Below are 121896 nucleotides of genomic sequence, written 5' to 3' on the forward strand. Positions count from 1 at the left end.
GCAGCTTTCCAGCCACTCTTCCCCAAGCCTGTAACATTGCATGGGGTTGTTGTGACCCAAGTGCAGGACCCAGCACTTGGCCTCGGCCCATTGGTCCAGCCTGTCCAGATCCCTCTGCAGGGCCATCCTACCCTCCAGCAGATCGACACTCCCACCCAACTTGGTGTCATCTGCAAACTTACTGAGGGTGCACTCAATCCCCTCATCCAGATCGTTGATAAAGATATTAAACAAGGCTGGCCCCAAAACAGAGCCCTGGGGAACACCGCTCGTGACCAGCTGCCAACTGGACTTAACTCCATTCACCACTACTCTCTGGGCTTAGTCACCCAGCCAGTTTTTTACTCAGCAAAGAGTATGCCCGTCCAAGCCATGAGCTGCCAGCTTCCCAAGGAGAATGCTGTGGGGAGATGGTGTCAAAGGCTTTATTGAAGTCCAGGTAGATGACATCCACAGCCTTTCCCTCATCCACCAGGCGGGTCACCTGGTCATAGAAGGAGATCAGGTTGGTCAGGCAGTACCTGCCTTTCATGAACCCATGCTGGCTGGGCCCGATCCCCTGGTTGACCTGCACATGCCTGTTGAGCGCACTCAATATGAACCGCTCCATAATCTTCCCTAGCACCGAGGTCAGGCTGACAGGCCTGTAGTTCCCTGGATAAAGAAGTCACTATCCCACTCTACTCACTGCTTGCCAGGCCACACCTGGAATCCTGCGCTCAGTTTTGGTCCCCGTTTGGTCCCTGCTATACAAAAAAGATGTGGACAGGCTGGAGAGGGTCCAGAGAAGGGTCACAAAAATGATCAAAGGACTAGGAAGCCTGCCATATGAGGAAAGGCTGAGAGAAGTGAGTTTGTTCAGCCTTGAGAAAAGAAGGCTTAGGGGAGACTTTATCACCTCATTCCAGTATTTAAAGCATGGCTACAAAGATGGAGACTCCCATTTTACAAGGAGTCACATGGAAAAGAGGATGGGTAATGGGTACAGGTTACCTCTGGGGAGATTCTGATTGGACACAAGAGGAAAATTTTTCACAATGAGAAAAAACAGCCATTGGAATAATCTCCCCAGGGAAGTGGTGGATTTCCCAACACTGGACACTTAAGATTCAGCTGGACAGGGTGCTGGGCCATCTTGTCTAGACCATGCCTTTGCCAAGAAAGGTTGGACCAGATTATCCTTGAGGTCTGTTCCAACATGGTATTCTATGATTCTATGAATAAGCTCACATGGCAAACTGCATCCGATCTGCAAGGCACAATAATTGGCACAAGACAACCCCTCCCACCCTCCGAGCAGAAGTTGAACCCAAACCCTTGAAGTCCTGATTCCAGCTTTATCACACTTTACTCAGATCCCTTAACCAGGCCAGGCCCCTACTTCCCATTTACACCAGCCTAACTCAGACTTTCCTATTTCTGCTCTGAACAGGCACGTGAGCACCAAAAACCCCAACTGCCTGAAGCCTTCTCACTCAACACCCACTTGTCACAAAAGCTGCTTGAAAGACTAAGGCAAGAGCTAGACGGAGAAGGAAACTTTTGAAATAAACATTACTTTTTGACTAGACCCTTCATAAGGACTTTGTTACAGTTATGATTGCTTGGCACATTTCCCTCTTGGATCCCTCTCCTGGAAGAACCAATTCATACACAGTGAGTGAGGCAACTTCATGTTCCATGGGAAGGGAGAAATTCTACTACTTTCAAAATGCCATTTATAAACCCCACTTCTTTCCATGCTAGACTTTCAGCTGTGCTTCCACACCACAGCTCCTTTTGTCCTGAAGGTGAATTTTTACAAAAAGAAACTGACTGGAACGTAATACAATCCATCTCTCTGCACACGTAAGATGATAAATTTCTCGCGTCAGGCACCGATTTGTGTTTTTGCCTAGTACCAAGAACACTGGCAAACCTCAACAAATTAAGTGAATGAGACAACTGGACAACATGACACAGCAAGACTACACAATAAATTGTGCTAGGGGAGCCAGGAGATCTTGAATGATAAGGTACCTATGTACTTCCCTTGGTTGTAGTTGTTTTCTGCCCAGTTCCATAACCTTGGAGTGCAGAAGGAGGCTATCGTATCTCTAGGAGCCTCTGATACCATGCCTGAATCCAGGAAAAAAAAAACAACAGAAAACTGTTCTCAAAATTGCATTATCCCTATGTACTGTGAACTATCAAGTCACTGGTCACAGAAGAGACATGTAAATAATGTCTCTCTCACAAGAGAACCTTAATAATAAAAAGAGAAAGAAGGTGATTTTGGGGCTAAGAAGGTAACTGTTCTTAAGGTAAACAAGGCAAATGTTCCTACTAGTATATCCATGTGGCAAACATTCCTACCAGTATATCCATGTGGCTAGACACACAAATCCCACTCAGGCAAATGTTTCTGTTGAATCCTGCTCTAAGATAATAGTAATTTCTAAAGCAACCATCACCAGGCCAGTGCTACACATCACTAGACAAGCAGTTTATATCCAAAGTCCATTGACCAGATGGCCCAGGGCAAGTAGCCTGGGCTGCAGGACCACAAAACAGTCATGGTACGGACTTATCACAGCACAGGAGAATTGCTGAATGCTTAGAGTGACCCAGGGATTTGAAACAAACAAACAAAAAAATTGGGCTCTGCTGGGAAGAAAAAGCAGCTATGCATGAAAAAGCAGGTTACAGAAAGAGGATGAATGCAGAATAATTATCATATTGAATGGAAAACCTTGCTCAACTGTATGCTTTGCTCACATAGCTCCTGCATAAATCTAACCTTGCTTGCTAATGCTTTATGATTCACTGAGAAAAGCTAAGCAAAGCAGGTAGGTCTGCTTCGGGAACTGTTTCCATTAGGGCACTGAGTAACATGATCAAATTGTGCTGATGGGAAGACTGGCAGTGCTCTAGGAACACTACCATTGAGGAAAAGCCTCCTGATAACCACTCATTCCCCTATTATCTGTAGCATCAGCATGATAACCTTTTTCACAGTAGAACCAGGAAATGATGCCTTTGTGTCGTTGTACCAACAGTCAGCTTTAGGAGCTACTAGGCAGTGTTACAGCTGCTTCAGAGCATTCAGCACTTGTTAAAGATACTGAGATAAATGGACTTGACCTTACTTTATCATTCCATTTATTGTAAATGAAGATTTTTCTCATGGATACATCAAGGAGACCCAGAACAGTTATTTTAATTATCAAGTCAGAGGTCACTGGTCTTTGAGACATTATTATTCATTGTTAGAGAACTAACTGCTAAGAAGAGCCTTGTCACATACTAAGACTACAATGAACAATGCCAGAACCTAAAGACAGATTTGACATCAAGAAACCTGCAACTTATATATTAAGAAGCAACAGAATGACAGCAGATGGACAGACAGCACAGGAAACCAAACAGACTATATGTGCCAGGCTGACAGTACCTATTTTGAACATACCAGTAGCCTGTGTGGCATCAGAGCAAGGGTCAATTATAATGAGACAAACAAGGTGACAGGCAATCAGCTGCCTGCACTCTTTGGGGCCAGCTCTAATAGGCTTGAAAGGTCCATCTTCAGATGGTCCTGTGGCGGCCATACCCTAGGTGTTCCTTCTCTACCCCAGAAAAGGCCACACACAGGAGATACAAGGAGATGCAAGAACATACAGTTGCTACAGTTCTGCTGCGCTCCCGACTCTTGACCACTCAAGGCCAGGATATTTCTAAACCCACAAATGTTTGACATGAGAAATTTATTTTCTTGACAAGTGTCAAAGTAGCTATGGAGAAAGTGATCCCATTCTACAGTGCATAGCCAAGAACTCTTTTCCTTTATCCTCTAACTCTGTCCAGCTTCCAAGACCCTGCAGACTTGCTCAGCACATGGAAGTTGGCTTACCCACCTCAAGGAGACAGAGAATTGTTATATGCAAAATGCTCAACGCATTGAGCTCCAATTTCAGTGGGCTTGGCCTAAGTGCTCAACACTGTTAGAAGTGGAACCAAAATCAGGCTCCATTACTGAAGCTTTGAATTCTACCTCTGTCAAGACTTCAAGGCAAGAACAAAACCTTGAAGTGTTGACTGCTCTTCATAAATGATCTGGTCCTTGCAATGACAACTACAGCGTGCACAGCTGAAGGCAGAACTGCAGCTATGATCACAGGTGCACTACTGGGGAAATGGGAAAGCAGAACCCCAGAACCCCTTTGCATACTTTCTGAACTCCTCTGCATACCTTCTTTAACTAAATCTATATACTAAGGCAGGTTATTAGCCATACATTCAGACCCAAAGCATATTTGCTGTCTGCAGTACTACTGCACAGACAATTCAAGTATGGGAGTCTCATATGACTCTCTTACATGTGGTTTGTCAGGTGTGGAAGCAATTAACACGCATGGGATGTGGAAAGTGAAGTGAAACTACTGGACTTTGTCAAGTGCTTCAAAAGACCAACAGATTTCACGAGGAAAAGGCAGCATTGCTGTCTGAGGAAAAGAGCAGTGAAACTCAAACTGACAGTCACCCTAAAGCAACCCTAGCACAGCTGGACTCCATACACATTTTGCCAAGGTGCAAAACTGGCTCTGAAAACTTGAGTTTATTTGAACAAAATACATCAAAAAAATGGAAAATCAGTAATAAGAGTGGTCTGAGGTAACACTGGAACTTTTTCAATTATCTTAATGCTAACAAGAGAAAACACTTTCTGAGATGGTTTTCATGCTTAGCCTTCAATGGGCTATCAGTGATGGCCTACACAAGTTAGCTGCAATTTCTGTCCCAACCTTCCCCAGGGATTTAACAATCCTTGTAATTCTGACTGACAATACCAAAAACATTACCGATGTTGGAGACATGAGAGGTAACACAACAGACTTATACAGCAGCTTCTTTAGGAAGGAAAGGCTGAAAAATTGGCATGCTACCATATTTTCCACAGCAAAACATTCAACTGAACTTTCATGAAGGACAATAAAAACCGTTTCTAGTCTGTGGAGGAGAACCCAGCAGCAGAAAAATGTGGTGCTGAACACGTACTTCCCCCAAAGAAATAAAAAGCATTATATAAAAATATATATGATTCAAAGGAACTATGAGTACACATGAAGAGACAGCTGTAGGACAAGCCATGTATTTTTTAATGGGATAACCCAGTGTATCTGTTCTTGAGGACAGTGTGGAAATACCCAGTCTGGCTTTAAAGAGACCTGAGAAGCCAAATTAGTCCATACAAAAGCTCATTGTTACTGAACACCAGGCTACTTCTGTGACCAAGTTAACTTGTTCAGAGATAACACCTTGTTTACGAATCTGGCTATTATACTGAAGTAGCAGTCAGAGCCCTACCAGAGAAAAAAATTGATTATGGAGGTCATCACAGTACAACGAAGATGATGAAATCCATTTCCTGGGACCCACTTGAGAGAATTAGCAATTAAATCTGCTCCCAGCCCAATGATTTATCCTTCAGATCACATTCTCTTAGCCAACAAGATCTTTCCAGCGCTTCATTAAAACAAAACCAACTGCCCCTTCCCTAACATCTCATTAAGAAACAAAGCTCCCCACAGAGCGTACTTGGCTGGCTGACACAAATCAGTAGAAATAAAGCACAAGTGATGTTCAAATTCAGGTCTGAATGCCAGCCACAGAAGGTATTCTGCCTTTTTTTTTTGTTTGTTTTGTTTTGTTTAAGAAAGCAGCACTGTTTGTTACCCCCACCCCAGACTTCAAGGTGAGTCACTCCCTCATCATGGAAAACAGCAATGCCATCACAGTGTGCAGCTGGTTTTCTCCTTACAAAGAGAGCTGGCTGAAGGTAGTGAGCACTGTTCTGCTCCTGGAAAAGTAAACACTTTCCCCCAAATTAAATAATCTGTTTCCGAGACTCAGTCCCACCACCTTCCTCTCACAAGCTCAATCATGATTTCTAAGCCACCTGTCTGCCATGCTACTGTTGATGACCAGGTGCCAGGCCCTCTGAGTTCCGCACCACTTCTGCTCTGGGATTCTTAAAGAGGATCCAAACATGCTTCTAGGAGATCATCCATGAATCAAAAGGTGCATCATCTTCTACAGACCCTTATATCTGACAGCATCTTTGACTCACCTTCGGACAAATGCAGACCTCTTTTCATTGTTGTTGGGTTTATTTGCTTTCTTTTGCCTTGTATCAAGTGTGATTTTGAAACATTACAATGGGGAATGCATCGATCTGCTATTTCAACTTCTAGACAAAAAGACAGTCTAAATTCAGCAATGGAGATGTATTGTATACCGCTGTGTATCAAGCATTTCTCTGTTTCACTGATACGCTTTTTTTTTTCTTTAGTGCATTTCTTCTCCCCTTTAATCAACAGGTACATACACTTTTTTCACACTTTATGTGAAAACAGCTGCTGATTACATTGGACACTTGTATCACAGGTAAAATGAAGTAATATACCACAGAAACCCCACAGAACTCTATGCCTTTAATATTCAGAGTCCTTGCTACACTGTCCTCTAAAAGCTGCTTCAATGATGAGTAACATTTCCCTGAGTTTACCCTTCAGCTGACCAAGATCAACTGCACTAGGAAGGCAGCACAGAACAGATTCTCTACTTCAGCCATGTTAACAGCCACAAACTACTTGATGTTTGCCCCTAGCTTTGTTCTGCCTTGACCGCATGTCATAAATTCAAACTTGCATCCTGATGATGGCTCACATTCTTGAATGTTAGCAAAGTGCCTTCCATTCCATTAACAAAATCTGGCCATCAGCTCATAGGTTTCTGTACCCCTGGGTACTGCAGAAAAGACATCACAGACTTCATGCATATTAAAAGCGTGTTCACTTACGTGAGAAATACTGAGATGACATGAACTAGGAAGTTGCTAGCATATACAAGGGGCCAAGCTGCTTTGGTTTCCCAGCGGAAGAGGAGGAGTTGTCTTTTTTTTTTTTTTTTTTTAAACATGGAGGAAGTCAGAAGCACTTTGTAAGGATTCTACCACCTGCAAGTCAGCTGGTTTTGAACCTTCAAAGCTTGGATTAAAATTTCTTCTACACTGTTAATCATACCCATTACTCATCCTGGCCCAACTATTATCTTGTGCCTTAAGAGGTTTGCAGGGGTTGCTATTACACCGGCTTCTGCCACATATGCAGAGTCACTACAGAACACCTTTACTACAATGTAGTTGACCTCACAGAAAGAGTTGTCCAGCTCCCAAGATTTGTCCCATGTCATCTTTCATTGTCATCCTAAGTCCCGCCTCATCATACAGACAGAAGACTTTTTGCAGCTCCAGAATCACCTGAAGACCCATGAGAACGGGTCTCTATTTGGGCTCGCACCATCAGAGGATGACGTACAAGTGCTGTAACAGAAATACAGGCCCACACCCCAGTTATGAGCCTGCTTCCACTTACTTAAAGGAGACATGCAAAACTTTTCCTACCACCTTTCAGGACCCTCCTGCAAAACACCGGACATGTGATAAAGGAAAGCATTCCCTACATACAGCAAACTTTTCAATCATTCTTAAGTACTTATTTTCCCCCAGATAGCCAGTTTTAGAAGGACATTAAGTTGTAAAGGAAGAGGCTGCTTAGAAGCATTCAAGGAGCAACAGGAATGAGCCCTCAAAACAGTCTCCAAGGAGCAACTGGAATTCCTCTGTAGGCTATTGCTCTTCTCTTGCATAGGCAAAGACCAGCAAGAAAAAACAAAGGTATGATAAACGACTAATGGCACAAGGCTGCTTATGTAGCAAAGCATATATGCTTCTGTCAGCTAATTCTGGCTGGAAGAAAAAAAAAAAAAGGATCCTTTCCCTCTTGGGTTAACACACACAACAGTTCTTTAATTAGAACCATAATGGGTCATAGATCAGTTTTTTCCCCCTAGTCTGGTAAACTTCCTGCTGAAAATCAGATACCTATAAAAAGGAAAATCCTTTTCAGCTGGAGCATGTCCTGGTTGCTTACTCAGCAAGACATCACAGTTCTAAAGAAAAAAAAAAAAAAAAGGAGGGGAAAAAAAGCCACTCAAGATTTCTTTCCCCCTGGAAATTATATAGTCAGCATACTAAGAAAGCAAACAGCATTTTTTTCCATTCAAGGAACTAGTTTCCGAGTAATTTTTCTTCTAATTTCTACAAAGGAGGCATACAAATTTTAGGTAGCCTAAACCTGTGGAGAAAAAGATGAGTATCGGTACATATTTCCAACCAGGTTCCCCACAGAAACGAAGCTTAAGCAATCAAACTGCATAAGCATGTCCATTTTCTTGTAATAATTTTTGAACTGTGGAGTCTATTTCAACCAAACTGACCATGTCAAGTATCACAGATGGCAAGCTCCACCTGCTTAGCAGAAAACAGACACTCTCCCAGTGTCTTCAACAACTAGCAGACTAGGGAGCACTCCATCTTTATTAGATATCCAATTCCTCAAGGTTGAGACAAAAACCCAAAGAAATTCAGACCACTTCTCAAAAGAGGCCAATGCCACCTTTCACCATACATGCATGACTTAGAAACATCTGAATGCTTCCCATTGGGGCCCATCTGTTTTATCATAAAGACAGGGTAATCAGGAGTTTGGCCAAGAAAACTTCAGTGTAGGAACTCCCTATTATTCCTGCATGACCTTGTTTTCAGCTACATACTGATGGTACTGGGAGGATGATTTCAGATAGAAAGAGCTGGATCAAATAGATTGAAGGCAGATGTAGAAGGGCCACATTTATCCTTTTTTATTCAGACAAAGGAAGGATGCTTTGCTCCATAAGACCCTGTTTCTTAAAAAGAGTTAAAATACAGTTAATAAGTGAGTAGGGATAGCTGGGTTTCCCAGCTAGACTTCTGGGGTTGGGGTCCAATACAATATGTAAACATTGGCAGGGTGAATAGACAGGTCTTCTTCCTTCTCTTTATTCGCTAATTATGTGCTCACCTTCTCCAAGCATAATCATCTAAGAAACTGAAAAGTCTGCCTGGGGCAGGACGGGGAGGTTAGGTGGGGACAACCTTTTTATGGGGACAATCTTTGTAGCAAGGCCTGTTGTGACAGGACAAGGAGTAATGGTTTTAAACTAAAGGAGGATAGGTTTAGAGTGGATATAAGGAAGATATTTTTTACAATGAGGGTGGTCAAGCACTGGAATAGGTTGCCCAGGGAGGCAGTGGAAGCCCCATCCCTAGAAATGTTGAAGGTCAGGTTGGATGGGGCTCTGAGCAACGTGATCTGGTTAAAGCTGTCCCTGCTCACTGCAGGGGGGATGAGCTAGGTGATCTCTAAAGGTCCCTTCCAAACCAAAGCATTCTATGATTCTAGGACCAGTTAATTATCTTCTGCTTTTCTATGTGCCCATCATTAAAAGGAAATTGGGTATACCATACCATAGATCTTCATATTTATGAGGACAAGCAGCAAATCCTGGAATCTTGTACTGATTTGTGTTTCCCATAAGCTGTGATCTGATGCAAATTGTTTGCTTTGTAGCAAAGTGGGCTTCATGTAGCATTGTATACAAAAATCAGTTCTTGTTTCTACATTGTTTGGCATGTATCTGAAAACATCTAAAGGAAGAACTCAACTGCCTTAACCATAATCATACTGTCTAGTTACCATAACCATTTTTTTGTTTCTAAAAACCAGACATACCCAAATCCTCTGAACTCACTGTTTATGTTAAAACAGTAGCAGCAGTGTATCAACTAGCTGCGTTTACTTACTTTGCCTGTTGACAACTGTAGTCCTGAAAATCTTCTGTCTTCACTTTAAAGCTCCTTCATATAGGTGTACTGTCAACATGGCTAGTCAAATTGCCTCTGCTTCTATCTACGCAGAATTAATTTTCCTTCCTCAAACTACACTGATCTGAAAAAGGCACAATTCTTCAACTGTGCTGGTATGCTGGAGGGAATAAAAATTATAGTATTATTATGACAGTGAAAAAGGCTCTTTCCCTTTTTTAAGTCATGCTATTGCTAGCTAGAATACCATTAAACAAGCAAGACAGTGACTGTTTCAGTTTTGGGACACCAGAACACTGTGGGCTACTATTTTGAAGGGTGAAAACCTTGGATAATCACAGACCTCTGAACTTACTTCAATCATTACAATACAGAATGCTGTCGAATTAGTAGTCTTGTACCCTTCCTAAGAGCACAAGTCACAAGCTTCAGTTCTGATAAGGACTTGGTGGGACAGGAATTCTGCTCAAACCCTCGAATGGTCCCTGTGCTGGCTGATGGCAGTTATTCATCATCCAAGGTTCCCATATAGCATAAAATGAAGATTTCCTTTCAGAACAGTTTTGACTGTTCACAGTATCACTAAACCACAAGTTACTCAGAACCCAATATTCTGCCTCCAACCTCAAACCTTGTTGCTTTAAGCAGAGTAGTTTACATTGTTGTCAGATCACTGCCATAGTATCCAAGTGCAAACACACCCAAAAACCCCATAATACAGGTCTCAATGCCCAGGTATGCTGAAAAACAAGGAGGGAAGGAAAACATCCTCTTCCTTTCACCATAGTGTGGAATATTTCCACCTTTCCCCCAGAAAGTAACGCACAGTTCTGTATGTTTTTTCAAATGGACAATGAAGAACAGAAGGACACTGAAAATTTAAAACATGCACAGCCCTTTTGTTTCAAATTTCTTAAGTAGTGCAGCAACCATAATGAAGGATGCCATGTAAGGCCAAGAAAAATCAGTCACAAAGACACAAGAATACCCAGACCCACTGATCAGCGTACTTCAGGTGTATTTTTTATTTACAGAGTGGAGATGCCTAATCAGTTATAACATTAGACACCTGATAATTCAGCTTTTTTTGTAAAAGTATATAAATATATACACAAAACTCTATGAATTAAACATTATTAACTGTGATACTTACAGAAAACAGTCAGTACTATCCTTATGCTAACAGGCATCTCTTAAAGCTTAAATGCTGATTTCAAGATACCCTCTATAAAATAGCTGTAATTGTACTAAAAGGGCAACAATTCTGTGCCATAAACAGGCTTTTAAAAGAGACTAGTAAGATTTCTTTGTAATAAAGTTTGCCAGGATAAAAACACTGCTTCATCCTTCCCATCCCCCCACCCTGTAAGAAACAAATACCCCCAAACAGTTACAGAACTGCAGGAGGTATTATAAGATTACCTTTTTCTTCTTCTTTACTGTGGTTTTTTTTTTTAAATTAAAATATTTTTATTTCAAAAATGCAGCTTTATTAAATATTATTTACTGTTATACAAAAATCTCACATATGTGTCCATGGGGCTAAAGACATTAGTGGTATTGTATGAGCTATCCCTTTTCCTTATAACTATATACCTTATTAGGAATGATGGAGAGACTTTATAGGTTTGACAGCAGCTGAAGAAAGGGACTGGAAAACTATTGGCAGAACAAAGAAAACATGCGAGAGCCTCTAGACCTCCTTGCTTCCTTATTTTAAAAGCACTTCTGCTTCAGTATTTTATTTGCCTCTCTGTTGTTCTTCATGTTGGAGGTGATTCAGAACATAAAGGACAACTTGATAGCAGAAAATGTACTGATCCTGCAAGGGAAAGGAAGTCACAGAACACGTGAAAAATGCTTGCACCACCTAAACAGTTCACTCTCACCTGCACAGCACTTGATTTCAATACTATTTCTACAGTTAAATAAAAAAACCCACAAAACAAAACAAAAATAACGCACTGTGGAGAAATACGCAACCCCAACTTAAAACAAATACAGGTACTCCCCTGCCACTTAAGATATATCTTTATATGGGACATTTATCCTCCTTTCACACCAAAACCACCTCAAGCGGAGTAAGTACCTTATGTAAGTAGACATGAAGATAGCAAGTGAATTTCAAGGTCTTGCATCAATGCCAAGTAATACAGAATTCAGACAACAGTGCAACTTCTTATCTTAATCTCAGTGATACAGGTGTGGGGTCTAATACATGTTTTGGGGTGTGAGGTGGGGCTGATAGTTTTATGGTTTGGTTTTAGGTTTGTGGGTTGTTTTGGGGGGGTTTTTGGTTGTGTGTTTTTTTTTTTTTTAAAATATGACTTGACAATTCCTTCACATTCAAAGAAAAAGCGCAGATTTTAACAAGACCTTGTGATGCCCATCTCTAAGATAAAGTTAATTAGCTCTAGATCTAGATTATTCCTAAAGCATTCATTTAACTTCTGGTTGAATACATCCCCAAAGGAGATTTCAAGACATCTTTGGTAGTATCAGTGATTCATAGCAGTTAGGCCTTCTCTTCAGTTTATAATGCAATTTTTAGCCAAAAAAGCTCAGCCAATTTCCTCTGTAACACATGCTTTTGAAGACAAAAACTCCCAACTTTGCCCCTCCTCCCCACTTTTAACCACAGATCAAAACAGCACAGCATGTTATAAAATGGCATGCATTTATAACTTAAATATGTACTGCTACTCAGTGGTATGCATCTGATTTAATTCTCATGACACAAATGTTGCATTAGAGTGTACAAAGACAATCACTGTGTGCATCACAGAAAGTTTCCTGGCACATCAGAGTTAGAATTCCAGTGTCTTTCCTTTAGCTATACCTGGGGAAGCCAGACTCACCTCTGTCTGAACCATCCCATGTCTCTGCAGACGCATCGTGCGCACCAGGTCTGAGATGTCAAACTACCAAAACAAACAGCAAGTTAAACATTCAAAAAAGGCATACAAGCATATAAAGGAAACATGGGTGCTGAGAAACCTCACTGAGCTAAGCATGACATAGCTCATCTCTACAAATTCACAGAAAGATTTGCTACACCAGGCCACTGAAGGACATAAAAATAAGGAAGCTAGCACCCTCCTGTGGATCACCTTAGAAAGCATATCCCTGATTGTGCTGGAAAAGTGAATTTACATACCCTCATCTCCAGCCGAGATGTTTGTACACTGAGTTTTTGATTCAATTGCCTAAACAGGTACTCTGGTTGGCTTCTAGCTGTCCTCCAACAGTTCAAAGATCTCTGACTGACCAAGTGCCACAACTCTCAGCCCTAATAACATTTAACACCATAGCTCCACTGAGTACATTCAGCCAGGTAAGGCAGGCATTTTAACTTTTCCTTCAATTGCCTAAGTCATCATGGCAACACACTGTTGTTCCCAAGCCATAAGCCTGAAGTCTGCTATGGTAGGAGATGTCCTTGCAACATACCCTAGAACATCTCAAGTGGCACCTAACAATGTTGGTCTCCTGAGGTGTCAAACAGGACACTTAACAAGATTCCCTGAGCTAACCCAAGAACCAGCGGATATTAGAGCTCTTCCCCCCAGGATCATCAACAAAGAAACATTTCACAGGTACTGCTGTTTTACACCCTGATTTATGTCACATTAAGCAGCCAGCATGCTACTCTCAAAAGCATGACATATTCTTTAAACAACTGAATAGATCCAATGGAACACATTTCCTGCAAGTCAAAAGCACAGCTTAATCCATCCTCTTGGGTACTCACATCAAGGTCTTTGCTGATTAACCCTAGAACAACATCTATACAAATAAGGGTCCCCGATCGTCCAATGCCTGCACTGCAGTGAGTTATGATAGGTCCCGATTTGTGGACATGCCGCATGTAGGAGATAAAAGTAAGCAGGTCATCTGGTTGAGAAGGGGTGTCATGGTCAGGCCAGGCAATGAAGTTCAGATGGGAAATGTGCCGTACTTCACCTGTCTGAGGTTTAAAAACAACAACAACAACAAAATGTAACACATGAAAAGAATAAAAAGACAAAAGGTAAGTTCCCAAAGGAAACAGTCTTAGAAGAGAGGGATTTGCCCAATGAAGGCGTTCTGTAATTCAATAAAACAAGAGAAACAATGAGCTAAACTGAAAAGAACTAGCAAGTAACTGAATAGTATAAGGTTCACTGTGCAGACTGAGCTGATCACACAGAGGAATGAACCGGCCAGACTGAAATTATCAGTGAATTTCATATCCCTATATATGTTTCTGTGGCCAAAGGCACCTAGGGAGCCAAAATTTAGAGTCTCATTGGCATAATGAAATCATCTCCTGGCCCAACAGCCTTCTCCTATGAAGTTCACAGAGTAGCACAAGCTGCAGTGAGGAAGAGTTGCCCAGTAATGATCACTGGGCAAAGAGGAGAAGCCCTGGGTTACCTCTCGATGTAGACATTGTGACTGAAAGCAGGCAAGCCAGAAGTATGAGGATAAAAATGCCACCACTCAGAAAAAAATTCTCAGCATGCAGAATTAGATTCACTTACCTGAATGTCTTCCAGCTCCAGCACTCTAATGATAAAGCCCTTCAGCTGCTGGAGTCTTACAAGAGCAAGCCGTAGTCTATCATTTATCATGGTGGTTTTATTGAGTACATCTGGCCAGTAACGTTGGCATTTTATCTTTTCTCCTTCAACCTCCTGAGTCATCATGGCAATCACAGTACAGTTCTGCTCCCAAACCATTTGCCAGAAATCTGCTACAGTAGTAGGGAGAGGTCCTTGACATGCAATGTAAACAAACTCTTCATTCCCCACTGGCATGCGAATGAAGCTGGCATTGATGTATCCACCTTCAATCCCAAGAGGTACTCTAGTGGTATCATCTGCAATTCCCACACAACAAAAATACTTCAATGTTATGTGCGCACATAATTAGACCTTCACACAATTAGAGATGCTGAGCCTTACACACTCACATAGCACTTATCTCCACAGATGTTTCCAGATCTTATTTAAAAAAATAGACATCACTACAACACTTGCTTTACGATACTAATCAGTACTTCTTTTTGAATAAAGAAAAAGATGGCTAGGGGAGAAATCTAAATCAGCAGAAAGACAGGATGGGCAATCTGAACTGCAGCACCTCTGAAACTGTGGCTGAGTATTTCTCACTCAGAACTAACCTTTGTCAGTTCTCACTTCTCCACACATCTCCCACCTAACAAACAGAATTTTCTTGCAGGAAATTTACTGACAATAGTATAGATATCTGTTTTTCCAATTTTACATGGGTAAAACTGAAAAAATCTTGTCTGGCTCCATATGCATATCTCATTTAAGACAGAGGATCTGCTGAAACAACTGAAGAATCTGTGAACATCCATCCCCTACCTACTACAGTAGTCTATTGTTCACTGATCTTAAACTGCTTTATAAGTGCTTGCTTTAAATGTGTAGAAAAGGAGTGGCAGATTTTTTTTCCCCTGACTCAATAGCAGAACCAGGATTGGGAATCAAACCCCATCCCACTTCTGATCCAATTCTGACCATACAGGCGGTGACAAAATATCAACAGTGAACTTCCGATTAGTTAGGACTTACAAGGAAGTATGTTTTTATATCTGTTCTTTTTCCTATTCTCCTTTGCTTGTCCAATCAAACACTGATCCAAAGGTTTTAACTCCTGAAGGTTCTGTAGAGGAACAATTACACGTATAATTAGGAAGTGCTGGATGGTAACATTAAGAGCAGTTATGTAACCAAGTCAACAGACAGAATCATTAAAAAAATATCCTTATGTGGATATGCAAAATAATTCAGTCACAGGCAGGAATCTAATTTCATACAGCTAAGAAAATGAAACAAAATAAAAAAATATGCTATCCAGTAAGTATTTTTATCTCCTTCTCCCAAAAAAGAGACCCTGTAACATGGTTAAGTCTTAAGACTTAGACAGGCTGTTTTCACATTCTGCAGCTAGACTTCGAAGCCTTTATTTACCTTGTCTATGCTTGTTAAGGTCATATTCACTTGGTAATTTACCAGAAGAAAGAATGATGTAAACACACTTTTGAACTGAATTCCCAGTTCAGACGAACCTTACTTCTCAGCAGCTAGTGGGGGGAAGGGAGAGAATTCTTTGGTAAAAGAAGTCTTTTCATCCCTTTAGAGCTGCAAATTAAAGAGCTGTGGTATTTAAGGCAGTGATGAACCAGCCATTCTATTTCTAACTGTTTCATACTAGAAAAAAAGGACTTTAAAGGACAAATAGTTACTCACTTCAATCTCTTTAGAAGGGACTCCCTGTTCCAGCAATCCACGCAACATCCTGATCACCGACTTCAATTTGGCTCCTGAGTACTTGCCTCCAGGGAGCACACTCACAGTAGGGAGTGCAGAGATCTCTTCATTTGTCACTAAAGGGAAATCTAGCAGAAGAACAAGACTGACTGATATAAATAAATACATAAATAGCTAAAACTAGGGAAACAAACTGTAGTGCAATGTTGGATTTCCTTGTTCCTGTTCACCACCGTACTACCTGTTTTCTCTAGAATGTCTCCATACAGATGCCCTCTCAGTTTGACAGGCAAAACCAAATTAACTAACAAAACTAGTATGACACAAAATCAGCTTTGAAGAATCCAGGAACCAAAGGGAGTATTCTCCTGAACTTCCAATAAATACACTGAAACAAACTTCAAACACATCTTAAATGTAAGTTCTTCACACAGTAACCTACAAAATTGATGAATACACACGGGGATGAATTCAGAACTCTCCACTTAAATATCACAGCCTGTGACTGTTTTTAGCACTCATACTCGACATGTCTTCCAAGTGGTAATTGTAAGATGTGTTAAATAAGGTTTTTTCTGTTTGTTTGTTTTTCAGTAAAGCTTGTTTTCTATCAGGCTTTCAGTGTTTCTCTGAAGCACAACAAAATTAATAAACCAAGAGTCTCTCTGATACCGCAATCAAAAGTGTCCTAAATCTACTTAGTCTAAAGGTTTACACAGATTATCCTTTTTGAATGAATGCAGACCAAAGGCTGCTGTATATGAATTTCAGTAACTGACATTTCTAATGCTATCTCAGAAAGTAAAGACTAGATTCTGCCAAATGTATCAAGTAGTGTTCCACTCTGCCACACTGAGCAGCAGTGGAAGAATGAAAGTCAAGATAAAGAAAAAATATTGCCTAATTTGAGCATGGAGTAGCTGGTATGTGAAGCACATAATACACATAGATCTGATCACAGTCAAACATCTATATTGTTACAGCTTTTGTCAGATAGATAGTACGGAAGAAGGCATCTCAGCTGGTTTCAACCCTACTACAACTACAGGCACAACGCTGCCAATACCTGTTCCTTTTAACTCTCACACATTTATTACAGAAAGTCGTAAAGATCCTTTCCAGTGGGCTGCTGAGCTGTTATATTTCTCGTTACACCTGTCATTACACCCTTAAAACATATCCAGGACATTTGAAAATTCACTTCTGAGATTTTGTCCATTGGTACTCAGTTTTCCACTGATTATTTGTTAAAGTTCTTGCCTTTATTTACATGTTCCTGGCTGACTGATTCAATCGGCAGTTCATCACTTCCCCATGTGATTTCATCTTCGTCTGCTTGACTCAAGGGAGGTTGTGGAGGAGATCTGTAAGAGGACAAGGTATGGAAGTAAGAAGGAACACCTAGAAATAACCAACATGTGCAATCTAATAAAAAAAATCACCAGAAAGTAATTTATACCTACAAGTATTTCCAGGCTGGATCCATACTAGTAATCTCAAAAACCCACCATATTTTTCCTTTTTTAAATCCCCAGTGGGGATTTGAAAAATGTAACAGTGGAAAAAGAGCCAGGAAGACATGAATCTAGTAATAACTATCACTGCAATTAATTTTCAAAGGCTAAGCAGTCAAGTAACATCCAACAGCAGATTTGTACCATTCACGTAATTCACCACCTATACACTAGAATATCTATGTTCAATTGCAAGTTTTCTAGCTTTGTTGAAGATGGTAATAAATGTATTAAGTATTTTAGTCATAATGTCGCTGTTTGTGCTAAGTCTCAACCCAAAACTTCCCAGAAACTTAATCAAAACACAAAAAGAAGTATATACACTTTGACTGAAGCTTCACTTAGACTAAGGACTAAAATTATTTCAAAGAAAAACGATCTTGGGAATTTCCAAAATTCAAGGTGGCTCAAAGGGACAGCTAGCAACTTGGCCAGGCATATCATTTGTTTTCCATGTAAAAAAATAAGCCCCAAGCACCCAAATGGGAACAGATGAACCAGTGGAACTATACGGTTTAGTTTCTGTGCTGTGAAACCAGAAGAAGTAACATTAATGAAGCTTGTAAAGATGCAAAATGAAGACAGCATTGTTGGAGCGTTTTCTTCACATGCAAGTACCAAATCGTGTGTACAATGCAAATTAAGTTATTTGGAGCCATTTGAACACAGCCCAGTTACTTGTTGTAACCACATATCAAAGTAATAAATAAAACTAGGGCATAGTAAACCACATAAAGCTGAACTAGTATTCAGGCCCATTATAACTTTTTAAATAACAAGAATAGACAAGAGAGCAATTCAACAAGACACTGCACAGATATTATTGGGTTTGTTTTGGTTTGGGGGTGGGTTATTTTGTTTGTTTGTTTTTCTCTCATTATAACATATCCCTCTTCAGAGTTTCAGACTTCATAGGTCTGCTTTCAAGCAACACTAGAAGAGAAATCTTACCTTTCTGTCACAGCTTTTACTTCACAATAGTCTTCACAGCCATTTACATGTGTTGGCTAGTTGAAGAAATATTTCAAAACACATTAAAAGACGAAGTTATAACACTCATCCACTGTAAATTTTAAACAATTAATAATTACATGGACTATTTCTGAAGGGTACTAAGTTCAAAGCAGCACATAATGACAGACTTTCCTCTTTTAGACATCTCATTAACCCAAAATAACAGAGGACAAGAACACCAAGAACTTGGAAAGAGGCTCTACTGTAACAAAGCCAAAAAGCTATCTTAAAATCACTCCTGACTCACAGCAGCAGTAGAGCCATCTAATTTTCCTCCAGTTCACTTTTTTTATTTCTAATACTTAAAAACCCTTTATGAGGTAAGTTTGATAGTAAAAACTTCTGCCTGTCAAGCCACCATTCCTATATAAGACAGAACAGGGCTTTACCTCTAAATGACAGGTGCTCCTATATACACCCTCCTCAACAGACAATGAAGATTCAGCAGAGAAGGCGGCATTTCAATCCTCCTTTAAAGAAAAACTCTACAAAACCATTTATACTTATTAGGCCAGCTTGCAAGGTTCCACTACCATACTCGGAGAATTTTACTTGTGGATCTCATAGAGCACGCTGACACAGAGCCAGACTCCTGATTTGACTCTCAGCTCTACTAACTGGACAGGAAGCTGCAACAGTCAGGATGTGCTGGACAGACAAATTTCTGCTGAATTGAAATATGAGGCAAAACCTGGGCATCTAGTGACTTATGTAAAACAGGACATGCAATAATGTAGGGTAAACCACATATAGAAGTTACTCAAGTTAATGAACATATCCTAGCAAAAAGTGGGAAGAAAAGGAATCTCAAATTTATATTTTGGAGAGTTAAGTCTACACAGCATTCACTGTGACTGCTTCCCTTCTTTGAGCAGGAATCAAGGAAATCTTTCAGATTAAATGTCTGAAATAACATTAACAAGGTAGTTTATTATCACCCTTTTTGTAAAAAAGCTGTTGGGCTTTATATGAGAAACAGTGTAAAATAACTCTGTGCTTTGTTCTCTTACGTAATTTATGATAATCATACACTATTTTAAAAATAAATGTTTGTACATCATTTACAGCTACTACTGACAAAGATGTTTTCATTTAAAAGACATGTAAAGTTATTTCCACAAGTTCTATGCCAATAAGGAAAATAATAAATTGAAAGAGTGCCTGAGAAAGCAAAATCAGCAGACAAATGTCTGCCAGCTTCTTGCCATCCCACCTCTGAAAAATCTTCAGGTAAAGATGACCCATCACAGTCTGTGTCTTCAGACTTGTCCTCTGTCAGCTTTCCATTCATCTCTACTGGAACAGGAAAATCAGGAGATACAGCATAAATACATCAAAAGATGCCCAGGAGTCACCTTCTCACAGATGTGAATCCTGTTACAGTTGTCTGGCACTACACAAGGAATACAGGTGCCAGAAAAACCAAGAAACATCTTTTAAGTCCTTTCTACCGGTGTGTTGGAAAAGAGGTCTTACTGTACAGGATAATCAGAGTTCAGGCTTCTTTCTTTTTTAACTGGAACAGCTGTCATTACGTGTGAGGTTGTTTGCATAGCTAACAGAATATCTGTGCCACAGCATAATGGATAGACAGGCTAGTGCTAGTAAGTTATCAGATTCCCATGTCAATACTGTTTCTGCAATTCAGTTACATTTAGACCAGCAGTATGTCTAAACCAGGATTTTACTTGCTCTTTGTATTAACAAGACCTAATTAAGATGTGCTGGATAAAATCTGACTTGCATCTGTCTGCTACAGTAGTTTCCTGCTGCCGTATCTTATGGATTCAATTAATCTTCAGTTGCAAAGGCCAGATCCTAGCTATAAGATTGGAAGTAGTGGAGCTCCAATGATATTCCTCAGCTGAGTCCTAGCACCTGGAACACCTCAGTATTCCCTGATTTCTAATGTAATGACTAATGACAATGACCCAATGAACTTGAAGAGCAGCAAAAGAGCTGAAATAATTATAATTTTGGAAGGTATATCTTGAGTTCTAGAAGGAACCTCTACAGGAGTAGCAAGCATCTTGCTTGAACTTCTGGAGCATACATACATAGTGTGACACCACAAAGGAACTCTAAATCCTACTCCATGCTAAATTTCATAGAATCATAGAATGCTTTGGGTTGGAAGGGACCTTTAGAGGTCATCTAGCCCAACCCCCCTGCAGTGAGCAGGGACAGCTTTAACTAGATCACGTTGCTCAGAGCCCCATCCAACCTGACCTTCAACGTTTCTAGGGATGGGGCCTCCACTACCTCCCTGGGCAACCCATTCCAGTGCTTCACCACCCTCATTGTAAAAAATATCTTCCTTATATCCAGTCTGAATCTACCCTCCTTTAGTTTAATAACATTACTCCTTGTCCTGTCACAACAGGCCTCGCTAAAAAGATTGTCCCCATCTTTCCTATAGGCTCCCTTTAAGTACTGAAAGGCCACAATTTCAGTTAATAACAACTGGAGCTGAGGAGATAGAATGAAGGAAAAGAAAGGTGTACAGACAGAAGCAGGTACTGAAAAAAACCAGTTTTTCTAAAAGAGACAAAGCAGGTTGGCAAATTGTTTGGTGTTGAGAGATCTCAACACATTTCCAAGTCGTGCAACCTGCAATCAACGAAGTGCTGAAACGCTTCAGCATTTCAACATGACTGTAGCTGCAGAACCAGGTACCTAATCAACACGAATTCCACTCAAGAGACAATTCCAGAATGGGATTAATTTTCCCAGATTACTTAAGGCAAAATTCCGATTTATCAAACCAGAGCTTGACTTATTAAATTGAATCTGAAGTTCACTGGAATCAGCAACTACTTGTCTGTGTTCTACTTGGGAAACTTCCAGTTCACACATGAATTCAATGTCAACTCTCCCTCCTGCCAAACCAATTGCTTACTTGGCACCTTGTTTCAAGAAGTAGTTTGCTGTTAATGATAGCTTTTTTAATGGCTCATGTTACCTGGCAGGTGATCATCTGATGCAGTCTTCTTGAGATGTAGAAGTCTCTGAGCCTCTGAAGTCGCATTATGATGATTTAAGAGGTTCTGGGCTTCCTCATCTACAACATCCAACAGATACTGGACAACTTCATTGTGATCATCCTCATCATAATACTCATCATCTGGAACCTCTGTTTCTAAAGAGAAATAGTATCAAATGACAAATTTTCCCAATATAGAATGTTGGGGGGGGATTAAAAGGCCAGACAACATGACATTATTTCTAGCTGTTATCATGGCTTTCCTTCATTTCTCTCTAACACAGAATCCAATTTCCATAAATCTACTTCCAACATCAACTAACTCCTCTAAAGCAGAGCACATGACTTGGAGATGATCTTCTAAAATTGACTGCCAGCCTAACATCGACTTTTTTCAGCCTATTCGACAATGCCTTGATTCTTTTGTATTTGTACACTAAAGACTGAATAATGCTGTCCCCCATCTCACCTCCTCTTACCTGATTTGTCACTGTGTTTAGAAAAATCTGACATCTGATTGGTAAAGCCAAGGGAAGGTGCATCTCCAGATCCTGAGAGACTCGTTAGTCCTTTTGTGTGATGGATATTGTTTTGTTTATTTGCCTGAGAAGATCCTAGGATGCCACTGCCATTTATCTAAGAAAGCGAAGAACAGTACAAATTAACTCTTAAAGAGTCTGGCCATTTGTTGAAGCAGGAAGCTACCCTTAAAAAGTTCACTGCTCCACTTAGCAACAAATAACCCTATTTGTATCGTATTCTCACTGAGATAGCTGGATGATGGGTGGGCAGCTTTTAAGTGTGTTAGAAGTTTCACATGAAAAGAGCAAATAATAAATATGCAAGTTGTTTTTTTATGACCACTACTTATTCACATCAACTGACAACAGTGGGTTTGCATACTTTCATTAACTGTTTAATTTATTTATTTATTTTAAAAACATGTGTAAAGTAGATCCTTTTCTCTGGTTAATGATAACAGGCACAACAGAGGAATATTTACCTTGGGCCCATAAGCATCAGTTGTCTTTTCTATTTTATCACACGGATCACCACAGGAACAGCCTAAACAAAAATGGGAAAAAAACAACTTCACAGCAACTTTTCCCCAGAAATTAAATTAGCCCACATCAATTATTTTTATAAAACTATCAAGGTATTTAATATTATTTTATGAAATTAATAACATTTCTGCCTGCCTGGTTACTAGGCATTGCCAAACTTACATCTATCTGATGGACTACAATTTATAATGGCTTTTTGAATGTTACATTCAATGGGATCAGAAAGTGTGAATGCTAATACAAGTAACCAACTCTAAGCAAAGAGAAATGTTGATAAATAGCTTAACAACACACAGTGAAAACACGCACCTTTGGGAAACAGGGCAAGATTCCCTTTCCCTTGAAATGTACAAAATACAATCCCAAAATCACCTGCCATTAAATTTTTGTTTTGGTTTGGTTTGGTTTTTTTTGTTTGCTTAAACATCATCTGACATCTGGGTCGTTGTTCAAAGGTACCTTTCCCTTCTTGGTAAAGAAAAGAGTAATACTGCAGTATCAGAGACCACCACCTATCCTAGACATCCCATTACTGGTATAATAAATGAGACAAAGTGGAACCAGTAGATGCTATATACCTAGTTACTAGTGAAGTTCTGGATTTTCATATACATTACACTTTTACAAAGAAACTTGTAGATGAAATAACTGAAGGCTAAGAGTAACCTTGTATCTTCTTATGAACCTATGCATGACAAGTCATCTACAGGAAGGGAGTTTTAAGTGCGGTCTTCCAAGATTTGGTTACAGGGCTTGTTCCTAATGAACATCTTGACTAAGTTTTTTGAAACAAAATGCGTACCATACCTAGAAAATATGTGAGCAACACTAAACTGTAAGAGTTGCAATAATTTCATAAGGCAAGATCAATACTCAAAACCTAGATACATTAAAGGAAGCATGAAAAACAAGACTATGATGAATCAAGACAAATGCAAAGTGCCACATTTCAAAGAAAAAGCAAATGCGTAAGATGGTAAGTAACTGCATAAGCAGTTGCTCTGTACAGAAGCAAATGTAGGTGGGTGAAGGATCCTGAGTCTAAGTGAATGAACAAGGAACTATTTAGCAAAAGGCAGTTAATCTCACTCAGGATGTATTAACAGGAATGCTGTCTACACAACCCTGGAAATAATTCTTCCTGCCTGCTTGGCACTGGTGAGCCTCACTCAATACTGTGTGACCAGAAGCACCACACCTGAAGAGGAAAACAGCAAGATGTAAACAAACTGAAGGGGAGCAATAAAATCAATTTGGGCTCCTTTGGTCTTGAGAAAGAGAAGACCAATGGGAGACCTGAAGCCCTTTCAAATGTAACAAGTTCGTATTTTTATGCCTGGTCAGAGGAAACAAATAGAACATTATTATTCTTCATAACAATTACAACAATGATAATCAATTTAATGATTTTTGATTTTTTTAACTCCTTGAAAGACTTAGGCTTGATATTAGAGAGAATTTCTAAACTAGAACAGAAATGGAATCATAAAGAGCCTATGGTTTTGTTGAATCCCTTTGCTTTTATAAAAACGATCAAGCAAACACCTGCTGGAGCTCATGTCAGTAAGTAGAGTTCTAGTGCAGCCACTGGACTAGGATGGTATCTTAAGGCCCATATCATTCCTTCATTTTTATAAACACGTGCATTTCACTTGCAATAAGTAAGCAAGCAAATCTTACCATTAGCTTTCATTGGCCATGGATTCGAGCTATCGGGGCTTTTGGATTTTGGAAGCACTGCATGACCATCTCTATGAAAAGAAACATTTACAGAAATTTTTATTAAACAAAATAATGGTAATCATCAGATATTGATGTAAATATGTACTATCAGTAAACCTGCTAATCATGTTTTCTATTACAACAGTTTTTTTTTAAAATACTTAAAATATTCAATGAGAGAGATTAAGCACTGGTAGTTAGGTTAGTTCCTACTTCAGGGAGCACCAAAGAGTTCATTAGAACTGGAACTTCTTCTAAGTTCTCACAAAAAGATTTGACTTCGCAGCCTCAGGACTTTGCAACTCCTTCCCCTTCTGGGATACAACAGAGTGGGAAGGAGAAAGAGAGAGAGGCAGCAAAGAACAGCAGGCATGTCTGGAAGACTTCAAAAATGAAGTAAATGTTTCAGTCCCAAGTAACTATTAAAACAGAGTAATCTGGAGAGTTTGTTTAGACTGCCGTATTGCCATAAAAGAAGCAGCAGGGATCAGTGAAAATACAGTGGTGCACTAGGGTCTGTGCCATAGGGTTTTGAAATTCACCAGTGTGCTGGGACATCCATGTGACAGTAGAACTATTTAAGCATCAAACAACATTTTATCTCCTCTTTATGATTACAGAACCCTCAGTAGCAGTTTTAAGAAAAAGGAGCAATTGTATGATGTCCCTGCTTGCTGTAGGGGGGTTGGGCTACATGATCTCTAAAGGTCCCTTCCAACCCAAAGCATTCTATGACTCTATTTAAATAACCTGTGTCATATTTTGAAAATGATATTTTGAACACTTGCACTTCATATTTGGACACAGCCTTGTCTTCCCAAGAAACACAAAACACAGCAAGTACTAAGTACTGTTCTGCTCCACTGAAGCACAAAAACTGCAAATATACAGACCCTTTTGTGGCATCAGTCCTCAATAGCATGCCACCTAGCACCACTCCAGTGAATTAGTTGTCATACCAGGAACATGTTTTACCCATATACTCATACAATCATGTGAGAAAAAACAAAAAGTACACAGGAAGCATTTGCTTCCAAAACATACCTGGTCGCTTTGAGCACCACTTTCGGAAGGTATGTTTCCAGCATTCTTTTGGCTTCTTTCAGAGTCATTCCCTGTGTGCTTACTCCATTAATGTAATGGATAACATCTAGTGCACGGAGACTCTCCTCTCTGGCAGCAACCGATTTGGGGAGAATGTCACTAATATACACAACTTGATAAAGGCTGTCATGACCTCCTGATAACAACAAACCTTGGCAGGGAAAAAAGGGGGGGGTGGTGGTGGTGAATCAAGTTCTGTCTTTGTAACTGAAGGGAAAAATGTTGCTTTAGAGCAAAAAGCAGTACAATTCTGTATTACCTAGCTCCTCCTTATGGCACGTTAGTGTAATATCAGGCAGTAAATGAGGCAACACTGGCATCTTGGGTAACTCCAGAACACGTCCTAGCACTAATCTGACAGTCTTCGGGGCAGCACGGAGAAAGTTTACTGCATCAGTATGACTCATGTTAGTGACATCAATGTCATTAACCTGTGAAAATAAAAGCAACAGAGATCTCCTTGTTAAGTTCCAAGTAAAACAGTTAGCATTACTGTAGAAACATTTATTATTGTTCCTATTGTTGACATTTGACATTAAAGGACAAAACAATAGAAGCTTTACTGACAACAGTTGCAGTTCATCATACTTACCCAACAAGAGAGAACACATAAATGTAACAAATTTTGCAAGTGAAGAAACAAGTTTACAGTCCAAATGTCAAAATATTAAACAATCTGAAGACGTGTATTATTTTACTGTTCCTATTTAAAACATTGGAATGCTATTAACTGCACAGGCTAACAGCTGAAAGTCTGACTCACAACCTAATCCAATTTGCCTTGTATTTGCCCAACTTTATTAAGGCTTAGTAGTATTCAGTGTCCTGATCTAGCAATGACTCTCACACATGCTCTGTGTTATGCACTTTGTCACTATTGCTCACAGACCCTGTAAGCCCAAATCCAAGTTTTCAGTCAATCAGAAACTAATACTATAAGGGACAAAATGCCATTCAGAGGGACCTGCACAAGCTCGAGAAGTGGGCCCATGTGAACCTCATGAGGTTCAACAAGGCCAAGTGCAAGGTCCTGCACCTGGGACGGGGCAACCCCTAATATTAGTACAGGCTGGGGGATGAAGGGATTGAGAGCAGCCCTGCCGAGAAGGACTTGAGGGTACTGGGGGATGAAAAGCTGGACATGAGCCAACAATGTGCACTCACAGCCCAGAAAGCCAACCGAATCCTGGGCTGACTCACATGAAGCATGACCAGCAGGTCGAGGGAGGTGATTCTGCCCTTCTACTCTGCTCTGGTGAGACCCTACTTGGAGTGAGTCCTGCATTCAGCTCTGGAGTCCTGAGCACAGGAAAGACATGGACCTGTTTGGAGTGGGTCCAGAGGAGAGCCACAAAAATCATCAGAGGGATGGAACACCTCTCCTATGAGGAAAGGCTGAGAGAGTTGGAATTGTTTAGTCTGGAGAAGAAAAGGTTCCAGGGAGACCTTATTGCAGCCATTCAATACTTACAAGACAGGGACAGACTTTTTAGTGGGGCCTGCAGTGATAAGACAAGGAGTAATGGTTTTAAACTAAAAGAGGGCAGATTTAGACTAGATATAAGGAAGAAATTTTCTATGATGAGGGTGGTGAAACACTGGAACAGGTTGCCCAGAGATGCGGACCAACTCCTCCTCCATGTATTTGAGCAACCATCTTATTTAATCAATTAATGCTTTCCTCTTTAAACCATTTTTTGCCATCATGAATAATGGTTGCACACATGTCTAGCTGTGGGACATACCATAACTCCCTTCAGCAATCTTCTCACAGATTTTCATACTTGTATTTCTTCTGTCTAAGTGTTATCAAATTATGCCTCTCAGAAGGTGCATGCCTTTGTTCCTTAACCACATTTACTGTGGTCCACAACAGAGGTCGGGGTTTTTTTTGACTCAAAGTTGTCCTTTTCATGCAATCCCTGTATCTGAAAACATTGTCTCACTTTTATCAGTCGGTCTCCAGGTCGTAGTCTCCCATCACTTTTGGCAGGATCCTGAACAATGTCATGAATGTAGCAGCCAACGTTATCGTTACCTTTGGTTACTGTAAAACCCAGACTACCCTTTTCTGACTTTGTCATAGTCACTCGGAGCTCTACTTCCTAGGGGAAGAAAAAAGCACTTTACAACACAAACAGAAGCAATGTAAACGCTTTACTGAATTTAAGACAGTTAGAACTAGACAGCTGATTTACCTATTGGTTTAAATAGAACACAAGCCTAGACAGTACCAAGATGTGTCTTAGCAGGCTCAGCTTGGCTGCTTCAAGTAAGCACCTCTAACGAATTCAGATGGATTACTGTTTTGCATGGAGCTAACCTTGGGCCAAAGGCCTATGATCAAAACAAAATTGTGAAGGCACACGCCAAAACTGACACCTTATTTTACCCTTAACTAGCTGCCATATATAAAAAAGGCTCTGTATTTTTCAAATAAGACAATGCATCAGGAATTATTCAGCTGAAGAAAGTAGGTGAGTTTTTTCCTACAATGAGAAACAATACCATAGCTTATCTCGGAACTGAACACATGGACATGTTTTGCCTATTTTAATTTGCATGAATTTTTACTTGAAAGATACAGATCTGCCTCATTTGCATAGAAACTCACAGAGCACCAGGAAGGTTTGAGAAAAACTTCTGAAGAAGGGACTAAGAAAAGGACAGTTTATTTCTTCTCAAAATGGAGTATGGGCTAGAATAGCTTTGTGACCTGAAAGACCCTCACAACTGAGACATACCAAGGCTCAATTTTCTTTTTTTTTTTTCAATCTGTGAATAGATTACGTGAGGAAGCAGAAGTCCCTCCTGACACACAACCCATTTCTGGCATGGCAAGAAGCTATGTCAGAAGACTCTCAAAAATATGCTGCATTTTGCAGCAGAACAGAAAGTCTTTGGGATTCATAGATTTAAATACAGCAAAGAACAGGGTCTCCTGATGTCCCTGCTACCCTGATTCACCCTCTGGATCTCTGAACAACCACACCGAAAACTAACAGGGCAGAAGCAAGATATCTGCCATTTAAGCTTCTTCTGAGTACATGGTTTAGAGGTAGGTAAATATTTAATACCAAGTTTTCCAGGCTGAAATGACACACCAAACAGACACACACATCCACCTATATGCACATGGATGCCTCCATGTTCACAGAGGGAAATATATGAACTCCTCAAGAGCCCAGACAGAAAATGCTTGCAGACATTTGTATGAGCAGCTGCTCATACAAATGCTAGTTCACTGCTCATACTAGTTTACTAGTTACAAATAGCACATGTGTGTGCCATTTATAAGACACACAGCCAGGTTAGCGCAAGTATAACCTACAAGTATCCCATTTGTAAATTAATATGCCTAACTTCTATCCAGTAACTCCCAATACCATGGCTAAAACAACCTCCAGTTGGCCACAGCAGTAGGTACACTCATGCTACTGAAAAACAGAAATAGTAAATTACTGGCTCATATTCTTCAGCACTTTTTTCCAACTGGCTGAGTAATGAATCCATTCCTCCCAGGTGCGGAGTCAGCTCAGAAGCAGGAGTAGCATAACAGTCATTTATTAAAACAGATGTGGTAACATCAGGAACAGTTCTACAGGTTGGGATCAATGGCAAATCCAATGGCAGATTACTACAGACAAACAAGCAAAAAACAATGATCAGCTTGTACAATGTGGCTGTCACCCATAAATGAATATATGGACCAATATTGACTTTATGCAGATCTAAAACCAGAAAAAGTACTTCTATGAATAGGTCCAATAAACTACTTTTATAAACACCTTCTGCAATATTACAAGGATCATTACAAACAGCATACCTGTCCTCCAGCTCTGACTTGCTAGGAGCCTCTTGTTCAGAATATAAGATGGTGCGAACAGCCTCCTCCTGACCACCGTCTGCCTCATACTGACTATGTGCCTGTGTCATAGCTTCATCTGAAGTTTGGTACAGTGCAGAACTCCAGCCAAGGCCCACCTGTGGTGGCGAGTCTATCACCTCCTCATCACCACTCCTGCTGCTGTCACTGTAGCTGTCTCTTCTAGAGGGAGATTTTAGCCTTTTCTTGCTCAGATCAGTAGTTTCATTTTCATCTGAGCTGTCACCTTGTTCTCCATTTGATGGACCAGAAACTTCTCTGTTGGTATCTGGAAATACTTGTTGGGGTGAATGGATGGGAGTCTACAGAGAGCAAGGACATTTAATTCATCAAACTCTAGTTTTGATGGCAAAGAAAAGTTGCAAAGGCTGCATAAAACTACCAAAAGCAATCAGTCAGTAGCTCCTTCCATTTAGATGTTGCCTCAACTGTGTAAGTGTATCATAGCACAGTTTCACCGAGTTCAACACAACTTGACCAAGACAAAGTGTGCAAAAATTTGAAACGTATACTGCTAAAGAACTGCAAATTCATCCAAGGAAAACAAATATACTCTTGGCTTTAGCCTCAGAGAGCCTACTGACAGATGCCTTTAAGCTATGCCCAGCAGTGATCTAGGCAATTACCATGAAATCCCTTCTAACCAGAACATGCCGCTGACGCTTACAGTGCAACTGAAGTAAAAAAATCTTACACAGGAGGGAAACAGGGAAGCTTTCAAGCAAAAAGCTACATAACAGACTATAAAAATGATGGTAATTTATGCCAAATGGAGACTGTTCAGCCAAGTTATTAAATCCCGTGAGAATGAAGAACAGTTTTGCCAATAATCACATATTCCCAAGAATGATGTCAGCTAGCAGACACACAAAGTTTAAAAGCTTCATTTACGCTTTTAAGGCCAAATTCCTGTGTTCATGAACACACCGATCTGTGATAATGTTATAAACAAAAATTGTCATTTGTTTATTGGTTTTTCTCTTCTTTTAATATATGCACTGTTTTATTAAAGTTATTCCATACCACAAACAGGTTCATTACAGGACTAGTTATTTGTATTATTAGTTTGTTAGTTGCTCCTCTCTCACTCTAATTTCAACTTCACTTAAATTTGTATTTGTACATTTAAGTTTCTGTTATCAGACTTGGAATGTTTTTTACTGTTTGAAAATGATATTAAAATAACTTAAATTGAAGACTTGTCTCCATTAGTTTTACACTGTATTATGGAAATCCTACTTTTCAGGCAAATTCCCCTCTACATTCTCTTTTGCTGAAACACATTTAATTTTCACTTCTTTCAAGTATCCTAAAATGGCCTTCTTTTTTTTCTATTTACTTTTTGGAGCATTTTGAAAATATTCTTTGGGACACCTCTAATATCCAGTAAGTAAATATGGCAATCTTTTCCCTGGTTTTACATGCATCAAAACCAGACAAATTGGTGTTTCACAGAATATTCTTCACATACAGAAATATCCAATTCCTATCTGAGATCAACTTCAAACCGCTGGGCTGCAAAGAAACCCCTACCACAGAAACAGTGTATTAAGCCAATTTCCAATGTCTTAAGCCACAAAATGGAAGGGGGAAAAAAAAATTAATAAAGCCCTGCATTCTTTTCACATTTCCACAAAATGCTTAGTGCACTCCTGAGGGATTTACTATAAGAACCATGTTTCTGTGATCACCCTCCCGATCCTTCCATCTGCATCTTGCATTTAACTAACCCACCCACCAGATCAAATAAATGAACCTTCAAATAGCAGTTAAAAAAGCAGGAGGAAAAAAAAAATCATATGCCATACACCTTACCAACAAAGAAGGATCGATGTCTGGTAATATACCAGATGGTGGCCGACAAAGGAGAAGAGAGACTTCTGGAGATGTTCCCCTCAGAGCAGAGATGACTTCCTATGGCCACAGTGGGATTTATTATTAGACGCAGACCCCCAACACTCGCAGGACTACCACAGCATGAGTTTTGCTACTAAGATACAAACCTGCTGGGATAAACCCTTTAGCGATGCCCCATTCACTTTCAGAATGACGTCCCCAATTTCTATCTGCCCACTTTCTGCGGCGGGCTGCCCAGGGAAGAGCTTTTTCACCCTCACAATAGTTGAGCCCAGCTGCTCTGGGGTAAGGTTATCTTCACGGCAGAAACTGAACCCAAGGCCTGAGCTATTCTTCAACAGCTTTACCTCAAATGTGTTCTCTGCAAAAGAAACATTAACTTATTATTTCCTACAGCATGCTGGCCATGAAAAAAAGTGGCTGGCACTCTTATTCCAGACGTGACAATGCACATATTCCTCCCGACAGGGTTCTTCCACTTTACTGAACACAAGCGTTATCCAAAAGGTCCCACCAAGTTAAAGAGGACAAAAAGCTGATCATGACTTCTCAGTCTGCTGGCTTGCCCTGACAACATCCACACTATACAGAAAGCCAGGGTGTCTCCAAAATACTGTTCCCCAGGAAGTCCATTAAGGAACCTGTTAAAGCACAGTGACACAACCTTTCTGGCCACTGCTCAGACATTAGTGAGAAGAGCAACTGGAGTTCCTGGCAGACAGGATAAATCCCATACAGGAAGATCAAAAGATATCTGCAGTGGTTTCCCCATCTGGGTAGGCCTCCCTCCACTTTCACAGGTCTCCAGCTGAAATATGCCAACCTCTAGTCAGATACACAAATCCCTTTTCCCTCTTCATCCAGCTCTTGATTTTTTTCTCTCACCTAGACAGGAACAGCAGGACCTACAGAAGCTCTCATTTATATATGAGTATCTTAACCTCCCCGGCATTCCTTAGCAGCACCAAAGATAGCAGCACCCCTTTTACTCCAACCTTGCTACAGCCCTGGCCTGCAGGGCTGGTGAAATTGGAAAACAACAAGGAACAGTGAGATAGCAAACAGTTAAGAGTAACTAAACAAAGATTCCCTTTCACCTCTTGGTAACTTAAAAACCAAATGCAACAGCACAAAAAAGAAGAGACTGCATTATGTGCAGGGGCTCGGTATAGATTCCTACCAGCTCTTTCTCCTGTCTTTCTATTCTACAGAAGATTTGAAGAAAAATATTATAAAAACTAAAGGATGCTTTGAAAGTTCAGACAATTGTCCTATGTGACCTGACCTGCAGTGACAAAGCTGTAATCTTTGGCATTTGTAGTTTTTGTCGCTGGTTTCTCCTGTGGCTCACATTGCCCCACCTGATTTGGAGGCGTGCATTGTGGTGTTATTGGAGCATGAACCTTGGCCACTGAAAGCTGACCTTTTTCCAACAGCAGATGCACCACCTAAAGAGATGAAATATTCCCCAGTTAACTGGCAAGGGTCATGGAGATAGCATAATCTAGAGTACATGTTTCTTTCTAACTTGTCAGGGTCCTAAGTTTTACAGCAGCAAACTTTGCAGATGCCTCCCTCCCCACACACCCTTCATTTGTCCTTATTTTAAGGGCTGTAAGTGACAACCTCCAAAATACACTAATGGACTTGTAAGATACTTGCCAACACAGAGTAAGAACGGGTTTTCTTCCAATAAGGCTGTGACGGGGGTTAAGAAGTGTCAAAGACATGTCATTTCCACATGCGTTCAGGGAATAGGATCAAAAGCATTTTATAAAGGGAGCACAAACAGTAGTCCTTAGAAGCTCTGAATGTGTACATTCACTGGCTATTTTCAGGTGTGCATGTACTTCCACATATGAAGCAGCCACCATGAGCAGCATTATTAAATGAGGACACACCACTGACAGAATCAAGCACTATCCAAAAAGGCCAAGACTCAAGTAAAGCTACCGACACAGCATGCAAACACAGTTGCATATATGGAGCCCCTTGTCTCCTCAGCGGTTCTGATTCAGGACCTGTATGTAGCATGCTGCCACAGCTGCTCTCCAACCCACACACCTGGGCTTCCTTCCTATGAAGCCCAGGGACAAGGTGAGACCAATTCCATGCAGACCTCTCACCCGCACACAGAGCCAGAATTTCACTACGGTGTGCAGCAAGACTCAAGGCCCAGGAAGCCAAGGAGTCTAAGAAAGCACACCTAAAGCAACCAGGACACTGGGGAGAATTCCAGTCTTCAAGGTTCCTTTACCTCTTTCCACTCCTGAAGATCTGGTTTACTACAGATAGGAGCAGAACCAGCGCTGCTTACCTGCCCAGTGTTTCTCAGCGTTTCAACAGCTTGTTTATGGGTAGCACCTTCCAAACTAATCCCATTGACGGAGAGCACACGGTCACCTACAAATCATTGATTACTAATTTAATACAAAGATGGCAGAACATATATAAAACATGTATGATGCACAGAAACCTTCAAGTCTCAGGTAACAAGGACAGTTACTGAAGTAATTCTCCCTCCCCTCCACACTCTGAGTCAAGGAAGAGAACTTTGCAACTAAACTATATGGTTGGACTCGATTTTTAAAGGTCTGTTCCAATCTAAATGACTCTAGGATTCTACGGGATAACCCCATGTCAAAGCTAGTGTTAACCATCAGAATGATAGCCTGCCACAAAGCTCAGACTCTATTAAAAACAAGTATTAGTCTACAGTGGGAATTCCCACTTCAGTAAAGAATGTGGCCTGACTTACAAACAAGAAAAGCTGTAACCATTACAGTGATTTTCTGTATTGAATTGCCTAGCATGCCAAGCAAGGCGGCCACAAATAATACAAAGCCCTCTTCATGGCTGGAACAGAGAAGTGTTCTCCATTAGTACAGGCTGCATTAGGGGGGAAAAAAAAAATAAATATCCTGCAGCCTATCTCCTATTTTTCCCCTTCACAGTCTCAGCAGTTTTCTGTAGGTTCTGCAGTTGTTCTACACTTTTTTTTAATCTTCACCTTCAGAATTAGCTATCAAGGCAAATATTTAAAATGACAACTGGAAATGCAGTAGCTTGGAAAAACAACTCTTCTTCCCAGTGAAAAAGGTACAATGAAAGGATGCAAACAGAGTTCCTGGCTTCTAGGCTACAGTGTATCATCAAGTCCACCACAGACAGTTATTTGCCCTTTTTTCACATTAAGAGTTCCAACTAAAAGAACTGAAATACTACCTTTTTCTATTCTGCCATCTGCTTCAGCTGCTCCCTTAGGAATAATGGCTTTCACATAAATACCACCATGCCTTATGCTAGTATTTACACCGCCCTAAATGGAAAGCAAAAATAGGATTTGTTAGTCTTTTTGCAGTTAGAATACTTAGTAATTAAACACAGTGTCACACAAGGAAAACTGTACTCAGGAAGCACTTGGGCTACTGGCATGTAAAAAGAACAGCCAAACTATCAAAACCAAAATGTTACACAAAGCATGTTTCCACAGTCATGCAATTTATTACAAATGAAGTTGGGGTGGGAAGATTGTAAAAACATGATGCATCACAATGCAAATGCACCCAAAACAAATAAATGTCCTTCAGCAGAAACATGTCTGCATTACACCGGACTTTACATGCTTGCATGCATATCAAAGCTCAGAGATGTGTGAGAGCAGAGCATGCCAAAGCAGAAGATGCACACCCATGCAGTGTCCTACTCTAAAACACCCTCTCTGGTGTAACAGGAAACTAAGGAGTGCTGCTTTCTCTCAGCTCATATAAGTTTGAAGGTCTAAGCTGAAAAAATCTGCTCATGCTCAAATGGCATTGTTTTTGGAGGGCCTTATAGCCTTTCTGCTCATTGCATGGGGGGCTGGACTAGATCTTTAAAGGTCCCTTCCAATCCAAACCATTGTATGATTCCGGTTCACTGCTGCCCTGTTAGTGCTCCTCTGCAAACTCGGAGGGAAAAGGGAGACCAACAGTATATTAATGTTCACTCCCAAAGCACACGGTATTACATGTGAAAACTTAAAATACGAGCTAATTGTACACCTCTTCTTTTCACCACTGTACAGGATAGCAATGCAAGGGGAAGAACGGAGGCTGAAAAAGGGAAGGTCAATGAAGACACCACTTGGTCATCCTTTAAGGGAAATCTTTGCATCGGTTGGCATCTTCTAACGTTTTCTACAAAGCCAATGCATGCATACAGCAGGCTTGATGCTATTCAATAACCAAATCCTGCTGAACCTTTGTTCCTCCAGCTGTCTCAAGTTATAAGCTTGACAAAGCAGTATCACTTTGAATAGACTGGGACGCTAAAATAATAGAATTTCATTCTGCTCCTCTTACAGTACTAGCTATATGAAAACAGTGCTAGGCTTGCAAATTGGCACTCCACCTACATGCCTATCTGTATGGCCACATTTGGGAAAAGGCCAACTTAGTTTTACGTATGAACAGCCAGTGAAAGCCACCAGTTTTGAACTACAGCTAATAACTACTCTGTATCGTTATAATTTAAGCAACTTTTCCTTTTTCAAATTACCGTGTTGCCCGCCAATCAATCAACCAGAGATAATATTTGAATATTAAAATACCAAAATGTATTTTTGAACACAAGAGCAGCAGCAGTGAAAAACATGTGCATCTCAGTTCTAAAACACTCTCTTCTTCCCTGAAGTGCCACTCTACAGTATGGCAGGCCCTAAACATAAACTACCTTCAAAATTTTATAACCCAAAGGGAAATTAAGTCCATTAAAAATACGTTTTTGTCTCATATTGCAAGAAAGCAGTGCCAGCCAGGTCTTATTTGGATTTAAGTAGTTTTTTGCTTTCTGCCTTTCACCCAGCAGAGGGAGAACTCTGAACATGGTATATGGGTGTGGACGTGCATAGATACTCTTAAGTAACACTACCGCTTCCATTGCCTGCGATGCCAGTCAGGGAAGGTCTTATTTCTCTCCCTTGTAAATCTGCCATATTATTAGGTAGCAAGGGACAGAGACCATCTTGCTTTTAGTACTCAAAGCAGCATCTGTCATAAGATTCTATTAGGACTTTGGGGCTCCACCGTAAGACAACAAAACAAGAATTACTTAAAGGGCAGATGACAAGAGAAGGGATATAAAATAGTATTACTTTTCAGCGTTGGTAAGATTAATCATACATCAGTAAAACCATATACTTAGTGACGCCAGAAAAATATTTTGCTTCCTTGTAATTTAGCAGTTTAATGGGTTGCTGGGAGTAGAGAAAAAGAGAAAACATCTAAAAACCTTGTCAAACAGTACCGTGACACTTATTCCCAAGCCGTTATCTTTTTTGGCTAGTTCAACCTCAAAGATATCTCCAGGTTTAAGAAGTGTTGCAGTACCCTTTTTAGAATTCATTTTGTTTGCTGTATTCGCTGAGGAAGATTCCTTTATTAAAAAAAAAACAAAACAAAAAACCAAAAAAGAAACAAAAAGAGAGAATGATTTGCCATTAGAACAGAAGTTTACAGTTAAGACCCTAAAGGGTGTGCTTTTGAGTCAGATGCAGCCAAAAGGATTCCACATGGCAAAGTACCAATTAGTAAGACTCATAAAGCTTATTGCTTTAACTCTTCCATTACTGCCATTGAATAGATTTAGCACAGCTTGGCGTTCAGCAGCTGAGTCTTTATTGTCAAAGTGAGTTTGTCACAGAACACAAAAACTACAGTACTTCAGTATTACAGCAGCCTAGGGTCTGTTGGATTAATTTGCAGGAGCTGCCACTACTTGACTGAATAACCTCTATCAGCTGAAAAGAGGAATCACTGCAAGTTAGGAACTAATTTGTAGTACTTGCCATTGTGTACTTTAGGAAAGGTGAAACAGCAAGCTGTCTCTGTTCAGAGCATGGCTCACTGCCTGAACTTCACGACACAACAGCAGTTTCCCATGGATTAGATCAACCCCAAAAGCCAGTGAGTTCTGCTGCTACCCATTCCAGATGCATCACTACTACTTTAATCTAGGAAAAACTTAATTCCTCTGCCAGGTGAATAAACTTACCTCTAGGGGTGGTCACTAGGCTATGATCATATTGGACAAACATACAGAACTGAAAGGAGGTTTTCTACAGAATCAACAAGTGCACTATACATTCATTCCAACAAACAATCTGCCTCTAGTAAGACATGCCCACCTTGTGACACTGGAAAGCTGGGAAGTTGTTTCAAGTTATAGGAGTGATTTTCTCCATTTATTTTGAACAAAATCACCAAACTATTAGAAATTAGCTATTAGCATTTGCCATTAGAGAAGGATAAGCTGCAGGCTAGGCTGCCCTTCCCCAACATCCTTTCACGTTACTCACATCCACAGTCAGCTATTTCACTATTATACCAATGGGAAATATTCATATGAAATACACTATGCCTTTTTAGCTGGCTGTTGCTCCTGACTGCTGGAATAAGTTGCTTCATCCATGTCAGAATCCCCTCGGTCAGAATATTCCACAGACTCCATTACCCCAGGCCTTTTATTTTTTGCTCGAGTGCTGTCAGATGAGGATCTTCTCTTCTCATTCATTTTAGAAAGCCCAGACTGGGAATCACTGTAATGCTGAGGATCCTGCTGGGCTCTACCGCTTGCATGTTTGCCAAAGCAGCTAGCTGTCTGGCTCTGAGACAGGCTGGTGCTCTCAGTTCTGGAATCCTGGGAGCTCACACTTCCATCTCGCTTGCCTCCCGACAAACCAGACAAACTCCCCGAAACAGGCCTCTGGTGACCACGGGACCAGTTGTGTTCTTCAGAAGAGGACTCTGCCTCATTGTCCTGCACCGATGATGGCCTCCTTAAATAACCCCTGGTTCCATTAGTGATGTGTGCAGCGTTAGACGATGCTGAAAACCAGGAGACAAACAGTCATCAGTAGCTGGTAACATCAGCAGTATGACACATATTTCTCAGCTTACAACCATGTAAGGTTTTACCCACTAATATTATGCAGGACACTTTCTGTTTACAATGCAACCCGTGTGTCCTCACCAAAGATTACCATAAAACACTTCTTCATTCAGTCTCAGAACACAATTTCAAGTATATACTAGCTGGGGTTGCTTACAGAAGTGACTGCAGTTAGGGTGACATTTTACAGCTATCTCAGTTGATTAGATCAGTAATTTTAAAGAAACACAGAAAGTACTTTACAAAAGGTGTCAGAGAAGGCAGAGTGCTCACAAAGAACAACTCTTTAATTATAAGGAATATTTCTCTCCGTACCTTTGGATAGCTTGTCCTTGGGCTGAGAGATAACAAGTGTCACGTCTTCAGGTGCATTCTCCAAAATTTCTAATGCTGCATGGTGGCTGACGCCTTCTAAACTTGTGCTATTTATGGATATTAGTCGGTGTCCTGCACAAAAGGGTTTGTTCAGATACAATCTAACATCTACATTTTTATCCATCAGTGAGAATGGGGAGTACAGGTCTGAAAATCTCTACACAATGCATGGATTAAAAATTACTAAAATTCAAGTGATGCTGGAATAGGGAACCCTAAGCATTTAAAAAACCCCAAAAGACAAAACAAACTACAAGAACCGGTTATGAATACTTCCTCTTTTTAAACCTGCCAAACCTTTCCATATTATGATTTCTACCTTCTCTTCTGCTCTAAGAAACACAGATGCAAAAGCAAAAATCAAGAAGTGAAATAAGTATGCAGTTCAGTTCATGGCACAGGCTAAAGAGAAAAAAAAGCAGATATTAAATAAAATAAATTTTCTCCCCCTGCCCCCGCTATAGTAGCCATATGGTTACATTCACTTTTTCCAAAATTGAAGTATGGATTTGGAGTTTTTAAAAATTGAAATTACAAAGCATCTACAGAGAGACAATAGCAAATAAAGCCCTTATCTTTATACATAACTTTCATTTTCTGCTACTTCAAGCTTTATCATTTTTACTTAGATTCAAATTATTTTTGTTTTCATATAGTTTAACGAAGATTTATCACCATTTTTAGAAATTGTCCAGAAGGTAACTGAAGGTCAGCATTTGTAAGGGACTGATGCCCATAGCCATAGATGGAAATGGTACTACATATGTGTCTGGCCTTTTCTTTCATGTATACACCTCTTCTTATTTACACTATTCACCTGGTTTTAGAGATCCTTCCAAATCAGCTGGCCCTCCAGGAATAAGCGAATGAATAAAAATTCCCAGATCAAGTTTCCCCGTCTTCTCTCCACCGACTATTTGAAAGCCTATTAAAAAAGGCCCATGGCAGGCAACAATGTCAGTGACCACAGTGTAACTTAACACAACGCAAGTCCATATTTCAGAATGGACAAAAACTTATTCTAATAGATGTAAAGTGAAAGAAAACTATACATCTCAAAGAAGTCTATGTGAAAGTAAATAGTAAAGCCTTTTTGATTAAGTTTTATTGCATCCTCTGTTTTTGAGCAAGCGATTCAGACTTGGTCTAGCTGGCTTCCCAGAAGACTCCAGCAAAGGTTACAAAAGACAACTGTGGCAAGAGAAACACATGCACAAACAGATGACATTAAATGTACATTCACTGACCAGATGAAATATATTTTCCTCTTACTTAAAAATTTCTGGTTTTCTCTGTTGTTAGATGATTCACCTAAATGTTTGACCTTGGTCTTAAGAACTGAGTTTTTCAACTCCCTGTTTTCTTTTGAGGCTTCTAATCTATTTCTGCTAATTTCACCAGGTAAACCTGGGAAGGATGTTCAAGTCAAAAAAAAAAAAAAAAGAGAACAGAAGATATCGGTCTTCTCTATTCTAGCTAAAACAGCAGAGTACCACAGAATGCACAGGGAAGAAAGAGAAGAAACGGTGCATTTCATATGAACGTCTTTCCTCTGTGGTCAACTCTAAAGTTACTGTGTAGGGTTAACACTAAATATTATTATCTTATAGGCTTTTTCCCCCTCTTAAAATTTACGTAACAGTCCCATTTTGAATGACAGACAGAACAATGTCCTTAAGCACACTTTAGAGAGCCTCCCTAAAGCACAATACTGACACCAAATTATTCATTACTCATACAGGAAAAAATTATGTGGGTTTATGAAAAAATTCAGTGGTAGAAGAAGGAATGGAATGCAAATATCTCATCTTCCAGGCTCCTTAAACCTCAAGTTAGTGTTCCATCTGATGGTATTATAAAAATAAGAAAAACACTCCACAATTAGCTCATAATGGCTTTATAATGTCTTTTTTTTGTTTAAAGCCTTCAAGCTGTCACAGCTGCGAGGTGCCCACATAGACAAAAATCTTGTATCTGAACGCAGAGATAAACTTTAAAGGCCCACTTTTAGGACGATTAGTTCACAATATAGATTATCATCCTACACTTACAATATGGAAAAACTGAGAAGCAGACTTGCTTAACATCACTCAACAAAGCAGCAGCAGGCACTATCAAGTAAGTCCAGGCTTTGGCACCTTAAATGCCTTCAGTAGTGCCAGCTACTGTCTGCACTACTTTCCTCAGTCCTACAATAAATATGTATATACAGATCAGAAAAATTTTGGTTTTGGCTTCTAGGAGCACACAACGACAACAATTTTAAAGTCACTTACCTAAGCCCAATTTTTCATCCTTTTTCAAGTTCACCAAAGTGATCTCTCTTTCTGGTGAGGCAACTCTGTTCTGTGTTGTTTGCAGAGAGTCAACTGAAAAGCCAACATTTCATGATCAGACACTACTTGAATGCTTCCCTTCAGGTTTGCCTTGAAGTTCTATTCCATTAAAAAAGATTACTTCTCTAATAACCTGAAAAGCCGTTCTGAACTAGTGAGTCCAACTTTGATCTTCCAAACCATGTCCAAATATAAAAAAAACCCCAAACTACCACTGTTATAACCCACTCCCATCTTCAGCAGTTAGTATCTTTTATTCCTCCTAAGAAAAGCACCTAGCATAGTCTCTCGGAATCACAACTGAGCCCTAGAACCTTCAAATTTATTAGTCTCAGTACAGCAAAGTATTTAGAGCTGTGTTTACGTGCCCTGCTCAGGTAGGCAGGGCGTAAGCACATCAGTAAAAGTGAAACTGAGGCTTATTATATGAAGTTACTAAAAGGTTCTCTCATTAAGTTCTCTTAATGGTGGTCCTTCATTAAAAAACAACCAACCTTAGAAGCATATAAAAAAAACCCTATCTTGTTTAAATTTATTTCTTCATTTGCAACTCCACAGGCTGATGACTGTGCTTCTTCCAAAATTTGAACACCCTCACAAGAGATTTATGCAACTCCTGAGGGCTCCCAACAGGCTGAAGTAGACACAGGCGCTTAAGAGACAGCAAAAGCATGATTTGGAAAAAAAACAGTCTCCTGAAACTTCAGGAAATGTCAACATACTGTAAGTCTGAACCCATGAATTTGCTACCTAGATAAGATGCAACTCGTTTGGTCTGGAGTGCCTGGCGTACTTTTGCCTTAAGTGGAACATGAATTCCACAACAGCAGAACCCTACTGAGCTCTACACACTGGTACAAGCAGAAAACAGTGGTGCAAGAGATTGAGACAGACCATACCACCTGGAGAAGGAGTTTTTTCTCCCACAAAACCAAGTCAAACCTAAAGAGTAAAAGAACTAAAAAGAAAACACAGTCTTCTCAGGCTCTACAGAACCAATAACCTCACAAGTAAGGGAAATGAGCTTTGAAGAGCACAGTACATTAGGTAATAGCACCCTTCAAGTCTCAAACTAAACAGACACTATTCATATTTGAAAAATATTACACAATGTCAAAATCTCCTACAAGAAGCAATCCAAAAGAAACATCAGGTGTTGTATTTAGGAAAAGGTCTTACCCAACTAACTTGGAGAGAGATTTAAGAATAATGAAGAAACAGGACAGATGGAACAGTGAAGCACTTTACAAGTGCTTCACAAACTGACTGAATTAATTCTGTAGGCATGTTATTTATCAACTTACCACTGTCTTTTAACAGCGTCGATGATGGAAGATTTCCTGAGGTATTCATGCTAACACCTGTGACGTGAATGGAAATATTAGACCATTGTTATAATTTTTTTTTTTTAAATACAAAAGCTACCAAGAAGTATTTCAGACTTTACACAGTACACGTGAGCTCATTCACAATATCAGATTACTTACTTATTTTAAAAATGAATAAACATGAAAGTAGTTTTGGATTAGCAAATCCTAATTACTCATGTATTTTGGTTGTAGTTCAAAGTTCAGATAGATGGTAGCTCATGCAAAGGCAAAGAATTAAAGAAAGGACAGAGGTTTGGCCTTTACAACCACTGTTAACTTCAGATAAAATTAATGGATCTTTAAGAAACTAAGTCAAAGACTAAATTTTCTAACAGGATCGGATGACTATGCCTAACCTAATAAACCAACACGAGTTTTGTAAGATTTTGTACAATAACAAATAAGTTGCAGCAGTAACAAGCAATTTGAACCAAGTATTTCTATTTAAACTGGTTTGCATATAGAATCATGTTTTCTTTGGAATGATCAATGCCAAGCAAGTATGGCCATACTTTAAAGAGGATAAAATAATAAATGTACTAAGTTATGAAAGTAAATGAGGTAAGATAATTCAGGCTTCTTCGGAAAGCAGTCCTGGCCTTTTCTAAACCTCTGAACCCTGAAGTTTCAGCTGATGAGTTTCATCATGCAAAGAATATGTGTCCCCCAGCACAGGCAATGTGATTCAGCACAACATTCTGACACATAGCTAAGATCTTTATCAGAATTGCTGCCCAGAAGATTATGGGTAAGCACATGATAACACTAATTGTAAAGGTAAAGGCATAGGATAAATGGCTGCAACCAGTCACTACAGTAACCACATGCCTCATCTCCCTCTTCAGTAGCTTATGCTCTCAGTACTGAAAAAGCATGGTTCCCAAGTCAGTCCTGGTTTCAAGTGCAGCGGGGGCAGATATGCTAAGTGTTTGTATGTCACATACTGTTTTGGTCTTTTTCGTTCAGGTTTTTTTGCAAGTTAGTTTATACCGACCCCATAAACTTAACCTTCTTCCACTTTTTCTGATGATCTGTAACTGATCAATATTTTAATATTAAGCAAAAGCAAAGCGACAAAAGCAAGTTAAGGCTGTGTTTCAGTCATTGTAGCTTCTACTATTATAACAGGAAACCTCCTATAACCAGAAACTGATGACACGCAGATATTAAAAAATAATGTACAATAATCCAATGTGCGAGCTTAAGTCTATTTAGGTGCTCTGAATCTTTTTTTTTTTTTAAAATGTGAACTCTGTATTTTTACTGCCTAGTAAGACTATTTATGTGCAATCCAATCCTTGCCAAGAAAATGAAGCAAGCACATCTGGCTTAGCTCATTACAAGAGTGTTTTTGTGAAACACCCAACACACTGCAAAAAAATTGTACTTAATTTATTATATCCAAATGAGACCAAACAAAAAAGAACTGTGCAGTTACTGCTCAGAGGTACTAGCCAATAGCCAGCTTACGCCAAACTGAGTCCACTTCCAAAAATAATCACTCCCCTACACCCTTTCCACAGAAAACTTAAAAAAGTTCAAGCTTGACAAACAGACTGTGAAGACCAGCACATTAATAAAAGATCCATACAATAAAATGGCACTCTGAAGTGACAAAATGGAAGATGTTTTCTGAAACAGCTTTTACTGCCAAGTACTAATACTTTGCACACCTGTGTACAGACTGGTTTTGTCCAAAGGAGGATTTTTTTGATTCATTCTAACAATTATTCAGGAACAACAGGCAATTGGCCTGGATTACTTTAACATGTCATACTCTGCTCCCTCTTTCAAATAAAAAATACTACCATCAGTTAATAAATACATCAAAGCATTATGCCCAAAGCAATTTTAGAGGTTAGTTAGTAAATACAGCAATATTATTTTTTGCATGCTGACCTACAACGTAGGCTTGACCGGTATCTTCAATGGATGATGAGTCTGATTCATTTTTCTTTCTTTCAGGGCTTCTACTTAAACCTGCATGAGATTTTGAACTTAAAGGGGAGAAGGAGAGAAGGGGAACCAGACAGATGGAAGAGGAAGTTGGGAGAGGGAAGGGAAGGATCAATGTAATAAAATAATGGTATGAATAATAAATCAAAAATCATGCAAAATGTACATTGACTGTACATAAAGATATTGCAGGGCAGTCAAAGAGACTCTTACTTGCTCAGTTTTAATGCTCCCGCTGTTGATCCAGTATCAAATTTTGGCATTTGCTGAAAGACTCTTCCCATTATGTCTTCTATTTTTTGGGGGGAAGAGTCCAAAGCAGTAATAATATTTTTCCTTGGGGGGTAAACCGAGATGTGGCTTTGACTCAGATCATGAAATGACTTGCTCATAACCCTGGGTCTTTCCTCCCAGGGAGTCTTCTCATTCTTGTCCTTTGAAGAGCCAGGAAGTGGCTGGAAGAGTGAGAGCTCAGAGCAGGATAGCCTCTTCAGAATCTCTGCTTGAACAGAGAGAGGTCGAACGGCAAGTCGGTTCAAAGTGCTGCTGGCCAGGCTACCAGTACTGATTGCTCGTCCCATGTTGAAACCTTTGACAGAGTCTGCATGAAGGTTTAGGCTCCTAAATGAAGCCCTTTCTGTGGATTTTTTTTTTTTTTAAACAAAAAACAAACAAATGTTAAGTTACAGAGCAGAGCTAGTGTGACCTGCTTGTGTAAAGCATGCATTTTAAAAAACCAGCTCACACAAAGCATATTTTCTCTAGATGCTCAGAAGTATACACCATCATCAGGTACCTATAAACAACCACCATGTAGTTTGCTCAGGAAGCGAGGGAGTTCATGACATTACACTAACCTGACCATCTACTGCACTGAAGTCCAAAACCACAGAACAGCAGAATATTACCCCCTTATTAGTACAAAGACTCAGTCCCTGTTAAACTGCTGTGCCTTATATACAGGCACATCATCTCTCTCTGCAAATCAAATAATATCCTCAGGCCAAGTGACCTGGAAGACTACACTTCCTTTAACAAGTCTTTTCCAGAATTTGAACAAAAAGGGCTCCCCCACCTCTACACTATCAGATCCTAAACTTCCATCCATTCGTTGCTTAATTTTATTTGCATGAGTCCCTGACACTCTTACAGTACAGTTGCAAAGTTGTGGGGGCTTGGCAGCATCTCTACCTGGTTAAAGAGCATCAGTTCATTCAGGTGCACTTGGGGGCTTCCCCTGCCAGAAACATCCTAAATGTTTTAGGACAGAACAGAAAGCCTTGACTGGGGTTTGCCAGACTTTTTGACTCATGAACTAGGATTCCCTTAAGTAGCAGAGAGAAACAGGTTTTGGATTGTAATTAAATTACTGTCAGCTGAGTCGTGGGAACTGTCTGGGTGGATGTTCCTAGCTGAAAGCAAATGCAAGATAATACAACTTAGCCTAACCCACTTTTAATTCAGAGCAAAGCTGAGCAGGGCTCTTTGCTATTAGCCTAACTGCCTCCTAAGGCTAGCAGTTAAGTTCCTGTGGCTTGGCTCTCACACAGAAACTTGATAAGCTGCGGCAACATGTTTGCTGGTTAGAGCCTTTAAAGGAAATCAGGCCATCTGAACCCTTCATAAACTTCACTGATGTCTTGGAGTCAGTTCACAGGGAAGTCTAAGGAAAATCAATCCTCAACTATATATATATTTCTGATTTAGGGTTAACTAGTGTTTTTTTTAAACTCTACATACAGCTAAGAATTAAGCTGCTTTAGGAAGCTGCACTGTAACTCAAAAGGAAGATGCTACTTTTTGGTACACATCATCCATTAGCTTTACTAAATGATGAAGTATTTAAAGAGTGTATTTGGCAAATGTGACCTCAGCCATTCCAAAAGACATTCTTTCCTCCAATACCTAGGGCAGGAATGAAGTGCAACAGTAACTCATGCTTTCCCTGTAACAGGCATAAAGACTGAGAAGATTTAGTTGTGGAAGGTATTTTTTTGTCTTCTTTAAAAGTGAATTAGTATACAACTACCACTTCCTTACCCACACCAAATACCTCCTCTAGCCATAGCCACCACACAGACTAGACGAGCTACAAAAGTATGGTTTCGGTTGACAAGATCAGAGATCCACAAATCTCAGTTTCCTGACTCTGACACAAGCTACCAAAGACACTTGCTCCTGTTGTGTTCTCATCCTGGGGAAGAGTACCTTAATAAAATATTTTAAGATCTCTTGATGTCGTACTTGTCCTCTGCAAACACCGAACAGGATTTCCCTATGGATTTCAGATTAATACTTTCACATCATTATCTATACAGACATTAGGCCTTTCACACCTTCTGCCAACCCCTTAACTGAAAATTGCCATGTGCTCAAAACTCGTCCTTCGTAAGGCTGACTTAACCTTCACTTCATCTTTGTGGTTTTCTATATGCCCTTTCAGGAACCCAAACATCCATCTTAAAACTCAGTGCTTGGTTCTGTTTACTGCATGGCCACAGAAGCTGTGCAAAAAAGAAACCACCATTCCTCATGTTATACCTTATCTCCTTTCTTATGTACACACTGCTAGTATTTTTTCTTTTCCTTTTTTATTTTTTTAAAAAAAGTTTCTTTCTATTCATGCAGAAAGAATCATAGAATGCTTTGGGTTGGAAGGAACCTTTAGAGATCATCTAGCCCAACCCCCTTGCAGTGAGCAGGGACAGCTTCAGCTACATCAGGTTGCTCAGAGCCCCATCCAACATGACCTTCAACATTTCTAGGGATGGGGCCTCCACTACCTCTTCTGGGCAACCCATTCCAGTGCTTCACCACCCTCATTATAAAAAATGTCTTCCTTATATCCAGTCTAAACCTATCCTCCTTTAGTTTAAAACCATTATTCCTTGTCCTGTCACAACAGGCCTTGCTAAAAAGATTTTCCCCATCCTTCCTATAGGCCCCCCCTTTAAGTACTGAAAGGCTACAAGAAGGTCTCCCTGCAGCCTGCTCTTCTCCAGGCTGAACAACCCCAACACCCTCAGCCTGGCCTTGTAGGAGAGGTGCTCCAGCCCTCAGATCATTTTTGTGGCCCTCCTCTGGACCTGCTCCAACAGGTCCATGTCCTTCTTGTGCTGAGGGCTCCAGAGCTGGACGCAGTACTGCAGGTGAGGTCTCACCAGAGCAGAGTAGAGGGGCAGAATCACCTCCCTCGACCTGCTGGACACGCTTCTTTTGATGCAGCCCAGGATTCGGTTGGCTTTCTGGGCTGCAAGTGCACATCGCTGGCTCATGTCCAGCTTTTCATCTACCAGGAACCCCCAAGTCCTTCTCCACAGGGCTGCTCTCAATCCCTTCATCCCCCAGCTGTATTGATATGGAGGGTTGCCCCGTCCCAGGTGCAAGACCTTGCACTTGGCCTTGTTGAGCCTCATGAGGTTCACAGAGGCCCACCTCTCCAGCTTGTCCAGGTCCCTCTGGATGACATCTCATCCTCCTGGCATGTCAGCTGCACCACTCAGCTTGGTGTCGTCTGCAAACTTGCTGAGGGTGCACTCGATCCCACTGTCTGTGTCATTGATGAAGATGTTAAATAGCACTGGTCCCAGTACGGACCCCTGAGCGATTCTACTTGTCACCGGTCTCCACGTGGACATCGAGCCATTGACCACTACCCTCTGGATGCAACCATCCAACCAATTCTTTATCCAGTCCACCCATCAAATCCATATCTCCCCAATTTAGAGAGAAGGATGTTGTGGGGGACTGTGTTGAACGCTTTACAGAAGTCTAAATAGATGACATCCATGGCTTTCCCCTTGTCCACTGATGCAGCCACTCCTTCATAGAAAACCACTAGGTTGGTCAGGCAGGACTTGCCCTTGTTGAAGCCATGCTGGCTGTCTCGAATCACCTCCCTGTCCTCCATGTGCTTTAGCATAGCTTCTAGGAGGATCTGTTCCACGATCTTCCCAGGCACAGAGGTGAGGCTGACAGGTCGGTAGTTCCCAGGGTCCTCCTTTCTTTTTAAAAATGGGCAAAACATTGCCCTTTTTCCAGTCACCAGGGACTTCACCTGACTGCCATAACTTTTCAAATATTATGCAGAGTGGCTTGGCAACTACATCAGCCAATGCCCTCAGGACTCTGGGATGCATCTCATCAGGTCCCATAGACTTGTGTACATTGAGGTTCCTCAGGTGGTCTCGAACCTGATCTTCCCTTACAGTGGGAGGGGCTTTACCCCCCTGGTCCCCATCTTGCGGTCCATTGATTTGGGAGGGGTGAGGAGAGAGGTTGCCGGTGAAGACTGAGGCAAAAAAAGTTGTTGAGTACCTCAGCCTGCTCCTCATCTGTTGATACTAAGTTGGCATTCTTGTTCATCGGGGGGGGTATGCTTTCTTTAACCTTCCTTTTCTGGTTGACATACCTGTAGAAGCCCTTCTTGTTATTCTTTATATCCCTTGCCAAATTCACCTCCAGCCATGCCTTCCTTGGCCTTCCTGACCCCATCCCTACACAACCGGGCAGCTTCCTTGTACTCTTCCCAGGACAGCTGTCCCTGCTTCCACTGCCTGTGCAGTTCCCTCTTGCTCTTTAGCTTGACCAGCAAGCAGGTCTCGACTCAGCCATGCTGGTCTCTTCCCTTCCTTGCCTGATTTCTTACACCTGGGGACTGAGAGCTCTCGCGCTCTATGGAAGGTGTCCTTAAAGATCTACCAGCTCTGTTCTGTTCCCTTGTCCCCGAGGACCTTTTCCCAGGGGGTCTTCCTGACTAACTCCTCGAAGAGCTAGAAATTTGCTTCTCTAAAATTTAGGGTCCTGACTCCACTCCTCACTTTTCCCATATCCCTCAGGAGCGTGAACTCCACCAATGCATGATCACTGCAGCCCAGGTTGCCTCCAATCTCATATTATGTCATGAATGTTATTCAAGAGACATTTTCCTTTTATTTTCCAAGCCTAATTCTTTCTATTAGATTTACATGTGTTAAAACGGTTTCTCCCAGGTCACTGAAGACATTGTGCAAGTAGTGAAAAACAAGTCATGGTACATGACAAGGGCTATAAAGTGCTCTCCGTTATGCCTCCATGCTCTGTTGTTACGTTCCATGAAAATTTGTTCACCATCACTATGCATTCCAGACTTTCTCCCTTGTCTCAAAATATTTTCTCCATTCATTGGCCGAAATCAAGGTGAGCCTTGCAAAACACTGTAATACAGTGTATTTCCAAAGAATCTTCCAAAACATACTAATCTTCTGAAATCTGCTACTCTACCCCACCAACACTGCAAGCGTTACAGGCACATGCTTGTGTTCACTGTGCTGTTAACCCAGAATTGGTCCTTAAGTAAGGAACCTTCAAAACATACACTTCCTGTGGTGATCAGCCTTGAGTTAATAATATTGTCATCTGCCCTTTACTGTTTTGCTGAGTGCTTCCAACCACCAGTTTTTACTGACATTATAAGGGCTCTGAACTCCAAGTGATCTGCACTGCACAGAAGCAAACTATCATTTTCCAGACTCCCAAAGCACAACACATACTGCATCTGTAAGAGCAACCAAGCTTGCCTAGCCAAGAAAGCCTTTCATGTACTGGTTTTCTTTGCAATTCAGGATAAGCAAGTACTAAGAGAATGGCACAAAGGCTTTAAGTCACTTGGTCCTATTTCTTTGCACTAAGTTGGTTGAGCACAACAGAATAGAAAAAAGGCTGCATAGTTGCCACTTGCCTTCCCGCCCTCCCCCCCCCCCCCCCCCACTTTTTTTTTTTTTTAATTAGAAATCACAATCTCCACAGCAATGGGGTCAAACTCTATGCTGGTGGAAATCTGCATTAACAGCAACTGGAATGCAGACAGATAAAAACCGAGAACAAAGAAAGAATGAGCAGGCAGACTGACCAGCACTTCCAGGCTGCGCTGAAAGCCAGCCAGCCAAGTGAGCTCTGCTCCAAATAGTCAAGAAATTAGTATGAAAAAATTAGTATGGAGGTTTTTTTCAATTACTGCATTCTCCAATTAATATTTTCTAAAAAGACCACCTTTGTATTTTCTATTATACACACAAATTAGATGGCACTTCTGAAGAAAACTGATGAGCAGTGTTGTTCCTTACAAGGTCCACCAAACGTTAAATGGAATAAAGACAGCTACACCCACAGCTTACAGATGCAGCATCGTGAAATGATGTATTGTATTTGCCCTCACATGATCACACCATTTTATCTGTAATTCCATGTTATCAAACCAATTCATTTCACATTAAGTAAAAGGTAAAAATCCTAGTATTGATGTATCTTCAAGTTCTTTCTGAAAAAAGCCAAAAGCCATTAATCAAATGGGAAAGTACTATTAGTACTAGATATTTCTAGATTCCTTTTATTTTAGAGGAGCTGCTGTGTGCCAGCTCTGTGTGATCTGCCAACTCTTTTTTTCCCCTTACAAAACCTAAACAAACTTGGCTAGTAGATTCTCTTTATGGTATAAACCCTCCAAATGTAGAGCTACACATACGTAGCACTCAGCAGAATTACTGAAGCTCAAGTTCAGTTTTTCTCCTTAAAAAAATACATACAGATTGCTATTAAAAACCAACACAGCATCACAGTCCTTACCAATGTCCTGAGTGTCTTGGTTGCTCTGCCTGGTTCTCATCTGTAGTTGGAACTTATGCTGGGAAGAGCAGAGATGCAAAAGGTACTGGCAAGTCTTACTACTGTCAGTCTGAAACGCATGCTTGATACCATCTGACATGTTCTGCAAAGTTATTTTCTTCTTCTACACAATGGAGAAAGAAAAAAGTTGAAACAATGATTTCTTTTAGCCTACAAAGAATTTTGTATTTGCTTGTGCACAGTTACAGCATTCAAACTTCCCTGAAGCAAAATGCACTGATGGGAAAGATTTCTGTTAAAACTGGGGTTTAAAGTAATTTGAGATTTCCAAAGTAGCACTTTAAAGCTACTTTCTGGGCTAGCTGAGATGGTACTTTATTATTAATCCGTCCCTGTTACTGTTAGTGCTGACTAATGACAACCAGTACTATTACATTTTGCAGGATGGGGTTTTCAAAAGCCTCCGAAGAAGTCACAAGGGGTGCTGCCACTCAAGAGAAAAAGAACTAGATGCCCATCTAATTATGAAATCTATCAGTTAATGTTCCAGGTCTTAAATTTATCTTTTCAGTAATTTTTAAACTTCAATTTACCGATTCTAGTGAAAATCGTATCACAGATGAAACAGGCTATAGCTTTTCAATAAGGTATCAGACAGTTAGAAGTACTGTTTTCAATACCTGTATAAAGGTAAGCATTTGAAGCCCAATACCTCATTACAAACTGACACATGAACACCAGATTATGGTATACGTATCGATACTGTAACGATATGGTAAAGTTGGCTGGTATTGTCCAGATCAAGTGTCAGCCCCTGTCATTCATTATCATTTAACTTAACTGCTCTTGGAAATACAACAACTTAATGGCAACATAGGTGCATCTCCTAGTTACACTGAGTACTGGCATTTGCCAGTACCCAGTCCTCTAATGCAGGGTTCTCACTCTGGTGCTCCTTCACTACCCATGTCCCATATGGCAGCATGGGCAGATTGCCCAGAAATGCAGTAAATAGCAAGGGGAGAAGCTCTGGCCATGAGAAACACCATGATTTATCTTCGTAATAGCTCTTTCCTTAGAAGGCAGGGAAGCCATGTTTCACATCAATACAGGTTTGCCAAAACACAGATGCTAAACTCTCTTCTGAGGCTGGAACCTCAGCAGCAGAGAATGCAAGAATGCAAAAAGGAGGAAAAAAAAAATATCTTTAAAACATCAAAACTATTTCAATCCCATAATACAGCACAGCTCAGCCACACAAAATGTAGTCAGGTTATGCTGTAAAACAGCAGCTTAATTTGCAAAAATAACAAACAGACAAAACTTGTATCTGGAGATACAAATATAGACATGTACACACAGACAGAGGAAAAGAGACCCACTTACACTAAAGGATATTTTCTTTGTCTCTCTCCATGGGAAGCGTAGTACAGGTGTGCGGGCACCATTGTGAACTTCAAAAATAACAACTCCTTTGGAGCATACTCCCAGAAGGATACCTGTTTGGGATCTCTTCTCAGGCAACACATGATGAAGATGAACCCCATATTCTGTGAGCCTCTGACACAACTGTACAGATCAATGCAATGAAACTTCTAAGAATATGAAGTTAAAGCTATTACAAGTTTTTTTATACCTCTATATAAATACTGTACCTCTATATAAATATTGTAATATATGCATATATATATATGAATTTTAGAAAAGAATATTCCTCTGTGCCTGGTGATTCCACTTATACAGTTTACAGGTGTTACAACAGAGACACATCAGCTGCTCTGGAGGGTTATAAGTCTTGGTAGTATCTCTTGGCCTGCCAAACACTACGGCAACCGAACCTAGCATTTATTAAAATCAAACAATGAAAGCATGAATCAATAATGCCTGTGAGTAAATCAAACTTACACAAACCAATTATTGGCAACGAACTGTAACTAGCCAGATGCGCTTGTTATTGACACATTTCTTAAACACAGAATTAGATTAACACTGCAATTCTGTGACCACATTAAGGCATCTAACTGCCAAAAGATGCAGTATCACTCACTCTGCACTCCCAGTCATTCACTCCTGCTGTCTCTTCAGTACTGGCATAAGGGATTGATGTAATGAATCAAATGAGGGATCTAACTGCTCTCTGCACCCCACCCCCAGTCAGACTAGGTTTAGCTAGGATCAAGTCCCCTACCCTTGCTAGGTTGTGGTTAAGTTACAAGAACACTTCTGCCAAATGAGCAACAGCCTTAGAAGGGGCAAGTCAGCTGAGTGCCTCTTCCATCACCTTCTCAAAGAGACTGTGGAACTACAGTGTGACTGTGGAATTAAACTGTAACGGTTATGCAGTGTCCCAGCAGCAAACCATCACCCCCTGAACACGTTTGCAGCCATTGCATCAAGGCAGGACCTGATCATTCTCTCATAAGCAACAGCAACAAACCCCATAATTACATTTCTTAATGGGTCCTTTTAGAATAAACCAAATATATCTGTGATTATACTTTTTCTATCATCTTACATAGTACCTGCACAAGGAAGTCCATTTCTGGCTCGCTTCATATCAAGCACCATGAACACTATTAGCTGTACCAAAACTTTTCATAATTTAATTTTCTTTTTTCCCCTCAACAGAAAGAACAAAAGACGTAGGGAATGCAGGGCATGCTGCCTCACAATCACATCTTCCTTTAGAGTAAACACAAGGATCAATAGTTGCTTCTAACTAGTTTGAGCTAAAGCAGGAAGACTACTGATTGGGAAAAAAAAAGTGAAAGGACTACCATCCCATTTATTACCATTTCTTTTCACTTGAATGATCTGGCTTTTGAGAAGATCTTTTCAGCTTTCTTCCCTTCAGTGTTATTCAGAAACTGAGCTGTTTTCCTGTGCTTTCACTTGAAGTCCATGTACCCATATCCCCACATGGAATTTCTTAAGTCACAGATTAAGAAAGCAAACTGCTGCACACTTACCTTCAAAAATTCTAACTCTGTCTCTTTTTCAGATGCACCCGCGTAAGTGCTATGCAATTTTGGCAGCTCTTCCTTGATGTAGGACAGATCTAGTTTCTCCATCACTCTAGCCGGGACATAGTGTTCTAGTCTGAAATATGACATGCCATGCACCTACAACACGAAACATTTTTGTGGTGGCATCTCCATATACTACTCTATGAGCACAAATGAAGCATAAACGTTCATTTTACAGAGAATTGTACATTACAGCTGAGTAAAAGGAGGGATTCAGAATCTCAACCCTGACCCAGAGCTTGATTTCACGTATGGTTTCTTCCTATTCAAGCCTGACTCTACTTCCACTGAAGAGAGAGGTCTCAACACCCAGATCTTGAACTAGATTCTGCAATAGCCCTGTGTTAGACTAAAAGAAAACTTGCCCACAGCAAAACCTGCCAACAGCGTGTCAACTGAGCTTCCAGTCCAGGGCAGAGCTGTGAAGCATGTATGGCAGCTCACAGTCCATTCTTTAATTAAGCAGCAAGAGCACAGCTTCTCAAAGATGAAACTGATGGCGTACCTCTGCCTGGTAATCTCCGTACTCAGCTTGGAGAGCTAGGGATGCTAATAATAAGGCTGTCTCATCATCACAGTGCATCCTGTCTTCCAGGATGTCCTTCCGCAACTGTAGATAATACTGGTGACAGGTCAGCGTATGCCTAGAACAGGAAAATAAAACAAAAACCGCAAAAAACCCCACACCATCTTTGGTACTCTTTCTGTTACAGCAAATTTCCAGTATTTGATTAATACCCAATTTCTGTCCATAAATTTAGGTCTTAAGGAGTTAAAAAAAATTTTTCATACACTCACTGTATAAGACTGACATCATCCACAAAAAACTTTATGCGAAAAAACAGAGTGAAGTTGACAGGGGGCTTGTTCTTTTTCTTCGGTTCTTCTTTCCATCCTTCTGGAGCCACTTTACTTAGCTTTACGTCAGGATCAACGAAGAAATATTCATTGTCTGCCATGAACGTTAAAGGGAAGCACAAGGGTAAAAACATTAAAACCAAATATTTTCTCCAGCTAGAGGATCGAGACCAGATTTACAATTCTGAAATTTGGTTTTGAGCAGTAAGGTTTTCTGTTGACTAACAATGGCTTATAAGCACAAGAGCTATTAAAGAGAACACTGAATATGGGCAGAAGAAATAATTTTATAGTTATCCTGAAGACACCAGTGAAGAACAGAAAAAAAGAAAAAAGTTACCTTCCATGACAGCTACAAAATAGAAGCTAGGGTTTCTTTAAAATTTCAAATTTCTTATTCCATAGGAAATCCAGTATCTGTCATTCCTCCCTTCCCTTACTACTTGTGTCCCACTTACATTTCTGCAAAACGTTTTCAAGGCCTTCTAAATTGCCAAGAGCACTGGGAGCCTGCCATGGATAGAGTAAGCTCTTGGGCTGCTAAGGGCTTCTATCTCATGCTACTATTCTGACCGCTGCAGTTCTGCAACAGCCTGTGAGACATGCTTACAGGAAACTTGGGTCTGAACACATTAGTTCTGCTATAATGGCCCTCTACCCAGTGGGGGTGGGTAGGGAAGTCCAACTTCTGGTCTGTTTCCAACAGCAAAAAATTAACAGCTCAGGAGCAAATACTCTTCCCTTAACGCAACTCTGTCTATAGAAGGGGCCTTCCTATGCATCCCAACTGCCTCCACAAAAGGCTGTAACATTGCCTAGGGCATATTAACAGAACCCAAAGCCCTTCCATGTCCTCTGAGGGGTACTAGTCAGAGTGAAGGCAACACAAAGCTGGGAAGAAAACTCGGCAACCAAAGGGAAAAGGCTGCCCAAGATGAGCTGCCATTACTCAGGCAAATGTAGGATTTTATTGTGCAAAGTTGTTCTTCATTGAGGAATGTGTTTTGCCCCAATCCAAGAGAGTGTAATTCAAAGTTAAATGTTTTGTAGATGCCAGGCAGTCTCTGCTTATCTTCTCAACACCATGTAGCTAATTCTTCTTATTCTGTACCTGTCAACTACATCAAATCATTATTCTTACCTCTTAACGTAGCCAATCCAAACAAGTGATGCTCCACCAAGCCAATATGGGCAACAACCATATCAAAGACATCTTTACATATCGTTTTGGTATCACAGGTCAGTTCCAGCTTCTGCCCACTTAGAAGCATTACATTTACTTTTCGCCTGCTGTCATCATTCTTCCCTTTCTTAGTCTGTATTTTGTGAAGTAAAATATCCCAACATTCACACTTGTGATAAAAGTGCATTTGTTGGTTTAACATATTTCCCCTGCCACTGACTGCTGAACAGCCCCTTTCTTACCAAGATAGACTTCGGCAGATCCAAGGAGACGAATGGCTCAATCGTCATTTTCACAAACTCAGGGCCAAAGAAATTCTGCAAATCACAGGAGTATGAATGAACACTGTGTTGCTGGAACAACAGACTGAGGCACAGTTAAGTCCTGCTCTGCAAATGCCAAAGAGGTACCAAAGGCCAAAACTAGAAAATTGTACTGAATTCCTCCCATGAGCTGGTAAGCCTAAAGAACCTGATTTTGCCAGCATGTGTGCCAAATACCACCGGCAAGCTACAGTGTTGGTGACATTATTACTCCGCATATTTTCCTTCCTTTGCTGGGCAAAAAGCCAACACTGTAATATTATTTGTCTTCCTTTAAAATACAGGGTGTGGGTTGCTTATTGGGACCATCTGGGCTTATCTCAGTAAGCAACTGCCCGACACTACTAAGGTTTTCTGCATTGGTGGCAATTCCACCTTGCCAAATCTCTGCCTGTGACACACAAGCCTCATCTCCTGAAGACCACAATGTTTCAGCCTAATTCTATCTGCTGGGTTCAAGTACAGATCTGGCCAAATTCTGCCTGCCTGCAGACAAATAAATGTTCTACTAATTCACCCTGTAAATTATAGGAGGTTACCTGTCCAAACTGCTAAAGGAAGTCCTCTGCACAATACCAACTTCAATACCACATTAAAAACAGTGGCCCAAGATTCACCTTTTGAGGGAAAACCTTCATTGGCTACTGACTACTACCTACTGTGTACTGTATGTAAAACATCTGCACGTAAACCTCTCAAGGGCCAGGGGGGAACCTGGTTAGTTAAAGCCTACACAAACTGGTCAGAGTGCTATGGACTGGAGACAGATACAGGAACTATTACCCTGGATTAGGACAGCAAATTCACCTGAGTCTTCCCATCCTTAAAAAAAATAATAAAAAATAAATCCAATTCACTGAAAGCAGCAGCAGAGGGCATCAAGCCATCATCTCTTCTAAACATCAGCCACTCTGCCTATACCTGTCTCCCTCTTTGTCTGTAATCTTGTATTTCATCCACATACTAAGACAGCTGGGAAAGGAAAGGGGAGTTTACACAGCGATTCAGGGTGAAGCCAAGGGCTGAATTAATCCTCTCTGCCTTTCTTTACCTTCCCAACTTGTTCATTTAATAACCTCTGATGCTGGTGGGACACATCCACATTCCACTAATAGAAATAAATGCAAATCGAAGTGGTTGAAACCACCACAGAATACATGAGAAAACTACACCTTACCTTTGTTAGGATGCTATACTGTTTAATTGATGCAATCTTATTCAAGGCTTGCTGTATGTTCTAGCATCTCTTGATACTGCTTTAGGCTATGTAGCCACTAATGCCACAAAACCTCAGAATTTTACCCTGTGAGAGTAGGTCTTTCCTATCAGGGCAACACCAAACACGTAGTATTTAATCTGTTGATGACTGTTTATTGTTTATTACAGGACCCAGTTTATGAATCCCACATATTAGAGTTTCAGTCAAGACACTGCTATGTTTCAATGAAAATAAGATTTCACCTGAGATCAGGGCATTACCCTCAGTTTTCTTTGTGTCATGGCTGTTTCCAGGGCTATTTCTCTCAGCGGATCTCTGGTGATGTCAAGCATTGAGGATTTAATTGCATCTCCTGGGTAGAGGTTAGGTCGGGACTGCCTGAGAGCCATTCTAGCTTGCAATTGCATCATTTCTTCTTCCTGACGCTTTAGCATCACTTCTTGACTTATTAGATTGCTTTCAAATGGTGCTTCATGTTGCCTGTGGTATAGTCAGAGGGGATGAAAGACATTAGTAGGTATGCCTAAGACATTCTGCTGCTTTAAGCACTTAGGTAAGTGGAAACCCAGAACACAAAAACTAGTTATCAGATACTACATGAAACACAACATTTATTCAGCAGCTATGAGGTTAGCACTCTACTGCAATCCATAAATACAGAAAATGAGCAAACATACCAAGTTTCTATAGCTGCCTGTCATTTATTCATATGAAAATAAGGGCTCAGCTACAGTCTAAAAAATACTTGACACTACAAACCCAGTGAATCAGTACAAAACCAGTGAACACACAGAAGGAGAGAAATATTAATGCTTTAAAAATATCTTAGTTTTTCTGTTCAAGCAGGGACTGTGAAAAAGATATGCCTGAAAACACGTCATTATAGAAAAAAATAAAATAATAGTGTACTTTATACAAGTAAATAGAAGAGGAGGCTGAGGGGAGACCTTATCACTCTCTACAACTACCTGAAAGGAGGTTGTAGTGAGGTGGATGTTGGTCTCTTCTCCCATGTAATTAGCGATAGGACGAGAGGAAATGGGCTCAAGCTGTGCCAGGGGAAGTTTAGGTTGGAAATTAGGAAAAATTTCTTCATGGAAAGGGTAGCCAAGCATTGGAACAGGCTGCCCAGAGAGGTGGTGGAGTCACCATCCCTGGAAGTGTTCAAAAAACGGGTAGATGTGGCACTTTGGGACATGGTTTAGTCTAGTCTACCCTTGATTGGTTTAGTGTGGACTTGGTAGTGTAGGTTAATGGTTGGACTGGATGATCTTAAAGGTCTTTTCCAACATAAATGATTCTATGATTCTATGAAATATTGCTCCAATCACTTTCTCTGTAGCAATTCTTTACTCACTCTTTGCACAGCACTTATTTATTCCCTGATTTTTTCCTGAGCAGTACTATAGCTTGAAATATTCATATAAACATTTTATATGTATCAACGTCCTATATGCTAAATTATTCTAAATATCATACTCTAACGTTTTCATCATTTTGTTTTGCTGAAAAAAATCCCTTTTCTTTTAAATTCCTAATAATGGCTTGGTTGATACACAGCCACCACAAAAAATCAATTAGAATCTAAATTAATAATCAACCTATAGCAACCTATTCTCCAGTTCTTCTCTCAGCAGTATGGATCCCAAATGTCCTACCAATTTTATTCTCTGTGGAAGGAAAGAAATCCATGTCCCCTTTTGGGTGAACAAAAGCTGTTCTTTTTAATTTGAAGATCAGGTTACGAAATGCAAAGAAAGGAGAAATCCAAGAAAAATAAAACCAACTTCCACTCCCCTCCCTCTGTACCATGCTTACAGAAAAACATCTTTAAACCCCAAACTAAATATAAACCAATCAAAGCTTCTTTAGAAATCCTAAAACAAGAAAAAACAATGTTCTTCCTCTGTTAACATAACTATACAGAGGCAATTTTTAAATACAAACAGACAGGGAAAACTAACAAGACTTTCATCCACCAAAAAACACTTTTAGCAATTCTAAGCTAAGTGTTAGTTTAGATGGTACACTAGAGTAATGAAACACATGAAAGAGCAAAGAAAGTGTTTTAAAGCCTGCATATCATTGCACTGAACTTTAGGAACACAGATAAATGTAGAGTAAGTACTGCACTGACACTGACATACAGCCCTTTGTAGTAAAAGGTAATCTACAGACTTTCAAAGACATGAAATTTATAAACCTGCTTTTTAAAAGAACCTAAAGATATGTTTGGTGAATGACAAATTAGTTAATAAACTAAGAGAAAATGCACCCGTCCAGACAGTACAGTTGTCTAATCAGTGGACATTATTTCAATTTTTTTTTCATCTTTTTACAGCAAAGTTTCTAATGAATGCCAACAGCGTGAACAGTGCACCACATACTCTTAATTTCTTAAATACTAAAGTTTCACTGGTTAGCATACAAAACCAGCATTAAAATAAGAAGAGTTGTGTTATCATGAGAGTGCAAACAATAAAACGCCATTAATGTGCCACAAACTGAGCAAAACTATGCTGAAATTCCTCAAATGGATTTTCAGAGAAAATATAGGGTAGTTACAGAAAAATGTATTAACGTAAGCCCATTATCCTTTCCATTGTACAGGGCCTTCATAGCATCACTTCCCTTCTCCCTCCTCTGTTCCTTTCTGCAATAGACTTAATAACGTGTACCTAAAAGGACAAAGTAATGAGAAAAGGCCTCAGACCTGCAAAGACTTGTGCACATGCTTAGCTTTTCACCAAGAGGAAGCTTATTAAGATCGACATATGTGGGAATATTCACAATGAACTAAGTTAAATACACCCACAAGCGCCCTTCAGATCAAGGTCTAAGGATGGGCTCTGAAATAAAACAAAAACAAACACTTTCTGAACATAAATATATATGAATTATCAAAGATGATATGAAAAAGATAGACATGTTGCAACTGGCTGTATCTGAAAATGCTTGCTAAGGTGAAAACACCTACCGCAGAAAAAAATTTTGCCGTTTTAATAACACACAACTCTGTGCAATAGAAGCAATCGTAAGTTACTGTATGAAGTATTATCATTATGTTGGTTTATCAGCTTGGTTGACATACATTAGTTTCTCTGAAAATATGGGTGGGTGTGGGGTGTCCAGGGAGGAAGCACAAAAACCTAATGGTTTAAAAATTTTCCTAACTTAGTACATAAGCACTATCACCAACCAGAAATCAGCATGCTTCAGCACCGTGGGTGAGTAAAACTAACTCTGGCTTGGTCACACTGTCAATTTTCTATGGAGGGTATCAGCATGATTCACTCTTTAGGTTCCAAGACAAGGAATGCATCTCTCGTTTTACAGAAGAGGAGATACTGTTGACAGATACAGGTAGAGCTCTTCCGTGAAGTGCAGAATATGCAAGTATTATTACTCGAACAACAACAAAAATCCAAATTACTTTTCTAAAAGACAACATCATAGAAGTGTGTTTCCTGTGGTACTTCATCAGACCAGTACTTAGCTACTACTCTGTATTTTCATCAATGTCTGACTGCAAACCAGAATCTCACAGTTACTTATTAACCTGAAGACGGTAGGTGAGCAGTCACCTGGAAAGCTGACTCCTATAAAAAAGGGAAGCAAATTAACTCCTCACCTAGCATACTTACCAAGAAATTAGCAGAAATTGGATCAGAGAAGGAAGCTGGAAGAAGAGAAGCAGGTAGGCATTCTCTAATGATTAATGCAGTGGAAAGGTCAGGAACAGATTGAGAAACACGGTGCCTTTTGGTAAGGTAGGAAGGATATGGAAATGAAATCTAGTGGAAGGAAAAGACAACAGAAGGAAGAGATCCATGTCAGCTGCTGCTCCTAGAGAGAAAAAGGAAAAAACAGTAAAGGAAGAAAAAGAAAAAGAAAGGGAAGGAGAAGAAGAAAAAGAAAGGGAAGGAGAAGAAGAAAAAGAAAGGGAAGGAGAAGAAGAAAAAGAAAGGGAAGGAGAAGAAGAAAAAGAAAGGGAAGGAGAAGAAGAAAAAGAAAGGGAAGGAGAAGAAGAAAAAGAAAGGGAAGGAGAAGAAGAAAAAGAAAGAAAAAAAAAAGACACTGACACACACACACACTAAATAATACAAGAAGCAAAGAGGAAACACAGACACAAGTATCCATTGCCATGAGGAAAGCATTCCAAGAAGTTTAAAGGATAACAACAGTCACAGACCACAAGAAAGGTTTTGAGTGTACTCCGAGTGTACTACTGAAAAATCTACGGCTTCTGCTAGTGTAAGAGCAGGCCAGCCCACCCAAACAGCACAACTCACACTGCCTGGTAACTCTGAACAGCTTCACTGTTTTTTTTAGTATTGGCAGCAGACTCCCTCAATTCCAAATCCCCCTATTTGATTCACAACTCAGTTTTACAAGGATAATTCCGTGGATAATTAAGCAGACTGCCTCTTAAGGACACGCCACAAGAGCAGTAAATTTAATACGTATTGAAGTACAGATGGTATCTCCGAACACAGAGAAAAACACTGAAACATACTCCCAAGTGCTGATGGAATTCAAGTAATGGATTAAGTTGCACATGCTTCCCCAAACCCTGAGATCAAAGAGCCAGCCAAAAAATGTAAACTCTGAGAATCTGCTCCTTGGAACTACTTATTATCAAGAGTTTTACTGGGGGAGCTTATGTTTCTTAAGTTATAAAAGCCATGATCTTCTGCAACACACGACACTTTAAAGCAGCAACATGCAATGTTCTAGATAAAAATATTAAGTTACTTTCTTAGAAATCTCAGCGCTTAACTAGCTACCATCTTTGATGGTATTCCTTTTTACACTTGTTAGCACTGGAAAGTTTTAACAGCTGTTGGAGAAGGAAAGAGAGCAAGCGAGCACGCACTGTTTTCTATTCAGCTCACATAATTAACAGAGATATTATCTAAGTATTATTTTAGGACCAAATTCTGCTCGTGGCTGCCTTCCTGCTTCTCAACAGATCTACAAAAAAAAGCCAGCTTTCAGGAGTTCAGCCTCATTTTTCCATCTCGGATATACTCATTAGTCTGGTACTTAGATTAAAAAAAAAAAAATTACAAAAATAGGTGAATAATTATGAAAATCAGTAAAGAACTATCTGTGGTACACTACCATGACATTTTTGTGCAAGTGCAGAGTGGTATCTTTTAGCAAAGGCACAGAGAGGAGGCCAAGAAGAAACAGTAGAGTCAAAAAAATGCTAAGCCTTGAAGTAAGACTGTATAGTCACATACATGTAAAATTCATTCCACTGCTAAGCACAACAGGTAAGTCTATGCTGTACTTACAAAACAGCATTTTCCTTCTAGATTTCACACATATACAAATTACATCCATTAAAGGTACCAGTCTTAACAGAGCAACATAAAGTGAAATAATGTAAAACGAACCATGAGAAACTATGTACTGTTTTACCACAGCATTTTTACTTGCATAATAGGCCTGATTCATTTACAACAATGTGACTCATTTACATACCACATACTCCTTTTCATTTCTGAAACATTTTGCAAATAGAAACAAAAATTCTCTATCAGCATCTGCAAATTACTGCTGTTTTATTTTAAAGCATTGCTACAGTGTTGAATTGGCAACTCTCCTGGGTTCAAGTTGAAGAAGAATGAAGGTTGACTTAGCCATATTCACCAAAAGAAAAAAAAACAATGCCAAATAAGTTAAGAAAGCTATACACTCATTCTGTATACACAGTAGTAATAATCTACTTTGCCATTTTAGTGTGGTGCTAAGACAACATAAAATGCAAAGCAGAAATTTACAGCCCTTTAACAGGGTTACATAGAACAAACCTGTAACCCGAGTCCTTGAAAGTTTGCCGTAAAAGCTCACATACTAGCCAAAACCCTCTTATGTCAAGACAGGCTGGATTTCTGAGACTGGACGCTGCAGTTTAACACATATGCTGTTACATGAATAGATACGACATTCCTGCCAGCAAAGCAGTGTTGACCCAGCTAAGCAATGCCTAAGTATTTCTCCCCTACAAGAAATGCCAATATATACTTTTCTAAATGACTTTGCATTTTTCAGGCAAAGTGCAAGTAGTAAGAAAACCAATGCAGCTGCTCAGCAGATCACCAAAAGCTGTAAGATTTCCAAGTAACTGTTCTCTTGTTCATCTGCACTCCGATACAGCTCATCTGAGACCCTGCCTTACTCAGATCCATTTAAGGCACACAATATAGTACAAGAAGCAGATGTTCATTTATTTTCGTCTACATGTTCAAAGCATGGCTCTAGGCCTTACTCATTGCACATCACCCTATACATTAAATGAACATGGAGGACACATTTGACAGCCTTGCCACATTGCCTGAAACAGTTCCAATCTTCAGACACCTCTAAGTTTCTTTAATATGACAGAGCAGGATTCCCATCCAACTTACACCAAAAACATAAACATCCTAAAATATTGAGCACAGCAGCAGTCTTTCTCCTGACCTACCCCAAACAAAGCAAAAAGCTGCTGAGAGAAGGCTTTGTTGTTGTAACATGGTGAGGGAAGAGGGGGGAAAACACGTCTTTTTTTTTTTTTCTTCTTTTTTTCTTCTTTTTCCCTTACTACAAAAATTATTTGAATCATTTTGATAAAATATTCCAAGGTGATTCAGCATCTGGCAGAGACTAGCAGAAGAAAATTTTCCATCCAAAAGGTCAATAGCAATAAAAATTCTCAAACATTTAGAATGGAACCACTCCCAAACCTAACAGGTATGGCAAGATACGCTTCTGCTGTACAAAGATGCTGTATTAAGGTGACGTATAAAGCAGAAGCTACTTTTTAAAGCAAAATTGATGAACAGCACTTGAAAAAATAACACCCAAACAGATGTAATATTCAAATACATAGCACAGCAAAATAAATTTCAAAAAGCATAAATTATTACTGAATTGCCCTGCCTCATCAGTGCTGAGGTATTAAAAAAAAAAAATTAATCCAAACAGAACATAAACTAAGAGCTTGCCAGAATAACCAAATGTATGGCTTTTGTCTTATTTCAAAGAAATAAGCATGCTATTATTTCTTTATTAAATAAAAAAGAAAAGCAAATTAATCTGTATTAATATCAATACTTTCCAAAACTTTATTTTAGAAAAGTATAATGAAAATAAAAATGGTTAAATATTTCCAAGCAGAACATAACTCCAGCCCCTGACCTTCTGACAGATACACCAACTTGATAGAGCACAACCCAGTCTCCATTAAATACAGGAACTGAACTTGGAGTCCTAACTGATATGCTTACCTCTACACCACAGTGCATCACAAGACTTTTACTTCAGACTACAATATGCAATTCTGAAATGCTATTTTCTTTCAAGTACAACATGCCATTTTTTTAACCTTAAGTGGAAGCTGGGATGGGAGTGAAAAATTTGCTTGCAGATTTAGAATACTTTCTTTGATAAAGACAAGGCACTCCAAGACATACTGTTTTCACAGGGTTTACCTTGACCTCTGAGAATTAGCTTGACTTGATGTGGAGATATCATCAGCACCTGGCAAAGCACCACTGGCATCATCCCTCTTGAAACCTTCATTTCTTCTCACTAGCAAATCAAAAGACAAATTAATACCTGACTGTGCAACAAAGCACACAGAGTAATTCTGTCTAAAAATCAAGGACTTAGCAGCTATATGAGATTACTTAGAAGGAATCAGATTCATGTTTCTTGCACAATGGCATTACAGTATTAGACAAACTAGCATTATGAAGTTGATTTCAGTTTTCAAAGCAATCTTATAGTTTTCCCCTACGAAGACAGCTGCACTACAAAAAGTCCTTCGAAGAAGAATACTAAGGAATGCCTAAAAGAAACCACAATTAAAAAAACCTCCACACAACCGCATGGACACCTTTCCAAGGTGACACGTTTCTTTGTCAGCCATGAGTTGAGACACATACATGGCAGAGACATCATACAAAACCACTCCAGAACAGAAATAGAGCAGCTAGGTAAAGTAATTTTGCATCCAGTTCACAAGAAGGGAATTAAGAAACCAGTATATATATTGCTGAGCTGCTGTGTTTAATTTTTGTCCCTGGAATCTGACACCTCCTTAGAATTTTTTTTTTTTTTTTTTTTTACAATATACTAACCTGCTATTTGTAATAGTTATCTCCTTTGCTGCTATGTCTTCTTGTTACAGCACCTGAGATCCTACACTTAGAGCTTGATTTTGCGAACTACTTTGCTTTCATCTCTTACTGTACCCTCAATAAACAGAGCTAGCAGGAGAGCTCTTGCAGAACACATTATAGCCACGGTGATTTAGAAAGAGTTCTTTTGGACAGTCATTTCACCAAGTCCAGCAATACTACTACTAGTAGCCAGAAAGCAGCTCTCTCTTGCCTGTACAAACTTAGGAGTTGTTGACTTTCGACTGGAACACATAAACAGCCTGTTCTAAATGGCAAGAAAATGAAGGGAAATGCGTTACAGGAGCCTTGCTACTTGTTACTGCTCCTTAGGCTCCTGGCTCAGTAAAGTAGGAGAACAGACAAAGACAAGGAAGGTTGAGAGAGCTGCGAGTACAGGGAGGCTGGGTTGGAATTTTGTGTGTACAGAATACATACAGTGCAGCTATACTCTAGCTTCCTAACTATTGCTTTCTTTCCTTATTTTCATCAAATGGTTTGTCTCCATCAATTTTAATGATTCTCCGAAGCTGATTATTTCAACTGTGCTCTCCTCTTGACTTTTCACCATTCTAGCACTTCTTTCAAAAAATGTTCCAAGCATTTCCTTCCATGCTGTGCTTCCACTGTGTAAAGAAAACCCTTCCTGCCATATATCAGTGAACAACCCTTCGTACCATCTCCTGCTTTTCCAAGCCATTCATTTCACAGAACTTACCTAAATTTATCATAAAACCAGCCTGTACTACATACTACTTTTGCGTTACACTGAAATCCTTGGCCTATAAATTATCAACCATTTAACCCTCACAGTAAAACCCACCGATATAAAAATAATTAAACCATGTATGTCCCATATAAAGCTTTTGTAATTTACTGTTCTTGTACACTAACAACAACTTGATCATTTTTGTGCCTCTGAAGACAGCATTTTAAAACAAGCACTCTGGTAAAAAGTTAAGCATTTCCAGCTTTTCCTACCAAGTTCCCTTCCAGAGTACTAAATGTCAAACTCATTTCTGAACAGACTGCCAATTTTGCTGAACTGTACCCAATGTTGTAATTACATGAGATCAACTTACAAGGTCATTATTAGTGGTAATTATCAAGCCCCCTACTAAAGATTTAACTTCATAATTTTTGGGTCTATTTTTCATCTTGAACTTTTTTCTTTAGTTTTTTAATTTGTTTGTTTTGGGGGGGGGGGTTGTTTGTTTGTTTGGTGGTGGTGGGGGAATTCTTGGGTGGGGTTTTTTGGTTTTGGTTTTTAAACACAGGCCTTACCTTGCCTGAAATCTGGTTCCGAAGAAATAACAGATGGACTTTCACTTGAAGTACTACAAACGTCGCTGTGGTAAGATTTGTACCTTCTCAAAGGCTCTGAAAGTTTAAATCACGGTATCAGAAGAGTAAGAGAGCAACATTTCTAATGCAAAAATCAAACACAAATTAACATTTGAAATTCACTGAAATCTTTTCAAAACATTTTTAAATGCCCATCTGCGGCTATGGAGTCTGAAAGCAAACTCTCAGTGGATGCTGTGCAGTCCCATTCTTTCCCTGCAGCCTGAGGGTTCTGCGGTCTGCCTGGACTCTCTTGGCTAGCCTAGCAGAGCCACCTCCTCTGAACTTCTCTCTCATCATCACTTCCAAGTTAAAACTAATATTTAAAAAACCCAGAAAACCCCAAGACAAAAACCAATCACTCGTGCAAACAAAACTGATGAAAACATTTGGTGTTCACCTCTTGCATGTAGAAAGCAACCACCAGGACTCAGTCCCTGGTTCCTTCATGATGAAAAAGGAAAAATAACCACAGAGACAAAGCAGGAACTGGAAAATTTTAATTCATTCACCTCATCTTTGTCATCCACAAAATATGATTAACAATCAATTAACAAGCCCCTATAGGATATTTAATTAACCAGAACAGCTAAATGCATGTGATGAGAAATCAATACAACAGTCTCCGTTCCTACTCTCAGTGGATTCTTTAAATAACACACTGGAGCAAAGGACTCCAAAGAAGAGGTATGTACTTGGCATTTGCAACAATCTCCCAAAACTCTCCTATGCACAAGTCAGTGAACAACCACATAGTGTGCATAAAAGCAGAAAGCAAAACAAAAAAAGTCCCCACATTTTGCTATTACCAATGCTTCACTGTCTAAGTGAGAGAACACTTCAGGTATCTTTATTTGCAGAAGGCTGTGTCTGGTCCAACTACAGTTAATGTTTTTGAAAACAAAAGTGATGAGATAGAACACATGTAACTGCTGTGAAGACAAGTGCAAGTCCCTATAGCAAGGAATATAAAATGTAAGAATACAAAATGGGGAATACATGAGAAGATGAGTCTGGACACTGCAAAAAGGAAGTTGGAGGTTCCGACTTCCCACATCCAGAAAAGAAAATGCCTGGTGAAAATTCCTGTGAGAACAATAAACCTGCAGCATAACCTGTATTAGGTCAGCGGACAAGTTAGACATGCAGTCAACAGCACTATTCAGTCAGACTTCCTACAGAAGCAGGGAAAACTCCAAATAGGAAAAAGGCATGAAAAGAGATAAGATAATGCAGTAGACCAAGACTAAGGACAAGTTCACGTTAATTTTGGACTCTCTGTTTCCAAAACCTTCCTCCCTAAAAGCCAGCATTTTCCCCATTTCTACCAGCTCACTTGCGTTGTGCAGTTCCCCACTGTCCCACCAAATACAAGACTCTCTAACAAAACTGGGAAAAGTAATCAAAGTCACCAGTCAACCCATGAAACCAACTGCTCCCACCAGCACAGCTTAGCAGCATAAAACGCAATTAATCCTAAGGACACTTCACACTACTCTCAGAAATGAGCAATACTGCTTGCACATTTGCAAACCAACCTACAGCAATATGAATTCACTGGTAAGGGTGTGTGTGGGGGGTGGGGTTGCCTCAGTCTTTCCTAATGGTTACTTTCAGCATTCTGGATTTTACAACAAAAAAATCTACCGCCAATCTAGCAATTACTTGCCTAACAAGGGAAATAAAAACCAAATTCAGTGGGTAGCTTTTGGAGATGTATTTTTAAAATGCTCCCACCCCTCTAAGTGAGGCATCAATCCAAACATGATACTGGAGCTACAGTACAGAAACATTCAACTGAAAACAGATCTCTTCTTTCCCAGTAGTTTTATTAGCTGTAGGTTTTTCAAGTGTGCTAAATTGACTTTGAAGCAAGAGGATGGAAAGGGAACAATAAAATATAACATGAGATTTTAAACAGATTTAGCTTTTTCCACCTAGTCAGCAGCCTGGGCTTCCTGAATTGCACACAAATCGCGCCTCCATCCTGGTTCTTCCAGACATGAAATTTTGCAAAAAATAAATGTAAAGTAGTAAAACAGAAATATGCAGTTAAAACACAAAACAAGTGTTTGTATGCGGTGGTGTGATATCTGACTCTGCAGGGTATTTGACTTCTCTTGACTCATCCTGTTAGCAGGAGTTGGCACCCTGCTGTAGGCCAAGGGGTAAGTTCATGAGCCAAGAAACATAAAGCAAGATTCCCAATCACTGCTTATCTCAATGTTTTCACAGACCTCCACATGAGGCCCAGCTAGGTTTAAACCTATTCTCCCAGCATTCACAAGTAGAGACAGAGATGGGTCCACCCTCCTTTCTTGCCACATCTTTCTCCCTAAGCAAGGCCATACAACTTATCCCAATAACACAAGCAAAAGTATTCTCATCCTCCTGAGGCATTTTACAACCTTTTCACCTGGGGCTGCATCAATGACTATCAGCCTGTTCCGCCTAGGGACAAAAGTTTAGAGGCAATTAAGAAGCTACAGCCTGAAATTTGGGATAAATTCTCTAGATTTTTCTTTGCTTTGGTCAGTTTAGGGAAAACATACACAGATGTGGAACTGTGCTGCTGGGGCATCTTCTCTTTGGCAACCATCTTCCAATTCTCTGCTGGTACATACTATGTATACCCTATCTAGGCACACCCCCTACACATCCCCCCAACACCACACCTCCTCTTAACCAAACAATCTTTTCTGGGGCATGGTCAGGATATGCACTGCAGACCTGCAAACATTCAATTACATTCTAAATATTGAGACTACCGTATCTATAATGCTTGCAAAATTACCCAAATAATCTATGCTGTCTCCTCTCCTCTAGCAAATTGTCCTCAATTCTAACATGTCATATTAAGATTTAACTTCAGAGAAGGCACTTGGATCACGTCCAAGCCAAACTTTTAATTAAGAACTGGCTTCCAAAGGTCACAAAGTCCCAATTCTGGGATCAAGTTAAAGTTAAGCTTTTCATACAACAGTTTCAAAAATAAGAACAAACTTCTAACCTGTCTGGCTGGAAAGGAACAAAGATGACATCAATAAAAGCTCAAGACAACAATGAAACACCTTATCTCCCATATCTACAATTTTCCGTGGGATTTTTGAATGGTCTTGGTTTGTTGTTCTGTTTTGGGGGTAGTTTATTTTGTTTGGTTGGTGTTTTTTAAAAAATTTTTGGTGACTGAAGAGAGACTTCAGAATTGATTTAACTTCTAGAAACATCAAGCACATTATAGCAAAAATTATTCTACCAGTTACCCTTCTTAACATTTCAGTATTTAGATTACAGTCTCTTACCAGAACACTTCAAGTCATTTCATACCTTAGTAGAAAGACAAACCTGAGTTTAAGCATGTTTTAAGAGTCCATAACCGAAATGGATATATAAAACTTGTACTAATAAGTTAACACACGGTAGCACCACGATACAGAGATGAACGAAGCATTACAACCTGAAGAATCTCTGTCTGTGCTTCTTAGTGCTGCAGTGGTGCTTTCTCAAACTCCCTATCAAAGACAGCAGAGCACAACCTTACAGGCACCTAACACAGCCTAAAATAACAAAACACACTATTTACGCAAGGCAAGACATACAAGCCCAGACAAGTAATTTACAGAAAGCTTCATCTCAGCCAACTTCAACAGAAATCAGAGAACCACATTTAGCTTGGAATTTCATTATGCTGAACACGACTCCCATTAGATGTACAGGTTTTTAAATACACATTATTACAGAATTATTACTGGCTGTACAGAGAAGGAAAAGGACAGAGAAGATGGCAGAGTTAAACAGGCAGTTTCATGACAGGGAAGGAGCTCTTGTTTGCTCTTTGAGGTTTACTGGTGGGTGTCTCTATTACGTAAGTATTACTATAATACCATTTAAAACACATTAACTGTCCTTTACGAGAAGCTGGGACTTGCTTCTTTCACAAGAGTTTAACCAATAGGTTAGCATCATATTTACTCTTCCTTTTCCTCTTTTCATTTAAGAAAACTTGAATTATCTTATGCAAGGCAGCATAGGTTTAACAGGAAAAATGTAGAGATCCAGAATAAATCCCTTGTAAGGATTCACATCCAACAAGTACACAAGGGAAACAAATCCATTCAGCCTTCCAGGGGAGCAGGCTCATTTTAACTTCCAAGATTTCCACCACCCATATTCTAAAGGAAAAAGCTGTATTGTGCATGCAACCCAAGTCACCAGCCATTCAGGTGACTCCCTAGAGAGCCCAAGGGACATCTGATGCATAGGGTCTAGCAGGATCCGAGCGACAGAAAGAAACACAGCCTTGTAAAATTGCAGAAAACACATCTCTAGGGCTAGGCTGGAAAGGAAAACAGCAGGGTTAAAAATAACAACTCCAGGATCTGGTAAGAACTTAGAGAGACACCCTTCTTTTTTGCCATCTAGGATAAGGTATGTAAATGGACACAGACTGAAAGTGTGGCCAGTAAAGTTGTTTGTTTGATTTAAATGTTTTATCCAACTGAGAATGTAATGTGTTGACTAAAAATTTATAATCCCAGACTGTGTGAGCTGCTGAAAGCTTGATAAAGCAGATGCCACTTTGCTGTGCAATTATGGAACTGTAAGAGCTATTTTACTACCTTATGTTAAACTATGTAATTCAGAACAAAATAACAGTGGCTGATGCCAGAGTACTTGTACTTTACAGAAATCCCACAAACATTTCTTTTTCCTTGAAAAGCCAACTTCTGTAGTCTCAGTAAAATTAACAACTGAAAGTTTTCTGTCTAAAATAGTATCAGTCCATCATCCTACCCTTCATTAATATGATTTCTGAACACTGTTCTAACTGAACCTTCTCCTTACCGGACGTACCAAATGCACGAGAATCCATTTTGCCACCACTGAATTTAAATCATACTGCAGCACAATGATCATAAGATGTCTAAACTGAGCCTCAATTTGCTTTCACATGCAAACAGATATACCATTGTGAGTAACTCGCATTTCCTCTGCTTAGCCTACACGTGAACTGAGTACATACAATTCAAGAGAAAAAGAAAGCATGCACACTTCACTGAACTTGCAGAGGTAAGTTTGTAAAGCAGCTTTCCTCTTTTGCCCTAAATCCAATCTCCCATTTAACCCACTTCTACAGAAGCTCCCGAATTCACATCTCTGGGGCTTCATTTGCTGGGATAAATTTACTACCAACAGCTGGCCTGATTACCTGCAGAAGTTTTCCCTTATTCAAAAATGCAGCTTCAAACTAAGAGAGCTTTTAAAATGCAGGCATTTAGAGTGTCCCTAGCTGTAACTCCACACCTAAGCATGTGCAGTCATAATATGGAAGCTTTATAAATGGGGTCCAGATGAGTCTTCAGGGTAGCTAATGAAAGCATTGCTTTGTGAGATAAAGACACAGAAAACTTAGGAAGCAGAGACCCATCTCTAGAAACACAGAGTATTACTGCCTCTTCCTGCTGATGGTATGAAGCAGAAAGCAGTAAGGGGGGGGGGGGGGGAGAAGTACTTAATCATCTCAAGTTTTTGTTGGAAAAATCAAAGGTAAAAAGAGAGGAATAAACACAACTTGAAGCTCTGGGATTCACATGGTTCCCAACTGCAAAAACATTTAACAAAGGCTTGAGAATATTCCCAAACCACCCCCATTCACCCACCCCTGGATTCAGCATTCCAAAGCTTCAGCAAGATCAGCTTTCTTGGTATCCTCCCCTCTTTTTCCTCCCTGCCTGCTACTTAACCCACAGCCAGCTAACATTACTACTCTCCCAACTGGTTTTGTGCTCCTGTATTCAACCAGGACGTAGGCAATATTCACACCTTGCTCCCTTGTGCATCTCATTTACAACATCCTCATAAGCGAACTGCATATAAAAAAGAATCATAGAATCATAGAATTGTCTAGGTTGGAAAAGACCTTTAAGATCATCCAGTCCAACCATTAACCTACACTACCAAGCCCACCTAAACCAATCAAGGGTAGACTAGACTAAACCATATCCCGAAGTACCATTCCGAAGAATGCACATTCACTCAAGTAACACAAACCAATTCACTTTGAATTATCCATACATTTGAAACAAGGGAGGGGGTGGAGCTGCCTGAGCAAATAAAAGGGAGAGATTCATACAAGGCTACTGTCTGACAGCCTTCTGCCTTTCTGTTGTGCCATTTCAAGGTAGGCCTGCAATACAAAAACCGAAGTCTGTTTACACTTCATAACCTTCAGAAGATACGATCAGTTTTGTGGGTGAGAAGGCAAAGAAAGCTGGGAGTAAGGGAGAACAGATGATGCTTTCACGCTCTTGAGTGGCAATGCAGGCTTGCAAAATGTGAAAGGTAGAATATTATTTTCTCTCTGAAATGGGACACTATCAGTTGGTGCCAAGCAATGATTTCCAAGTTTCGAAAGAACAACAAAACCAAAATCTGCTCCCCTGGTACAGATAAACTGCTTGGGTTTAACACCTCACAACTTCACAACACCTCACAACAATTCTGGCTAAGCTTAAAAAAAACCTACATAACAAAACCAAGAATGAACAATAGCAGCGGAGATGCAGACCCTTATGGGAGCATCTCTTGGCAAGATTAACACATATTTTTGGAGTCTGTTCTTAGTGTTCAAAATTGGATACACCTGCAGTCAAATAGCAGTCTCTTTCCCTTCCTCTTCCCCCCATCTGGCTAAGCACCTAATCATCAACAATCATCTTTTGTATACAAGAGATAAACAACCTCAACTCTGAAACTGTACAGCAGAATAACATATAAAACAGCAAGTTCATGATCAAGGCACTTGCAATGACACTGTCCTTGGAGGCTTGTGAGGCTAAATCTGACATGTTCCAACTGTAGATTATAGTGCAGTTTAGATGCTCTGCAGCTCACTACAAACTACTCTATTACAGCACAGCTGTAATTAAAGCTCTGTCATTCTTTCCACTGTAAACTCTACTTTTCAGGAGTTTATAATTTGGATCGTAAAAATCTGTTCTGAGTGAAAGCTTGGCACACCAGAGCCTGTGCATGAGAACATTTTCCAAGACAGTCAGCTCCTCAAGGTTTTATAAATAACAAAAAAGTTTGCCAGCTTAACCCAAAATAAGTTAAAGAAGAAATAAGCCACATGCCACTTAAGTTCCTTTGTAGTTTGAGGAGGGAAGTTTTATCTGGCCAAGTTTAACCCGCAGGGAGTCCAGTGCCACTTCACAATTCAGAAACTGAAAACCAACATACAGCTGAAAGCAAAGGCTTACCACAATTTACACAGACTTAACTGTAACCTAGACCTGGACTCAACCAAATTGAATATCCCCAAACCTACCAAAGAGAAGGCATATTGTGTCCTCTCTACTAAACCCAACCACCAACCCTGTTCCCATGACTCCTTGCCCATTCCCCACCCCGCCCCCAGACAAACAGAACCCTTATTCCTGTATACACAAGCTTTCAAAATACCTTACTCTCTTTCTCTGTTTTTCCTTTCAATGCCTCTCTCCTTTGAGGTTGTGCTGTGTCCCATGTAGGGAAAGGGTAGCAGTTGCTGTCTTGTTTTCTGTGGACTTCTTTCCACTCCATTTCTAGCTCTTGGTCACCTGTCCACTATGTGACTACCAGCTGCAGGCAGTAAGATACCCTTGCATCAAGCACTGACCAAGAAACTGCCACCGCTACCTTTATCAAGCTAGGTGACATATTTTACCACAGCTTTCCACGCAGTTGCTTGTTTCTCTCAGCTACACTGGGTTTATGTCAGAATAGCAATTCCACAGACACTTGATAATGCCTGACATTTGGAAATATCTATCTACCCACTAAGTGCTTGAAAATTACATACAGTAGTAATGCACAAAAAACTTACAGACTGTATTTTTCATTTCTGTGACAGATGAAACCAGCAATAGACTCTTTTTATGAAAGATCTCAAGGGACTCATCAATTGTAAATAAGATGTGAGATACAGAATAGTAAGACGGGACAAAAAAGGAAAAGGAAAAGGGAAAGAAGTCTTAATAGACTAGCAGAATTGATGTATTAAGGGTTTTGTGAATCTGCTCATTAAGGCAGAACAGAATACTTTCAGTCAGGCTTCTCACGCCCTGTGAAGCACAGCAGCAACTAACTCCTATGTGAAAAAGTATTCCCCATCCATCTTACTAAATTACTCCTTTAAACTGTCTCATTAAAAATTCACATCCATAACTAGGTTCTGGCTCAAAACTTTTCTTGAAGAAGTTAATGGACAAAAAAAAAAAAATGGAGACCCTAAAATAAAACAGCAGAGCACACACTCCTAACTTCAAGAGTGAAACATACCTCCTTCCGCTGCTGAGAGTAGAAAACTCAGAAGACAAGAACATTGCAACCTAGCTATCTGTTAAGAAACTATCTTCATTTTTTTCTAGCAAGTAACAACTGTGAATTCAGAAGGATGGGCAGTGAGTCATTAGCTGTTGCCTCAATATTCCCTATACAGATTTGTCACTCAGCTCCTGTGACTATTAAGCCCAATTCCCGGTTCACTTTGACTGCACTTTCACCCATTCCCTTTATGAATCGAGTAGTTTCATACATCTGAACTATCTCAGTTTGCAAGGCACGGGCATGTTATGTTTTCTGCTGTCTCCCAATCCGTTTGAATGAGAATGATAAACTCTTGCTCATCGATGGGTTTGGCCAAGCTTTTGGTTTTGCTGTTGTGCAACACACAAACCTGCACTCCCGAACAACAAGGCTATTGAGCTTTCCCAGTGCAGGGAGTGGCCTCCTCTTAAACTTTGTCAGCTGCCTATCTCTAAAGATCCAAGTTGACTCATACACTTGAAATGGTCCCCTTCAATTTCAGACTCTTAAACCAAAAACCAACCAACCTTCCCCATACCTCATCAGACATCTCAGTAGATAATGACAGATGGTGAACTTCTATTGAGATAAACAATGGTATCTCCACAGTACTACTTCCATCTATGTTCATTCCTTCACATTATAATGTAACCTTCATCAGAAGATGCTAATTTGATAGCATAAAAAAACCCCCTCCAGCTGTCTTGTCTTCACAGCTTGTACAGAAGTCACAGTAGCTTTTCAAACTACCTATGCCATTTCAATAACACTCCTCTCTGGAGCACAAGGCTCACATGCATAGGAGAGAAATAATTGGCTTCCCATGCTAACTGCAATGTAAGCATCTCCCGAGATGGCCACAAGGGGCACTAATATGCATTTTTAGAAATTCAACCTTGATAAAAGGCTTTATCATCTCTCCTTAAAAAGGAGGTGTTTACACCTCAGTACAGGAAAAGGAAGCAACAGCTGGGGTTCCCCCCTCCCCCCGCCCCATTATTTCTGTCACACAACAGACAGGCAGCCATGAGTTTTCAACTGTATGGATTTTGAATGCACCTGAATAAATGACTGAGCTGGCTCTGTACATACAGCTCTTCTACCATATACCTTAGATGACAAAGTTATGCCTTCTGCCCCATCACAAGCAGGATCCGACTCTGTTCTCAGTTTCTATCGAACTGTCCCAAATTTACAACCCCTGAAAATCACGTCACATTTTGAAAGCAAACAGAATATGCAGTTCCTCTTATAGGGTTCTGTATAAAGACCATTTTACAAGTTTCCACAGAACAAAGACTTTTTTTCCCCCCATGTGTTCTTTTAATTAACTGATGGAACCTGTTGTCAAGTATTCCCACTGAGACAGATCTTAACATCAGTCCAAAAAAAAAAAAAAGTAAAAAAAAAAAGTCATATTTAAGGGCTTAACTGCATCATCCAGAGTTATACAGTGCAAAAACAGAGATCTGGAGGTAAAATTCTCCCCTTCCTCTGGGGTATAAATCCATCTCTAATAGCTGGAGATGAGGATTTTCCTTCAAGGAAAATTACTTGACAATTGGCTGTTACCAACTTTTTTTTCTTTTTCTAATTTTAATTGATGAACTTGATACTGGTTGACTGACAGAGATCACCTATTTTCACCAGGTAAGCAATCTGGACAAGCACATTTATCTTCACTGGCAACAAACATCCTAATGCTTTCACTTTACCTAAAAAAAAGAAGACAAGGCGAAGATCTCTGTAGTTTCAAGAGCTGCTACAAGAGAACTCAAATTTATCATAAAGAGAAATCTTTGTTTAATGACTGGAATACTCAGAAAATCAAAAAGCTTCACTAACCTTCTACATTCATAGCTTCCCTCAGGAGTTGCAACTTCTTTTGTCTCTCTCTTATCCTGTCAAAGGCACTTGATATTGCTGCAGAAGTTGATGTCTCTGGCACATGGCGTGTTTGGTCCAGTTTTTGTGGTCCGAAGACATCCAGTGCTATGCTCCCATCAGAGTATCTTGCTTCCTTGTTTCTGGTAGCAGTAGAAGTCCGTACTGTAAATGTTTCACACTGATGGTTGTGCCCGTGACAGCCTCCAGCATGGTCCCTCTCAGCTGCCTTGTCAGTTGTGCAAAGCAAATCTGTGGAGGAAGCCCATACTTTCCGCTTGGGAGTGACATCTGTATGAAGGTGACCTTTTTTCCCAAACTCACTGGCTTTACACCTATGAGGACAGAAAACATCTTCCTGTCCCGAGCTGTAATCTGCAGAAATGCCCTGGAAAAACTCCTCCTCGCCTTGTGTTCCTCTAATGGACAGAAATCCCATAGACTTGCTAAGTCCTTTGTTAAGCATGGTCTGTTGAGAGAAGTGTGCTTTGTGTCCATCAGGCGCATCGACCATCAATGCTTTTCCTGGAATAAGGAGATATTTCATATATGCAATTTTGTACTTAATACACAAGAGTGCAACACAAGTTACTTACCGTTAAAGTGTATACTGATCACAGATTTTGGCCTTGTTTTTGCCATGCAAAACATTGACATGGCTACTTAAAGGGCTGCCTCAGTCAACAAAGACAGAACTCCAACCAACTCATATCTGACAGGCATTTTATTTATTTTATTTCTGAAGCGCTTAAAAAATTATGGCCTACTATAATTCAGCATCAACGTTTAAAAAAAATTCTATCACATACGTGCTGAAAGTTTTTTTCTCATTATTTTTATTTTTAAAATAGTCTGGACTATCACCGTAAGTACTGTTTAATGATCAATCTGAAATCAGCCATTCCTCTCACCTCTCACACCCAAAGACACCACCTACAATTTTTAATGACAAGTCCAGGTTTGTTGTACAGATTTACAGATGCCCTGCAGTAGTGTCAGTAGTAAGAAAAGCATGACTGTGTAATTAGGAATTTTAAAAATCCTGGATCTTCCTTTAATGACTATTTTTGGTGATGACAGTCTCCACAGATAAAGAATACTTTAAAACAAAACCAACAAAGCTTCTAAGATCAAAGTGATTCTATGAGCCTGTACACTTCATGTTTTGTTAATAAATGGATCAGCCAATACTAATGAACACTGTCTCTTCTCCCTCTCCCTTACCCTAAAATTACTTCCAGAATAAGACAAACTGACAGAGGTGAAATAATATCAATGAAACATGTGCCCTCTGAAGAGTATCATATCATGCTCACTGATAAGTTTTGATGATCATGTATGTCTCAGGCATAAAACTTTCTCAAAGCATTAGCCCCATTTTACAGAACTAATTACAAATATTGGTAAGTACAATCAAATTTCTTAGTATTAACAGATGACCTACAAGTTTACCTTGCATGTTCTTAAGACTTCCTGAGATCAGAGTGAAAGAATTATAGCCATTATAAGAGTAACATCCCAGAGAAAAACTAGGATCAAAGACTACCCAACTGCTACTTACTTTCTCTTAGCAAACTAAAATTTTCTAATGTTTCTGCATTATTAAAGCTGCGAAAATCCATAGTCTATTGTAGATATCACACAGGCAGTAATCTACTCATAACTCCAACTGACCAAGTACATTGCAAAAATTATTATGAAGTCTAACCTTTCCAATCTCCAGCATACACACTGCATTAATATGGCAATCTCAACCTCATCATGACACCCCTGATGAAAAAACCCAACTAAAAATATTCCGTGCTGGGTTGCCTAAGCAATGCCTGCTCACCCAGGTAGAGTCAGTATGGCACGTGATGCTTTTCTTAGAGCTAGCTCTTTCTCTACTGTGGTATTACCATGTACATCTTTTAAGAAGCAGCAGCCTTGAGGACATCCTCACAAAAGAAAGCAGTTGTGAGCTTAAATTACTGCGCTGTATCTACTACTCTCAAAGATGGCTCTGTAGGGCTGCCTGCTACTTTTCCAAAGTCGACTGAAATCAACTTCCCCACTTGCACAGTAGGCTCCTACTAATCTTTATCTTGCCTCCATTATCCTTTCAAATTGAGTTTCATGGAACGCTTTAAGGACACTCATAATTGTACTCGGAAATGCTTTAAAAGCTTATGGCTTTACACCTTTCAACTCTGATATTCTACTTGAAGAGGGGCTGTTAGTTTCCAGTTTCTATTTCTGCAATACTAAACTAACAACAGGTGTTTAAAAAGAGCAAGACTAAAGCCAAACGTGACCAAGAAGCCCCTTGCTTCTTACCAACACACAAATATATGATGGTAAAAATGATAGGGTTCAGATTGTCTAAAAGGTATCTTGTAAGAAATTACACAGAATGAACTAATCTTCTGAAAGGACCTGATGCATCACTTCCTATCATACAAATATGGCTTTAATCCTAAACTCAGGTAAACATAATCTTACATTATTATCTTATTCTCAAGACTATACATCCCTCATAAGGCTGGTGAATTACATATAATACTCACAGACCCAAAAAAGCCTTTTAAAAAAAGCCATTTACTGTGAAGTTCCCACTATCTATCTAAAGCAGTGGGTTGATATCCATTCTGCAAACACATACTTCACATTCACATACATGCACATCAAGGACAGACATTCCTAAACAGGATTTTAACTCAGTCATTTGTGAGAGAGATAAAAAAACAAAATACTGCAGTATTCAAATGATCACCAAAAAAGCGAATCAAAAGGAGCTTTGAGAATCCTCCCAATAATGAGAGTTCAAAGATAATTTTAGGCAGGAAAAAAACCAAACAACCTCCCCTACACACCGATTTAACTTATTTTTGTCAATGTAAAAAAAAAAAAAAAAAGTCTTCAACACTGAAGGTATTTACACGCACAAGACCTTACTGAACAAAATAATGGCAATCAAAGCAGAAAAAAAACAAGAGAAACAGACAGCTGCAACTCCAATATACTACCAAAGCTGTAAATTCAGGATTACTTGGTACATCACCAGTCATGACTCAGAAGAGCATTCCTATTTCAAAAGATCATTTAGGTCTCTGCATGTTGAAGCGTTATCTTGTTTCAGGATCACATCCAGTGAAAAGAGCCACAACGTACTTTTAAGTACCAGCGGGTATCCTCACCATAGCACACCCAGAGACATAAATATATCTGTTGTATGCTGGTGAGAACTGCAGTGAAAGAGTGCAGCTGCCAGTGAAAAAGACTGCTAGTGGGGAAGGAGCATCTTCCCCACCAAAGCTGTAGTTTCCATGGACTTGTAGCATTCAGAGTAAATGTAACAGAAGCTGCTTGCAGTTCATGCAGAGGCTCAGAAGACACAAGCTCCTTGCCTCGGCATGCCAAGAGATGCTTTCTGTTCCCCAAGTCATCCACCCACCTAGGACTTCTTCATGAGGAAAAGTGAATGCCATGAACGCTATCTCATCAGCAGTGACTGGGAAAGTACTCATCATCTCTACAGCTTTGCCACTCATTCAGCTAATTGCATGATGAGACAGGAGATGAGCTGTCCCATCAGGAGGCAGTGCAGGAGGCATTCCACTTGCACACTGCTCTTCCACTCTGCTGAGTGGAGATCTCTACAGGTCTGTCTAACTCATATACACATTGACTTATGCAGCCAACATGAGTTTTAAACATAGTACCAGAAGGAATCTACAGCTGGCCTTAATGTTCAGTCTTGAGACTGTAAAATTCTCTTGGACAGCTTTCATCTTCCCTTTATTACTCTTCCCATTCCCACTTCTGCTTTTCACCAGTCTTGGCATTTCTTCCCATCTTTGCAAAACCAATCCCTCTCTACGTAATGCCAATTCAACAAGCTCTCACCAAACTGGCTCACGGAGTCACCATGAGCTGTTTAAGAATCATCCTTAGAGAAAGGTAAAGAAGAGACTAGGGGGCAAGGAGTGCACAGCCTGCTCAAGTTGGGTATCCTGAGAAGGCAAACCGAAACAAGGCAGGAACACAGAACTTTCAGACCCATACTTTACACCAGCCAAAAATGCATGCTGCTCATGGCACCAGAGAGCAGAGGTCAACAATCAAGGACAAGACTTCTCAGTACAGAAGCAATTCAACTGCAGATACCACTGAAAAAATTGGATTAGGAAACCAGCAATCATTCTAGCCCAATTCTTCTATTTTTAATAACTTAAATCTGTCCTCATCCCTCCTTATTTTTTCTAAGTACTGTTCTACACTTTATTCTAAGTCACAAAATCAGCTGTTAAGGTATTTTCAATTTTTTTTTTCCTGGACTTTCTCAACACACTACCTCAGCGTTATTTAGATCAAGTCTTAAGAGACTGCAGTAAGTCTCTTTCAGCACAAGGCTCACATGTCTAGCTTTCAGCTAACAGTACACCTCCAGAATAGAGCAGACTGGAATCATATGCCCTTCTTTAATACATGTATTTTCAGTTGAATTCATACACAAGTCCAAATTCATTAAGCCAATACGTAGTTTAACCATCAACTTTTTTCCCCCCAGCTTTTATGATGAAAAGTGTGGGAAAATGAAGGGAAGAACTACAGCAAAAAATTATATATGAAGAATAAAGACCCAACTAATGATCAAAAAGAACCTAACTGCATAATGGAACTTTTATGTCTTTAAATTAGAATGGATGGAGAGACTCATGTTATGACCTTCCTTTAAAAAAAAAAAAAAAAAAAAAAAAGGGCTTGTATTTGTAATGGAAACTCTGGAGACCTATCCAAAGTATCCTTACTTAATGTAAAGATATTACATATCTCACCTGAGACCACACAGAGCTATTCCATGCTTCAGTTACCCAAAAGTGCTTCCCTACTTGTCAATGATGGCAACAGGACAAGCCATTAGCAACTAAGATACTACAGCATGTAACTAACTTTAAAAGGCATGCTTTCCCCTTCCCCAATTACTTCTCTACTAGAACTAAACTCTTCTTCATGCTCATCTGAATAGTATTTGGGTTGTCGTGGTCAATGGCTCAATGTCCACGTGGAGACCGGTGACAAGTGGAATCGCTCAGGGGTCCGTACTGGGACCGGTGCTATTTAACATCTTCATCAATGACACAGACAGTGGGATTGAGTGCACCCTCAGCAAGTTTGCAGACGACACCAAGCTGAGTGGTGCAGCTGACATGCCAGGAGGATGAGATGTCATCCAGAGGGACCTGGACAAGCTGGAGAGGTGGGCCTCTGTGAACCTCATGAGGCTCAACAAGGCCAAGTGCAAGGTCCTGCACCAGGGACAGGGCAACCCCCAATATCAATACAGGCTGGGGGATGAAGAGATTGAGAGCAGCCCTGTGGAGAAGGACTTGGGGGTTCCTGGTAGATGAAAAGCTGGACATGAGCCGGCAATGTGCGCTCTGGGCTGCATCAAAAGAAGCATAGCCAGCAGGTTGAGGGAGGTGATTCTGCCTCTCTGCTCTGATGAGACCTCACCTGCAGTACTGCATCCAGCACTGGAGCCCTCAGCACAAGAAGGACATGGACCTGTTGGAGCGGGTCCAGAGGAGGGCCACAAAAATGGTCCGAGGGCTGGAGCACCTCTCCTACGAGGGCAGGCTGAGGGTGTTGGGGTTGTTCAGCCTGGAGAAGAGAAGGCTGCAAGGAGACTTTATTGCAGCCTTTCAGTACTTAAAAGGGGCCTACAGGAAGGATGGGGAGAATCTTTTTAGCAAGGCCTGTTGTGACAGGACAAGGAATAATGGATTTAAACTAAAGAAGAATAGATTTAGACTAGACATAAGAAAGAAATTTTTCACAATGAGGGTGGTGAAGCACTGGAACAGGTTGCCCAGAGAGGGAGTGGAGGCCCCATCCCTGGCAACATTGAAGGCCAGGTTGGATGGGGCTCTGAGCAACCTGATCTGGTTAAAGCTGTCCCTGCTCACTGCAAGGGGGTTGGGCTAGATGACCTCTAAAGGTCCCTTCCAACCTAAAGCATTCTATGATGCTATGATTCTTGATTTCACATATGGCCCTTGGGTGTTTATCCTCTACTTGATGTTACATTAGTGCAATTATAAATAATTACTGTAAATAATTCAAATGCAATTATAGGAACTGCATGATTCCAAAGTATATATAGTGAGGGAATATATACAATAAAAATAGCAATTAATCACCAAGAGTTCACAACGAAATTCCCTTGTGGTGCTAAAATGAAAATCTAGTTTTCCACACACCTTCAACTGGCAGATGTTACATTTGCTAAATGACCATGGATCTGCTTCCTTCTTCATTTGGTGTCTTCAGCTATGAATGCAACTACACCCTCTTTGACACGAATGTCATTCACAAACCATCTTTTACTCACACTGACAGTAATCTGGTTCATTTTCCTCTAAGCAAGAGAGTTGTTACCTGGTCCTAACTAAATTCAGTCTGTCTGACATCACTTGTGTACCACCTTGATCATACAGGCAATTAATCAAATACCACATAAGTGCAAACACGGTCAGTGCCATCACACACTGTATCTGCTTTTACTGAATAAATTCAGCTTAATTTTCTTTAAAGTGTTTCTGATTACCCCCTTCTTTTGTTTGCACAAAACAGAGTACCTTTTTCAGCTCCATTTTAGCAAAGCTTATGGATAGATACATACATACACACACACGGAGGGGGAGGTGAGGAAGAGACGGGCTGGGGAGGAACAGAGAGATTGCCCACATGTGCATGAAAGCACACAACATTACTGCCAGACTGGAAAGTCTGAAAAGAGGAAATTATTATACAGGAGTTTGAAAAACATCTCCCACACCATCTTCGTGCAGAAAACAGAATGACAGAAAAATCCTTATCCCAAGACAATGCCATTAGTTTCTCAAATATGAGTGGGTAGCTGATGGAGGAGTTGGGTTTGCAATCCCTTTGGGGCAGGCTAAGAGCCAAACAGAAGACAACAGAGCCAGATGTGGCCTGTGGGTTGACTGCTAGGAATGGCACCTCCTCCTTTCTTTTACTTTTTTAAATTGTTGAGAAAAATCCAAGTTTCAGACGGAAGTACTTGTAAAACAATGCATTCTTTGTGAAGGAAGAAATGATCTGGACACAAGGACTGCTGAAAGCAGTGTAAGTAATGGCTAAGCTAAAAATCCTGCAGAACAATTTGCATTCTGCTTTGGACTAACATGGCTCCTCTATCAAAAAAACAAATAGCTCTGAAACCAGGCATCTTATTCAGAACAGTGGTAGTGAACCTTGCCAGGTAGCACTTCATAAATGCAACATTTTACCTCTTCCCTTCCTCATCACCTCTGCAGAAAAAGACAACTGCACGATTGCTCTTTCCCACTCAGGTTTATGCGCTAATTTTTTTTTTTTTTTTGGTACATTTCTCAACCAAGCAGGCAAAAGGGCCACCCAGCTATTCCCTTCTTGTATTTCTGCGTACCCCAGGAGAAGCTCAGCGATACATCTGCTTTTCTGCACAAAGACAGCATTTGACATCTCTGGTTTGGTTTCCTCACTGATCTTTGTGTCCATTCTTCTTTTGTCTTCACAGTTCTGAGTTTGTCCTCAGCACCACTGTGACAGCACTTCCAACACCTCCAGGCTGGAAGCTCAGTAAAGCAGTAGCAACTATACTTAAATTTAAAAGATCTCTACCAACACCAACCACAAGTACTGCTAGACACAAACAGAAACACTTATTGGAAGAAAACAAGCATGGTTTCTGGACTGAGAAAAAAAAAAAAAAAAAACAACCCACCAAAAACCAACAAGAAACCTTCATCTGGCTTCCATTTGGTTTTGCTGAACTCTGGAAGTTATTCTCCACCTACTCAGTTCTTTTTTTCTAGTACTGAGGAAACAGGGGAAAGAAGGAAAAAAAAGAAAAAAGATTATACTTCCAGATGAGAGTTTTTCAAGTCAATGGGATTAAGTTTGTGCTGTATTTTTTGATAAGTTAAAAATCTGTGTGCTTGTATTTAGCAAGAAAATGAGTAACCTGTTTCAGTTCACACGTGGAGGTCATCGCTAGAAACCATTTCTTTATAGACTGAAAACTGCATTTTCACCCAGATCGGGAAATAAAACATAATCCACAATCAATTTCCTTGGATCAAAAGCAAAAAGGTACATTTTCTTTTGTCTCAGAGTTTTTGCTGGGCAGCTACATTAGTAATTGATATTCCGGAGAATGGTAACTACATGCTAGATTTTCTCGTTAAAATTAAAAGCAATTTCACTTAGCCTTAGATTCTTTTATTCAGTTTACAACACCTACCACTTTTGCTGCATCTGACAGAGTATATAGTCTAATTAAATGGGGAGTTTATCAACATCTAAAATTTTGTTCAGTATTTACAATTATTTCATGTTTTCCAATTCTTTCCTGATCTTTTAAATTCATTTTAAGCCTTTATTCCCATCGCATATATTCTTTTGGCAAAGATGAAGGTCAGAGTTTTGCAGGATACAACTGTAGTATTGTAACATGCAAGGTTTACATGTGACAGTCTACCACATTGCACAAGTCGAGTTAAAATCAGAGACCCTCATGGTAGAAAAGCAAAGCCAAGACACCTGTTAGCTAAATCTCTTTAAAAGATGAAGTATCTCTGCAAAGTTCTGTCCTTGGTGTTCACAGATCATCAACGTAAGCTGGAACTTTGTAAATAAACACACAAGGTGCAGGATTTCAATTACTAGAGGGCTGGGAAGCAGGCTGCCAGGCATGTGCAAGTTATGGAAATTTCAACTGGGCTTTAAATAGACTATGCATCCTTTTGAAGGATGAGTGCCATAGTTTGTGGTGAAGAGTAACACGGTGAATTAATTCTTGCTTTACATTTGGAAGAGTTAGACAGTTACTTACTCTTTAGTCACACCAAAAGAATTTTGTCAAGCAACTTCCACAAATAATTCTTGAAGTAAAGACTCAAAGTCTAAAGTGTTTTGAGTACGAAACTTAAATAACACTCTGATTCAGATGACTCACACCAGGCTTTACCACTCCTATTTCTGCTGGCTAAGTCAGTTCCTAAATACTGTGTTCCGAGCATGACTTGACTAAAAGCAAACACTCTGTAACACTAATTTAGAATAAATTACTTCTGCAGTCAACCCTGCCATAAAGCTCGTTCACCAAGATGGCCACAGAAAATGAGTCATGAAAGAGACAAAAAATACATGTTAATTGGGGAGAATATTAACATGAAGCTATTTATTAATTTACTAATTATCTTCAAGACAAAGATGGAAACGAGTAGGCGAAAATATCCAACCTTGGTACATAAGGAGAGAAAAATATCTGATTTAAACATATGAAGTAGAAAAATATTTCAAAACATTTGTCCTAAGCCAACAATAAAGCCTCAGCAATTATAATTTTGGATGACCATGGTATGGAAAACTGATCTTAACATTAATGACTTTCAAAGACTTAAAGCAAAACTTTTAGCATTTTTCAGAGACTGCAAATAACTAAAGTATTAGTTAGCTATTCTGCAACTAGGAGCACATCTCTCTTGCTGAACCATCTCTATTTTCATGAACTTAGCATGATTTATCAGCTATCTTGTTAGATACTCACAGTAACATTCTGATACTCTTAAGTTCAAAATAAATGCCTTAGCTCTATGTTGCTTTCTTCCTTCATATGACAGCTATTCTATTCATTGAAAAATCTCTTTAAGATTTTCACAATGACTCAACAGAACTTCACCTCAGTGAGTATCAGACAAGTCTTCTGTCCTCTCCAGGAAAGACTTCTGGTCACCGTATTTACCTCCTTAAATATGCCAGTAAAATGACTTGTAAAATTAGACACGTCCTTATGTGCCATGCCACACTGCCCCAACCCCCAACTGTCCCAGTGCTAAACTGGGCCCGAAATGTCTTCTCAGAGGAAGTTAAATCCAAACATTTAGATAAAAGATGACTGACACAACTTCTAACTTACTAGAAAGACAGTTCACTCAGAATCATAACCCTGCCTGGTAGCTTCCTACCTTTCTAAGTGTTTGCCGTTTTACAATTGGAATAAGAGGTGTATATTTCAACTACAAACAGCAGCAGCATAGTACAGTGTCAACAGAGGAAAAAAGAAGGACTCCATGCTTTTCTGAGTTGATTTTTTTGTTTCTTTTACCATTACTATTTTTCTTAAACCCTCATCTGGCCTCCTACTTGTGGCTCCTCATCTATGAGATTATCATCAGTATAATTAGTACTACATTCCACAGCTCGCTCTTCCAGAAATCTAAAAGCTGTGCCCCCAGGGCAGCTGATCTGTGCTGTTATTGACAGAATTTGCACCAGCAAACCAGCATACCATTACAGAAAAAGAAATAACCAAGCATTAAATTGCCCTGAATCAAATGTGAGCTGTCTCTCATAAATACGAGACACCCATTTCACTGGGTCCTCACAAATGTTCAAATACATAACTCAGTATACATGCCAAGTGGAACTGAAAACAGCTAGAGATGGTTTGGTTATGTGGGTGGGGTTTGGTTTGTTCTGTTTTTATTTTACTGATACTCTATATTCCCTGAGGTCTCAGTGAAGTGGAGATCAAGGAATGTATCTAAGACAGAAGTACAGAGAAGTAAGATTGTGCTATTAAGACATACCAGGAAATGGGACTAATAACAGAAGTAGAATTGGGAAAGGCTTTGGGGAAGCTAAGAGGGCTGTTAACCGTCTAGGGAAAAGGAGAAAAATAATGAGAGTTCCACAGGTAATGAATGTGATACCGAGAAATTGAAACAGGTTGAATGGAAGCAGGACAGGCAGAACATGAAAAATAAAGGAATGGCTGACTTCAATTTATCTTCTTTTCTGAAAATAAAGACAGCAGAAAACATGGAAAAGATTTTCTACTTCTAGGGGTAGGGGGAAGCAAGAAGCGTAACACCAAAGTATCATAAAACCCACACAGTAACTGAAAAACATTTCTGCTGGTTGACAGTTCATCTTGACAGAAATAGGAAAAATCAAGTATTCAAGAGCATCTCGTTAATAGCTTGTACCTTCAGGACCAGGCTTGGAGTGATGCAGACAAAATAATGTTTGCACTGGAACAGTGATGCACAAACATTCGTTCCCTGTATCCACACATTATCTGTAACGCTCTACGCATGCATGCGCTTTCAATCAACTTGAGACAAACAGGGGTTAGAGGATGAGGACTATTCGGCCAACTTTATCATCTGGGTGTTATCAAGTTCACTCATTTAACAAATACTATTTGAGTAAAGATTATGTTTAATTAGATGTCTTCAGACAACATGGCATTACCTAAAAAGATAAGCCTTTCAAAAAGTGATTTTGACTGAGGTCGCTTAAAACCCTGTGTTGAATTTACTGGTTGATATTGGCTGAGCAAAGTGGACTGCTCAGTCTCAGAGAACCCTTAACTCGGGTTGTTATTCCCTGACCCAGCAATTTCACAAGTGCACACACTGCAGGGAACCTGTTCTGCTTGGCACCCTGAAAACGCTAGGCAGAGCCAGAAGGTAAGTGAGCACACAGCAGCGAGACAAACATTCAGGTCCACAGCCCTTCAGAGTTTCAGATACTGCATCCTAACTGACCTTTTCAGTAATTAAAATAAGAAGCAACACCTCTCAACTGTCTCAGAAGCAAAGTCATACATACTAAGCGATTCAAAAAAAGCAAGGATAAGAGGGAAGAATATTCTAGGCGTGATATTTTTTTCAAGTCAGAGGATACAGTAGAAAAACAGCAGTTAGATCATCTAGTCTATATCCTTTAAGCTAAAGACATAGTCCTTGAAGAAAGTTTCAGGTGTTACAGGGGTGTTATTCACCCTAGTACTGAGCCAGAAAGCTGTGGAGATACTGCCTGAGCTACTACATCAATCTCCAAAATTCAGTAGAACCTAAAACAATAGCTTTTTTTTTAAGGCATACTTAAGACTTTGGGGACGAACATTGGGGGCGGGGGATGTTTAAGCTTTTTAGCAGATAAAGTTGTGAGCAGGAAAACAAATGAACAAAAACCACCCCTCAAACCACACAAAAACATTTAAAAAAAGAAGTATTTTCTAAGAAAACAAAAAGCAAACCAGCAAAAGACTGTTCCGTTGTATTAGTGAAAACCAAACAAGAAACAACAAAGAAAAGGATAATCAGGGTTGCTAATGCAGTGAGAACAGAGTTTAAAGACAACCTTGCTATGTCTCCAAAACTTAACAAATATTCTGACCAGTATCAAAACACGCAGTTTATGATGATCATGGAATAAAAAGCAGAATAGATGATGGAAAGAGGGTATGCAAATGACAAAGCTTGAGGTAGTACCTGAATGGTAGCGTGCTCAAATAAAGTTTGGGGTGCAGGGTGGGGAAGATGAGGCATATGGAATAGGTTAATACTAGCAAAAGAACAAAGGTGTGTAAAGAAAATGTGAATATGACAAGACTGGAAATTGGGAAGAATATACTAAGAAGAATAAACTAACTAAGAATAAACTAACAATTTAACAATCAGAACAATAAGGTTGTGGTACAACCCTTATAAAAATGGTGGGAACCAGGGGAAGAATTCATTTTAAGAGCTTAAGTTCAGAAAAGAAAGGCATTATATGGTTTACAAATCCAGTCAACCAGACTGATCCAGGCCCAAACCCTGTATTCCTACAGAAATATTCTGGAAAAGAAGAAGGAAAAAAAGCCAGTAAGAAAACAAAGCCCCTGAGAAAGCAGTCAGAACAGTGCATTCATGCCAGAAAACAAAGAGACAGCTTGTACCAGAAACTGTTCCTAAACACATAGTGCCGTACTGGAAGGGCTGACAACCACTGACATAAGGTTTTTATATCAAAAAGTAGCCTAATCTAGGACTCATCTCAAAAGAATTAATAAAGGAAGACCACCAATGCTTTGCCAAACTCGTGTCTAACTTTTGCAGTTTCTATTGCCACTAACAACTCCACGGATTATTTCAGTTCCTGCAATTCACTGTACTGTTGACACAAAACTAAAAAACAGAGGAGCAACTCAAGCACATCAGAAACATAACTTTGTTCCAAGTTTACTGGTGGTAAGCAGGCAGAGACATAACGTGAGGGGGATGAAAACCCTGTGTCTTATGGTGTTGAGTATTTGTGGGTGATGTTGCATTCTGGCCCTGAGATACTCCATTTACAGATGAACATTTTAAGGCAAGAATGGTCTCACCTGATTACCACATCTCACTGCCTGCATCACAATGACTTTGAGTGGTCCAAGCTGATTGCCTTATAAAATGCTCCTACCCAGCCCCACATTTTTTCCAGAAAAATATGAGACCAGTCTTTTGGAAGAATACATCCTCTTGTCTGACAAGCCTATCACAGAGCTGATGCTTTAAACAAGCTGGCCTTAAACAAGGACATCTAATGAAGTCATGGCCATCACCAGCTGTCAACCTACATCATCACTTTATCCTTTTTCCTCCACAGTGGCAACAGCAACAGTCTGCCTCTGAAACAATCTGTCTCCTCCCTGTCCCCCCCCAATTTTCCTCTTTCCTTACTTCCCTAAAGTAACAGTACCACCCTACCTGGCCCCCATGTTCACCTCACACTGTCCAAGCACAGCAGAACTGTGATGAAACATGTAATACCTCTCTTCAGGAAAAAAGAGGAGGCAGAAAAAAGCTTTGCGTGCAGAGAAAAGACTCCAGGGCTGCTTGGGAAGCAGGGAAAGAGGCTTTGTATGCAACTAGAGCTATGAAGAGAAAGCAGAGTCCACAGGAAAGAAGGAACTAAGAAAAGCTGCTTCCTGTTCCTCTAGCTGACCCACCTTCAACTAAGATTCCCTTTTTCCAGAAACAAAACTTTTGGCTGAGAACCTTTAACACCTGTTCCTACCATCAGGACTGAACTGGAAAAAGACGTGTATTTTCTTGAAACAATTATTCTTGTGTCACCATCACCAACGCTTAGCTAGACACTGAACCTTCAGAGTTCTGTCAATGTCAGCAAGTCTCCTGCTATTCAATTTCTTTGGCTGCAAAATCTACCCAAATTTGGTCTTCCACAGGGCTGTACTTATTGCCATAATCCTTACTGCAATGAAGCACTTACCTGTGGGAAGTCCTTTTCCCCTCAGTCTCTCCCGAATGGCCTGGCTCCTGTCTGGCTGCAATTTTCTATCTCCATTGCAAGAAAGTTGATCCACCTGCAAAACAGGCAGTAGTACAAAGTCAAATACTGAAAGAGCTCACGTTAGTATGAAACAAGTGTCTGTTATGTAAATGCACAACATATCCGTGCCAAACAGTTAAGTTCAAGTTCAGAGCAGAAGTTCAAGCTTTTTTCAGAAAAAAAAAAAAGTTCATCAGTGAAAACATCTCCTAGAATTATCCATATTTGAATAATCTGTGCATTATTTTTACTACACATCTGGTCTACTTCGTTCAACTAAGTGTAAATTAAGTTCACAAGCATGTAACTTAAATCCATTTGACCCCTACAGCAAACTGAAGGGACAGCAACACTCAAAAACCATGTTCCATGGTCGCAACATGACTGGAACTTGTGATTGGCCTGATGAGTTTTCTGGTTAACAGGAAGAACTATCTTGTACCTGATAGTTTTAGGCTGATACCTCACACAACTTTATGACACATGTAAAATCTCACGCATTTGTAAAAAGTCTCCTCTTAAGCCTGACACATGAAAGGAATGTGCCTGTGGGGCTAAACTTCTCCCATTAACTTTTAACTTTTTTTTTTGTTTAATTACTACTTCCCTAAAAAAAAAAAAAAATTATTTCACATTAACAATCATTCAAAGAAGAGCTTATTTGCTACAACAAAGAATCTTTAGTGAGATCTTTTCATATGGTGGGAATCGGCATAATTTGGACAGTGGCTTAGCTAGAAGGTAGGAAGGAGAAATCAACCAGCCTTTTAGCCATCACAGTTACAACACAACTCAATTAATATTAAATGGATTGAATCAGTCTTGTGCCATATTGCCTTTACAAAGCATATTAACATGGAAAGTGAAAACATTCAAACAGGACCTCTCAGCTGTGCTTCATAGACCACCAAACGACCAGTTATAGAGCTAAGACCTCTCTAGCCTTTGATAAGGCCAAGATTGGAGGCATGGGGATCCTGGAATAGCAAGTTGTACTATGGTTCTGAAAAAACAATTTTATACGCTTTTCTTATTAACTTAAATCCCAGCATGCGTACAGAGCACTAAATATTAAAAACAGCATGACTAGCTAAGGTGCACGAAACACAGCAGCACAGCTATGTCATTGCTGTTCTGTCAACACCCAGGTCTATTTGGCTATTTTGTTCTTGTCTTCTTGCCAAGCCAATGCAGTGACACATTATGAATTAGGTTAAAAAGGTTACTGGCAGAGGAAATCTAGAAGTTTAGCAAAACTTCAGCACTGGATAACCACCAGTAGTCCCGTTCCTTCATTATCAACATGGTATAGGAGACAGGAACACACTTGCTGGATTCAGTTCTCCACTGGATTTCAGTACGTGCATTTGGGACCACTATTGCTGTCTTTGGCAGGCTGGTCCAAATTAGTCTGTCACACTAACCTCAGACTCCCTCTAAAAGCCTGCTGACAAGAACAAGATGAGGAAAAGCAGAAAATTTGCTAAGCAGAAAGGGCCATTAAGAACTTCGAGACTAATGACTCACTCTCCACAGTGGCTGTTTCTATAGCTCATGGCCCAATTTACGGTTTGGATCTTTATTTTAATAGCTTCACTGATTAAGGCCTTGTAGGCCTTTATTTCATTGAATCACAGACTAGCTCCACTTGGCAGCTACACAAGACTTCAGACATTACAGCAAGGAGCACCAGACTGACAGACATAACCTCACAGACTAGACAATGCTTTGTGGAGCTCAGGCTCAGTACTATTTCTGGAGGCCTGTCATATATTAGACAGGCTGCCAAATATTAGACAAATGCAGGGACCTCTCAACTCATGCAAGCATTTCCAAACCATATTTACGAAGAAACTATCTAACAATTATCATCATAACAATTTTTTTTTTTTTAAAGGAAACATTGTCAAGTCAAACATTTTTCTTGCAATTACAGTGCTGTCACCAATTTTTACATTGGCATAATCCCTATGAGTTAAAAAAAGGAGTTTCAATGATATAAAAGTGGATAAAATTCAGGACCATCATGGGATATCATTCCACCAATAATAAACTGCTTGGCATTTGTTGTAATTATAAACAGAACACAAGGAAAGCAAGTATTGGCCAGAGAACAATCTAACAATATTGATTTATGGCCTTCCTTTCTACTCAGAGCCTTGAAATTATTTAACTATACTGAAGTTATGTTGTAATGGTTTAGGCGAAGGGAGAGGTTGCCTGTCAGGAATAGTAACTTTGCAAGATGAGTTCATGTAGTTTTTTTCACTTCTGAAAACAGTTTAATGCATTTGTCATCATTAGACAATAACGTCCTCCACAATTATCATATCCAAGAGCTGAGCAGAAGTGCAAGAGAATTGGCACACCACCTAAAAAATCCCTCTTCCTGTTAACAAGCAACTCTCCAAAAGTCAAGCATAACTTCAAAAAAGTAAATTCACAGCAATGATTGAAGCATTTCAAGTAGCAACAAATCTAAGGCTTGCCCCAGAGTTCATCATCTTTTTTTGTTCTCCCGTTTCTCCCTACTTTTCTTTCAATGAAGACAAACAGTTCACAAAATTATTCCTCAGATACAGCAGTTGTGAATGCATATTCCAGGAGGAATTGTCAAGTGCACAAACTGTTATGAGGGGAGAGAAGCAATTCTCTCCTTTCAACACTCACCCTTATCAACATTGCAACATAGTAAAACAAGAGGAAGAATGACTGCAGAGTGACTCTGAATTAGCACCTTGCTCTCTTCTGCTCATCTCTATTCCTCAAATGCTGACACAGACTTACCCCAGACAGGCTTCCCAGAACCAGTCTGACCAACTGTTTCACGTATGAAAAAGAAGGGGCACAGTTACTGTTCCTTATGTGGGCACTGCAAGCATCCAGAACAGTCCGTACAGATACACGGGCATAAATGACATCTTCACACATGCCGAGGAGTATGCTGTTGAGATGATCTCCAAGTTTGATAGGCTAGTGACAAACAAAAACAGAAGGGATAGGAGAATCAGTTTTAATAGGGATTTGTGGGGGACACAGAAACAAAAGATGTTCAAGACAGTAAAATAACTATTCATGAGACTCATTGCCTAAATTATCCAAGTGCCAATTTGAAAGTCACCATACAGGTGGTGAAAAAAATAGTGGTTGTGGATCAAGGTACAGGCATTCAGCATCTAGATTCGATTCCTACTCTACAACAATCTGGTCCAAACAAGCTGCCTGATCTGTAAGGTCAGGACACCAACACTTTCCTATATCAAGGGCTTAATGACTAGTGAAAAGGTTCAGAGGAAATGTTCTTTGTTGTTTTTCAACATTCTACCAGTCACAAGCATAAAATTCAATTCTCATTACAATCATTTAGTAACCGTCTGTCTGCTACACTCATTTTCTACAGTTCCTCACCTCACCAACATGTTGCAGCAGCTGTTAGCATTTCCAAAGTCCAGTGACAACATCAAACAATATCAACAAAAAAGTAAGGAATAAAACAGCAAAGCCACTGGTTAAGGAAGCAGAGCTTCATAGTTGCAGGACAACACCCATACAGTTAAGAACAATTTAGATTTAATTCTCCTCTACCCATTCAGTTAATCCAGCACACTGTATGTGAAATATCACTCCTCAGGGTATGCAGCAGTCAGCAACACCACTTGTTTTCAGATGCCACAGGTACTTGGGATTTGAGCTTTCTTATCTGCAACTCTCCCAAAGTGGGTGGTTACCCACAAAGTACAAGCATTGTGGTGCTTTTTGCATCACAGAGCACTTCAAACTATTACAATCTTCCAATCTTCCCTGTATTAGTACTCTTAAACCGTACCATAAAAAAAAATTTCTGAACCACCCTGATTTAACTAACATAGGCTTTTCCCACCTATCCGTTTAGCACTTCCAACGAATCATAAAAATCACTCTTGTATTCAACCACACTCCCAACAGAGAAGTAGCTCATTAACCAACATAGGCAGGCAAATATGGAAAAAAAAAAAATTAAAAAATGGGAAAATCCGCACATGTAAATTAACCCTTAAAAGTAATGCCATACACAGACTGTCCTTTTGCCTCCACTAACTCCACAGGGCAGAGGCATCACATGAGAACATCCCAAAGGTAAATTCTACAGTTCTCCTCCCCGCTTCTTTCCAGGCACACCTCACCACACTGTCTTTGGAAAAATACTGTTACATCAAAAGGTAGAGCACTCCTTCCCACTGCATTACTGTGAAACTTTTGCTACAATTTAACACCAAAGGAAAAAACAAAGAAAAATGGGACTAAAATTCATGCCAACTTTCTATTCAACACCTACCTCTACCTACCTTAAGTCACTCTCCCACTACTGCTGAATACTGTTCCTTTCATCTCAGACAAGACAGGAGAGCAAAGAAAGGGGATAGCTGTCTAAGAAAATACTTGGGCTTTTGGGACAGGCACAGTAGGTGTTACGAATAAGTATCCCTAAAAGAGTCACAGCTTCAAATTTTCTGATGTTTGCATTCAGGCAGCTACCTCCAAATCAGTACAACTGAGAACGCAAGTACCACTCTATTAAAGAAAATATTAGGAACTGAACACCTAGATTGCCAAAGAGCCTTTCAAAATTTCCTTCCTTACCCTTACACATAACACCAACTAGTAGGACTGAACCCAAATATGAAACAGAAATAGCTTATCTCCTTGAGCTGCAAAATACTCCGCCAAATCCCGCAACTGCAAGTCCATCATTAAATGCTTTTTTGGATGCCTTTCATCTTATTTTCACTCTTTTAGATATTGACTTCTAAAAGTTTAATTGGGGGCAGGGAAGGAGCATGCAGGAAGATGGTGAATCACATCATCTTCAGTCAGTGTTGGAAAGACAGTCTAGGAGTTCTGCTGGTTGTGTGAAATAACACCATTGAGCAATAGCACCCTAAGTAGTCTGCAACTGCGTCTGCATTGACTGACAAGTCAATAGCAAGAGTCTACTCCCTGCTCCAAACAATTCATACCCTTTCTCGGCCATTGTGTAACATAAGTATCTGTATGTGCCAAGTCCAGACTCACAGAAGTTACAGCAGCATAGAGAATAAGTTGCTTTATTATGAGTAAAGCAACAATGTTATTTAAATATTTGTTTTTATATAAGCCCAAACCAAAACAAATAATTTTCTCCTTTGTCAGCAGCTTAAGCTGTTGTCTTTCAGCCTGTGACACTACAGGATAGACTAGCCCAGATATATCTTCATGGAAACTAACAGGAAGGTAGTTATCAGCACCTTCTTTCTGCAAGACACCACTACCACCCCCCTCACACACTCCACAGGAAAAAGCTCCAAGTACAGGAAAGAAATCTTACTCTTCAGTGTCTCATTATGATATCCTGCCACATTAACTCAGATACAGATTCAGTCAAACTATCAAGTCTGAAGTTGCAACATTAAACAAAACCAAATCTAAACTTACCTGACTTTGAGGAACTTCATAGTCAGCTCCCCAAAAGAGTGCCATACCAAGAGAATAAATATGGACCTGTCATAAGACACAAGACATTTGTCAACTCACTGAACAGGACTGGAAACGCAAAGCAGAACTTTGAAGTAGAGCAACTAATTTAAGATCATTTTGCCTATATATATTCCTGATATTTAAGCTCAGTTGTCTTTCAAATTGTTCTCCTTTGCCATGAGGGTCAGAGAAGCAAATCCTACTGCTACGAAACATACTGCGTCTAACTAGTGCCTCTGCTCTGTCTTCTCTGTTCAGTTTTAAGCTTTCATCTCACACTGAAGCCAGAAGTACATGTAATCCATGTGATTCGGCCTGGTGTGGGGTGCAGACTGCATGGTTGTGTCCAAGGATCCTTAAAACTTTATTCTGATGGCAAGGCAGACCTTAGCAGGACACATAATCTTTTATTGATATTTTAAGATTCAAATACATTAATCATTACATATACAATTAGCAATTAATAATCAACATTAATGACATTAATATACCTTTAACATATTAAGCCCATGAGGACAAGGAATAAACCCTTTAAATACTGCAGAATTAAGAGCACAAACACATACTACCCCTGTAGGTGACAGTGAAAACAAAACAGGTAAGTGCATGCAGAAAAAAAACCCAGTTTCTCTGGACTGTGTAAGTTACATACACTAGTGATGGCTCCTTCTACCAAGTTATTAGTAATATTTGTGCTACTTAACTTTGTGCTACTTAAAACAACAAGTTTATTAAATAATTGTGCAGCCAATGAACAACAATTACAGGGACAGCGATAAATTAAAAGTAATTCACTTAATTCAGCCTCTTCACTAGCTAAAAGCAAAACGTCTTACTTAAGTCCTAGGTATATATATTGACAAGATCTGTCCAGACTCAGGTACTTCATACACACATTTTAAAAACGTAAGTGTAAATTGAGTGTACAAACGTTAATGGATGGACGCAACAGAACCTATGAAATGATAAAAACAATTTTCTTCTTCCCATACTAAATACGTGGAGTTGTTAAAAATCACACATCTAGAACTAGCTTAAGGTCGTACAAGATAATTCATCTCTGTACTGAGAAGTCTCTTAGCCTGCTCAAGACAACAAAATGTACTCTCAAAGACTCAGAAAAAGGATGATGCATAAATGTTTTTCTTTTTAGACCAGATCGCTTGAAAGACAACATACCATTACTGCACTGTGCCAGGAATTAACTCCAAAACACAAGTATGATGTATTTTTAGCTTTCTATTGTAAAACAGAAAAAAGTTTCCTTTTTATGTATTTGGAAGAGCAATACACAGCTTTGTGACAGGGTAAGGAAGTAATTACTAAATACACTTAGAAGCAACATGTTATTGAAATTATTCTCGTAAATTCAGTGTGCTTTATTCATATAAAATTGGAATTCAACGTACTCAAAGAAGCATTCGAATCCTAAACTTCTGCAACTTAAATCTTGTGGAATGGTCTCTGTCTAGCACAGTATATGAGTCAGTGCAGGACAGAAAGGTTTCCATCAGTATAAGGCAGCAATATACCAGATACTGCCAACACATGGTTACTCATTGGTATGGTTCAGTCCAACTGACTGACAAACACTGAAGACAGAGGAACGGGGTCAGCTGATGTGCATTCAGATGCAGATGTGCAAGAAGGATATTCAGGTAGAGAAAAACAGAGAAACAATGTTCTTTGTGATAAAGCTGGAGCAGGACCGTGGAGGACTTCTTCGCAATCATGCTCAGAAGGGAAAATAAGGAGGCAAATTTTGTTGCCAGTGGCGTGTTCTGGCAGGACTGCAGCAGTGTTGTACACAGGTGCAGATGAAACACTGCTTTATGCTAGATGCAAATATGTAGCAGTACTGTGTACCTAACAAGGGCTCACCCATCAGCCTCCTTCTCCCAGAAAGCAAGCACTGGCCACCAAAGTAAGGTCATTCTGTTCCATGAACAGAACAGGAGAGAAGTCACAGACAAGCATCAAGGGTTCTCAGTTAATACCACTGCCCCATTCAACCAGAAACATTACCTTTCAAATATGGAGAAAATTGTTCCATATCTGGTTTATTACCCATTACCCTTTCAACTGAAATACTAGAAAGTCTTCCTTACGTATCCAGATATACCACAGCTACACAGAAAAAGGTGAATATACTTTCAGGGTAATAATGTATGCAAAAAAATCTTTTCAGGAAAAAAAAAAAAACAAACAAACCCCAACACCACAACAACAAGCAAACAAAGAATTCAAACAAAAAAGCCCCCCAACAACTCCCATCCCCCCAAAATGCAAGAACAGCACTTAAAAAGTCTATTATCAAAATTGTTAACTCTAATCAGAGAAATGGTCATGGTCCTAAGTCTGTCAGTGTTCAAGAAGTGTTCGGACAACACTCTTAGATATATGATTTAATTTTTGGGTTCTGTGAAGTCTGGAGCTGGACTCAATGGTCCTTGTGGGTCCCTTCCAGCTCAGGATATTCTATCATTCTTTGATTCTAAGCTTCAACATAACATAAGATATTTCCAAAACTGAGAAGTGCATCATCCTCAACAAAAACATTATTGTACAACCATCTGCAATCTGGTCTGCAATCAGACCTCTAAACTAAAACATGCTACCCTACTATTCTATCTGAAAAGAACTTTCAAAACAAAAGCTACATGAAGCAGTTTGTGATGCAGTATTCCATCAACTCCATCAATGGTATTTCAAGCTTTATATTAACTTAAGGAGGTTTTCCAAGTACAGCATTTGAAAGTTACTTGCAAGCCACTACTACATAGAAAACAAAAATATATCCACCACATATCAGTTAAACTCATTTTAGGATTTTAACATGACGCCTGCCCATATATATATAGTGCAACTCTCTCCTACTTCATACACTTGAAATTCTAAAATCAGATAAATAGTCATATTGCCTCTCAACTGGTGTTTGACAGTTCCCCTTGAAAGTTTCTAACTGCTTATTATAGTTTGACAGCCTCAGGTTGTGTCAGAAAGTCAGGAGGGGAAAAAAAAAAATTCCCACAACAGTCTGTTTACAAGATCATCACTGCTTGAGGTTTGTGCAGCATTACATCAAGTTCCTTACATAAGAAAGAACTCCAGCATGAAAACTAGGCAAAACACATCTACTGAAAAATTGTGTTGTAAAAACCCAGAAATTTTGCTAATTTCAAATGATCAGTAATTCGTGGTTTTGTACAATACTACCTAATAAGCATTCATATTTAAAATACCCTTCTCTCTCCCCAGATGAGGTAACCTTTGATTTAGGGGCATGTAACATGCATCTCTTAAAAATGAAAGCATTTATTCCAGTTAATATTTGTATTATGATACTTCTAATATTTTCTACAATATATAAATCAACATCAAATTAATTTCCCAAATTAATCTTTCATTATAATTTTGACCAGTTTGCTTACTCTATTTCCAATAAGCTTGCAGTTACCTCAGATTTATCTTGTATTCCAATTGACTGGATGTCTTGGAATCAAACGGGTATTCATTGACTATCATTTTTTCTAATATTTATCCTTGAATACACTGTTACTTTGTGTTAGCAGGTAAAGTCATAACTCAAGAGACGAATGCAACCCTGTCACTGTCTGTTACAAGGCCTTAAGAAACAAGACATGGTCCGACTTCAGAAGAACAACCAAAAAAGGAAAACACTGAAGACTTTCAGTAAATTAATTCAGTGAACTACAGCAAGTTGTGACAGAACAAAAAGGAAAGTTTAAATATGTTAAAAGCTAGCACAGTCAGCATGTGCAAAGCAAGATCTAAGAAACATGAAGTCAACATATCAAGACAAATAACCAGTGTACCATCCAATACACAGTTTAATGCAAATGTAAAGGGAAACAGTCAAAAAAATAAGGATGCACATATAAGCTATTTATCAGCCCTATTAACTTCAACTAACAAAGCCATAATGGGACAAAAGTTTTTGTACAAAGCTACGTTTCAGGTAGCTTTCTCCTTCCATATAAGCAAGTAAGCAAATGAACCTAAGAGGACTAATATGTTTGAAGCATTTTGTGCAAACATACTATACTGTGTAGTTCCCAACTGGGGGATTATAGACCAGTATTACAGATACTCTGGTCTTTTTTTTTTTTTTCCCCCTGATGCATTATCAAAGATTATTTTTACATATACTGGTATATACCATTGCCATCTTGAAAAAACTTCAATTCTTTGTATGCAACGGTACATTTCTAAGAATTCAACTGGAGGGTCTCACATGAGTGAATGCAGGATGAGTAACTCACAGATCCCATCTTCAGACTATGGCTGTCCCTCACTGCACCCAGACATGGCTACCACACTGGGAGAACAGCTGTGTGATTTATCCGCAAAGCTTTAAACTGAGAACAAGAATGGTGGTAGCAAAGTTTTCTTCATGTTTTTGTACCATCCTAGGCTATCAGAACAGTTCATTTCTTCCCCACAGTGTGTGCAAAACACATGCAGAAATCAAGCAGAGTTCAAACATAAAACAGGTTAATTCATCTCAAGCCCAAAGCCTGAAGCTTCAACCTAATGCTAAAGCTGAGTACCACAAGCTAAATGGTTTTATTTAGTTTATACATGACTGAGTAATTTGCTTATGTAAAGCCAAAGCTTGTCTATTTCCACATCCAACTGTTTCCCAATGAAAACAGCAACACAGTTGCTGCGGCCTAGTCTCAATTTTGTCATCACCTTCCAGCAAGCAAGGTTATACTCAAATCATGAAATAAATTCTCACAGCCATAATCAGAGAGGATCAATCAGTGCTGCATATGTGCAGAATGCCAGTATTTGGTCATCACCTACTGATATGCTCTGTGCTGGAGTTTACAGGCCACAGTGGTCCCTCTGAGTATTTCCTTCCTAAAGATTAAGGTAAAGAGACATCATAGCGTGGCTTTTAATAGTAACAGTTCTCTATTTAGGAAAAAGTAACATACTGAATGAATACTGGCCCAGAACAAAGAATGCAATCAGCTCTGACGAAGGTCACAAACATCTCATTTCAAAACTTTTTTCTGGCATTTTTAAAGGCCTGTTTTGTATATCAACTTCAGAGTTGGCATTAGAGGTAACATTACTGTCTTCAACAGTGTTGTCTCTCTTGAAAGAAGATAATTCCAACAGTATGACTACAGAGCTTGGCAGCTGCATCCTACATAACTGATCCCAAACTTGCATTGAGGTCAGTGTTATTTTTACTTCTCTATTAAAACTTTCAACCTAGGTTGCTAATTGCTTACAGTTTTGTCATAGATAAAATAATAGACATATTTTATTATACCATTAATTTTAACTACACTACAGGGCAAGAAGGATGTCTAAAGGGCTTGCAAGTAACTGAGGAAACAGTGATTTTTGGTAGATATTCAGTGATATAGTCCTAAAGAAAACTGACTATATACAAGGTTTAGAAGAAAAAAGCTGCAAACAAAATATTCAACACAGAAAAACATGTTTTAATAGTCCTTGTGCACACAACAGAAATCGATGCCAATACCAGTTTCCTCTGGAGTAAGAGCATGTTGCTGTTCTTCCTGGAGGAAGACTGCCAAATGTCATAATTGTTCCCAGATTATAACACTGGCTGCGGCTAGCTTCCTTCTCTAAGGATTATTGATCCAGAGAAGCCAAGGAGATGGAAATGGAGCTCAGATTCCTTCTTACTCCCACCTCTAAATATCTTTGACTAGGCCAAGGGATTGGTTTTCTGGGGAAAGTGTTACCATTTGCAACAAGTTATTGTTAAGAAAACATTTGAGAAGCTAGTAATTTTGACTCTGCGTATCAATGCCCTGAAGGAGATCACATATACAAACCTTCCCCAAGGGTAATGTTCAGGGAAGTAAGAGTTAAAAAAGGAAGGTAGAAAGGAACAATTTTGCACACAACTAAGGAATACTTATGTTAATTAAAACAAACTTTCTTCTGACACAAGTGTAGGAATACCCCATTTTTTGAAGCCCTGGACTGCTTGAGTAATTCCTTTGCTTACCTCTCAGATGCATTTTACCAAAAAAGTTTTTAAAAGTTAAAACTGTTGATGTGACTGAAATCTGCTAGAAAAAAGCGGCAATTTGTTGCTTACTACTAGTTTGATGATCAGTTACTCTGTGCAGCCATTGCCCACATATGGCTGTCAGTAGCACACAGGGACCTGCACACAAACACTTCTTCATAAGTGCATACAACCATAATCACTATTCCACTTTTAGGGGCAAATACAAAGTAAGAATATCCCTCCCACTCTCACAAAAGAAATCAACAATGACACATACAAATCAAGAACCACAGCGAGACAAAAAGGACAGTTTAAAGCTATTTTGTGAAGGGATCAACAGCAAAAGAAAACAGCTGCCTGCCAAGGAAGAGGTACCGTACCTTTTCAACATCTGACAGAGATGATAGAGAATGGTTCTGCAGAACCTCTGGTGCTGTGAATGCTCGCAGGTCTTGTTGGGAGACATTTTCATCAGTAAATGATACACTGCCAGATGGAAGCAACAGGAGAGACCATGGAGAAATGATGAATCCCAGAGCAGTAGGATCAGCTGTATTTGAAAGGGGAAAAAAAACACAACCCTGAAATTAAAGCAACACTGTTCAATGCCCTTGCTTGATGTTATTTTATTTGCTCAAAGACACATTTAATATCAGCCCACATATTATTAATGGAATAGATTCGTGCTTCCTCTTTCACCGGTGGTGCTTCATAACCACAACCACCACCTCAATTTTAATCACACTAAGGAGTAACACCTATCTTTTTTGACTATTCTTTGCTATTAGTCATACCAGCAAGCTCAGGAAGAGCTTGCTAAAATACTCACACGCTCTCCTGTCCTCATGTTACAGTCGACATATAAAATGATCACATTTTGTAGCGTACATGTCATTAAGGCTAATTCCTACAATAAGAATGGGGTTAACAGCTACATTAATATGGCACTGCTGCAGCAGCAATGATCTGAAGAGAGAATACAAAGTTAGTAGAGAGAGCAAATACTCTTTATTAGAGTAGCTGATAGAACTAGATAAAACAGGAAAGTTTGGCGGCATAGAAGTCCTTTTTAGCCTAAGGAAAAAAAGTATTTTGAAAGTGAAAAAGAAAAGAATAATTCTAGGCAGCAGTGGAAGTGGGCAAAGAATAAACCTGAAACCTTAGTAAGATCGCCCATTCAAACCCTGTGAATGATACTTGAAAACAGCAAAACAAGCACTGAACCTGAAGAACCAAAAGTGAAAAAAGAAAACTTCCTACACCATGAATATGCAATGTGCCAGCTAGGTTTTTGATGAGAGATCATTTCCTTGAGTCAAAATATTTTTTTCTCCACCTCAAACCAGTAAATCAGCTCGGTTTCACTGAAGTAGGCATAAGTTTTTATCTAAGTAAAAATAAAAGTTAACTGTTATTTTTCCATAGGCAAAGAGGCAGTTGCTGTGTTTGCCGCTACATGATATATCAAAGATCTGAGGAAACGCACATTTGAAGGTTAAGTCTTTCTTTTCCCTCTACATAGTAAGCAACAACAGCAGAATAATAATTTCCTCCTTCAGCTCCACCACTAACATTTTTCCACTCTCCTATCAGCTCAGGATGTTCCTACAGTGCTGGTTCCTAGCCTGTTCAATTATCTTGTAATCGAGATTATTTCTAATCTCCCAGGAAATGTATTAAATTACTGCTTGCCAGTATCAGATGTAAAAGGATCTACCAAGTCTGTCCTTCAATTTCTTCAACTCCCCTTCCTCCAAGCTAAGAAATTGCTTTTAGGCTTTCCACATTCTGTGATACCAAAGCAAAACTATATTAACTTGGTAGTACAATTATCCAGAAAAAACATTCCCAACTTTCAGATCCTGAAGCTCACAAAGTTTCCCCTCCTACAAGATATGCAAGAGATATCATTCAGTAGATGATCCAATAATTCGTTTTTCAGTCTAAGACTAAGATACAGATTTTTCTGAACATACCTTAAATCGCTATGCAGAATTTTGCTTTAAAAAGGAAAAGAGACCATTGAGGTCAACAAACATTCTAGAAATGGAAAGACCCTACAGAGTCTACTTCAAGTAGTTATTTTCAAGTTGTTTAATCACCTAAGAACCAAAGGAGTTTGTTACAGTTTTTCTAATGGATTTTAAAATGCTAGTGTGTTTTACTGAAAGCCAGTATGACAAGCTTAGGATTCAAAGTGCAGAAATGGTTTCCCCCTGCTCCACTTTTTATGACATACAAGAGACGCTTAGTCTTCTTGCCTCAGGGGAGTGCATTTCTTTGCTCTGGCTTTCTCTCCTGGATCCAAAAGAAATAAGTAAGTGATGGACTGTATCTCTGATGATGTAGGCTAAACCAATTTAAGCTCATACAAAAAAAAAAAAAAGCAAGCCCCCAAGCCCCCTAAAAATACCAAATGCAAAACCATACATGATGATACCTCTCTTATACACAGAAGACAAGATCTCAGGTGGTTTTCATATCCTATTTCAGCAAGTAAATCGCAAGGGACAAAGCAATATATATTACTTGAAGCTACCAATATATGTTACTTGAAGCTACCAATATGAATATAAGCTAAACTAAATAAAACATATGGCTCAACTAAACAGCTGTACAAGTATCTTTCTGTTGCTAGGCCTCCTCCAGTGTGAATTCAAATACTTCTGAATATTGAATTCATCAAAGTGTTATCAAAAAATAAAATCCAACCAACAAAGAACTGCATTTGCTGAGCTACTTGAACAACATAGTATAAATTTGGTCAAGTAAAGAAATTCTAAATTCTGTGCAGACATTAATTACCAATCCTTACACTGCAGTACACATTTTCCCTCTTCCCCACAGCAATCCACTTGACCCCTAGCTACAAAAAGATTTAAGCCTGGAATCACTCTCTTTAATGGCCACAACAAAATACCTGCTTGATACAGTAGTAAAAAATAATCAATCATGTCCAAGATCATGGTTTCACCACAGTGTGTGGCAAGACACTTGGCATGAAGCAAACAACATTACCTTTACAGGCACCTTCTCTTAGCATGGCCAACTTCAAAACCAGAGTTTAGAAATATCTCATATTGTGAAAAAGCCATCAAATACGTAAATTTAAAAATAAGGTGATCTGAAGAAAACTCCCCCAGCAAGAACTTTAAACAGCACGTATGGTTAAAGTAGTGGAAATTGACTTCAATCAACTGAATTTAATAAAATTTTAATTAAGAATTAAAATAACATTATCTGTTCCTCCCAGCCCCAAGAGATGACATTTTGCATTATACCTCTAACCGCACTTCCTCGGAAACAAAACAGAACAACTGCTGTTCACTGTTGTGGCAGTAAGTTTGGATGCTAAACAAACATAATGTAAAGATGGAAAGGCCCTTCCTATTACAGGTACATAAGAAAATATTACATTATATAGCAAAGGGTTTTCAGAAAGACAACCGTAGTAGGCCATCAACTTCCAAAAATAACCCTGCAGGTAACTACTGGATTTTTTACTAGTTCTGTGTGTATACACCACTGATGTAAAAAAAGAAACATTTCAAAATATTGTAAGATTTCTGCTTAAAAGCCCCAAATCAGGAACCTTAAGTAATGTGGAGGCTTCGTCCTTAACATTTTGTATGACAAAGACTTTAAATACATATGAACTCTTCATATTCTGAAACATGCTACAGAAACAAGAATTAATGAGATGGAAACACACTCTTAAGAATTAAAAACAAAACAAAACAAAACAAAAAACCCAAACCAAAACCAAAAAAACCCACACATTTAGCCTGAAGGTCTTCCCAATATTAGTTTAAACAAACTTTGGAGCATGCATTTGTCCCCTACAGATGTAGGGGCTGAATTTATTGATCCACATAAAATACTTCCATCCACACTCAACGATCTTCATGATCTGAAGCAATGTACAACGAATGTAATTAATTCTAAGTTTAGAAAAAGGGCTGATTTTGCCAAGCATGTTTTGTTGACATTTTCTTAGCTTCCTCTTTTAGTAGCTTTTAACTAATATAGTAGATCATACTGCCTACATCACAACTTTGGGAATCTAATCTACTGTTACAAAGGATGAGAATAAAACAACTCATTCTCCATTTCCTTCCTTAAGGCATGCATTGCAAACCAAAATAACTGTCTCAAAGCTGCTACTATGCAGATTTAACCTAAGAAAAATATTTTAAAGTAATTCCACTCTTACACTTTCACATGTTTGTACCATGGAAAAAAAAAATTGTAACAAAGATGCAACGCATCAAATAGCCAGGGACCATATGAAAACAACAGAAACTAGTTTCCAGTCACAATATTCATGTCATCTTCTGTTTAGGCTTTCAGAAGAATTTACAAGAGCAGTACAGGAAACATACTCCCCAAAATACAGGGGAAAACAACAAAAACAGATTCAAACTCCTCTTTCTAAAAGCACTGGCATTCAGGATACGGCTCCTGGTCAATTTTCTATCCAGTAGGCTTTCAACTGTGCTAGAGCTGCCAGCTTTCTGAGTTAACTCCAGAACTATGCAACTTGGTAACAAAACACTTGTGAGAGCACAGTTTATCAAGCAGTGCCAACACAGAGATAAATAGTGTGGTCTTAAAGTGAGAGTGTGAACTGCTTTTAAATGCAATAAGAACTGAAATAATCTTCAGCTACATAACATCTGCCAAACAAATGAAAGACTTTTAAATCAGTCCTTTACATGGTTTAACAGGATACAGGAGGCCAAAGATTTAAAAAAAACACCACATTATTAAGAGACAGTAAGTTCAGGCAGAAATCTAAAATGGATCCATTTTACAATATTGATGGCAGGTAATTTTGAATTCCCAAGCTACATACACAATTCAAGTTCCTTCAGTTTTGTTTTTTCCTACTTATCTCTTAGGCCATAGCCATTAGCAAAAATGGTTGGAAGTGACATACGTTTCAGCTCTTTCAGGACACAAAAGAAATACCTTAAAAAAAGCACAGAACAACCCACAAACATACACAAAGTATTCAACACTCATCTCCTCTTTCTCTTTGCTTCGCTCTACAGCCCTCACTGAGACAAGTAAGATTTCTCCTAGCATAAAGAAACCTGAAAATTTTTATGCTTAGGCCAGGTTGGAGACAGGCAGACTACCAATGCATCTCTAGGCAGGACAGGATTATGCCAGCACAAGGGACCCCTTAACACTATCAGTCCTATACTCCTTTAAGCTGGTGCAGCACGTCCCTGCATGCCTGGTGTGCAGGGGAAGCAGCATTGCAGCGCTTCTGCTCCCTCTCCATTGGGCACAAAGGGATGGGACTGAGCAGAGAGTTCTGATGTGATACTGAACCACTTGGAAACCAGCAGCACAGGGAGAAACACCGAGAGACTAACTGAAATTTATTCGTTCCTGAGAATACTGGGGCAAGACACAGGGCGAACAATTAGTTTCTGAGATCACCTACGTTGTTGAACAATTAGTTTCTGAGATGCTCCCTGGTCAGCGTAACACCACACTACACTTTATCATTACCTTGACCACATCCAGCAGAGAGTTCTGGAAAGAGTGCAAGTAGTAACCAAGCCTCACTTGGGGGGTGTGGCAGGGTGTATTAAAAAAAGAAAAAAACCCCAAAAAACCACACCCAACCCCACAAAAGCTGATCTCTTTCCTTCTTAACAACCAAAAGATCAAATGTTACCGGGGTGGGGGGGGGGTGGGGGGGAGTGGGGGCAGAAATCATTCCAGAACAGTTATTGGTAAAGGGAAAGAATGATATTTAACACCTGCCAGCAAGGAGTGGCTGGAGAATGAAGATTCCACCCCCCCCCCCCTCCCACCCATTGCGTTTTCCCTCTTGTCAACCGAAACAATCCATTTCGCCCTTCATCCCAACCAGGTCTATGACTACTCAGGACCCACCACTAGTTTCCATCAACATATTTCACACTTCAACAACCTTCTTTTCGATATACTTACACAAGCTAAGCAGATGCAATAGTATGACTGTCAACAAGATTTACAGATCCCCAAAAACCACAACTGTCCTTCTTCACATCCGCTTTCAGATGATATCACTTTTCTTTACCTAAATCACTTCCCATATACAAATTTGCAAGACGGTCAATTTGTAAAGTCTCTCTTTCTTTGCTCAACCCGCCTTTCTATTATCAGACTTGGTTTTTCTCCTTCTCTTCCCCCTCCCTTTAAACACATCTTGAAACATAAGGTCCAACTATTTTCAGAATCCACAATACACGCTTTAGCATAGGAGTGGCCTAAGTGACATATGAAGTCTTTCCCACTTTCAAGTTTTGATAAATCTTTTCCAGTTAAACCTACCAGATGAGAGGGATGCCTGGCTATAATTCTCAGCAGCAGAGAGCATAGCATGCTCCTTACACTTATATGCTCACATTTGAGATACTTTACTTCAAAGACCTGTTCTTTGACCTCATGGAGTACTGAGTACAAGATACAGCATGTCTGAAACAGCTGATACACCCTCTCAACAACAGAATAGTTATTGCAGATAATTAAACAGATGTAAGAGAAGGGCAGGTCTGGTATCGGCCTCTTCAAATCTCCAGATTAATCTCAACGTCACTAGTACAACTGATGTCAGATCTGCAACTGAGTACTAGATTGCCTTTCTCCTCCATTTAACAACTTATAATATGCTGACAAGACAGCTACCAGAGTTGATCTTCTAAATCAGTGATTAGCAACTGGGCATTTCAATCTAATCTTTCATTGCTTATGATGATCAAAATCAATTTGTGAAGTATTTTTTAAAGAGTTCAACACCTGTTAGAATTGTAAATACAAACAGGCATAAAAATATGCACATTTCTGTATCAGTCACTGATTTAGACATGGTCTGATATGTGATTAACCATGTAAGACACGGACTTTCATTCTGTACTTCTTTTATTCAGTGCTTTGATAGATAAGAATATAGACTCACTAGAAAACATGCAGAACTTTCATAAATCAAGAAGTCACTAAATCTGTAATAGAAGCTTGTTTTGGTCATTTTTCCCTAATTTCCTGAAACTAGTTTAAGTAACAAATTAGTTGAAGAACAAGTTCTCAGTTGATGGAGTAATAGCAAGGATTCTCAACTTCAAACAGACTCCAAAACTCTACCAGGATTACATAAATAAATAAATGGTTACTTGTGCTGGTAATTCCTTTAAGTGTGTGTGGTTGCTGGGCTGGTGCAGAGAAGTTGCCAACAGATGGCAGTTTAAGAGTTGATGGCTTAGATTTTGTTACCTAACAATGTGTTCAGGGAGTCAGAGCTATACAAGGAGGAAGAAAAGACCATCTCTGAGACTGGTCAGAGCTGAGCATGCTGTGAACTTGCAGAAGCTAAAAGCTTGTCTCATTGCCCTCTGCCCAGGAGTGATTGGTCAGTTCTGAAAAATTTTGGAAACTCACCCTCTCCCATAGAATAGCTCTTCCATGCTGTATGCTAGGTCCTAAATTTGACCAAGGAAAACAGGATTTCTCCAGGATTCCCCATTTGCTACAAGTCCTCCACAAATAAAGAACAAAATTGAGTCAGACAAGCCTACAGGAACCTCTGCATTCTCTGTTCCTGCATCTCTGCAATGCATCTTTACAAGCCAGCACAGAAACTGATATTCAAGGTGACCAAAAAAGGTTTCTAGATTGTTTCCTTAGTGAAGCCAAATCTTCATTAAAGACTGTCTGGCTATCCTAATCTTGCTGGTAGGAACTAGATTGCCTGTGTCAACCTTAGCTACATAGTAAAGCTCTTTCATTTGGGTGTCTCTTGAAGTACATTTTACCACAGGGCTATATCCCATGTTAATTAATAGCATGCAACTGAAAATAGTTTGCTGAACTAGCAGAAAAACAACTCAATAAAACATCTTCATCTCCAAGAAGAGACAGATTCTTCTGGCACTGATTTTATCTGAATTTGTGTTTTGGTCTTCACTGATAGGAACTAAGACCAGAAGCTTCTGCCACCTTAGACAGCCTTGGCTGGCAAACATTCCCCTACCTTAAAAGCACATACCAGAAACCCTGGGGCAGACTTCCATTTTGTGCTCTCATCTTCCAGTACTTGTCCCTCTGAAGGAGGGCTGACTGTGTTCTCATTCTCAATGCTTGCATTCAACCTTTACAGTAATTATGATAACTCTTTTCTGCACTACTCTTAGGCTGAGAAAAAGTGAGCTCTTATTTTCAGTGAAGACTTCCTTCTTGAAAAGAATTTAGACCTAGAATAATGTCTTAAGTGGTTTCCTACTATACACTCATGCTACTGTGATCTTTCAGGTGGATTTCAAGATGGAGCTCAATGTGCTGATTCCTGTAAGGTATACAAGAGTAGACCTCTAATTACTTAAGATCTCTCTTTAGTCAAGGTCTCACTTGGTCTCAACAGCCTGCCCTCTTAAAAGAAAAAAAAAAAAAAATCGTTCCTCTGATTCTCTCTGAGAGACAACAAAGAGGAAGAGAGAGGAAAGAAGATGCCAGCTTTCCCTTTCTTGCAATACAAGCAGCAGAGGGACAGGACAGTTGGTCAAATTGCAACAACAGACTCAGCATTCCTAATAGGGAATGCTTCTTACCATGCATGGACTGTGAGCTTGCTGGTAAAGGGGAAAAGGGAAATTTGTATGGGACATCAAAACTACTGATAATTTGCCTACCAAAAAATATTTCAGAGAAGTTGGTAAAATTTCATATTTATAATGCTAAGTCAAGCTTGATCAGAAATCAAACACCATATGGCAGCTTCTGCCCATATCAGCCTTCTCTAGAGTCTTTGTAAGTATCCAGAGACCACTTTCAGAGGCTGTGCATTGTACAAGACAGACCTAGTGTCTGACTTGACAGACCGTCTGAACCAAATCTTAAAAAAAAAGCCCAAGAAAAAAACCCAAAACAACTTAAATGTTGAATCTTGATGAAATTGTAAGCCAAACACATGCAAAAAATAGCATAGATTTTGCCCTCAATAGTGACAATGTGCCCCTTGCATAGTAACGTGGCAAAACGATGTCTATTTTCAAAGTGCAAGCTTTTGATTTTCCCTGAATAAAACTGAGTAAGCTTACATATGCATCCTTAGATATAAGGAGATGACCCCCATAAATTTGCTGAAATGCTAAAACGCATCATGGGAACATATACTCTATCTGAGGCCAGGTTAAAGATGTCACTGATGTTCAGTATTTAAGTTAAGCTTTTATTGCTATAAAAAGCAAAAAAAGAGGGGGAAGGGGCTTAAGGATTTGCAGATTTTAAAGAAAAGAAAGGAAAACATAAGGAAAAGGAAAGGTTCCATACTTAGACGTAGTGCTAAAACATATAATTATTAGCTGTATTGCAGATGCTCAACTTAAGAGCCTAGTAAGTTGGGGGGATGGCGGAGAAGAGATACTTACTTCTACTACTTTAAAGTACAACAAGCCACCACATTCCTCTCAGTAGCTATATGTCTTGCTAGTGGCATTCTGGGGAATGACACCTAGCCCTCTGGTCAAGTTTTCAGTGGCTCACCTTTGCCTCACTTGAGACTAAATCTCTTCAGAGCAGACTGGTCATGACTGCACTGTACTGCAGCTGTTTCTATGTCCCCCTGAGGACCAAAGTGCTCCAATGGTCTTGGACTTATTTATCATTTTGTCTATGTTTCTATCTTATTTTAATGAGTCTAAAATAATGCAAAGACTCTGTGGTAGCTTCCTACCAAAGTGAAGTTGTCACTACATGAAACTGCATGTGCCACCAGTCCTGACAGAACATGAAGTGATGGGTGAAAACATCCTTTGGGCTGGGGTGCACCTAGGCACTTTACTCAAAGATAATCTAGAAGCAAGTTATTATTTGGGTTTAGAGCCTAGAAAGAACAAGGGAGTTTTCTTATATGACACATAAACATAACCAATATGTTTCCAGTTCTGTATATACGAGTCTTTAAAAATGCTTACCTTTTCTGAATAGTTCTTGAAGGCTCTCTGCACTTTGATTCAAAATAGCCCATATTTCCTCTTCTTGCAATGGCCCGCCCCGAACCTCCAGAGCCTCTGCCAGTGACACGTGCATGTTACCTGGGAAATGAGACAGACTGATTTAAGAATACACAAAGAGTTATTTTCTCCTTGCATGTAGTACTCAAATAGTAATAAACCATGTTCAACTCTCAGTCAGAAGAATTCTCTAACATTAATAGAATCCATCAAATAAAAATATGACAAAACATTCACCATGACGATAAAGAACTTTGAGCATCTGCTATTACGAAGAAGAAAAATTTGATCCATATTAATATTGTAGGCTATTAAATCAATACACTCAACAAGCTGGCATTAGTCCATATGCTATGGGCAAGAGTTTGCTCTGTTTAAGAAAAAATGACAGAATGATTAGTAGTTACAGGTTTATTAATGTAAATTTAGCTATTAACATTATTTTGACACTTTTAAGTCAGTCAAGCTGTTGTTAGGAAAGGAAGCTCTTCTTCTGATATATTTTCACAGGGTTGTTTATATTATCTCATGACCAAATAATAAGAAGCACTGCCTGCAAACATGCAAGCAAGCTAGCTGTGGAACTGATAGCTATCTCCTTTGTTCAGCTTCTTCATACATTTCAGAAAACAAAGTAAAACCATTAGTGGTGCTCTACATATTACATCCCCAGAAAACAAATAAAGAGTTCCTTCCCTGGCTAAAAGAGGTCAGGCCTTAATACTTTTTCAAAGAGTTAAACCATTTTCACTATACCACAATATGATACTCAGTTGTCCAAAACCAAAACCATTCTGAAAACTGAAGAACACATCCCCAAATATTCTGGCAAAGTCAAAGCTTCATCATTTTGGTAAGCTCAGGAGCAAATAAATCATGTGCCTGCTTAATTACTTCAGCTGTCTATGGACACTAACTGTTCTCAGATGGAGCACTCACACCAATTTATATTTCTAGTTGAGATGCAGCTGCAGTCACTGCTCTCTCTGCTTCTCTCCAAAGCCCGAAGAATAAAATTCTGAGGCAGTGAGCTGCAGTAAGAGCTTAAGGTGTGTCATCAATCATCAATGATGAGATGGTTAGGTCTCAAAGGCTCCAAAGTTGCTGCTGGAAATGGAAAAGACAGTTCCACAAGCAAAGCATTTTGTCCCAAGATCAGTTAACTGGTATCAACAGCTTTAGAAGACCCAGTGGTACTGCCAGAGGCTCCTTCCCCTCCCTTCCAATCAACTAGCTGGAGCCTCCCCATCAGCATACAATCCTGGCTCAGATGTACACTCACGGATATTATTCTAACAATTTGCAAGGAGGACAAGCTGACCAGCTATATTTAGTTTCCCAACTGTCTAGGCTGTAGCAGTGTAAGCAACAAGATCTGCTCGTATATTACAGATAGCAATAGCCTGACAAATAAAAACAAACATCACAAGACACCAAAACATTTCAAATTTGCATTCTGCTTGGGCTTTCAAAGCCAAACAACATCAATCATTACAAACACAGCCACATGCAAAATGACACAAGTTGGGATTTGAGTGGGACTCTTACTGAAGCATATCTGTTCAGTAACTTTTTGGTAACTTTTTCTGTAACTTTTCTTCCTCAAAACTATCTTGAAGCTGCAGTACTTGTCTGTCACAGCAAAGAGCAGCCAACACATTGATTATGAAGATTAAAGAGGCTTCCACAAAATGGTTCTCTGTCACCAAGGAATTGACTGAAACAAGTTGGGGTAAAGTGTTTGCGGGCAAGTGCATGGCCAGAGTTCGCCATCTGTACAGTCCACCTGTTAGCAGCCAGGTGCCATTAATTTAACACAATGAAGCTGACAGTGAAAGTGCCTGGCTCAAAACATACTTCTTCCCCACCAGTTTGTTTGCGATAGATGTTTTTCAGAAGGAGAAAGGAGAAATTTGCAGGAATGATGTTTGCAATGCACAATTCTTCTCAATTTGCTGTCTCCTTAGATTCTGGGAGCTTTTGATAGTGTCTGGTCCTTTGTGAATACAGAAGCTGAAGTGCTAAGTACTCAATACATACAAAAGCTTTTGGCTTTGTGTAATGCCTGAACATTTTGATAAATTGCAACATAATGACAGTATCAAGTAATTTATGTAAGAAAAAAAACATACAAAGCTTTTGTAGAATACCATATCAAAACTATATGGACGGCCTATCTTCACATCTTAGCCCTCGAATTGCAGTTACAGCCATGGCTATATAGTTGCATAACATCCATTTTCCAATTAAATGAATTGCCATTTAAAACATGTATTTAAACTCCTGTGGCTAAGAACTCAGAGAAAGGAAGCTGGGTGATAGCAAAAGGGGACAACAGACTAAGAACAGCAACCTCTTAAAATGCAGGAACGAGAAGACAGAGCAAAGATAAGTTATCTCCGTTAAGGGTAAACTTCTAGCTGATTTCAATTGAGCAAAGAGGGGCTAATGCAAGGAGAGTGGATGAATGGATCTCAGGAAAGCTGAATGGTATTGGCCTAAAATCACAGAAGGGAAAACTGCAAGCAAAATGAAGACTTTTCTCTTGTACTAATGGTACAAACTAGTCTGCTTCAAACTTCCAAAGATGTTCCTGGCAGTCCCTGTGTTTTTCAGGGTATCAAATTGACTGGCAAAGAAATCTAGATGCACTGGCAGAGTTCTCAGTGGACTCTTAGTTAGGTTCCCGTCAGGCCACTTTCTGGCAATGAGTCCTCTCCCTGTCTCTTCATTTAAGGTAAGCAAGATCTGTTGTGCTGGCACCCTGTGCCCTGTTCCTTTCACCCCTTGTAATAAAAATGGACAGATTAAAGAACATTGAAATGTGCACCTTCTACGGATGAGTTCACTTCCTTTTTCCTTGGGACAGCATTATGGTGGCATCTTAACGTGAAGCCACACTGACACTTAGCTGGAGATGGGATCAGGAGGCTTACAAAGCTAAGCACATCCTGTTTCTGCACCTTGCTTCACAAGGTGAGAAGTCCAGGTGTAGTCACAATCAAGAGGCATGTCAAAGGGCTAGGTGGTATGAACTCAGCATGAACTATGAAGGCATGGATTCCTCATGGACCCAAAAACCATACAAGATCATAGCCACAGAACATCCAAAAAAGGAGCATTCATACAGCAGAGAGCACAGCACAATGAAGGAAGACAGTGGACAAATTAAAATAATCAACACTGGAGAAGCATAGACATGAACATTACTTTCAGGTTGCCTGCTCTGGGACAGAATTTACTCCTAGACCATACAGGAGTACAGTTTCCACAGGAAAGGAGTTGCATCATGTGGAGGCAGCTCTTTTTCGCTCCAGGACAAGAGAGTAAATTCAGGTGTAAATCATTTGTATCAACAAGCCCTGAGTGCAATTTCTCACCCTCCACACCATTCAGCCCTAAGCCATACAGGCAGCACAGTTCCAAGAAAGAATGCTGCCTAAGCCAAAGGCCTCTCCCATATCTCAAACATTTCCTTTAAAAAGCCTGTTTACCTCATGAGGACCAACTGCCAGCTCCTCCCTCTACGGCAGACAGCTTATACACTCCCTGATGAGTGGGATGGGTAGTTATTTCTCTTCCGCGTAAAGCAAGCTCAGTAACCTCCTCGCCCCTACACTCTACAGTCCTAAAAACCTGTGTTAAAAGCACACCACCTATGGAACATCCAGGCAGTGCAAACATGGTGCATGATGCAGCCTGACACTTTCTCAGTCCAAGGTAAGAGGGAAAGCACAACAGGAACAGCCCCTCATGCTGAGTAATGCTGTAAAAATGACTATTTGCAAGATATGTACTTTTTTTTCCCCCTACAACCTGCAAAGTTTTCAAAACATCTCGCTTTTTAATTATTTATGTATGCAGCACTGAAGTTAAATGCTCAAAATTCTCATTGCCCCAACCACCAACTTTTTTACTTATGCATCTTAAATTTGAAATTGAAGGTCTCCAAGAGCAACCAAGAATTAGGAAAAGTTTAATAGCCTATTCTTTCCAGATTTTATTGAACTCTTGCCAGCTGAAATATTGAGAAGCTATTGCTATAACTGTGTTTAATAAAGACTATGACATCAGTAATTTTGTCAAAGAATTCCTTAAAATGGACTGAAAGTCAAAAGGCTTCAGCTTAACCATTGCTTGACAACTTTGTCTTTTGGTTTTAGTGACACATATCCCTTGCTTTTTTCCTTACCTCCTTCATCAGCATTTTTCCCCATGCTGTAACTTCAGAACCAAAACTTTAAGTCAAAAGCTACACTTTAACAGCATCAGCTAAGATGCTTGGAGTACCTCATACTTATTTGATATCTCATCAGAATACACTGCCAAGAAACACGGAGAGCAGCTGCTCTAGTCACACACTCTGTAGGTTTTTTCAGATGTGCTAGAAGCAGTGAAAAAAAATCTAGAATATAAAAACATTCTAGATAATCACATAAAATACTCTTGTATTTGTTTTGATCCTGATAAAATTTAAAACAGATAAAGGAGATAGCAAGAAGGCTCTATATACATCCCAAATACTTTCTGTGGTGAAAAAACCACCTTATTCCTCCCATATGAAACACTGCTAGCTGACTTTGTGTGTCCCAAATATAAGCATTATTGCCCTTTTGCTCCACAGGTATACTTAGGCAAAAAGCGGCAATTTGCAAGGAGTATTTTTCTCTTAGTGGATAAGCAAAGAGCCCTTTCTCTGCCTCTCCTCTGTAGATACAAATGCCTGAAAGCACAAGCACATTCAACAAGACCACTCCGTCCAAAAGAACCTCTTAACATTTACCTTTCTAAAGCTAGGATTAGCTGCCTAAACACTGACACTTTTATTCAGCAGCTAGAGTGCGAAATGCTTTCTAAAAAGCACTCAATATGCACAAACCCCAGTGAAACCAAAGTGGAGCTATAACTGAACAGTTTTGAAAGTCTGGCCTCTCCCATTTCAGAATCTGAGCATCTGGAGTCATTACTATGCCCTGTAATTTCAGAATGCTGGCATCTATCCTATTTATTTACATTGACCCACATCTTACACCCCTGAAGAAGACCTGGAATGCATCTACCAATTAGTTTATCCCCAATAATACTGTTGCTGAAACTGTGCTTAAGCGTGGAACCCTGGAGCCAAGTTACAAAGCTTGCACTTCAGTAGTCTTTGAAACCTTATTTTCAAATACGCACATACTCAGATGTGTGCACATAAAATGTGTTTTCCTATAGCTGCAGGTCCAATCTGCATAGCTTTTCCACAAAATAAGGCATTATTTGCAAATATTCAAGTCAAGAACACACTCAAGGTAAATACACAAGCTAATCAAGTCAGCTGTGTTCAAAGAATTTTTTTTTCTTAGAATCCTGCTCTCAAGTTAATTACTGCACTTTATTCCTGTTTATTGTCTTGAAGGATAAGAAAACAAACCCTTGTGCCAGGACCACTTTTTTCACTTCTCCTGTAGATACAAAGAGAGGACAAAAAGCCCCACAAGATGCAAATCCCATCTCCCCCCTCTTTTTTTAAGTCTCTAAATAGATGCTAGAAATCACGTGAATCTAAGTTTTTGCAAACAAACACACTTCCATGGTGCTTTTCATTCAATCAACTACCCAATAATAATATTATCTTAGTATAAGCACTATTCCTTCCTCCTTCATTTTGGAGAGGTCAGCAGAGATTAGTATTACCACCTAAGAACCTCCTCTCCCCAGTTGCAGAAGAGATTAGCTTCTTCCACTCACACCTTTCCTTCCATGTTCTCCTCTTTTTCTCTCCTGTAGGCAGACAGGATGAAATGTCAGCAAAACAGACCCATGCTCCTGGGCCAATCCTCAAACTATATCAAGAAAATTTCTTTAAAAATTGCATCTCCTCTTCAAACTGATAGCTTGCTGCTTGAGCTCAAACCTTCTCAGTAAAGGAACAGAAACTAGCTCAAATTTGTGATAAAACACGAAGAACATCAGGACACTCCCAGAAGTATAGGGCACCGCTGGTCTTTTATTTGAACATACAGTGATGCTCTCACACTCAGTGCAACAGACAAGATGTTAGCATTTCTGCTTTCCAAGTCTTAAATCAGTCCTGTATTCCCCTGTCTGGAAGACAGAAGAATGTGACATATTGAGAATCTTGGCTTGTATCTCCAGGGCAAGCAGCGTTTGTTTCACTCAAGAAGCATTTGCTTTCTTTCCTGCAAGGTGGAGAGAAATGAGCTTTTGGCATCGGACTGAACTCGCAATGGAAGACAAGCAAGGGTTATTGCTGACTCCCTCCCTTGCTTTTCCGTCTATCACCAGAACCAGATAAACTTGTTTATCTGAGGCTTTGTGTAAGGCAAACTAGTAAATCCAGTCCAAAATGTATATAATAATCATGAAAGTCATGTTTTCTAGGCAACTCTAGAATGTTCTTTTATACATCAGGGTAGCTGATGTTTCACATCTGATATTAGAATTGTGTTCAGAAGAGTATATAATTATCACTACAAAGTAAGCTTAATCCACATAAATCGGGGCATGACTCTTGTATCCCTCTCAGTTTAATTGTCAGTGTAAGATCCTTGGGCAACTCCCTTATTTTGCTGTTGATCTGCTCCACCTTGGAGAAGCACGTCTCCTTGGTGCATTTCTCATACTTGCAACTTTCATTTTAATTGCTAAGTAGGAACAGAGGACCTGTGACTAAGACAAGCTTTATAAATGGAAAAGCAGAAATTTCAGGACTGCAAAACAGCTTGGCAATAGTTAACACTTTTCAAATAGCAGATCAGCCAGTAATACCCTTATTCACACGTAACAGATGAAACTTCCAATGACATAAAATAACCACAAGCAAAACACATCTTGCTATTGACAACATAACTTCATGATGTAGTGATGTGCTGTCTATCATATAACTTCAGTTACAACAGACAAATTTCAGACTGTATAGCAGTCTTGATGAAAATGCTTTCCTTGGCATACTTCCATACAGCTTTTTTTTCAGTGCATAGTGACAGTAATGCTCTTCATGAAGTACAGTGGGGTACACAACTGTTGCTATGTCTGTGTGGGTGACATGCATGACAGCAAGGACAGACTACACTGAGAGAAACTAAGACTGGCACCTCCAGCTTTAGTCCAGCAGTTATTCCATTGTTGCATGCAAGAGCTATGCATTCCTCACATACTATAACGACTAAAAAGGTCGTGACTGAAGTCTGTCCCTATTCACTTGCAACTCTTAGCACAGCTGAAGAGGGAATCAAAGTTAGCATCAGAGGAGCAGAAATAGTAGCATGCACATGATTTAAATATCATGGAGTCACTAGGAAGCATTATTCTAAGTCAGTAAGTACTACTTCCCGCCATCTGTGGCATTTTAAAGGTATCTACAAGCAAAACCAAGACAAACTGCCACAGACTAGAAGCTCAGTAACTCTACAAATAAGTTTCACTGATTTAACAGGTACAAATGAAGCCAGTATTGTTACCTCCCTAATGGATAAACTTACTGTAGAGTGCGTTTTTAAAAGCTTAGCTTAAGGTCTCTCCTGCGGTAATGAAGTGATATGAATTTTACCGCATCAGATAAATTCTCTAGTACTGAAGGGTTCAGATTCTGTTAGATATTAATCCTTCCAGTCTCAGTAACAGAGGATGGTACCTTGCTTTATAAATGCCTCTTCTCAGTATGACAGCCCCTTGCAGCAACGTAATAACCAGTGTAAATGAAGGCAGCACAACTGGATCAGCAAGAAACTAAGCACGATATGCCAAGAGAGTAAGTAAATTTCTTGGATGTGGCATTAGAAAGTCAACTTCAGGAAGCCTTACAGCTTTTTAACTCAGAAAACTGCTGACTTTCAGATAAGTGTAGAAATATCATGGTGTTAATGTACTAAAATATCGGGAAAAAATTATTTTTAATACCCACCAACCTTAGTAATAAAGGTGTTAGGATTGCAGTATATTTCTAAATCACTGTTAAAGTAAACATACTCTTAACAAGTATAAAGACTGACCCCACCATACGTTATTTCAAAACCACATTTTAATCCTATATATTCATGTCCAATCCTTCAACAAATGGCTTTTGCTGTTGTTATGGTGGGTGAACTGCAAGGTTCACTTTGGTTTTTAGATTTCTTCCCCCTGTGGGAGAAGGGTGGATGTGAGCAAAAAATCTTTGTCAGCCTCATATGTTTGAATACCAGACACTTTGGAAAAAGAAATCAGCAGAAGAGATACTTTACTATAGCACCAAAACAGTTTCTCCACAGTTAGAACAATCTAATGTATGGTACTCATGTGAGAAATGTACCGGTTTCAGAAACAATTCTGTTGTGTTTTTAGTTTGAAAGCAGCACCCTTGCATACTCATGACAAGAAAGCAATCTGCTAGCAGGGAGCATAACTTGTGTATTCAACCACAATAAACCTCTAGTATCCAGAGGACACTTCATACTAACAGCTACTTCACATGTCCTGCCTGGGAAGGAAACAACATTCAGCAACAGAAGAAAAACTGGCCAAGTAACAGAACAAGTTTGAAAATGACATCTATCTGCATCTGATTCCTTCAGCCCTGCTTTACCTTAGGCATACACAGGCAAAGAAGCTGCGCTACTACAACACAAGCATTTTTTTTTTTTAAGTACACATTTACCTCAATATAAGAGCTAACAAACTCCCACATGGATCAACCCTATGGCCTGGTTTCAGCTGGATAGAGTTAATTTTCTTCCTAGTAGCTGGTATAGTGCTCTGGTTTGGATTTAGTATGAGAATAATGCTGATAACACACTGATGTTTTAGTTGTTGCTAAGTAGTGTTTATACTAGTCAAGGAATTTTCAGCTTCCCATGCTCTGCCAGGTGCAGAAGAAGCTGGGAGGGGGCACAGCCAGGACAGCTGATCCAAACTGGCCAAAGGGCTATTCCATACCGTATGATGCTCAGTATAGAAACGGGGGGAGTTGGCCAGGGGGCAGCGATGGCTGCTCAAGGACTGGCTGGGCATTGGTCGGCAGGTGGTGAGCAATTGCATTGTGCATCACTTGTTTTGTATATTCTTTTATCACTATTATTATTACTTTCTCTTTCTCTGCTGTCCTATTAAACTGCCTTTATCTCAACCCACGGTTTT

At 39.7% G+C, this 121896-nt stretch overlaps 1 protein-coding gene across 1 annotated transcript; it reads right to left on the reverse strand.

Moving 5' to 3' along the window:
* Positions 1-11483: 11483 nt before the first annotated feature.
* Positions 11484-112852, reverse strand: PTPN13 (protein tyrosine phosphatase non-receptor type 13). The gene is made up of 47 exons (XM_075708877.1): positions 112738-112852; positions 103153-103322; positions 96706-96771; positions 94042-94227; positions 91195-91288; positions 77056-77619; positions 66802-66897; positions 64828-64927; positions 57607-57826; positions 56047-56121; positions 55763-55937; positions 54562-54715; positions 54269-54407; positions 53707-53859; positions 52124-52306; positions 50738-50900; positions 44348-44771; positions 44078-44175; positions 42113-42169; positions 40749-40841; positions 39290-39397; positions 38413-38544; positions 37567-38033; positions 36439-36582; positions 34393-34486; positions 33485-33570; positions 32453-32615; positions 31314-31528; positions 31126-31224; positions 29251-29612; positions 28887-29061; positions 27371-27529; positions 25684-25855; positions 25365-25575; positions 24279-24349; positions 22538-22599; positions 22014-22170; positions 21514-21690; positions 19765-19847; positions 18489-18544; positions 17284-17387; positions 16003-16151; positions 15325-15415; positions 14266-14603; positions 13494-13709; positions 12601-12663; positions 11484-11564 (listed from the first exon to the last, which is right to left on the reverse strand). Exons 1-47 carry the CDS (start codon positions 112850-112852, stop codon positions 11484-11486), a joined length of 7560 nt encoding a protein of 2519 aa, XP_075564992.1.
* Positions 112853-121896: the final 9044 nt, after the last annotated feature.

This window comes from Pelecanus crispus, chromosome 4 (assembly GCF_030463565.1).
Source record: "Pelecanus crispus isolate bPelCri1 chromosome 4, bPelCri1.pri, whole genome shotgun sequence".
Classification (NCBI taxonomy): Eukaryota; Metazoa; Chordata; class Aves; order Pelecaniformes; family Pelecanidae; genus Pelecanus; species Pelecanus crispus.

Coding starts and splice junctions, on each gene's coding strand:
- PTPN13 (XM_075708877.1), bottom strand. CDS start 112,852: ATGCACGTGTCACTGGCAGAGGCTCTGGAGGTTCGGGGCGGGCCATTG. Junction 96,772..103,152: donor CTCTGTCAGATGTTGAAAAG/GTACGGTACCTC, acceptor GTCTTATGACAG/GTCCATATTTATTCTCTTGG. Junction 22,600..24,278: donor ATGGCCAATGAAAGCTAATG/GTAAGATTTGCT, acceptor ATTTTTGTTTAG/GCTGTTCCTGTGGTGATCCG.